Consider the following 137,959-nt stretch of genomic DNA (forward strand, 5'->3'; position numbering starts at 1 on the left):
TGGGCAACAACGAGAGACCCTGATTCAAAACAAAAAGGGAGAATGGATTACCACAGGGGCTCGATGTGAGCAAGTCGGTTTAGTAGGAACGACGTGTGAGGCATGGCCCGGCCACAGGCACGAGGGTTCAGAATGCAGCCTGGAGTACACATGTGTCCCTCTGGGCCAGGCAGAGGCTTCATGTCTTGGTGAAAGGCCTGGTGACATCTTCTCTGGGTTTCAGATGGACTATTAATGCAAAGTTGTTTTTGTGTTTCTGCAACTCCCAGGAGCTGGTAGATGGGGATGGTGTGACCCTGTTGGGACCTGTTGGCTGGCAGCCCTCCTTCAGAGAGACACCATTTGGAAATTCCCAGAGGCCTACAGCACCAACCCCTTTGGAGGAAGGTTCCTAGGAGTAGGATTGCTGGGGCAAAGAGCAAATGCTTATACAATTTCGCTTGATAATGTCAGGCCCCCCGTATGGTATAATACCACCCAATTCATGGTTTTCATTATATGTTTCTTTCTCTTATGCTGTTAAATCAGAAACTTTATGTTTGACTTATTGGCATGAGATTCCATTAAGAGAAAAATTATATGGGCAGACAGACTAAGATTTTAGTTCCCATTACAGGTTTTATTCAATGTGTCTATGAAATGAAGTTTTTATGAGTTAATGAAAACAAGCCAACTTAGCTACTAAGTTATCTCTTACAAAGAGACCCTAATGCCATAATTCCAGTGTTCACAGCTGGCTATTTCAGCATCATTAAAACTATTACACTTTGGAATTATTTCAGTGAAAAAATTCGTGCTGTCACCAGGGGGGAGAATCTTGGTACCAAAGTGTCCTCTGATGGCATTGCATGTTCCTCAAATCCTAGAGAAAAGGAAAACTCCCTCCTGCACAGGGCATTGAATTTCCTCCAGCGTGAAGTCTCCTTTTTTTTGCTTATGAATCCCACTTTGCTCCCAAATCTAGGACTCAGGGTTCTGTTTACCTTACATCACCTCCAAAGGAAGTCGGCCGGCACCAAGGGCCAGTCCCTGGAAACGTGGGAAGCATTGGATTCCACTTATCTGAGCACAGAACCAGTATGCCAGCCTGCCTGATACAGTTAGGTGCGTCATGAATTCCAAGACTGACCCACCAAATCAGGGAGCTTGGGTCCCATGATCTAGGGCTTTTGCCAGCAAGTCAAGGCCTTAAATTGCTGGAGGCTGATCACCTGCCAAAAACCCCTTCACAGGTGAACGCGTCCTGAAAGGGGGGCTTATATACCTTGGATATATGATCTTCCCTCCTGACAAGCCACAACAGCACTTAAAAAGGCTTGTAAGGGATGATGCCAGTGGAAGAAAACAGGAACTTTGACCTCCCGGAGCCTATGGATACCAAGGAGGGATCAGGTGACTGATTTTTTCAAAAGCTTCCTGGTGGAATAAATGCATTTCACAGGTAAGCCCTGGAACAAAACAAGGCTCACTGAAACCAGTCCGTTGTTGGCTTCAGTAAAGTCTAAAGGGAAGGTTGGGCCTTTTTCAAGAAACGGGGTCTACATCAGCTGTGTAAATTTTACAAGAAGCATGTGAAACATGCACGAAGTACAGTGTAGGAGGCATATGAATCAGCCAGAATGGAGTTTTAATGAAGATGCTCCAGATTCATTAAGAAGAGAGGTCATTAGAAAAACCCACAGTTGGCTGGGTTCCCGTCATCCCAGCACTGTGGAAGGCCAGTGTGGGCGAATCATGAGGTCAGGAGATCGAGACCATCCTGGCCAACATGGTGAAACTCTGTCTCTACTAAAAACACAAAAATTAGGTGGGCGTGGTGGTGCACACCTGTAATCCCAGCTACCCGGGACGCTGAGGAAGGAGAATTATTTGAACCTGGGAGGCAGAGGTTGCAGTGAGCCAAGATGACACCACTGTATTTCATCCTGATGACAGAGAGAGACTATGTGTCAAAAAAAAAAAAAAAAAGAAAAGAAAAGAAAAGAAAAATCTAGTGCTTACAAATAAAGTCCAGAAGGGATTGACGTTTGGAAATCTGAATTGCTAATCTCTTAAAGAAACCATTTTTTTCTTTCTTTCTTTATTATTATTATTATTATTATTAGACAGAATCTGTCACTCTGTCGCCCAGGCTGGAGTTCAGTGGCGTGATCTCGACTCACTGCAAGCTCCACCTCCTGGGTTCAAGTGATTCTCCTGCCTCAGTCTCCCGAGTAGCTGGGATTACAGGCGAGTGAGTACCACGCCTCGCTAATTTTTGTATTTTTAGCAGAGACAGGGTTTCACCACGTTGGCCAGGCTGGTCTTGAACTCCTGACCTCAAGTGATCCACCTGTCTCGGCTTCCCAAAGTGCCGCAATTACAGGTGTGAGCCACTTCGCCCGGCAAAAAATAATATTATTTTTGAACTGGTAATCAATGCACAGGAATCAAAAGTCAAAAACACTCTACAAAGGTATTCACAGACTTGAATCATTCCCACCCTCACCCTTTCTGCTACATAACCATTTAGATCAATTTCTTGTTTACTCTTTCAGTGTTTCTTTAAGTAAATATAAGCAGTTCTTTTTTGTTATTTTCCCACCATTGAGCCGCCAGCCAGCCCTGGCCAGTGGTCCCTGTAGCCTTTCTGGGAACGTGGGAAAGGAAAGAAGAGAAAGGCTTGAGGAACACTGGCTGGTCGCGGGGTACCAGTAGTACTCCCCCACACGCTGTGACAACCAAAAACATCTCCAGTCATTGGCACATTGCCCCTGGTGGAGAATTGCTGGTGGAAAAAAGTCACAGGCCCGCAGTAGATCAGGCCCTTTTCAGAAAACACGCCCTACCCCATTACTCTTTGATGTTGAGCCCAGCACAATTTTTAGGTCCTGGACTCCCAAGGTTGGAGCCTCGACTTTTCAGGGAGCAGTTGCATTAGATTTCAGGAAGTGGTTGCATTAGATTCATAGAGAGTGGGGACCAAGGCATCATCCAGGCCACGTTCATCTCCCAGGAGTGCTACTGCATCCTTCTAACTCATCTCCTACGTGTTCCACGTGCACAGCGGTCCATACCACCCCACAGTGGACAGCCCCTTGGGGTGCCTTATTGCTCTTCAGATAAAGCCCAGACTTTCTGATGGAGCTCGTGGGGCCTTCAAAGTGCAGTCGTTCGCTGGGTGGGTAGCTCATGCCTATAATCCCAATACCTTGGGAGGCTGAGGTGGGAGGATCATTTGAGGCCAGGAGTTCGAGACCAGCTTGGGCAAGATAGTGAGACCCCATTTCTACAAAAAATAAATAAATAAAATAAAATAAAAAAATTAGCCAAGAGTGGTGGCTTGTGCCTCTAGTCCCAGCTACTCAGGAGGCTAAGGCAGGAAGATTGCTTGAACCCAGGAGTGCAAGACTTTAGTGAGCCATGATTGTACCACTGCACTGCCAACCTGGGCAACAGAGTGAGACCCTGTCTCTAAAAATGAAAGAAATTAAAAAGGTAAGAACCAAGTGCAGTCATTGCCTGCCCCTCCAGGCCTCTCAGTTGCCTGCTGCCCCTGTTCACACTTGGCTCCATCCTCACTGAGACGACTTTTTTCTCTGGCATGCTCCTTGCTCTGGGTTTTTCCCATGCCCTTTCCTTGCCTGAAATACCATCTCCCACCTTTTTCCTGGCCAGCAAAAACTCTATTCATCCTTCAGGTGTACCTCAGAGCTGACCAACCCTCCCCACACCTACCTGGCCTGGCCCCGGGTCACAGTTGGGCCTTCTAAATACTCCTAGATATGCAGAACATTTACTTCCTCATGTTGTCATTGTTTGTCTAATTGTCTGAAGCCCCCCAGGAAAGTGGCTGCACAAGGACACAGGCCAGATGGCCTTGTGACCCCTGTGTCCCTGGCCCCAGGTCCCAGTGCGTGACTGCTAAATGCATGCACACATGGCATAATGCTTGCAACCAGGCACATGTTTCCCCAGCCTTAGGAAGGTCAGGTTCACAGACACTGGAGCCAGGCTGTCTGGGTACACCGTGCACTGTGGGGCTCTGCCACTTCCTGACTGCGTACCCTTGGGCAAATTGCTTACCCTCTCTATCCCACATCTTTACATTGTTAGCATTTATCTCAATGCTATTAATCATATATTAATCGTATGCGTTAATGTATGTTACGTGCTTATAGCAGTGCCTGGCATATCGTCAGCACCATAAAAGAGTTGGCTGTTCTAGTTTCAAAACACTTTATAGAACTTACACTCAGCAACAGGATAAGAGTTTTGACTTCAGGAGGGATGGCAGGTGATCGTGATGATGAAGGGAGGGAGACAGGGCAGATTGGGAGTTCCTCGTGTGTAAGAGGAACCAAGAGCCTGCATTTCTCAAGCATAACATTACGCCCTCAGAGAAGTGGGTGAGAAGATTCCAGAGACTCGCTCATTTTAAAAACGTTTATGTAGATTGATTTTGGGTCCAAGAAAGGAGAATGAAACTCTCTTTTTTCCATCCTTCCCTTTCGGCCCTCTCTTCCCAGGACTCACATGAATGAACGTCTCTAATCACCATTTATCAATCTCACTTCTATGAAAAAAACACATTTCAAGTACCTACCCTCCAGCTTGTCAACAAATTCATTAAAAATGAAGGGAACGGGGCCAGGCGCGGTGGCTCACACCTGTAATCCCAGCACTTTGGGAGGCCAAGGCAGGCCGATCACAAGGTCAGGAGATCAAGACCATCCTGTCTAACATGGTGAAATGCCATCTCTACTGAAAATACAAAAAATTAGCCGGGCGTGGTGGCGGGTGCCTATAGTCCCAGCTACTCAGGAGGCTGAGGCAGGAGAATGGCGTGAACCCGGAGGCGGAGCTTGCAGTGAGCTGAGATCGCGCCCCTGCACTCCAGCCTGGGGGACACAGCGAGACTCCGTCTCAAAAAAAAAAAAAAAAAAGAAAAGAAAAAGAAAAAGAAAAGAAATAAAAGAAGGGAACATCAGCTATATAAAGCCATGGTGTTTTTGCCTTACTCTTAAGCATTTGGATGAAATGAAAAAGTTAAATCTGCCCGGGAGGCATTTCTAACTCTCCATATTCAGCCCCGGAATAGTTAGACTAATACCTGAATTCTCCATTTACATTTTCAGCTTGCATTCACACATCTGGAGTCACAGAGAAATTACTGGTGTGGTGTCAAGTCTAAGTTTTAATGCCTTGAGGGGAAGCAACTTCACAATTCTGAACAAGATTATCATGAGTGGAGGAGACATTCTCCTGGTTCTTGAGCCGGAGTTCATGAGCTCACATTTGGGCAAATCTCTTCACTGATCATTTGAGCTCACACAGCTCCAAATACAATGGAAACCGCTGGGCTATCTGGCAGCTGTTGAGTTCCTTTGGTTGTTTAAACAATGCAATCATGCCGGCGGAGGTGGGGCAGGCAGACGGCAAGCACTGGCTCCGTGCAAACCTGTGCTCTGTGCCCCGAACAAGGCAAGGGCAATGTTGGCCTGATGTAAGTGTTCTGCTGGTCACCTGCTGTCTCAGACACCTGGGTTGATCTCCTAGCTCTGCTGCTTTCCAGAATTATTTGATGCTGCAGAACCTCCATCTGCTTATCTGTAAAATGGGCATAGTGATTTTAATTACCTCACAGAGGCCTAAAAGGCAGGTGTCATATAATCCACAGGAAGAGCTCAGCTTATTAAATAATCATGACCCACTAGCTATGACTGCTACTGTCTCTGGGGGTTCAAGAGCAGACAGCAGAATCATACCACGGGAGATAACTGACTGGTATGAGCCCCCTGTTGGGCTTTTGGACTTTGGAACAGGGTGAGGAATGAAGCAGAGAGAGGGTTGATAACTTGCTTTGCACAACAAATGAAGAGGGATTTGGGGGTTGCGAGTGGGCAAGCTGAGAGAGGATTCGGGATGACGTGGGCAGGGACCAGCCCCCGACCCGCTGCCCATCACTGGCCCTAAACCTTGAGTGAGCATCTCCCATAGCAAGGAGCTGTGGATCCTAGTTTTCTGGGATAGCCTCATGGTCTGCACCTGTGGCCCCAGAGTAATCACTTTAATGCTCAAAAGTGTATGGGTTTGGCTATAAATTATGTACTAACTATGCCCAACTGTCTTCTGGGAGGTGGTATGTTAGAAAAACCACAGAAAAGAGGCTGCATTCACCTGGGCAAGGAGGAGCGAAGAGAGTAACAGTGGAGGTGGGGTTGAGATGGGGCAGACGCAGGTGGTTAGAGCAGAGGGAACCAGGTGAGACCAAGAGAGAGCTAGAAGATGAGGAATATTCAGGTAACTAGCATATGGATTACATTTAGAGCATTTTAAGGTACAATTTACATATATTGAAACACAAACATTTTATAAGCCCCCAAAGTCCCCTGTCCCTCTTTGTTGGCAATCCTTGTTCCCTGCTTTCTACCCTCAGCCAACCAATGATGGTTTCGACTTGGAAATAGTGTCTTATAAGTGGAATCATATGGTATGCAGCCTTTTGAGTTTGGCTTTTTCTACTTTTCATAAATGCGCTTGTAGTTCATCCGTCTTGTTGCGAGTATCTGTAGCTTATTCCTTTCTAATGCTGAAACATCTATTTACCTTTCCCCTGTTCTAAGGCTTTTAGGTTGTTTTCATTAATTGTCTTATTTTTGACAAATCAGTTCACTTGTGTAATCTGCAGTCTTCTGAAGAGAAATGTAGGTTTCACATAATGTACCACTGAGAAACAAATTCTAGTTTAAGCATTCTTAACTTCTTCTGATTTACGGACCGTTTGCTAGTCTGGGGAACCCTTTCTTTGAATAATGTTTTCAATGCAAAAACCAAAATGTATAGGATGTCAAGGAAAGCCAATTATATTGATATATAATTATCAAATGTTAAGAAATGTGTGATACAGACATATAAGGTGTTTATTATTATAATAAATAAAATCAAGAGATGGGTCTAATAACTATAGAAATTTCCAATAGTGATGAGTGTAAATAATATTTTGAGATAACTCACATCTGTAGTAAGTTATAAAAAATCTGTGATTCTTCTTGGGGACAAAGTCACAAGTACAATTATTATTATTACCACTTGTTTCCTATATTCATAAAGAAAGAAAATGCTAAATTTCAGTTAGAGGTTGGTAAACATAAAAATATGATTTTTCCGTATGAACTTCTTGAATTCTGTTTATGTATCTTTTGAGGACTTTGATCATGCCACCTTAGAATTAGATGATCCAGCTCATTTTGTTGCTACAACTTTAGAGGGAAGCAGGGGGACTCCTTTTTGCTGACTCCCATTCTACTGACACAGAATTCTTTTCTCTGCAGACTCCCATCTGTGGATTAGTGCATACCCACCTATTTCAAGCAGCTACATAGTCTCCCTTGTTTCTGTGACTCCAGAAACTTCTCAGTTTACAACAGTCTAACAATTACGCCTTCAAATCTGATGAAAGAGAACTTGAACAAAGCCCCCAAAGTCCTCTGATAGGTGAAACGTCCAATCTTATCTCTACTGAGGAGACCTGCCACCTGAATTTATAGCAGTGTATACTCACTTAAAGCAAAAGTGAAAAAAATAAAAAGAGTTTAGCTAGGCATAGAAAAAAATGCAATGGGTATTTTGTGAGTTCTGAGTTTCTCTTGAAATGTGAGCCAATTTGATTCTGGGAAAATTCAACTTCCTTGTTTGAAGACAGCTTATAAAACGACTTCTGAGTTTTATGTATGCTAAATGCTTCTGCACTCACCCAACAGGATTTTTTCAGGTGTAAAGAATATACACGCACCAGAGAGTTACAGACTAGCAATGCCTTAAAACCACTTATAAGGATAAATAAATACATCCAAAAAAATCAAACCTTCACAAAACATGGTTATTTTGAAGTATATCTCATCTCCCATTTTCTCACTCCACAAAAAAATCTAGGACCTTCCTCACTTCCTATCATGTGCCCAACTTGCTTTTAGACCTACCAAGTTCCATATGGCCAGAATGTACCTAAATTACATTCACTCACCAGAGCTCTCACATGGGGTAACTTCAAATAATTGTCAAAGATTCTCTACAAGAAAAATAGATTTCCCACTTGGTCTTAGATGCCTTAAAATTTTTAATGAGTGCAAAGGTTTTATTTCTCAAATAGAGATAGGATTTAAAGTACAAATACTTTTCGGGGTGGTTGCTCACTGACTCAGGTTCACTTGAAGGTATAGATGTTTGGTCCATAGAACGGTATTCCCAAACCTGAAAGAACAGGAGGCATTACTACAGAACCTACAGAATCTTCAGAACAGACAACAGGGTCCTGCATCTGAGCAACAGGATAAATCATTTCTGAAAATAAGGCCTAGGAACCTTTCATTCAGACACACTTTCCTATCAATTCTGATGCGCAGCTGTTTGGGCACCATTGCCTTGGAGCACTAAAAATCTAATGAAAAATATCTTACCTTTGTGTGTTCACAGTGTAAGAATTTTGTTCACACAGATTCTTATTTGGTCCCAAATAAACTTGTCAGGTGTGTAGGGAAGAGATCACTTTCCAACACTACAGGTTGGGAAAACAAGGATTAGAGGTGTTAAGAGACTCATCCAAAGACACCCAGAGACTGAAAACAAAGAAAAGAGGGAGAAGAAAGTGCTGGTCTGCCCTCAACTTATCTTTTCTTTGTGTGTGTGTGAGACAGATCTTGCTCTGTCTTCCAGGCTGGAGTGCAGTGGTACAATCTTGGCTCACTGCAACCTCCACTTCCCAGGTTCAGGTGATCCTCCCACCTCAGCCTCCTGAGTAGCTGAGATTACAAGTGTCTGTCACCAAGTCCAGCTAATTTTTGTACATTTTTTAGAGATGAGGTTTTGCCATGTTAACCAGGCTGGTCTCGACCTCCTGGGCTCCAGCAATCCTTGGCCTTGGCCTCCCAAAGTGCTGGGATTACAGGCATGAGTCACCACTGGCTCCTTGGTTTATCTCAAAATTCTGTATAAAGGCAATCCCATATGTTAATAAGAGATTGTTAATAAATGCCACAAGTGTCGTCTGTGAAACTCAAGGTCTTAAATAAAAAGTGGAGTTGTTTAAAAAGCTGTTTTTTATTTACAAATGTAGTTAAGAACCTTCCAAAGAGGTGTTATGCTGGATGGTAAGCAAGTATTTCTTTCTGTTTTTTCCTTTGGTGAAAGGAGCTGCCATCTACAACTCAGCAGAGGAAGGGCTGGTTGGCCCTCTTCTGAGGCTATTTTGGGCTCACTGAGAGATAGGCACAAAAATGGGATTGCCCTAGGGCACTGGGTCAGGATAGAATAGGAATGCTTTTGTTCTGAGGGTTAAAGAGAAGCTAGCCCACATCTAGGACTGGCAATGGGGCGCGGTGCTGCTGGACTGTGCCCAAATGTCAGATTCTTGGGGCCAACTTGGGCCCCAGGAAAGGCTGTGTGTATAAACCCATGGAAGGATTCCATGAGAACTATGGTATGGGGGACACCTGGAGGGAATCTGGAGTCAAAGAAAGAGTCATCTCCCCTCTAAGTTTTAGCCTCTGTGGCTCTGTGGGACTGAGAGCAGGTCTCTCTTTCGAGGGGAGAAGTGTCCCCAGTTTTGAGCGTCAGCATTGGGTGGAGGTGGGAAAACAGAGCAGGTTCTCCCTGAGGAAACTCCTGGGACTCAGGCAAATCAAAAGAGGGGAGACCCAAGAGGAAGATACACAAATGAGTCCTTGGAAAGAAAAATGAGGTGGTCGCATTTAATTCTTGACTTTATAGATAGTTCACAAGCTAAGTTTCTAGCTCACCTCCACCTAGGTGTGAATTACAGAAAAACTTGCCAGTAAATACATATGTGATGGCTGGCTAAGAAATTGCATTGGCTGTGCAAACAATCCTAAAACATCTGGTCAGTTTAGACAGATAATCAAGTCAACTCATTCAAAATATTATTCATTCACATAGCAGCTGATTATTGAGAGCCTCCTATTTGCCCAGCACTGACTCAGGTGCTGAGGAGACAGCAGTGAACAAAAGCCAGGTTCCCTGCCATCCTGGAGCTTCCTGTCTTGTGAGTGAGACAGTCAACAAATAGAACCCGGAGCAGGATGAGAGGATGGAGAGCGAGGGGAGTGCTTCACATAGTACATCAGGGAGGGCAGCCTTGAGGAGGTGACCTCAGCAGGGGAGCTAGGTGAAGTCATAACGTGAGTTCTGCAGAGACAGGGGTAGAGCACTCCAGGCAGGGGCTGGTTCAGATCGAGTGCAGCACATGATGGGGAAAAATGACCCAGGAGACAGAGGTCAAAGAGGGGAGGGGTGATGATGCCCAGTAACAGAGACTTTCAGAGCCCCTGGAGATTTTCAGATTTGGTTCTAAGTGTAAATTGAAGCCATTGGAGGATTTCAGCAGAGCAGGGACATTATCCGTTATCCATCCTATTATTAGGACAGCTCAGGTTGCTGGGTTGAGAACAGACCCTAGAGACAAGCATGGAGCAGGGAGAAGAGCTAAGATGCTATTGCAGTGGTCCAGGCCACAGATGAAGGTGGTCCAGGCCAGAGATGAAGGTGGACCAGGCCAGAGCTGAAACTTGGACCCCACCATTGACAAAGGTGAATCCAACTCATTCCTTTAGCTGGTGTGTAGACAATAAAGTCCAATGAGGGGTTAGGTGCAGTGACTTATGCCTGTAATCCCAGCACTTTGGGAGTCCGAGGTGGGCAGATGACTTGAAGTCAGCAGTTTGAGACCAGCCTGGCCAACATAAGGAAACCCCCATGTCTACTAAAAATACAAAAAATTAGCCAGGTGTGGTGGTGGGTGCCTGTAATCCCAGCAACTCAGGAGGCTGAGGCAGGAGAATTGTTTGATCCTGGGAGGCAGAGGTTGCAGTGAGCCGAATCTTTGAAGCCTATTCAAAGATGCACTTTGAAGCCTATTCAAAAGAACAAAACTTAGCCCCGTTGTTTGGGAGGCTGGCAGGGGCAGGGGTGAGCCCGCTGGATGGTACCGTGGCACAGAGAGGCAGGTGGCTTCCCAAAATACAGTTCCACATGGAAGTGGAGCACAAAGTCTTACTTCGTGACTACGAGGAGTTATTACTATGATTGTTATTTTACTCAAGGCCTGAAAGTGATCAAGCTGCCCTTGTGGGAAACATGTTAGAACATGTTGTATTAAAGAGCCAGTTTTTCACAATTCGTTTGTAATTTAATCCGGTTCAACTTCTGTCATTTCATTCTGTGGCAACCCCTGTCCCTACTCCAGGACAACTACCTCCCAGGGTTGTGAAGAGTGTTAAATCACTTAAAATAAGATCTGGTGTGTAAAGAGCCCTCTTTATAGAGGTAAAATGCAAGACATTTTATTTACAAGAGGGAGCTAGACAGAACGATCTTCCAAGTCTTTGAAGATTTAATACTCTAAGAGAATGTGAATATTTACTGAGGACTTGCAATACGGATGGCATGAGCTTGTCTGGCAGACCACATCTGGTTGGCAGGTGAAGGATGAAAGTTCAAGTGCTACCTCTGGGGACAAGGGATCTGGGAACAATCCCAGCACTGGGATGCACAGCTGCTCCTTCTGGTTCACTTTCTCCTGTCTTTGCATCTATTCATTGCCTTTTCTTCTGTTGGACTCCATTAACAAGGATTCAGCTTCCTGCCATTCCCCTAGAAACCAACTTTAAAAGTAAAAAACACTTTAATCTTGTTTTTGGCAATCACACCTGAAACAGAGAAATGAAAAATAACTAAAATCCTAATTTAAACTGCAGAAAAGGGAATATGAAGAGAAGAAACATACTATGTAAATTTCTCTTTCTTTCTTTCTGTCTTTCTTTCTTTCTTTCTTTCTTTCTTTCTTTCTTTCTTTCTTTCTTTCTTTCTTTCTTTCTTTCTTTCCTCCTTCCTTCCTTCCTTCCTTCCTTCCTTCCTTCCTTCCTTCCTTCCTTCCTTCCAGATGGAGTTTTCACTCTGTCGCCCAGGCTGGAGTGCAATGGCATGATCTCGGCTCACTGCAAACTCCCCCTCCCGGGTTCAAGTGATTCTCCTGCTTCAGCCTCCGAAGTAGCTGGGGTTACAGGCGTGCACCACTATGCCTGACTAATTTTTGTATTTTTAGTAGAGACGGGGTTTCACCATGTTGGCCAGGCTGGTCTCGAACCCCTGACCTCAAGTGATCCACCCACCTTGTCCTCTCAAAGTGCTGGGATTACAGGTGTAAGCCACCACACCCAATGTAAATTTCTAATTGACATACAATGTCTGTTTTTTGCAAGATGAATAATTATATAATAAATAGTTATATGTAGTTTATTTAAATTAAGTTATTCTACTTGAAGTATTCACATTTTGGGGTTTTGTCCCAATAATATGATGGCAATTCATTAATATAATAAAATAAAAGCAAATATCTATGTTGTTTTTCCCCAACATGCACAATCATCAATTTACTTTTGAAATTTTCCTTCATTGTTATCGACTACATGTCAGGCATATCAGGCTTTTTCTTTTCTTCCCTCCCTTTTCCCCTCCCTCTTTTTCTTTCTCACTTCCTTTTTTCTTTCTTTCAATCAATAAGTCATTTTTTTGTTCATTTGAAATGAAAAAATAAACCTTATTCATAACTAAAACTTAAGACTTCAAACACTATTTTTGCTTTCAATTTAAGCATTTTGTTTTTATGAAGACAACTGTTTCAGCCCCTCTATCTTGCTGTTTCTAATGTATTCTGGATTAAGAAACCAGACAGCAGGTTCGAATGAATTTAGAATAAAGTTATAGCCTCAGCTGCTAAGCTGAGGGGTCATAATGTTAGCAATAACAAATGCTGTGCTAAGTTTGATACATATGTTATATCCAATTTAAAACTCACAGAAGAGGAGCTTCAAGATGGCTCATGAGAGGCATCTGGTACTCACTCCCTCCACAAACTAGGACCAAAATAGCAAGCAGTTAGTCATATTTTAAATAGATCACCTAAGAGAGAATGCTGGAATTCAACAGAGAAGTGACAGGAAACATCTAAGGTAAGGAGGAAGAGAAAAGTAAGACAGATAGCTCAGTTTTGATTGGCCAGGATCCTGGAGAGGCTCCCCAATGCAGGGAAAGGATAAGTGAGTGACCCCCAGCAGCCTACATTTCCACTGCAGATCCCTGCAGTTCTACCCATGGGAAAGCCCCTCAGTCCATGCCGGCTCTGAGATTAGCATGAGCAGCTAACTAAAGACCATGCACTGGCACAGCATTGCTCCAGAGAGGAAGCTCGCACTGGGTACTACGCACCCCCTGAGTCCTAAACAGCTACAGCAAAGTGCTATTTTGAGAGTCTAGCCTCCACCAGAGTGCATCCTGCCCTGGGTCCCAACAGCTCCTGCATCTCCACATCACTGGAGCCCCAATAACATCCCCTCCTCGTAGCCAAGTGCCACTGCCGGCTGCTGCCACTAGAGCCAAAGAACGGGCCATTGGTAGTGATCCTGCCACCCCCAGAAGCAGGGCTCCTATGCATTTACAAGTGCCCGCAAAAAGGCTATGCAGCTTCACCCAGGGCTGAAAAGCATGCTCCCCAGCCACTTGTTTAAAGATGCTGCCACTGAAAGCAGCAGGGCTGCAGTGCAGCTGCTGCCACCTTAACCTGAGTATTTCTCCAAGGGCCTGGAAATCACTTTATCTCTGCCTAACACAGCCAGTGCTTATATGCAGCCCAGCTCTGTCCTCCCTCCCCAGTGTCTGAGCATGCTGCCTGGGGACCTGGAGACTGGAGAGCGCCCTGCCCCTGGAGAGTGCCCTGCCCCATCATTGGCACCTAAGCATTCCTCCTGGGGTTCTGAGGATGGGCTGACCCAACCTGCTGCCACCACTACAGGTGGCACTCACTCGCACATGCCACCTGCAAGCCTGGGGACTGGCTTACCCAGTCTGTCCCAGCCACTACCAACACCAGTACAGACCATGTGAGAGCCAGATTGTCCCACCACTGCTACTGCCACTTCCCACACCATGCCCACTGCTCAGGAACCTGAGGATCTGTCCACCTACCTGGCCTACCACTGCCACTTCTGTCACCCAAGCAAGCCTCCTAGAGGCTCAAGAATTGGTTCACCTGGACTTGCTAACACCAGTGCTAGTGTACCCTGCCCTGAGGCCCAAGGACAAGCATGCTCAGTCCACTGCTGTCATCAATGCACTGGTGCCAAAGGACTGGCTCATTTGAAGTTCCTGTCCCCAGCAAAACACTTCACCATAGACTTTACTAACACCACAGTCTAAGCCACTGAGAAAATCAGATGGCATGGATTCTGTTTACAACTGAAGAAATCATATGGAGCGTATACTACTGCATACACCAAGAATCAAGGCCAAAGTGCTGTGTGCTACTCAACCAATACCACAGACATATCTTTAGTAAAAAGGTCCTCTCCTATCATAGCAAGTTCGAAAAATTGAAAGAAGCAACTGTTACACCAGATGTGCAGATATCAATGTAAGGACACAAGAAACATGGAAAAAACAAGAAAATATGGTAACTCCAGAGGAAGACATTAATACTCCAGCAACAGATTGCAATGAAAAAGAAATATATGAAATCCCAGAGGAAGAGTTCAAAATAGTGATATTAAAGAAGCTCTGTAAGATGCAGGAGAACACAGAAAAACAATGCAAGGAAATGGAAAAAAAAAAAAACAACCAACTCAGAATATGAGCAAGAAATTTATCAAAGAGATAGATATCATGAAAAAGAACCAAACAGAAATTCTGGAACTGAAGAATTTACTGAACGAAATATAAAATACAATCAAAACTTCGAGAATAGACTAGATGAAACAGAAATAATTTTAGAACTTGAAAACAATTGTTTTGAAATAACTCAGAATAAGAAAGAATAAACAAAGCCTATGTGACATATGGGACACCATGAAGTGATGAAATATTAAAACGTTTGGTGTCCCAGAAGGCAGTGAGACAATGAAAGGGATAGAAAATATATTTAATGAAATTATAGCTGAAAAATTCAAGAGAATTAGACATCCAGATACAGAAAGCTCAGAGATTCCCAAATAGATACAATTCAAAAAGGTCTTCATGGCACATTATCATCAAACTGTTAAAAGGCAAAGACAAAGACGGAATTCTAAAACCATCAAGAAAAATGTATAAAGTTACTTATAAGGGAATTCCCCTTAGACTAACAGTGTATTTGTCAGTAGAAACTTTATGCGCCAGGAGAGAATGAGACGCTATATTCCAAGTGCTGATAGCAAACAAACAACCCAATCTGCCAAAGTTATCCTTCATAAATGAAGGAGAAATAAAGTCTTTCCCAGACAAGCAAAAGCTGAGGGAATTCATCACCACTAAACTGGCCCTACAAGAAATGCTTCAGGGAGCCCTATACCTGGAAATGAAAAAATAATATCTACCATCATGAAAACACATGAAAGTATAGAACCCGCTGATAGAGCAGATACACAAATGGGAAGAAAAAGGACTCGAATGTTACCACTACAGAACACCACCAAACCACAATGATGAAAAATGAGAGATAAAGAAAGGAACAAAGTATATACACGACAACCAGAAATCAATTAATAAAATGACAGGAATAAGCACTCACATATCAATAATAATATTAGATGTAAGTGGATTACAGATACAGACTGGCTGAATAAATTAAAAAACAAGCACAAGCCAACTATATGTTGCCTACAAGAAACTCATCTCACCTGTAAAAACACAATAGACTGAAAGTAATGTGATGGAAAAAGATATTCCATGCAAACAGAAACCAAAATCAAGCAGGAGTAGCTATACTTATATCAGATAAAACAGACTTCAAGTCAAAAATGTAAAAAGAGATGAAGAAAGTTGTTACATAATGATAAAGGGATAAATTCAGCAAAAGGATATAACAATTATAAACATACATGTACTAACACCAGAAAACCCACATATATAAAGCAAATATTATGAGATCTAAAGAGAGAGAGAGACTTCGGTACAGTAATAGTTGCAGACTGCAACACCCCACTCTCAGCATTATACAGATCATCTAGACAGAAAATTAGCTAAGAAACACTGGATTTAAACTGGCTAAGAACTCAAAAGCATAAACAACAAAACCAAAGGCAAATGGGCTATATTAAACTAAAAAGTTTCTGTACAGCAAGGGGAATAATCAACAGGGTGAAAAGACATTCTGTCAAATCAGAGAAAATATTTGCAAACTATCATTTGGTAAGGGATTAATATCCGGAATACACAGGGAACTCAAACAACCCAACAGTAAAAAAACAAATAATACAATTTTAAAAATGGGCAAAGGACATGAATAGACATTTCTCAAAAGAAGACACACAAATGGCCAACAGGTATATGAAGAAATGCTCAACATCAGTAATCATCAGGAAAATGCATATCAAAATGACAATGAGATACCATCTTACTTCAGTTAAAATGGCTATTAAAAAGACAAAAAAATCAGATGCTGATAAAGATGCGGTGAAAAGGGCACTGTTGGTGAGAATGTAAATTAGTACAGCCACTATGGAAAACAGAAAGGGATTTACCAAAAAACTAATAATAGAACTACTATATGACCCAACAATCTCACTAATTGGTTATTTATCCAAAGGAAAAGAAATCAGTATATCAAAGGGATACCTGCACCCCCATGTTTATGGTGGCACTATTTACAGTAGCCAAGATATGGAATCAATCTAAGTGTCCATCAACAGAGGAATGGATAAAGCAAGTGTGATATATATATATACACACACACACACACACATACACAATGGAATATTATGTGGCTATAAAAAGAATGAAATTATGTCATTCACAGCAACGTGGATGGAACTGAAGGTCATTATGAAGGTCATTATGTTAAGGTCAAAATGTTGTATGTTCTCACTTCCATGTGGGAGCTAAAATGGTTGGTCTCACGGAGGTAGAGAGTAGAATGATAGATACCAGAGGCTGCAGAGGGAATGTGGATGGATAGGACAATGAAGAGAAGTAGGCTAATTGGTACAAACATACAGTTAGATAGAAGGAATAAGCTCTAATATGTGACAGTAGAGTAGGGTGACTATAGTTAAGTTAACAACAATATATTGTCTATTTCAAAATAACAAAGAGAGAGGACCTGAACTGGTCCCAACACATAGAAATGATAAATACTTTAGGTAATGGATACCTTAAATACCCTGACTTGATCATTACACATTCTATGCATGTAACAAAACATCATATGTACTGCATAAATATGTACAAATATGTATCAATAAAACAACTCACAATGACAGTGTTCCTTTTATAATCCTCACTGTTCCAGATGAAAAACTGAATCAAGATCATACAGTCACTACAAGATAGGACAGGGATTTAAATCAGACCATTTAACCCAAGAACCACCCATTTCACCATGATTGTCATTTGTGTCGGTTCCATGCAATGTTCTTAACTGACTTGCAAGATGATGTGTACATGCTTCAGGATCTACTGACTAGCAGGCTTTGAAATCCCTGCCTCCTAGGATAACCTATTCTGCAGTGACACTCTTCTTTTGACTGAAATGTACCTTGCCAAGTAACTGAGGAAAGCCAGCCAGATTAAGAAGCGGGTTTGGGGCCACTTGTGGGTAAGTGAGTGCAACTGTTTGAGAAGAATTCCAGGCAAGCAGAAACTTTAGTGAGCTCTAAGTGTATCCTATGATCTAAATGTTACAGATACATTATAATCCCAAGGGCTCTTCTGAAAGGAACAGATACCTGCTAGAGAAAGAACAGATTTCTGTGGAAATGAGGCCATTCCTTCTGGAAAAGCAACAAAAGCAACAAACCCTTACATTGTTTATAAAGCCCTTAAGGTTTCTTTGTAATCCCAGAGTTTACCTGCTTCATGATTCCTTATAATATATGGCAGAAGAACTCTATAATTATTAAAAGTTATTTAATTGCCGGGCGCGGTGGCTCACGCCTGTAATCCCAGCACTTTGGGAGGCCGAGGCGGGCGGATCACAAGGTCAGGAGATCGAGACCACGGTGAAACCCCGTCTCTACTAAAACATACAAAAAATTAGCCAGGTGCTGTGGCGGGCACCTGTAGTCCTAGCTAGTCCGGACGCTGATGCTGGAGAATGGCGTGAACCCGGGAGACAGAGCTTGCAGTGAGCCGAGATCGCGCCACTGCACTCCAGCCTGGGGGACAGAGCGAGACTCCGTCTCAAAAAAAAAAAAAAAAAGGTTACTTAATTATCAACACTTTCATTTCTTGCCATCCATCTCTCAATTTGTCACCTCTGTTTAACCCTCCCTGGTATTTAAACAGCTAATCTGGTGTTGGAGGCCAGGTTAACAATGTGCAAGTCTCTAAGTGACTTCATAGCGACCTTCACAAGTCTATTTATTTGGTATTTCCTTTGTGTTCCTTTATATGAACTAACTGGGCCCTTGCTAATAATTAAAAGAACTTGCCAAAGTATTCTTTTAGCAAAGTCAGTAGATAAGAATTTCTGTGACTAGCATGTCTTGCGACATTAGCTTGCCCCCCAAAGTATAAAACTGAGAAAAGTATTTTCCAAAACTAATTTGGGTTGGTGCATATGTATTTGAATGCATGTGTGCATTCACTCATTCAGGAAATATTTATGCAGCTCTACTCTGTGCCTGGTCTATTCTAGGCAATGACAAACAAAAGCCCCTGCTTTCACAGAATCACCATCCTAGTGGGGTGAGGTGGGGCAGACAGATAACAACTAGAATGTATTATGTGTCAGATGAAGATGACTGCTATGGGGGAAAATAAGGCAGAGAAGGATGCCAAAGAGTAGGGGTTGTGTTTTACAATGGAATGCTTGGGCCAGGCATGGTGGCTCATGCCTGTAATCCCAGTACTTTGGGAGGCCGAAGCAGGCAGATCACGAGGTCAAGAGATCGAGTCTTCGCCAATATGGTGAAACCCTATCTCTACTAAGAAAATACAAAAATTGGCTGGGTGTGGTGCCGCACACCTGTAGTCCCAGATACTTGGGAGGCTGAGGCAGGAGGATCACTTGAACCTGGGAGGTGGAGGTTTCTGTGAGCTGAGATCATGCCACTGCACTCCAGCCATTTTATAAAAATGAAATGGAGTGCTTGGGATTAACTAATCAGAGACTGCAGCAAGGGAAGGGAGTAAGCCATGAGAATATAGCGGGCACCCTGGGCAGAGGCCCAACGAGTTCTAGGAACAGCAATCAGGCTGGTGTTTTAGGGGCTGCAGAAGTCTAGTAGGCCAGAAAGAGACTGGGATTGCCTGATTTTATAGGACCTCATACTTCATGCATAACAACTTGACTTTTTCTTGATGTGAGACAGAAAACCTTTGAAAGATTTTGAGCATAAAAGTGGCATGGTCTGATTCATGGTGTCCAAAGAGGATCAGCTGGCTATGGAGTGGAGAGCAGACTGTTGAAGGCCAGGAACTAGTTAGGAGGTGGTGGCAATAATCTAGGGGACAGGAGGTGATGGTGACTTGGACTGGCACAGTAATAATGGAGATAGAGAGAAGAGGTTGGATTTTGTGTGTGTATATGTGTGTGTGTGTGTGTGTGTGTATACTTTCTAGTGATGGCATCTCACTATTCTGCTTCCAAGTTGGTCTAGAACTCCTGGGCTCAAGTGATTCTCCTGCTTCAGCCTCAGGAGTAGCTGGGACTACAGGTGCACCACCATGCCTGACTTTGGATACGTATTTTTAAAAAGTGAAGTCAGTTGGATTTGCTGGCAGGTTGGATGTAGGGTGTGGAAGAAAAGAGCTGAGGTTTTCAGTTTGGGCATGTCTGTGCACACATTGGCATATGTGTCTATATAAAGCTTAACATTATCCAAAACTATCTCGTTTCTTTGTTTAGTTATTTTTTTGCTCTACACCATTTGAAAGGGACCTTCCCAATCTTGTTTATTGTTGTATATCCAGTGTCTAGAACAATCTGTCTCTTTCTCTTTCTCTCTTGAAAGAAAATATTTAGCTGTCAGTAATGTGGTTACAGAAAACTTGCAAAGAGCTGTTATTTTCTGCCTTCTGTATTTTCAGCATTGAGTCTGCATTTATTTAAAAATAAACTTTATGTAATTACAGAAAATTGAACAAATTTGCAAAATTATACAATAGAAAATTTAAAAAGGCTTATTATCGTTAAGTGAAAGATTATACATTCTGCAGACAGAATGTTATTTTGAGAGCCAATGTCAATGTGAGTAAATGACCCCCAACCCTATAAAATAATAAATCCAAACCCTGTAAGATCAAATAGCCCTGTGTGATCCACAGGATCAGTTTCCAGGACAGAACAGACTTTATTAGCATTGTTTTACTGCAAAGACATTATTCAGGCCAGTTCTCAGCCACTCAGCCAACAGCTTTGTTTCTGGCTGTGCCAAGTCTGCAAACAGTAGCTGATCATCTGTAGCTCAATTCAAAAGGAGGTTTTTTTCTAGAAATTCCAACCTCCCCCCCATAGCCAGCACATTTCTATTAAATTTGATTGAGTTAAAGTTTCTGAAATATTTCCTGAATGAGTGAATACACACGTGCCTTCAAATACATATGCACCAACCTGAACTAGTTTTGGAAAATACTTTTCTCAGTTAGTTTTACACTTCAGGGGGCAAGCTAATGTCACAAGACATGCTATTCACAGAAATTCTTATCTACTGACTTTGCTAAAATAATTTGCTAACTATTATTACTCACATGAGTGTCTTTAATTCGGTTCTTTGTAAAAGTCGAGCATTGAAGACAGTTGGTTTGTTATTAAGGACAAAGTTATGCATCTAACTAATCTCACATTTTTTCTAAGCAGTGCAAATAAACCAGAGCTCTTCAATGGTTCACAGCTCCACAATCCTTTTATATACATTCTGAAATCCTAAAAGGCTCTGAATACTGAAAGCTTTTTTGGGAACCAATCTAGAATCAGAACCAGAATGGCTTGAACTCGGTTGGAGGTGAACCTCAACTGGGGGCGGGGGGCCTGAAGCTATGTATGATTTTACCATATCTCACCAAAAGTGATGTATATCTGTTTTACTGCAGAAATATTAATGTGTTTGATCACAAAGTGATGTGCTGTGTTATGTAATATACAGTAAAATTACTCAAACATCTTTCTAACAATTATGTTTTCTGAAACACATCTGGGCTCATGGGGTTTGCATAAAGCACTGTAAACCTGTACTGTGTTTGCTGTTCGGGGCTGAACGTGTTGACTTCATCTTTCTTTACAAGATAAGGGTGATGGCTGCTATCTTGCCCTGGTGAATGCAACAGAATTCCTTTTCTAGGCACCTAGAGCTTTTACAGCTCACGTGCATCTCTGGCTCACCTGTGTGTGTCATGCTTTGAGTAGATGCCACTTTGTGGTGATGAAGTTTCTGGCCTGTACCTACCCAGATAGCACAGCCTTGGAGAAAGGTAGCATGAAGCTGGCTGTCTCTGGGCTCCCATCCTGTCATCCATCAGTGATGAGCAACGGGAATTAGAAGGAGACACATTCTGTTCATAGCCAAAGGTGTGGCCCCAAGCCACATCAAAGACACCCCCACCTCTTTCAACCAAAACAACCTTCTGTGGACACCAGGGGCTCATGTATCTTAGGCCAATATCGAAGCCATATAAAGCCTGACAAATCGTCAATCCTGAGCTGGGAACCCGGTTCCACCACGTTTACATAGTGCCTCCTTGGGTAACCCAGTTTCTTGGTAACCCACTAGAAGTAGCCTGACTTATAATAAGCTTACGACGTACTTTTCACCATAACAACTTCCTTTTTAGAGAAGGTATTGGGTCTGTGATCCTGGGAGAGCCCTAACTCAGGGAATTCCATAGCTCCCCTCTTTCACATCTTTAATTTTCTTTTCTCCACCTCCAGATCCCCAAGCTTTTAACTTGGAGGCAGAAGCACTGGTTGTGAGTTTAGAAATCTAGGAGAATCAGCAAGATACACAGACTCTTACAGTCTTAAGAGACCCAGGAGATGAGGGTGTAACCTTTTTCCAGCGCAGGGCTCCCACGATCCTCCAGACAGGTCCAGAGAAGTGATCCCTCATGGACAACAGCGCCCATCTCTGGTCAGAGAAACTCGACTGGCTCCTTGTGCCTCCATATGAGGGGCCTCTGGAACCTCTTCCGGGTCCCTGCAGACATGGGAAGGCGGCCAGCGGAGCCTCCCCTGCTTCTCTCCGGGATTTACACCCTTGCTCTTGGACACCTGGCACAATGTGGACATCTTCAGTTGGGTACCGGGGGAGCTTGATGCTTCACTCCTGGGGTAAGGTGGGGATTAGGTGTTTGGGTGTCGGGGTGTGTGTTTGGAGGGGGTGATTTAAATGACTCTGGAAGTTGAAGCCATTCCAGAGAACATTCAAGCGGCCAGGAGAACCAGAATCTTTTTTCATCAACATCCACAAGGGTCACGAGAAAGGCTGTTCATTGGCCAAGCTCCTAGGCCACCCAAACATGGGAGGGAGGAGGGGAAGACAAACCCCGCCCAAGCCCCAGGGGATAGAGTTGGCACCAAGGACTTCTGGTCAACCCCAGACAGCAGACAGCGGGCCAGGCACTGCCAAAGGTGGAGGCGCGAAGCAGCCCTCTCCAGCCGTCCACTGTACCTCAGCGGCCCGTGGGCGAGATCGGGGTCCGGGTGGGAAGCAGACGCGCAATCGGAGAGAAGCTCCAGCAGTGGAGGAAGAGTGCAGAGAGCTTCAGCTGGGCAGAAGGGGCGCAGAGGCTTGGGGCCAAGCGGAGTTTTCCCTGAGGGTCCCGCGCAAGGCCCCAGCACCCCGGCTAAACCTTTACCGCCGGAGCCCTGAGCCGGCGTCCTTCAAGGGGCACAGAGGGCGCCGCAGCACGCACCTTGCCCAGCGCCACCGACCCTAAGCAGCGTCAAGGAAGGAGTCCCGATCAAGGACAGGGATCTGGGGCCATGGCCGAGGCCGCGGAGCCGGAGGGGGGTGCCCCAGGTCCCCAGGGGCCGCTGGAGGTCCCCGCGCCTCTGGCTGAGAGACCCGGAGAGCCGGGATCCGCGGGCGAGGAGGCAGAGGAGCCGGAGGGGAGCGAGGGCGCAGAGGAGGCGCCAAGGGGCGCGGCCGCGGTGAAGGAGGCGGGAGGCGGCGGGCCGGACAGGGGCCCGGAGGCCGAGGCGTGGGGCACGAGGGGGGCGCACCGCGAAGCGGAGGCCGAGGAGGGAGCCCCGGAGGTTGCCCAGGTGCCCCAGGGAGGGGAGGAGACAAGCAGCGCGCAGCAGGTGGAGGGGGCGAGCCCCGGGCGCAGCGCGCAGGGCGAGCCCCGCGGGGAGGCTCAGAGGGAGCCAGAGGACTCTGCGGCCCCTGAGAGGCAGGAGGAGGCGGAGCAGAGACCTGAGGCCCCGGAAGGCAGCGCGCCCGGGGCTGCGGGGGACAGCGTAGACGCGGAGGGCCCGGCAGGGGACAACATAGAAGCCGAGGGCCGGGTGGGGGACAGCGTAGAAGCGGAGGTCCCGGCGGGGGACAGCGTAGACGCGGAGGGCCCGGCGGGGGACAGCGTAGACGCGGAGGGTCCGGCGGGGGACAGCGTAGACGCGGAGGGTCCGGCGGGGGACAGCGTAGACGCGGAGGGTCCGGCGGGGGACAGCGTAGACGCGGAGGGCCTGGCGGGGGACAGCGTAGAAGCGGAGGGTCCGGCGGGGGACAGCGTAGACGCGGAGGGTCCGGCGGGGGACAGCGTAGAAGCGGGGGACCCTGTGGGGGGCAGGGTAGAAGCGGGGGACCCTGTGGGGGACACGGTAGAAGCCGAGGGCCCGGCGGGCGACAGCATGGACGCCGAGGGTCCGGCAGGAGGGACGCGCCGGGTCTCGGGTGAGCCACAGGAAGGAGGGGACCGCAGCCTCCCGCCCCAGGCGGAGGCAATTGAGGTCGCAGCCGGGGAGAGCGCGGGGCGCAGCCCTGGTGAGCTTGCCTGGGACGTAGCGGAGGAGACGGAGGTCCCGGGGGGAAAGGGGTCCGAGGAAGCGGGTCCCGGGGACTCGAGGGCAGACGCTGTCGAGGACGGGGTAGGGGATGGGCCCCAGCAGGAGTCAGGGGAGGAAGAGGAGAGGCGAGAGCAGAGCCCGGAGGGGCCAAGTGAGGAGGCCGCAGCTGGGGGCGAGGAGGAATTCCCCGACAGCAGCCCACAAGGGGAGGCCTCCAGGTGCGCCGCGGAGCCTGAAGCCCAGCTCAGCAACCACCTGGCCAAGGAGGGCCCCGCCGAGGGTGGCGACGAGGCCGTGCGCATGAACGGCCGCCGGGAGGACGGAGAGGCGTCCGAGGAGCGGGCCCTGGGGCAGGAGCACGACATTACCCTCTTCGTCAAGGTAAAGCTCGCTTCCCTGAACTCTAAGGACGACCCCCTTGCATTCGAGGTCTTAGTCATCTCAGACCCCAGAGGGACGCGCGGGGAGGAGCCCTCGGTGGTGTCCTGATTGTCACCAGGCGCTTCCATGCGCGGGAGGGAGGCGGGACTGCGAGGATTTCCTAAAGAAGAGTTTTCAGAGCATTTGCGGGAGGACTCAATGGTTTGGAAGCAAAGACTTTGGGGGTGGGGGCAATGGAGAGTGCGACGGGGGGCGATGAGGATGTGGGGTTGTGGGTTCAGCATCCCACTGTCCTTTGTCCTGAAAATCCTAACTGGCCCTGCTAGTCAGGAGGTTATTAACGAATTAACTAAAAAGTTAAAAAAAAAAAAAAAAAAAAAAAAAAAAGCAACACATCCTATTGTTGTTCAAAGGGATTTCTGCCAAAGGAAGCTTTAATACTTGAAGGTAGGTTCAATGTGGGAGGTGCCTTCCAGACTCAATCTCAGAGACCCAAAGCTGGTCAATGTTTTCGACTCCAAAAAGGTATTCCATTTTGGTAGAACCAACAATGCACATTTAGGGGGGAAAGTGGAGCCTTATTGACATAGTGTTTATTGAACGTTTTAGCATTTAATTTGGAAGAATACAAGATGCCGTTGGCTTGAACATCATCTGCTTGTATGTCATGTTTTTAACTTCAGTTCACATGGGAAGAGAGCAAGGATTCTGTAGGGGAATCTGTAGAGACACCACTGAGAAAGTTTTCATTTTAAACAGGAATTATTTACAAGGCATGAAAAATAAAAGAACAAAGTCCAGCAGCAGTTCACACCAGGATCTTTGTTTAAAAAGCCTTTTCTGAGGACCTTTGGCCAGACCCAGGAAAGCTGGAGATAATAAGGTCAAGAATGTGCATTGCATGCTGAATCATAATCCTTCAGAAATACTTTCGAGCTTATAGAAACCAGTTACCGTCTAAACCTCTCTGGCTGAAACGCAAGCACATTTTAATAAATAAAAGGAAATGCTCTGAAAGTGATTAACATCAGAATTTTAAAAATGGTTTGGGTGGCGAGGGACTTGGGAAAGAAGGGGTGTGTGTTTCTTCCCTAGTGAGAAGGTGCTGTTTCTGGCCTTTTTCAAGACCCTGGGACATAACCTCAGGACATCAGCCCCTGGGAGACTGCTGGGAAGAGCTGGAGTGCAGTGCTGCTGTGTGGCCCCAAATCTGCTCCTCTCCATCACCTTGGATTGAGAAATTTCCCATTGCTCTGGTTATAGGGATACATGATTCCCGCACACAGCCTCTTAGCACAGTTTTGATGTACAGTAACAGCTTCTGATGAGTCTCCCTGTTTCAGTTCTCTCTGTCCTCTCCAATCCAGTCTCTTTATAATAACCAGTGAGCTGTGGATGAGATCTGATCATTTTATTTCTTAGTGTTGAATTCTTTAGTTGTTTATTGCAGAATTTTAGGTAAATCCCCACTGCGTAGGCAGCCCACAGGCCCTTTGTGATGTTATCTCTGCCTCCTTTCTCTGGCCTTGGCTTGGCGTTGCTGGGTGTCCCCACCCTTTGTTACCGGTGGTCTCGCTATGCCAGCTGGATTAAACTACTTACTGTTCCTTGAGGGAGCCACGTTCTTTCCTGCCTTGAAACTTTGTACATTATGTACCCTCTGCCTGAATGCAGTTTCTTCTCGTCGTCCCTGTCTGCCCTCCTGCCTGGTTATCTGCCACAAGTCCAAGAGTTATCTCTTCCAGTCCCAGACAGATGTCCCTGCTAAGGCACTGCCCTCAGCCTGCTATGTCTCTTTCCTCAGCTGTGTGAAATTCATCGTTCCATCTCCAGCACAGAACACAGGTGTGGGATGGATGTGGTGAAGGCTTGAATGGGTGTCTGGCTGCTGGCTAATGTGGTGATCAAGAACGTGGACTTTAGAGCCAGTGGGTCTGGGATCAAATCCTGGCTTTGCTAATTTCTTGCCGTGTGACCTTGGGCAAGTTACTTAACCTTTTGGTATCATTGTTGTCTCATTGATAAAATGGGGACAATAATAGTACCTAGCCCTTGAGGTTACCGTGAGGAATAGAGAATTAGATTACAGAAAGCATTTAGAAAAGTGCCTGGCTGGAAATAAGCATAGTACACATGTGAGTTCCTATTGTTACATCTGTGTTGCTCCCATACACTTGCTTTGATTTTGCACAGAAACAGTTACCCCTGCCATTATTTATTTTATTTATTTTTAGGGAAAATCCCTCTAGGTACCTAATTACCTCCAATCTCTAGGGATAAGAATGTTATGAAAAGTCGTTTTCATACAACTTGTTTTCTCAAATATTGCTTGGGAGGAGTTTGTGTAGGCAGAAGCACGTGGCCTAGCACCAGCAGCGGGATAGGATGGGCAGCTTATCCACAATGCTTTATTCTGATGATTGACTTGGTGTTCAGTTGTTAACTTCTTTTTTCTTAAGGAAACAAATAGATCTCCAAATGATGAAATTGGTTAACTTTTTTTTTTCTTTTAATTCAGACAAGTTCTTGCTCTGTCACCTAGACAGGAGTGCAGTGGTGCTATCTCAGCTCACTGCAACCTCCACAGACTGGGTTCAAGCGATTCTTGTATCTCAGCCTCCTGAGTCGCTGGGACTACAGGCATGTGCCACCACGCCTGGCTAATTTTTTTGTGTGTGTTTTTGGTAGAGACGGGGTTTCGTCATGTTAGCCAGGCTGGTCTCAAACTCCTGACCTCAAGTGATCCACCCACCTTGGCCTCCCAAAGTGCTGGGATTACAGGCTTGAGCCACCCCGCCCGGCTGAGATTGGTTAACTTCTGAGGGGCCGCTTATGATGAGCCTCACAGTATTGATACTGTGTCTCAGTTTCTTCTTATCCTACCAGTCATGCTCTTTGAAAACAAAATGAAACAAAACAAAAACGACAGACACCAAAGCAAAAAACGAAACTAAACAAACACCCTTTAGACTCATATTTTCTGAGTTTGAAATACTTGATGTAAAATCTGTAAATTAGTTCAGAATAGGATTTCTTTGCCAGAATTAGCCTTTTCTAGGCTCCTTGTTTGAGCTCAGTTTTGTCTGGGTTCTTTTCTACAGTGGACACCTGACCTGGGTTTTGTGAACACACCTAGGTGCGTCCTCATGGTGGGTTTTTACGGCATAGCTGGAGTGTGGAATTCACAGCTGGGCTTAAAGGAAAATACTGCAATATTCTTTCAAACATTCTCCTAGCCTTCATATGACAGCTGAACAAACACATTTTAAAATTCGCCTGTATTCTATTTGGGAACTCCTAACTTTCACATTTCTTCCAATTTTTTTTTTTTTTTTGAGACAGGGTCTCACTATGTTGCCCAGGCTGGTCTCCACCTCCTGCGCTCAAGCAGTCCTCCTGTCTCAGCCTTCTGAGTAGCTGGGACCACAGGCACGCACCACTACACCCAGCTAGTTTTTAAAAAAAAAAATTTGTAGAGACGGAGGTCTCACTTTGTTGCTCTAGCGGGTCTTCAACTGCTGGGCTCAAGTGACCCTCCCACTTTGGCCTCCCAAAGTGCTAGGATTATAGGCACAAGCCACTATGCCTGGCCTCTCTTCTTATTTTGTTAAAAATAAATATATTGGTTACAAATATACCAAAAAGTAATGGCTAACTATGTAGTAACATGTAATAATAATTGCCCCACATCTACTTCTAATTAGTTATCTAATATATTCTCCATCTTTATGAGAGTTGTCATGTTATTAATTCATCAGTTTGTTTTATTGTACAAGCATGCAAGGATATATTTTTGTACAAAAGCCAGGAACATATAGCACCAGCCAGGAAAGTCCTTAAATTATTTTGTGGTCAATTAATTGCTGATTATGCTAACTTTTAGTTTTGTTTTCTCAAAGAAGCGTTAATTATTTGTCATCAAATTATAGGGTAACTGTGCAATATATTTAGTAAGAAAGGTTCTTTTTCTTTCCTCGTAATAACAAAGGGTAACAACATAATAACATAATCACACAATAACATAATAACAACAGGCAAAACACTAGCAGCAAAGAGTTAAGTAAGAACTTCATTGAAGTAAGGAGTTCAGGGGTAGTGGAGATTTAGTCACACCAAAAAAGTCTTGCGTACAGCTTTGGTTGCCCTAATCTGGCGTGTGAGCTTTGAGTCAGGGTCTTCGGGTGGGACAGTCTGAGCTACAGCTTTCCTGGCAGATTTGACATGACTTAAAAAAAACTTCAGTGTTGACCAGTGATGAGTCCTGGGCCACTCAGGATTTGGACACCACCTGTTTACCTGTAAACAGTTATTGCTGAGCTAAAAAAGCTTGCCTTTGTGTTCACATGTGGGTTCTCCAAAGAGGTGAAACTGACCTGATGAAACACAGCAAAACTCAAGAAGGACATGGCCTTTGAATAAGCACTGTCATCCAGAAATAAGCCCCCGCCCCTCCAGAAAAAAAAAAAAGAGCCTTCCAAGCATTGTCACACCACAGCCGGGCAAGAATGAGCCAGGACCAGCAGCTGATGGACTCCTGGTAGACCAGTAAGCTGTGGCTCTCTGTGGCCATGTCACTGGGAGAGAGCATATTGAGATTTGTTCTACGGGGCTGGGTCTCCGGGGAGCTTGAAAGGGAGGTGTTATTTTCACAACTATGTGTGTGCTATGTGTTCTGAAGGAACGTGAGCAAAGATGCACTTCTGAGACTTTCATTCTCCCCTAAAAACATTTTTTTGTAATTTTTTTTATTGTCTTAGAAAATCTGCTTATGGATGACATACATGAAATCAGTGCCGGGTTACTTGGGGTGGAAATTGGTGGAGAATGATGTTTTGTATAATCTCTTACATACAGACAGGTGTGAGTGTACACATGCACGCTGGGGGTGGGGATATCCCCGCCACACTCAGTGAGAGCCCTGTCATCATTGCTTCTCTGTTCTCACCACCTGCCACTGCAGTGGGCTCATGGCAGGCCCTCCACTGTGCTTTTTGGTGCAGATACATAGTGGGTTGGGTGGACGGCTGCTTTGTAAGACACAAGCCCAGTTCCCCACTGTCCCAGCCCAGTGTCCCTTGTGAGAGAAACAGAGCCACCTTTTTCCATGGAGACACCTTGGCAGCAGGGTTACAGGATGCTGGTGGCTTTGGGAATTTGCAGCTCTTTCCTGCCATGTGCACACATCACAGCTCCCGTCTCTGTCTGGGCTGACGGGCCATGTGCTTCATGAAAACAACCGTGTCTCTTTACCTTCAGCACGGGTCTCTTCCTCCCCTCATATGGGGTTTCCTTTGTGTCCTTGGTTTCACACAGCCAGCCTTTGTCGGCTGACTCAGATATCCCATTTCCTTGAATATCTAAAGACCCACAGAAAACCTTCAGAAATACTACACTGGGTTTTTAGGCATGTAAATGTATCGCGTCCTTTCAGATAACTAGATAAAACCTAGAAGTGGAAGGAGTATGTGAAAGCCAACACTCCGCTCCGTGCTTGAGGCTCAAGGGGATCCTCATGCTATGGGTCCATATGTTAACTCAATACATGTGGATGTATTTCCTACTGTGTGTTGGACTCTGTGCTAGAGTCTGGGGACACGTTGGTAAGCAGGACTGACAAGCTTCTTGTCCTCCCAGAGTTTACCATCTAGCACAGAAGACAGACATGGGGCAATGTAATACGTTATGTCTATAGCATCTCCACTGGAAGCCTGCACTGCAAAGACCATGTAGTTTTCCCCATCATTGTTCTTTCAGCCCTTTGCATGCTGTTTGACACATAACAGATAGCCAGTTAATGCTGGTAGGAAGGGAAGGGGGATGGCGGATGAGCAGCAGGCTACAGGAGCATGCAGCAGGAGGACTTGCAGACACAGCGGTAGTCACTAAATAGTTGTTGATTTAATTATATTTGGTGAGACAAAACCATTTTCCTTTCCAGTCCACAGAGTGTGGGATCCTCTGATAATGACTGGTATAGATTCTTCAGGATTTTCTAAAATAGGTGATCTTTGGTCTATCATTCTCTGAACTCCTGTCATATTCGGTAAAGAAAAAGTTTTTGTGAGAGTTATAAAGGCATTCAAATCTTCTAAAATTTTCCAGCATTAATTTTGTTTTTTTCTGCCTGAGTGTTGATTTATAAACTGGGCCCTATACCTGGGCATAGTTGGGGGAGACATTTTCTTCACAACATAGACAGTTTCCAAAAAAACACCCCCATGCTTTTTGTCAGCCCATTCTCCTCCCCACAGGGAGACAGTATCTAAGTCCATCTTCGGCTAAAATCCACGCTTGTATTGACAGGCCCACTTCCTCCTTCTGAAAGCAACATTTTAATTTGGAGCTGTTGGTGCTTAGGTATAAAATCTATTTCATTTAATGCTGCTATGAAAATTTCCCAGTCTTGAATTTAAGACAGTCTCTTATTGTTTTTTCCTCCTCTTGAGTGGGGGACCCTGCCAAGCTTTCAGAACTTTACTCTCAAGTTAGGTGGCAAATGGGCTAACAATTTGGTATATGTTAAGAGTTTGTTATAAATGATACTTATGCCCCAGCTGATACTACAGTATGGTATTTAATGTTGAAGAGAACATCATTAAGAGTGTGGTCAGCTGCAATTAATAAACTATCCAGTAACAAGTGCCTTTAATCAGAAGTTTATTTTTATCATACAACAAGAAATCCAGAGATAGGTGGATAAAGCATCTTACCCCTGTCATCAAAGGCACAGATTAGTTCATTGTGTTCTGTCTCTCTGTATCATCAAAAGATGGCTGCCTTAGCCTTAAGCACCAAATCCTGCCTAGCAATATCTCAAGTAGGAAGCTGGAGGGAAAGGCCAGGAGTTTTCTTCTTATTCCCATTCCTCCTTCATCAGGGAGGAGAAATGCTCCTGATAACTCTTGCAGCAGACTTTTCCTGTGTCTAATGGCTGGAACTGGATTCTATGCCCCAACCCCCTCCAGGTCTTTTACAAGCACAAGGGTGTGAGATTGGCTTATATATACCAGGGGTTAGCAAACTGTAGCATGCAGGTCAGATCTAGCCTGCCACCTGTTTTTGTACACCTACAACCTAAGAATGACTTATGTTTTTAAATGGTTGGAAAACATTAAAAGAAGAATAATTCATGACTCATGACAAATATATGAAATTCAAATTTCAGGGCCCATAAACAAACTTTTTTTGGAACCCAGCCATGCTTGTTCTTTGACGTATCCTGCATGATTCCTTTTACTCTCCAACAGCGGAGTTGAGTAGTTGCGACAGAGACTCTGTGGACCACAAAGCCCAAAATATTTATTACTGGGCCCTTTAAGAGAAAGTTTACTGACTCCTAGCTTATACCTACTTTTATTCATCATCTGGGGCTAGATACAATGCCATTCACGCAAAATTGGAGTTCAATTTAGAAGGAAAATGGAGAACAATTGTAGACGAAAGAACCAGCAAGCTCTTTCACAGTGAGTAAGAAATATTTAAGACACTAAACATCTATATATTGTTAGAATTTTTTTTGCCTACAAAAACTATAAAAATTTTGATTTATGTAAAGTCAAAATAAAATGTAGGTTAAATATATTTATACAAATTTTAGTATAACATGTTTATGTAGTCCATGAGATTATTTTGTAAAATCTACCTACCATTTTTTTTTGGAAAAGATAATACATTGAAATAGTAAAATTTAGAAATATAAAAAGATATAATATAATGATAATTAAGTCTTCTTTCACCTATGAAGCCCAGCCTCCCAATTTTTCTCCCTAGAGATACCCACCAAAAATTTTTCCAGAGATATTCTATGCAAATTCAAACTTATCCTCACTGAACTATCTATTCCTGTGTAACAAATTGTCCCAAGACCTAGAACCTTAAAGCAACAAACATTTATCATTCAGTTTTTCTGGGTCAGGAATTTGTGAGTTGCTTAGTCAGTTCTCATGCTGTTATAAAGAACTGCCCAAGACTGGATTTATAAAGGAAAGAGGTGTAATCGACTCACAATTCTGCGTGGCTTGGGAGACCTCAGGAAACTCACAATCATGGCAGAAAGGGAAGCAAACACATCCTTCTTCACATGGCTACAGGAAGGAAAAGTGCCAAGTGAAAGGGGAAGCTCCTTACAAACCATCAGATCTGGTGAGAATTCACTCGCTATCACGAGAACAGCACAGGGGAAACTTCTCCCATGGTTCAATTATCTCTACCTGGTCTTGTGCTTGACACATGAGGATTATTACAATTTGGCCGGGCGCGGTGGCTCAAGCCTGTAATCCCAGCACTTTGGGAGGCCGAGACGGGCGGATCACGAGGTCAGGAGATCGAGACCATCCTGGCTAATACGGTGAAATCCCGTCTCTACTAAAAAATACAAAAATCTAGCCGGGTGAGGTGGCAGGCGCCTGTAGTCCCAGCTACTCGGGAGGCTGAGGCAGGAGAATGGCGTGAACCCAGGAGGCGGAGCTTGCAGTGAACTGAGATCTGGCCACTGCACTCCAGCCTGGGCGACAGAGCGAGACTCCATCTCAAAAAAAAACAGAAACAAAAAAAAACCCCAAAAAACCCATCAGATCTCATAAGAACTCACTCACTATCACAAGAACAGCATGGGGGAAACTGCCTCCATGATTCAATTATCTCTATTTGGTCCTGCCCTTGACACACATGGTGATTACTATAATTCAAGGTGAGATTTAGGTGGGAACACAGAGCCAAATCTTATCAGTTGGGTAGTTCTGGCTCATGTGGTTGCAGTGAGGATGTCAGTTAGAGCTGTGATGTCATCTGAAGGATTAACTGGGGCTAAGGCTGTGGTTTCATTAGAAGGATTTATTGGGGCTAGGGCCATGGTCTCATCTGAAGGACTTATTAGGGCAGGATAATCCACTTCCAAGATGACTGACTCACATGTCATTTGGCAGGAGGTACAGTTAGTTTTTTACCACTTGGGCCTCTTCATAGGCCTTCTTTAGTGTCCCCACAACATGGCATCTGGCTTTTTCCGAGCAGGGATCTCAGAGAGACCAAGGAAGAAGCCATAATGTCTCTTACGACTTTGTCTCAGAAGTCACATGCTGTAACTTCTGCCTTATTTTATTCATTAGAAATATGATCACTAAGTCCAGTCCCTCAAGGAAAGTGGAGTTAGACTCCACCACTTAAAAGAAAAGGCAAAGAATTTGTGGACAAATTTTTAAAACACCACATCTACCTTTTTTTTTCTTTCACAAAAAATAGTACACTGGAAATACATTGGTTTACATCTTGCTTTCTTGCCTTAACAATATGTCTTGGAAATTGCTCCTTATCAGTGCCTCTAGCTCTGTCACATTCTTGTGAAAAATGTCATAGTATTCTGGTGATGCTTATACTCTATAATCATTTCCCCATAGGTAGTTGTTTAGGTAGCTTCCTCTTTTTGATATGTTAAATAATGGTGTAGTGAATATCCCTCCACAGATGTATAATAATATATAGGAGCTAAATTCTTAGAAATGGCATTGCTAGGGGAAAGGATGTGCATATTTAAGATTTTGACAACCATTACCAAATTTCCTCTTCAAAGAGGTGCTACCATGTAATGCTCCTTTGACATTATATCAGTGCCATGTTTATTTCTCCAAACTTCTCTGCTGAGGTTTTATCAAATATTTTGAATCTGAGAGGTGAAAAGATGTCTATTGTTATGTAATTTGTATTTATTTTATTATGTGTGAGGTTGAGTATACTTTTATATATTTAAAAAGTAAATAAGTATACTTTATATATTCGTATTTGTTTTTCTGTGAGCTGGCTGCTTATGTTCTCCGCAATTTTCAAATGGGCTTTTGACCTATTCTTTCTGACTTTTATGTTAATGAAGTTAGACTTTTGTCTGTCATATGTGTTCTATACATTTTTATAGGAATGCGCTGACTGTTTGCACTGGAAAATTTATCCTTTTAGTCTTAGTAATTTCTTGTAATTGATGCATGGGAAAGCAAAGTGTGGATGATGATGGCACTCTTAGAATCTCCAACTTCATTTGTTGACATCTTTAAATGTTGCTTACTCTATTACTTCTTAAATACTGAAGAATCAGGTATTTCCAGTCCTACCCTCTTCCCTCTATTTTTAATTAACAGTTACATTTTATCAAGCATATGCCCTTTTAGAATGAAACCCCATGTGACATGGTAAGAATCCCTTTTCAAAACAAAGTTTAAACTGTATAGATAGCAGGATCACTTCATGCCTATATCACCCCATCTTCAAATGTAAGATATATCACTTTGATCTTTGTATACTATTCACTGAAATCTATTTGATTCCCACAAATCAAAACCACTGTGAAAATATCACCTGTGATGCAGTGATATAAAAATATTATCTCTAAGGTTGTGTCTCTTAGCCAGATGGTCTATTTGTGCTCCAGTCTATGGAAAGAATTGACCAAAATTTATAGAGAATGAGGAGATCCAGAGAATTGTGGAGGACAATGAAGCCTACCTATAGCTTATGTTTAAGGAGTGGGAGGGTGATACGGTTTGGCTCTTTGTCCCCATCCAAATCTCATCTCAAATTGTAATCTGCACATGTTGAGGGAGGGATGTGGTGGGAAGTGATTGGATCATGGTAGCAGTTTACTCCATGTTGTTCTCATGATAGTGAGTGAGTTCTTATGAATCTGATGGTTTAAAAGTGTGGCACTCCCCCTTATCCCTACCCTGCTGCCATGTAAGAAGTGCCTTGCTTCCTCTTCACCTTCCACGGTGATTGTAAGTTTCCTGAGGCCTCCTTAGCCATGCGGAACTGTGAGTCAATGAACCCTCTTTTCTTTATAAATTACCCAGTCTCTGGTAGTTTTTATAGCAGTGTTAAACTGGACTAATACAGAGGGAAAACTGAAATGCTCAAATATCAAAAGTTGTTTAAAAAATAATTTTGAAGCTTTTGTGGAAAACAGACTCTGTTGACATATTCCAGATTTTTACTACCTTTGTGGATTTTATCCTTCAACTCAGTGTTTCTCTTCTTTTAATAGTATATGGCTGTTCACATAAAAGTTGAGTCTATTGAAGTAGGGAGAAGTAAAAGCTGCTTTTTTTTTTCGTCCTTCACACTACCAAGTGCTGTTTTGCACCCAAATGTATATTTAAAACAAATATTTATTGATTACCTGCCAAGTAGCAGACATTGTACTTGGGGCTGGGGGTGTAACAGTGATTAGAATAAACACAGCCCCTGCTTTTCTGGAGAACTTCAACCTAGACAGTGATCCAGAAAAAAACAACTACCATGCAACATGAGGATGGAGACCTCAGGAGATTGCTGGGCCACGTGGGAAGAGCAGGCTGGCAGGCTGGGCAGTGACAACAGTCTAGGGGAAAGTTAGATTCTCGATCTCTGACCATGAGGCCTGGCCCCCTGCCATATGCCCCTCTATTGGAATATGAATCAATTTATCAATCTATCTGCACAACAGATGAATGACAGCCATGTAGAAATAGCTACTCTGTCAGGTGGTCAGTTTTTAATTATATATTTTGTAGAATGTAATTTTATATTACTATCTCATAACTTCTTTTCACCTAAACCAGTGATGTCTCAGCAGCCAGATTGTGTTTACAGACATTGACTTTGAGCATACTAACTCAACAACTATTAAAGTACTATGGCATGTGAAAGATTATTTCCTTCCTTCTCTTTCTATGGTAGGAGATTACAATGAGGAGTGTAAGTGAAGGCCAAAATGAGAGAGAGGAAAATAAATCACTGTAATTGTAGTACACAAGCAAGGAGGACCTGGAAGTGTGACCTAGATCATTCCATGTCTCCTTTCTGCAGTTATTTCTTGATCTCTAAGGAGCAGCACTTATTTTTACAAAGGAGAGGCACCACAGTGCTGATGAAGTAGCTGTCAGTTCCATGGCACCCTTTTGGTTTCCAGGTGTGAGAGTTCAGAACTGTCCTGGAGAAGCCAGGCAGTCAGGTCCTCTTCCATAAACCTAGATTTTGCCTTCCGGCTAGGGAGACTCTTCACTGGGGAGGGTGGCTGGCTGCTGAGAGAGAAGAAAGCCTGGACCCATTGTTCAGGCTTTATACTTTTATTTTCCTAACTTTGGTGGGGTGGTGGTGGTGGGGTGTAGAATGCTGCAGTCCAGTAGGAGGAAGCTCATGTGCACTCCGGCAGTTCCCCCAGCAGTGACCCTGGTCCTCCTCTAGCCACCTGGGGACATGGGGATGACGAATCAGAGCAGGGAGGACACTGTTTTATTCCCTGGCTGGAATACACAATGATATCCTAATGGGGTACTTAGCATGAAGGCCAAATGGCCTGTCCAAGACACTGGGCACATCACAGCCATCATCTGCTTTGAAGGCCACACAAACTAAAGGTGTTATTGGTCTGGAGGTCCAGTGACACCCTTTCTCCCTAAATGAGAAAAATCAACACCTTTTTGGTGCCTTTGGTGTCAGAGCCTTGGAGGTGAGTTCAAAGAACCTCAGAAAGACTTAACTCTCTCCCCCAGCTTTGTTCTCTCTGTTTTAACTCCGGATTGGATGCCTTCAACTCTCTTCCCATAAATGATCAAACTGGATGAAGTTTTAGGTTGCACTCAGTCGCCAAACAGAGAATCCAACGCTTAAAGAAACTCAGAGGCATGAACACATCGGACATGGAGGGGGGCATTTTTTTTTGTTGTTAGCTGCCCTTTTTACTAATATATTATGATTATTTGAATCATAAATAACAGCAATAAAGCAAGAATGATCTGTCACTCTCCAGGCATTGAGGCTCTTGCTAAGGGAAGTCCTGCACATACGTAGCACCACCCACGGCTGAGTACAAAACAACAGCTCCATTGCTTTTAGACACTACTGAGGTTTTTTATGCCTAGTGTTCCATTACTGGACCACTAAGCTTGTGGGAGCTATTTATATCCTACTGCTCAAGGTCATCGCCAAAGTCTGCTTTTTCACACAAAAAATTTGCAACCTCAGGCATAAATGGGTTAAGCCAGTTCAAGTTAGTAAATAACTAAAATGCTCGAAGCATTTATTAATATAATTAAGAACATATGCTTTGGCCAGGCACGGTGGCTCACACCTGTAATGCCAGCACTTTGGGAGGCCGAGGTGGGCAGATCATGAGGTCAGGAGTTCAAGACCAGCCTGCTTAACATGGTGAAACCCTGTCTCTACTAAAAATACAAAAATTAGCTGAGCATGGGGGCGGGCACCTGTAGTCTCAGCTACTTGGGAGGCTGAGGCAGGAGAATCGCTTGAACCCAGGAGGCTGAGGTAGCCGTGAGCTGAGCGAGGATTTGAGCGAGGTTTACCTGGGTGCCACTGCACTCCAGCCTGGGTGACAGAGTGAGACTCCATATCAAACAAAACAACAAAACAAAGCAAAACAAAATAAAACAAAAACCCCAAACCAAAAACATATGCTTTGAGCATTTTGGCACAGCCTGGAATCATATGGTGTAGTGGTGGATTAAAGATGGCTGCCATTTCTTTAATACTCCTATTAAGAAGTGAGGTGTGATTCTCCTCCCTCTGAATTGGGCCTGACCTTAGCGACTACTTGGTAACCAGTAGAATATAGTGGACCTGATGCTGGGTGATTTTTGTCATGCAAGACTGTGTGGCTTCTGCCTTATTCACTGACCATCCTGAGGTCACCATGCTGGAGGGGCTACCTGTAGGTGATCCATTTGACAATCCTAGCTGAGGCCAGGCTTCCAGCCATCTCTACAAGATGCTGGGCATGTGTGTGAAGCTGTCTTGGCCCCCTCAGACCAGACCATCCACAACACACTGGGCATGTGTATGAAACTGTCTTGGCCCCTCAGACCGGCCCATCTGCCAGCGGAACACTGCTGAGTAACCTTCGTCAGCGCCACACGGAACAGAAGGATCGCCCAGGCAAACCTCGCTCAAATCCTTCTCTCACAAAATCATGAGGTACAATAAACCAGGTACTATAGGCTAATACATTTTGGGTAATTTGTTAAGTGGCAATTGGTGACTGGGATATGCCATAACTGATGTCTCCTCCAAGCTAGTGAAATCTGAGTGGGTGAAAAGACAGGGCTGGATGGGAGGTGTGGAGTAACAGTGGAAAGCAGTTCCAAGGGGGAGGGGGCAATCAGAGGAAAGGAAGGAGGCTCCACGCAGCCAGTCGTTCCTTTTGGTGCCTGCATTTTTTCCCTTTTGAGTCACTGTAGGGATTGGACTACTCTGTCATTCAAGAACCTAAACCACCAGGGTATATAAAAACAGGCTGCATTATTAAGCAGGCTTTCTAGAACAAGATGTTCCTTTGTTGCAATAATTCCTTGTGAGAATTTCACAAGGAAATAAGCTTTTCATCTCCATGTAAAAGCTTCAGTTGGTATCAGGCCATATTATTAAATATGGATTAAAAATAGCCCTGGAGTTTTTAAAGCATAATTCATATATGAGAGTAGATGGCAAATACCAGTTTGTTTGTTCAAGGACTTCTTACGCCTTGATTCCACCTGCTGTTACAATGAACACTAACATAATTAAGCCTTTTGCTAGAACTGAAAGCTAGGAGATGTGGTTCAGTAATTAATCAATGTGGGTCAAGGGTAGTCACCCACTTAATCCATTGAATAATAAATTAATTGTTACAACAGCTGAAAAGAAAAAATATTATACATTCTTGGGAATATGTTTAGGATTAGTAGGGTTTTTTTTTGAAATATTTAGACCTATGTTTGAAAGTGTTAAGATCTAAAATAGATTTCTTAGCATCTAAATGTAGGGGTGAATAAAGTTAATTTCTAAGTTTTAATGAAGAGTGAGAAGTCTGTTTTAAGGGAAACCTAGCTCCTTTTATGGCCTGGAGCGAGGAATCTGGACAAATTTTACTGATAATTGCAGACAATGACCACTGGGTGGAGCTGTCCGCTCCACTGGGGGTATGGTTTGAAGGATTGGTTGAGCGTGAAAACAAAGTCAGTCTAGAAAGTGAGGACTTTTATTTATTTCCAAAAAAAAATTCTTTTCTAAAATAGGCCTTGCTGCAATGATGATACACGTTTCCTTTATAGACTTACAAGAAGTGTGATGCCTGCTGTTCGTGTCATGGGTTGAACTGGTATAATACCAATGGACAATACTAGCAAAGATGTGAAAACAAGGGGACACAATATTCTTTCCCCTCATTCCTCATCAGTGTGGCAAGAGAGAGGACCAGCCCCTCCCCGCCCGCCGTCCTCCACTATTGGTTTGACTCTTACTGCGCTAGGAGCCTTATTTCTGCGGCTGGATTTTGTTGGCTGTTGCTGTCCTCGCTGGCTATTTTTTTCTCCCCACTAGAGGGCAGGCGAGGGAAGACAAAAGACGAAGAACAATGGGCCACCCGGGTGGTCTCCTATGCGGCTAGTGTTCCCCTGGCCTTGCAGAGAGGCTAAGAAGCGGAGACGCCTTGCAGATGGTCTGCACAGACGCCCCGTGTGCCCCATCTGCTGTGCCCTTGCCCCTTTCATTGCAGGATGGCCTGATGCCTGCCCCACCCCAGATGGCTCTATCCTGCACCTAACCAAGAGGTGGGGGATAAGACCAGCGAGGGTCTCTAGTTTGCTAATATAGACTGTAGAGGAAGAAGGGAGAAGGTGGCTGAGCTGAGAAAGGCTTGGGCAGAGGGTGCAGGGAGACAACTGAGCGGACCTCAGCAGTGGGTCTCAGGACTGGGATGCAATGAGACTAATTTTCCTCCTTCTCTAAGGGAGACTTGACTTGTCTCTAAGGGGAGACAGAAATTCCAAAATTTGAGCTGAAGTAGCAAATTCTGATGGCCGCAATGTCAGAATTTCCCCCAAAGAAGCCTGTTTGTATTCTATGACTCCTTCGAAGGTGTCCGAGTCCCTTCTAGAAATTGTGAAATAGGTCAGGTGTGGTGGTGTGAGCCACTTGTCCAGCCAGGATCTTCCTTTCTAATCTCTCAGGGCACTTTTATGAAGCTGCTGTCAGTGTGGGGTGAGGGAATGAGGTGAACCAGCTGTCTCGCTTTTCAGAGAGAGCTCGAAGGGCTCCTTCTTTATTCTTCCTTTGCCTGAGGAGGACGCTGCGCACACCTGCATCTTTGAAGCCAACAGCCCTCTTGTTTCTGCCTCATGAACTGCAGTTCCAGATGCAGGGAGAGGGTGGAGCAGAGAAGGAGATGGATTTCTGGGCACTGCACTTCCTCTTTGGTTTTCCACATCCCCAGCAGTCGTGGTGAGACCCACTCTTAGGAAGACGTTGTCAGTGCTCAGCACAATCCCACATGTGCGTGTTGGCATCGGAGAAGGCCAGATGATCTGGTGTTCGAAGGTACTTGGATGAAGAATGATGTTTTTCCTTTGGGAATTGGGAGGTGCATTCAGAACAACACCAGAGATGGCTTCTACGGTCTGTGTTTCAAAGCACCTGCCTTGCATCTCACTACCTTTCGGGGTATTATTGTTTATTATTATGTCCTGCTCATTCTCATTTCAAGTTCACTTTCTTATATGGAAGGTGCTCTAACAAGTGTCTCATTTGGTTGGTTAAGGGATTTGAAGCTTTTTCTTCTTTTCCTGAGAACCTTCTGGGGCTGGATGGATTTGGTGTCCATTGGTACTGCTTGACATAGCTCCAGGGGCGCTAAACTCCCCAGTGCAGACTGGACTACAAATGCACCCTGAGACGTTGTGCAACGTCCGGCTGGGGCCTTCTCTGGGGACTGCGGCTGCTGAAGATTTTTCTTTTCAATCCACTTTCTTAGGTTTGGCAGAAGCTTTTGGACAACTCCATGTCTTTGTTGGCTCTCTGATACTTCCTTGAACACTTTATCATCTTTGATTCACCCCAACACAGCGTGAAATTATGCTTCTTGCTCCACACCGTCTTATCTGAACAGATTCTTGTTTGCTTTTAGGAGCCATTCTGACTCTAGCTCTCTAGTCTTGAGGCTAGACAAGTTTCTTCTTCTTTATTCTTGGAAAAGACTCTTTATTTTCTGAGTCTGTTTCTCATAGTTGGATCACAGGAACTTGTTTGGAGCTTCCGGCAGGAATGTCCAGACCCTTGTATATTCCCTAACAAACGACAGACCTCTTGATGGGTGAGGGTGGGGTGAGTGGGCGTCTTTCTCTGGTCCGGCTCACAGCTCAGAGGAGGTGAGGGCACAGCGCTGCCTGGATATCCAGGTGTGCAGGATCAGCCTGTAGGCCAGTGCTGTCACCCCACAGCACAGCCAGGTTATCGTCACATGACATTTTCTTCTCGAAATACAAAGCACATATCTTTTCCAGTTTAACTGCCTGCTGGCACCTTATTGTAAAATATTTGCAAGTTATTCTCTGTAGAGAACAACATCTTATTGCCTCCTTTTCGAATTCCAGTTTTCTAAAGACTTACTTTGCTTTACCCCTTAACACAGGACTGAAATATGGCAATATCTTAAGTCACCAAACTTGCGTAGATGGGATTTTGGGGTGACACATGAACTTATTTGGAAAATCCCAGCCTCTCCCTTGTGTGGTGTAGGTGGGTTTGTCTGCATGTGGCAGATGAAGTGATCGTCACCCTGACACTGGGTTGCTGTGTTCACCATATAATTCGCAACCAGTTAGGGACATTGGTTTCCTGGTCCCTGAGCATAACTGCCCCCTTTGAAAACAGGAGACTTTGAATATCTGCTCCTCAATTGGTTTGTGGACAATTACATGAAGCTGATTTCAGGCTGGGTCAGGGTTAGGGAATCCTGAAATAGTATAGGTGCCCCCTCCTTTTCTTTTCCCCAGGGTGAGGGTGGGAAGGGAGTTATAATATATGCCCCACCCCCAAAAAAATAAAACAAACATGTGGCACAGAAAAGAATTCCTTATAATAAAGCCCAGAGTGTTAGCCTTGGCCAGCCAGGCTGGTGTTTCTCCTTGTTTGGAGAGCAGCTGATCCCCTTTGGTCTTGGGCCATGGCCTTCCTCTTGTGTGGGTCAAACCAGGCCATACAATGTAGTTGTAGTCACTCACAGTGGAAAATGGGGGAAAGTAAAGTTTCCAGATAATTCCATAATGTCTGAGGTATCCTAAAGCTCTCTCTTTAAATTGCTAACTTCTACAGGGAGGTATTGTATGTCTTTGCTTGCTGACAAAGAACTTTCAAGTTTAGCAAACCAATTTTTTGTGAACTAGGAACCCTTTAACTTGTAAAGATTCAGAGGCTACAAGGAAATGCAAAACTGAAATCTAACACTTAAAACTGGAGAAGTCACTCCTCTGAACATATTAACAGTTCTAATAAAATTTTGTGATTTTCCATTTAGGAAAATCACAGGTTTTTTATTTGTTTTTGTTTTTTGTTTTTTTTAAATTCTGACCCTGATTTTCCTGCTTTGGAAGCTTAAAGCCAAGTTTTCCGATTTAATACATAATATGATTTTTATGCACTCCTGGTTGATTCTTTTGTCTCCTTTCACCAATTCAAAATGTCAGGCTGGCTTAAGTGTAAAGCTTGTGAAACCCGTAGTTTTGGTTTAGTAATACAGGCTTTCCTTCAAATCACTGTGGCCAGGAAAAAAAAAAAGGGAGTGTCAGGGGGAAAACTAGCAGGTTGATACAGATTAGGTTTCTTAAACATGAGGAGATAGGGCAAGGTTTACTAAATTTGCATTTAAATGAAAAGTACCATGCCACTCTACCGTTGATCTGGCATTGGGTCCTACAGCACAGTGTGCAATTGCCTCGCTCCTTTACAAGCAATTTTGTTTGTGCTGAGAGCCGTTTATTTGTTTGCTTTTTCTGTTGAAATTGTTCCATTAAGGAAGGCAACTGCAGGAGAAACTGATGACGTAATTGATTGAGGTGGCTCTTGTTCTATTTGCCCTTTAAAATGAAGCAAAACTTTTCAGTGAGATCTATTGATAACTTTAATTTAGCAATCCAAATCTTCTTAGTGTCTTAGGTTGCCATTTTTTCAGTATTCCAGGTAATTTAATTTTAACATTTGAATACTAGGATACTTTATGGCAACAATGAGCAGCTGTAGTAATTAAGACAGTTTCTCAAAACTGCCTCAAACTTTTTAGAAAGAGATCTGACAAGCATGTCTTTACAAAATGTAATTTATTAAGACAAGAGGCTCATCTAGCTGTGCCACTTCTTCAGCCACCTCTGGGAAGGTGTCACCGATGAGAAGGTATAGAAAAGTTATGAAAACAAACACCTTTACTTTGTGTGTAAGGAAATGGACAGAGAGTGTCAACTCATGGGGAGGTTAGAGATCACTGGAGCTTGTGTCCCCTTTCAGTTTGGCTTGAGGGCAGACAACCACATATGTACTTTGACAGACTGTGGCTTTTTTCTAGACAATCCTCTGTGATTCAGGCTTTCATGAAAGGCTGGTGGGGGCATTTTTAGACTGGTGTATTCTCCCAGATCTCGCAAATCATGACACATAGATGATCACTTGCTATCTACCTGACTGTAAAGTCTCTGATTTCTGGCGTCTTTTAAAAGGAAGGATTCTAAAATCCATACTGGCTCTAAACCTGATCTCATAATAATTCCCTTAAGAACCCTTAAGATATTTCTATTTACTCACTAGTTTCAGTGTAAACAAAAAGGACTATACAATTCCCAGCTCCCAGCTGCAGAGAACTTTCATATATTGGTCATTGAAACTGACCTGAGTGTGTTTGAAGGACTGGATTTTTTTCTTTGTTAATAGGTTGCTCTAAGCCTTTGGCCTCTTTAAAACTTACAAACATTATAAGGAAAGATGAAGAGAAGGCAGGTGCCTGCCCGGACCCCCACCTCCAGGGAGCTACGCGTTTCTAAAGAACTTTGCAGAAGAGCTGGGGAATTCTGAACCAATTGAGAAGGCTGAGTCTGAACACTTTTAGAGAGAATTAGAATTTCTTTTTCTTGGTCTGCTCTGCCAGCGTATGGGGTGACCCTACTCTCCCACCACTGGACTTCCTCCCCAGCTCCACCCCTTGTTCTTTAATGACAGTCAAAAAATAATTTACCAATCTTAAATTGCTGTTTTCCTAACATAATGCGAAGTATGCACCATCTAGCTGCTGACCTCAAATCAAGATGCATTTTTAAAAGCACACTGTTCAGGTCCTAATTCTGTTTAAGGTTCCTGGACAAAAAGACATTGCCTTCTTCCAGCAATTCTTCCGTGAAGTCTAGGAGGTCTGTCAGGGTTAGAAAGACCAGCTTGTCCTAGTTTTTCCAGGACTTTCCTGGTTTTAAAACTGAAAATCCTGGGTAGCAGGGAATCACTGAGTCCCAGGGAAATTTAGATGGTTAGTCCCTCCGAGGGGTTAAAAAACTAACTTGTAACATTTTCCCACAAAACCTAATTAGGGATGGACAGTAAAAGGGAAGGTGATAAATGAGTGCATCTTTTGACCACTAGGGGGCACCAATGGCCTCCTGAAGTTGTTTCCCTACCTTGAGGTTTGAGGGTAGGCTCTAAAAACCATAGTAAGGAACCAAGATTTAAAAAGGCAAAATGTCATGGGTAGACCCTTCATCTTCTTGTGGTGATGAGCCGGACCTGTGCTCTGTTAGATTTTTGGCTAGAGGGACCTCAAATCACTCTTGCCTAGTTGAAAAATTGGCGAAAAATAACCATGTGAATCCAAATAGAAAGTTCCATTTGGAACTTGTCCCTTAGAAGCTATGGCCACAAAGGTGATGTGAAGGAACAAGCAGACCTCCCCACAGTTCAGGTCGAAACAGTTACTGTAGTTCACAAGTCGACATAGAGGAGTTGGGGTCTTGCCTTGTGACAGGGGTTGGATCTGTGTCCCTGCCCAAATCTGATGGTGAATTGTGATTCCCAGTGTGCTGGAGGAGGGGCCTGATGACAGGTGACTGGATCATGGTGAGAACTTCCCCCTTGCTGTTCTCTTCATAATGAGTTCTCATGAGATTTTTTTTTTTTTTTTTTTTTTTTTTTTTTTTTTGACGGAGTCTTGCTCTGTCGCCCAGGCTGGAGTGCAGTGGCGTGATCTAGGCGCACTACAAGCTCCACCTCCTGGGTTCGCGCCATTCTCCTGCCTCAGCCTCCCAAGTAGCTGGGACTATAGGTGCCTGGCTAATTTTTCTTTCTTTCTTTTTTTTTTTTTTTTGTATTTTTAGTAGAGACGGCATTTCACCATGTTAGACAGGATAGTCTCGATCTCCTGACCTTGTGATCCGCCTGCCTCAGCCTCCCAAAGTGTTGGGATTATAGGTGTGAGCCACCACGCCCGGCCAGGATCTGTTTTTTTTGTTTGTTTGTTTCCCTTTTTTCGTTTTTGAGACAGGGTCTCATCTGTTGCCCAGGCTGAAGTGCAGTAGTGCAGCAGTATGATCTCAGCTCACTGCCGCCTTGACCTCCTGGGTTCAAGCAATCCTCCAGTCTCAGCTTCCCAAGAACCTGAGACCACAGGCGCATGCCACCATGCCCAGCTATTTTTTGTTTGTAATTTTGTAGAGACAAGGTTTCACCATGTTGCCCAGGCTGAGATCTGGTTGTTTAAAACTGTATGGCACCTCCCCATTTGCTCTCTTCCTCCTTCTCCGGCCATGTAGGACATGCCTGCTTCCCCTTCACCTTCCGCCATGATTGTAAGTTTCCTGAGGCCTCCCCAGCCATGCTTCCTGTACAGCTGCAGAGTCATGAGCCAATTAAACATCTTTCTTTACAAATTACCCCATCTCTGGTACTTTGTAGCAATGTGAGAATGGACGAATACACCTTGGTTGAGTGACTCTATGCAGGAAGTTTCTGAAATAGGCTAAGTACTACCTGCTTCAGGGTATCCTCCCTCTGCATGTTGATTAGTGGTTGACCTGCTGAACTGTCCTGGGGAAAAGTTGAGGATTCCCATGCAGAAATCCAGCTGTATTCGCTTCCTATTATTGCCATAACAAATTACCACAAGCTTGGTGGCTTCGAATAACTCCAGGTTAAGTTGATCAGAAACTTGACATGGGTCTCACTGAACTAAAATCAAGGCACTAGTAGGGCTGCATTTCTTTCTGGAGGCTCTAGGAGATAATCCAGGTCCTCACCTCCCCAGCTTCTAGAGGCTGCCTGCATGTCTTGGCTCATGGCCCCATCCTCCATCTTTACTCCAGCCATATTTCATTGCTCCAACCCTTCTTCCCTAATCAAACCTTTCCTGACCACAGCTGGGAAAGGTTCTCACTTTCAAGGGCTCATGTGATGAGACTGGGTTCACCTAATAATCCAGGATAATCTCCCCATCTCAAAATCCATAACCTTGATATCATTTGCAAAATCATTTTTGCCATGCAAGGTAATGCATTCACAGATGCTGTGAACTAGGACATCTTTGAGGGACCATTATTCTTCCTATTGCACCAGTGAATGTCCCAGAGCTTATTCTCTCACATTCTGTGATGGTCATTCCAGGCCATGGCCAGAGAGAGTGTGGTCAAGGGTTGACCTATTTGGAAAGTCAGTTTGTGGTTATTTCCTTGGCTGCTTTGGGGATTGCCCTGTTGACCCTAACCAGTGTCTTTTCAGACTCTGAAATGAGAAGAGCAAGTCTGAAAAGTCCCTTTCCTAAGTTAGGAAGTGGCCTTACCTAGTGTGCTATGCTCTCTGGGTGCTTTTATTGAAAGCTATTTATGACCAAGGCAGAAATTGGTTTTACCTGCCTTAAAAAATTCCAGACCCAAATTATTTTGGCTAAACAACATGGAATATGCTACCTGGGGCTGTGATGACCTGGATTAAAGCAGATTCGATGAAATTTGCCAAGGAGATCCATGGACCTGCCTGCCGTGTTGGAAGAAAACGCGGAATTGTTTGCCCAGATGCAGGCTTTGCAGGACTCCCTGGTTTCTGCAGGTGGATGTCCGCCCCACCAGGTTGGCCAAGGGCATGAGAATGGAAGATGAGGCCTGTCGTTAATCAGGCAGAAGGACCTTTTGCACTCTAGGTGTTGATGTGGGGGAATGCAACATCAAACCCATTGTCGTCTGGAGTTGTAGCAAAAGTTTCCTTCAGAGGAGACAGAATATGTATGCATGACTAGAGACACCCTGATCCCTGGCCTATCTGGCCACCAAAGTTGTCCACCAGGGCTGCCGAAAGTTTCCTCTCCAATGCCCCAAGCACACAGGGCATGCATGTTTTATGGCCTCAACCCAGCTCCATTTTCTGTCCTAACCACTGTTTGTACTCTGCACTTTCCACCTGCTTCTGATATGTGTTCTCTTATCACCATGGATTCCAAACCTTACGGAGCAGAGCTGGGTAAAACAAACAAGCAAACAATCAAGCCAGCTCCCATCACTCTGAGGAAGGACCCTGCTGGCCCTGGGGTCCCCTCCATTTGTCCAGGGTGGGAATGAGAGAATGGATCCCAGCTGACTGCCTTGGTTCAAACCCTGCTTTGTGACCTTGGACAAGTTTCTCTACCTCTCTGTGTGTTGGTTTTCTTAAATGGAGATAATGGTAGTACCTACATCTGATAGGGTTGTTGCTAGGATTAAATCTGAGCTGATACCAGTGCTCAGAACCATGAGTAGTACAGAGCACATGCTCCATATGTGTTAGTTGCTATCATTATCATCATGACCATTATTATTTTGCTCATAATCACATTTGTAAAAGACAGAACTGGAATCTGCGATCTTCTTATGACCTCAGGTGTATTATTTTGAGAAATGCATGTAATTATGTATCTCCCTTTTAGAATGAGAATTGGGGGCTAAGTTCCAAGGTGACATGTATGAATCGATACTGATCTTTTGATCTCTAAATTCCTGGGATGCGGCACCCATTCAGGTACACGGGGCACTTGTTTCTTACCAGCTGTGGATGGGTTGGGGATGCCTGCAGGGTCTCCTGATTGGACTTGGACAGAGAGTCCTGCTTTTCTCTTTAATCCAGGGACAGTACAGGGGATCAAAGAGAAATTGCAGCCTTTGTGGAGAGTGATTTAGAGATTCAGAGATGAGGAGGGCCTGGTGTCTGACCCATTTGGGTGGTGCCCTTTGGTCTGGAGTGTCCGTCACAATTCTGGGGTAGGTTTGCCACCTGAGCTATACCACTGACTTTAACTGCATCTCTAGTTGAGCTGAGCAGCAGACTTTTCCAAAGGTGGCCAAAGCCAGGAGGGGAAAGGCCATCCCTTATTAGCTGGTTCTCCATAGACTTGGGGAGTTTGTTAAACTTGTCTTAAATTCCCATCTCCTCCCTGAACACTGACAGACCTCAGCCCTGTTCGTCTGGTCCCCTCCCCTCCCCTTCCTTTCTCTTCCCAACAGCTGGTATTTCCCTATCTTGGGTCCCACCTTCTCAACATCCAAAGTGTTAACCATCAATTCTGATGGATGCAGCTATGCCAGTGTTTTCATTAGCGAGGAGCAAAGGCCTGCTTCTTGGTGATGAAAACATCAACAGTGGTATTTCCCCATCTAAAAATAAGGCTCTTATCTGGGAAGACAATAATCCCAGCTTGCCCAGGACTTAGGGGGAGATGGTGGGATTTTCAGTTTTAAAATCAGGACACTCCTGGGCAAACCAGGGTGAGTTGATCACGCAGTGATTGTCATTTTGGGTGTGTGGGGAAAGGAGCCCCGGACAGGCAGGCTGAGGAGACATTTGGGGATAGTTGAGGCCAGGAGAACTGCGGGGCCTGCTGAGGCGCTCCTTCAGGAGTAGTGGTTTTACTATCTCTGTAGGAGCTGCCTGTGATAAGGAATCTCATAGGCCTGTTAGGACAGGGTTTTTCTGTCTTTATAGGAGTTGCCTGTGATGAGGAATCTCACAAGCCTGTGAAGACAGGGTTTCACTGTCTCTGTAGGAGTTCACCGTGATGAGGAATCTCACAGGCCCGTGAGGACAGGGTTTCACTGTCTGTGTAAGAGCTCACTGTGATGAGGACTCTCACAGGCCCGTGAGGACAGGGTTTCACTGTCTCTGTAGGAGCTGCCTGTGATGAGGAGTCTCATAGACCTGTGAGGACGGCGGTCATTTGCTCCATGATGTGAGTTTTCATGGGGTACCTTTCGTGGTCCTGGCCCTGTGCTTCCATGGGGAATGGGAAGAAAATTCACATGGGCCAGGCCACAAGGAGGCATTAGCACTTGTTCTGTAGGGACGCTGACACTGTCCTGCTCTGAAGGAATGTAACCAATTGGGTGCTAAAGGAAGGAAGGAAGGAGGGACAGAAGGAAGGAAGGAAGGAACGAGACAAAAGGAATGAAGGAGGAAGGAAGGAAGGAAGGAAGGAAAGAAGGAAAGAAGGAAGGAAGGAAGGAAGGAAGGAAGGAAGGAAGGAAGGAAGGAAGGAAGGAAGGAAGGAAGGAGAAGGGAAAGGGATGGAAGGAAGAAAGGAAAGGAAAGAAGAAAGGAAAGAGAAAGACAGAAGGGAGGAAGGAAGGAAGGAAAGGAAAGGGGTGGAAGGAAGAAAGAAAGGAGGGAAGAAAGGAAAGAGAAAGAAGGGAGGAAGGAAGAAAAGAGGAAGGAAGGAAGGAAGAGAAAGACAGACGGAAGACAGGATGGAAGGAAGGAGGGAGAGCAGATTATCCAAGGTTCCTAAGTGTTGGGTCAGGCATTGTTCTAGGCATTGTATGTGTACCATCTCATTTAATTCTTATCCGGCACTAAGAGGTAGGCACTATCATACTTTCATTGTACATAAAGACAGACAGACACTAGAAGGTCAGGTGACTTGCCAGTGGTCACACTGCCTGGGAGCACTGTGATTCCAATTTGCATTTTAATAACATTCCAGCAGAATGGCATCTTATCAGGGTTAACCTTGTCCAGGATACGGGAAAGATCAGAGGGTGAGGAATTCCAGCCAGAGAGACACCCCAGGCGCGAGGCTCTGAGACCTGGCAAGAGCGGCTCCAAAAGCAGAAATGCTGTGCTGGGCGAGAGACTGATGGTCAGGTAGAGGGTAGGGAAGTGTCCAGTTTCCATCTTGGGCACCAGGAAAGACACTGGGGCCACCGAATGGAGAGAGGAGAGGGAGAGAGTGCACTTTAATCTTTGAAATCTATCTGCATCTTTGGCCAGCTTATTTAGCATCTCTGAAGTTCAGTTTCCTTGTTTATAAAACGGGAGGAATAATAGGATATGTCTTACACGATTTTGAGAGGATTAAATTCAACAACATCCATAAATGATTTAGAACCTTACCTGACGTCAGAGTAGGTAGTCAATGAATGGTAGTGGTGACGTGGTTTTTTTTTTGTTTTTTTGTTTTTTTGTTTTTTTTGAGACAGAGTCTCGCTCTGTCCCCCAGGCTGGAGTGCAGTGGCGCGATCTCGGCTCACTGCAAGCTCTGCCTCCCGGGTTCACTCCATTCTCCTGCCTCAGCCTCCTGAGTAGCTGGGACTACAGGCGCCCGCCACTGCACCCGGCTAATTTTTTGTATTTTTAGTAGAGACAGGGTTTCTCTGTGGTGGTCTCGATTTCCTGACCTTGTGATCCACCCGCCTCGGCCTCCCAAAGTGCTGGGATTACAGGCATGAGCCACCGCACCCGGCCAACGTTTTGTTTTGTTTTTGAGACAGGGTCTCCCTCTGACAGCCAGGCTGGAGTGCAGTGGGGAAATCTCGGCTCACTGTAGCTTCGACCTCCTGGGCTCAGGCGATTCTCCCACCTCAGCTCCATAAGGAGCTGGGACTACAGGCACATGCCACCATACCTGGCTATTTTTTTTTTTTTTTTTTTTTTTGATACAGAGTCTGGCTGTGTCTCCCAGGCTGGAGTGCAGTGGCGTGATCTCGGCTCACTGCAAGCTCTGCCTCCCGGGTTCACGCCATTCTCCTGCCTCAGCCTCCCAAGTAGCTGAGACTACAGGCGCCCGCCACCACGCCCGGCTAGGTTTTTTTTTGTATTTTTAGTAGAGACGGGGTTTCACCATGTTAGCCAGGATAGTCTCGATCTCCTGACCTCGTGATCCACCCGCCTTGGCCTCCCAAAGTGCTGGGATTACAGGCTTGAGCCACTGCGCACGGCCAGCTATTTTTTTTTTTTTTTTAGTTTTTGGTAGAGACAGGGTTTCACCATGTTACCCAGGCTGGTCTTGAACTCTTGAGCTCAAGCAATCTGTCCACCTCGGCCTCCCCAAAGTGCTGGGATTACAGGTGTGAGCCACCGCACCAGGCCTATTATCTGTTTTTAAAGTCACCTTAGAAATTGTTGCTTTTTGAAGGATATTTTCCTTAATTCCTGTTCTGCAACTGAATGGGCTAGTATGTTCCTCCTGCATCTTGTTATTGAAGCGGCATCGTTCATCTGGGGTGATACCTGAGGTTCTTTGCCTCATGTCAAGGAAATCAAGGACACAGACACATGTGAAGTGAGGTTAAGGATGGAGGTTTAGGCCGGGCGCGGTGGCTCACACCTGTAATCCCAGCACTTTGGGAGGCTGAGGAGGGAGATCACGAGGTCAGGAGATTGAGACCATCCTGGCTAACACAGTGAAACTCTGTCTTTACTAAAAATACAAAAAATTAGCCAGGTGTAGTGGCGGGTGCCTGTGGTCCCAGCTACTCGGGAGGCTGAGGCAGGAGAATGGTGTGAACCCGGGAGGCGGAGCTTGCAGTGAGCTGAGATTGCACCACTGCACTCCAGCCTGGGCAACACAGTGAGACTATGTCTCAAAAAAAAAAAAAAAAAATTAAAAAAAGAAAGAAAGGAATGATTTAGAGGCTGCTTTTTATTAAAAGGAAAGCATTAGTGAGGACTTCCTTACCTCACTATCTGCCTAAATAATTTCTTTTGAACTCCTGTATCCTTATAACCCTTCTTCACGTGCTTCTGCATTCCCATGGTGTTGAACTTCAAGTTGTGATGGGGAGCGGCTGTGTTCTCCTCCCATTCCATGGAATTCCCTCTCTTCGAGGGGGTGGTAGAAAAAAGTCAGCCACCCACTGCTCAGGCTTTTGTCACCCCAAAAGTCAGAAGAAAACTTAGCCTTTTCACCGCTACAGATGACTGTGGTGTGAGCCTTTAACCGCTACAGAGGACTGTGGTGTGAGCCTTTTCACTGCTACAGAGGACAGTGGTGTGAGTCTTTTCACCGCTACAGAGGACAGTGGTGTGAGCCTTTTCACCGCTACAGAGGACAGTGGTGTGAGCCTTTTCACCGCTACAGAGGACAGTGGTGTGAGCCTTTTCACCGCTACAGAGGACAGTGGTGTGAGCCTTTTCACCGCTACAGAGGACAGTGGTGTGAGCCTTTTCACCGCTACAGAGGACTGTGGTGTGAGCCTTTTCACCGCTACAGAGGACAGTGGTGTGAGCCTTTTCACCGCTACAGAGGACAGTGGTGTGAGCCTTTTCACCGCTACAGAGGACAGTGGTGTGAGTCTTTTCACCGCTACAGAGGACAGTGGTGTGAGCCTTTTCACCGCTACAGAGGACAGTGGTGTGAGCCTTTTCACCGCTACAGAGGACAGTGGTGTGAGCCTTTTCACCGCTACAGAGGACTGTGGTGTGAGTCTTTTCACCGCTACAGAGGACTGTGGTTTGAGTCTTTTCACCGCTACAGAGGACAGTGGTGTGAGCCTTTTCACCGCTACAGAGGACTGTGGTATCATTTCTGGAAAAGGAAGCAGTTCTCTGGGAGCTTGCCCACTCCGCCATGGGTCAAGGTGTGCTCAACCGTCCAGGTGTGCCCTTCTCTAGACCTTTTACAAGAGGTTTGTCTGGCTCCCAGACACGAATACTGGCCAGGGATTTTTGCCTTTTTGTCTCCTGGCTGAAGATCTGTATGCTTTGCAATTTAGAAAGGGACTTAAGTTCCTAATTTTCACTTGGAGTAGGTATAGGATGTGTTACTTTAGAAGAAAAAAAAATCAGTGGTTCTTCAAGGACTGCGCAATTTGGCATAAAAATCTCACTAATTGAGGCTTGTTAAAAGGTACCCTGCACTCCATAATTGTCTGCTCTGGTGTGTTCAAGTTTGGGAGAGTAATGATGATGATGTTGATGATGATAATGACAATAATAGCTACCTTTATTGGGTGCCCAGGTATTGCAGTGTATCACACACAGATCTTGCACGATGTAGGTGCATGTATCCCTATTTTTTTTTTAAAAAAGGGAGAAACTGAGGCTCAGGGAGAACAAATGAATCGCCTGAAGCCACACAATTAGTAAGTGGGGGGCCGAGGTTCACACGGCTCTCCCTGGCTCCAATGCCAACACCCACTCCCGTCCACCATGTTGCCTTGGAGAAACCTGATGTTGCCTGAAAAGGGAAATTTCAACTCATCAGGCAAATGGAGAGTCTCATATTTTTTTTTAATTTACAGAGCTATTCAAAATCAAGAGGTCCCAGTTCAATTTAAATATTGCATTTTAAGTGATAACCATCAGACTGGGAGCTGGGCACAGAAGGCAGCCTGGTGGACTTGCTGTGGGTGACTCAGGCCCTCTCACTTTCTCTCCCACCTCCCCTTCTCCTCCTCCCATAGATATGACTCTCAGTGGGTGATCTCTTAGTAGTGAGAATTTATGAACTTCTGGAAGGGAAAAAGTTCATGGACTTTGGCCCAGGAAAGAATGAGCAGGGAGGAGCTGTGAGGCACTTTCTATGGGGGACCTGGCCCCAGGCGCATGGGAGCCACTGGATTCAGGCCCCTGTCATTTTGTGAGCATTTCCTGTGCACTAGGAACACCCTGATGACCAAAGATGAGGGGCTGCTGACTCCAGACACCCCCAGAGAAAGGGGCAGAGAGACCCCAGCTCCCCCACCTCTTTCCTCGTGGAAGCAATAGAAGACCCAACAGGGCTGAACCCTGCCCATGTCCCAAGACCATCTGCAGGGAATGGGACAATCTCTGGTTCCTGTCTTGATCCAAATGTCAGGCCTCCGTGCAGGGGTGTGGGGGTGCAGGCTGGGGGCGTGGCGAGCAGCCAGGGCTCCTGCGTGTCCCTTTCACAAGCACCCACCATTCCACAAGCCAGAGGCCGATGGTAATATCCCTCAGGCTCTCCCGGGTTGAGTTTACAACTCACACATTCCACGAGGGGTGTTCATCAATCCCATACGTCAACCCCCAAGCGTCAGTTGTACATGCAGTGAAGTTTCCTGTGCTTCAGCGACTGACACCCAGCCTCCGTGGGCAGGACAGGCGCAGGGGAGGTGGGGAGGGCTGGCTGTGTGGCTTGAAGGCCAAGATCTTCCTGCTTGGCCACGAAGTACATGTTTGACTGCCAGTGTTCAAAGCGTGTGAGGCCACTGGGCATCCAGCAAAGGACCGGGAAGGGATTCAGGGAAGTGTGTGGGTGGGACTGGGAGGAGGCAGTCACCTCCCGTCTGATCTGCCTTAACTCTTTCTCTCTGGCTTTTCGTCAGTTTGGTTCAGCTGCCAACAGAGAGAGCTTCTGGCCCCTTTGTTCCCCTCTGAGGACGACTCTCTGGCCTCCCACACCTCACTCTGTCTCTGACTCTGGCCTCCTCTGGTCACCTACTGTTTTTATTCAGCCTAAAGTCCCCCTGGCATGCTGGAACGGAGCGGCCCATTATCACTCACTCACTCTCCACATCCTACAATGGATCCAAATCAGCTGCTTGCTCCCAGATCCCTCCACCAGACACCACATCTTTCTCCCGGTTTTCTGCAGGGACCAGCATCCTTCCTTGCACACAGGATGCTTGTCCTGCCTCCTTGGTTGAAAACCAGTTATCAGAAAATAACCAATTAAAATATTACTGCTTTGTGGCCTCTTTGTTTATCTTCTCTCCACTGCTTCCAAATTGTTTTTCATTATATTTGGGCAGAGTACAGAAAAGTGCTTACTTGATGAAATGTGTTTACCATGTAAACCCACACAGAATTTTCTAGAAAGATGGTAGAATCAAGAAGGTGAGAGGAGGTGGCCTGCTCTGGTGAGAAGGAGAGTGTGGGGTGCTGAGAAGCAGCCAAGAATGTCTTGGGGAGTCATCGCCCCGTCAGGTCTATGCCAGGATAGCAGGCGTTTGTTTGGTCCTTGGAAGGCAGCGGCGGGGCAGGTATCTTCTAGTGGAAGGTGGCTGTGTGGGTGGCGCCCTGTACATGTAAGAGGCCATTTGCCTGAACAAAAAGAGGGAATTAAGAAAAAGGCCTTTTATTTAAATTTGGGTGGAGTAAGTATGAAAGGAGCCAACAAGGGAGTCTGTAATTTAGAGAGGGCGTGTGGTGAGGAGGAACTGGTGACCTTGTGGTGCCATTTGGACCCGCACAACTCAGGCCTTGGTGGGGAGCCCTGGGACAGGGAGGTTCACAAGGTCAGGACCCAGCAGAGTCCCCAGGTTCTCAGATGCTGAGGCTGGTATCCCAGGCCAACAGAATTTCTCGGAATGTGGCATCAGAGGCATTGGAGGCACCGTTTCTTTCTTTTGAGAATTACCTTTTGAGCATTACCTTTGTTGAGGAACTCAACAAAGTTGAATTTGAAAGGCAAACATGCAATTCTGGGTTATCCAAGCACCTAAGTCTTTGCTGGAAACAAAAAACACTCTACGTTCTCAATCTGCTTAATTTGATTTGATCAGAAATGTGTATGTACAAAAATTTCCTTCGTAAGCTGAGAATCCTGCTGAGAAATTTTAGCCCAGAGTGCACTTAGCCTGAGAGAATTATCAGCGCTGGGGGAAAAGAAAACTGTGTGTGATAAAATGTCCCAATTATGGCGACAGTGTCAGTTATTCCCTCGGAATGTATGTCTTTATCCCATCATCTTGTCTGGCTAATGAATATGACCAAGGCCATCCTCTCCCATTATTGCTCAATAATGGGCAATGGAGATGGCATATCTTCGCCTTTATTTTTGCTGGCACATCCAGGCACTGAAGCACATTAAAGTAATAAAATTAGGCAGCAAGGCATCCCAGTCACTCCCACCATGTTCCCGTAACCCCCTCATTTACAACAGACTGAGACAGAAAGGAATTTTTTAGAGCAATTTGCGATGAGGCAACACTGGATATGTAAATTCTGTTTCGTTGGCAGTCACCGCTGCCGGCTAATTCTAAAATGCCTAACAGCCTTCGGTTCACTAGCCATGTTGGGTCAGGAAAATTCAGTTTTAAGGCCCCAAAGGGGGAAATGTGTAATTGCAACTTTCTTCCATGTCTTAAGCTGTGGCCGAACAGATATTGTCCCATCCTCTTTCTGGCCAGATGTTCCGTCCCAGTGGCAGATCCAAGAAGGGGCCTGTTAAGAAGTTCAACTTTTTACTGAGTTGGATGACGAAGGCGGTTTTTATTTTTTGAAAAATTTATTGCTCCTACCGGCTTTATTCCCCCTAAAGAAGTGCCTGCCAGGGTTCAGGAAATAGCAAGAATAACAATTTCAAGGGAAATCACTGACTTGAGTTTGAGACCAGAGACCGAGCAGGCGGAGAGCCCCGTGCGATATAATCATCCTGCAGATGCCACGGTGAAAAGAGGCCACTGCAAGACGGGCCCATTCCGAGGCAGAGCTTTGTCGAGGGGAGCTTGAACAAGATGCCCTTCACTGGAACGGGACACACACCCTCAGGAGAGATTCGCCACATACACAGTGAGTTATAAGAGGATTCCAAAGGTTAGAGAGATGGGAGAAAAAACTCACACAGTTGCCCTACTTTGCAGAACTTATTTTAGACTTTGCTGTGCTTCGTGTAACTACTATAAAAATAAGAGGTTTACAAGCTACAGAGCAAGTCGGGACTGGCCAAAACATGTGTTCTTGCGCTTTCGTCTCCCTGCTCCGCCTTTGCTTGGCTTGACTGTGCTCAAACCTGCACTAGTTAAGAAAGTCCCACGATTTAAGAGGGTTCCCAGGTCATCAGCCACTGGGAGTTTTCTCTAATTCAGCTCTGCACTTCCCCTTGCTCCAGAACAGGGAGTGAGGAGGACATGGGGGTGGCCTTCAACATGGCCATAGGGTGGTGGGACCCCAAGGTGGGGAACAGCCTCAGGTGGACGAGCAGGTGCTTTTCAGGGCCCATCTGCAGGGAGTCGTTGTGACCACTTGGATGTATGTGTCATAACTGTCCACCTTCCACCCTTCAGGCTCCCAGCAACTTCAAGGCCCCTGGGGAGATTCTCAGACCCTCCCCTCTAATAGGCAGAGAGGAAATGAATGCTGGCTTGGGGAGGGGAGAGTTGGAGGGGATGTGACGCACAGGCCCAGAGCTTAGGGACTCTGAATTCAGTAATCTGGGTCTATTGGTGCCCCTTCATATGCAGTAAGGTCGTCTGTTAACTCTGTGTTTATGGAGCTGTATTTATCACCTGGAAAGGCCTGCAAGTCTTCTTATCAACGGATCCTCTCATTGGAGGTTCACATCGTTTTGTCTTACACGTTGACAATACTGCTGGTGGCACCAGCCTTATCTCTTGCCCAAGACTGGAATACGGTTGAACTCACAGCATGGTTTCTGACCACCGGCATTATGTCACTTTGGAGGAACGTGTTAAAAATTCACATTCCTGGGCCCCATGCAGCAGGACCCACTGAATCGAACTCTGTATATCTTTTAAATTAGCATGTTAACATTCTTTTCTTTTGTATTTAGGTAAAACTTATTGCGTTAAGCTGTTTGCGCATTGCTATAAAGATACGTGAGACTGGGTAATTTATGAAGAAAAGAGGTTCAGCTGGCTCAAATTCTGCAGGCTTTATAGGAAACCTGGTGCTGGCATCTGCTCAGCTTCTGGGGGCAGCCTCACAAAGCTCACAGTCCTGGAGGAAGGCAAAGCGGGAGGAGACACATCACATGGCCAGAGTAGGAGCAAAAGGGAGGGGGAAGTGCCACATGCTTTTAAACAGCTCAGTCTTGCAAGAACTCACTCACTATCAAAACGGCAACAGCAAGGGGATGGTTCTAAGCCGTTCATGAGAAATCCATGCCCCTGACTCAGTCACCTCCTGCCAGGCCCTACCTCCAATACTGGGGATTACAATTCAACATGAGATTGAGGCTGGCACAAATATACAAACCATATCACTTATATTCAGTAAAGCACCCAAATCTTAGGACTTTTATCAATCAAATACACCCACGTAGCCACCATACAGATCAAGACGTAGAACAACATTGCCACCACCCAGAAGGCTTTTTCCTTCTGTCTTTCTGAGACAATAGTGTCTTCCAGGGACATCTGCTGTTCTAACTTCCACCATCGTAGACAAGTTTGACCTTTACCTAGCCTGAATCATGCAGGACGCTTTTGAGTCTGGTGTTTTTCTCTCAACATTATGTGTGTGAGATGCACTGTTGCTTGTATAATAGCTAATTCTTTTCCATTGTGCTGTAGTATCTCAAGGCATGGATATACTAAACTGATACACATATTCTACTCTTGATAGCATCTGGGTTGTTTCCAGGTTTTAGTATTACACCAAAGCTGCTGAGAATATTTGATCCTTGGAGAGGATGGAGAGATAGAGAGAGGGAAAGGGCGTGTCTTTCTTTTTCACCTTTGGTGATGAAGGGAGTTCCTACTGCTGCTCCTCAGCTCAGAGGCCCAGTGTGGCAGGAAGTGGTGAGGTGGTGGGGAAGAAGAAAGAAAATGCTCAGTGCAGTGCATACGTGTACATGTGCATATGTGTGTGTGTGCATTGTGTGCGTGTGTGTGCGTGCATGTGTGTGCGTGTGTGTGCGTGCATGTGTGTGCATGTGTGCGTGGGCGTGTGCACGTGTGTGCACGTGTGTGTGCGTGTGTGGTGTGTGTGCATGCATGTGCATCCATGCGTGTGCATGTGTGTGCGTGCATGTGCATGTATGTACGTGTGTGTGCATCCTTGTGTGTGCACACGTGTGTGCGTGTGTGCATGTGTGTGTGCTTGCGTGTGTGCGTGTGTGTGTGGTGTCCTCTTCCCCATCCCCTACATCCACCGCCAACTCCATGTTGAGGCTGGTAAATGGCCTCAGGAGGATATTCACAGTGTCATGATCATTCACATCAACCTGCAATGATTTTGCATGTGCACGTTGTGGTGTCGGCATGTATAATTGTGAGACTGGCTCAGATGGAAATCTCCTTCTCCACTTGTAGGCTGGTTATGATGGTGAGAGTATCGGAAATTGCCCATTTTCTCAGCGTCTCTTCATGATTCTCTGGCTGAAAGGCGTTATATTTAACGTGACCACAGTGGACCTGAAAAGGTAAGACAAGGCGTCTGCCTTACTGAAATAACTGTACCTAGTTCCCTACACACACACACACACACACACACACACACTTTCTCTCTCTCTCTCTCTCTCTCTCTGAGACCTAAGGCCCACGGTGCTGCATGGGCACGTCCATCTTCAGTTGGAGTCTGAACTGAAGCCCATGTTTGGGCCAAGCAGGGTCATGACAGGGTCGGCTGGGCTGGAGTCAGGAAGGAGTAGGAGTTGGGGTTGCCGTGAAGAACTTATGCCCCCGGTTGCTGGTCAGCTGTGACTCTCCCAAGCCTGTCTGAGCTGGTGACAGTGCAGAGAATTAACTTTTTCACCTCCGTTTGTTGAGGTGCCCCTTTGTGCTCCGTATTCACAAAGGGGCACATCAACAAGCCCATCATTTGTTAATGAATGCCTTTACTTTCATCGCCAGCAAGAAATTTTCGTAAACCCACCCTCTACTTTGCAGTTCTCAAGAGCTGCTTCTCTTAAACTGGGGAGGACACGGCTAAGCCCTGGAAATGAGTCCAGATTCTCCCGGCGGCCCATAAACACTGCTGTTTCCTCCCACCTAGGAAACCCGCAGACCTGCAGAACCTGGCTCCCGGAACAAACCCTCCTTTTATGACTTTTGATGGTGAAGTCAAGACGGATGTGAATAAGATCGAGGAGTTCTTAGAGGAGAAATTAGCTCCCCCGAGGTAGGCCTCAGAAAACTGGTGTTCGTAACTTGATTGTCACTTTCCCCCACTAGTAGTCAATTCTACAGCTCTGGGCAGTGTGTGTGTGGTTTTCTGCAGCCCACGGAGCTCACTTCCTTCATCATACCCCTGGTGTAACCAGATTACAGTTCGGGGGCCTGGGCTTCATTGTGCTGCATCTGCAGCTTGGCAATCAGGGTTTGATGGCAGGAAGTGGGAGAACATGGGTCCAGGGTGGGTGGTTGGCTGTATCCTAGACACCCTGCTGGAAGCTATGGGGTATGTGTTAGGAAGAAGTATCATGGATTGTTGGACCTCAGGGGAGCTATTTCTAGTCCATCCCGTTCGTTTTACTAGGGAGGGACCTGAGACCAGCAAGGTCAGGCGGGTTCTTGTGTCCCAGGACTGGCCACTGCCAGGAATCAACAACAACCACAATCCAAACCTCTCCGTCCAGTGCCATTCTCCTAGATGGTGTGACTTCCCAACTTTCGAGAGGAAAAGGGTCAGGAAAACATTGAAGGAAAGCTTTTCATTTTCATACCCAGAGAAAGCTGTTTTTCTCCATTGTATAGTATTGTCTTAACTAGAACATCGCTTGTCTGTGATCCTCCAATCTTGAACTTTTCAAGGTATCCCAAGCTGGGGACCCAGCACCCCGAGTCTAATTCGGCAGGAAACGACGTGTTCGCCAAATTCTCAGCGTTTATAAAAAACACAAAGAAGGATGCAAACGAGAGTGAGTACCTCCCATCCTCCTGTTTTCTGTTTCAACACGGACTTGAGCCTTAGCACGGCAGCTCATGAGCTCCTGGGGTATTCTCATCTATGTCCCAGTGGGTAGAGAAGTGAGTCTGGAGATACAGAACAAGCTCCTCCAACTTTGAATCTGCATGTGGGCTTCAAGAGATGGAATGCTTCTTTTGAGGCTGGGAACCCAGAAAACGACATTGTTAGGGAAAATAGTCACCACCCAGGTGTTCCAGCCACACCATGGGAATCATGTTCAATGATGTTTCTGCCAGTCCCCGCCTCCCCACAGGCTTTCCATAAATAGTTTTGAATAAATAAATGACTTCTAGAAGTAGCAATATTGTGTAAACAGCAGCAGTGTGATTTTCCAGGGAGGAGTGAGCTCTTTATTCAGATACTCTACATCCACCTCCTGCCTTCCCAGCACCCATTGCTTGTTGGCCACGTCTCAGCGAGGAAGGGAAGCAAACTCCATCATAGCTGGTGAAAAGTGACACACACTTGCAAGACCTCTCTTTGTGATTTCTTGCCTTCCTGTTTTAGTTTATGAAAAGAACCTGCTGAAGGCCCTGAGGAAACTGGATAATTACTTAAATAGCCCTCTGCCTGATGAAATAGATGCCTACAGCACGGAGGATGCCACTGTTTCTGGAAGGAAGTTTCTGGATGGGGACGAGCTGACGCTGGCTGACTGCAACCTCTTACCCAAGCTCCATATTATTAAGGTTCGTCTTCTCTCCTGACATGTGTGCCGAGGACACGAACTGGGCTTTGTTTTATTTTGTTTTTATTTGTGTTTGGGCCAGACATTTAAACAGTCTGAAATGTGGACACTTGGATTAAAAACACTAGTTCTGTTCAGGACAGCCGAGCCCCAGCTTTCGTACACACGGAAGATGGGCTTCGGGTGTTCTCGGGAAGCGCCTGGGAACGTGGCCCCACCTTCTGCTTCTCTCTCAGCCTGACTCACGCAGCCTAAAGAGAGGTTATGTGAAAGCAGCCTGAGGAATTTCATAGATTATACCTGGCATTAGCAATTGAGAATTAGAGATGAGGCGTGTGGAATCTGGGGCTGTTAAAATGTGAACTCGGTCAACTGTTGGTGACTGTAGGGCTCTACATGGCCCTTTCTAGGCATGACAGAGGAGTGTCCTGTTAGCTCTTAACAGTGACCCTTGGCCAGGTGCAGTGGCCTGTAATCCCAATGATTTGGGAGGCTCAGGTGGGAGGATCGCTAGAGGCCAGGAGTTCAAGACCAGCCTGGACAACATAGCGAGACCCCATCTATACAAAAAATAATTTTAAAAAAATTAGCCGGGCATGGTGGCATGTACCTGTAGTCCCAGCTACATGGGAGGCTGAGGCTGGAGGATCACTTGAGCCAGGAACTTGAGGCTGCAGCGAGTTAAGGAGGTGGCATTGCACTCTGGCCTGGGCGGCAGAGTAAGACCCCATCTCTAAAAACAATTAGGTTATTAATTACTTACTTATTTAAAAAAATGGACCCTTAACATCCAGGGAGCAGCAGGCAGCTTTTGGCTGAGTCTCTGCCATATTTGGTGCCCTGCCTTCGCATATAGTAGCTGAACATGATTTAAGAGCCATGAGTCATGTATTACTAGGGCTTAAAGACCTCCCAGACCAGTGGTTCTCCAACGTTAGTAGGCATACAAACTGTCTGGGGAGCTTTTTAGAAATGTGAGTCCCCAGACCGGGCGTGGCAGCTCCCGCCTGTAATCCCAGCACTTTGGGAGGCCAAGGTGGGCAGATCACGAGGTCAGGAGATCAAGACCATCTTGGCTAACACGGTGAAACCCCGTCTCTACTAAAAATACAAAAAATTAGCCGGGTGTGTTGGTGGGCGCCTGTACTCCCAGCTACCTGGGGGGCTGAGGCAGGAGAATTGCTGGAACCTGGGAGACAGACGTTGTGGTGAGCTGAGATCGCGCCACTGAGCTCCAGCCTGGGCGACAGAGCAAGACTCCATCTCAAAACACACACACACACACACACACACACACACACACACACACACACGAAATGTAAGTCCCCGATCCACTGCTTCCGAGAGTGACCCCTGGAGCTCCAAGCAGATATCCCCACACTCAGACTTCCTAGCTGTTGGTGTTTCTCAGCAAAGCAGCCCTCCCAGCCGCTCTATCATTTACAGAAGTCGAATGTGATTGTTATGATGAGATTGCTATGTTCTTGGCACTTAGCAGCTCCAGATACCTCAGGAGGAAGCCCATGCCTGGCTCTGGGGAATTTTAATGATTAAAATCCTGCCAGGGCCAGAGCCAGGTGGTTGGTATAAGGGTAGGGGAGATGGAAGAAACACTGGGAAAAATAAGTCATGGACTGCGTGTTCTAATAACCCATTTAGTTAGCATTTAGAAATTATAAGTTAGCAGCCAGGTGCAGTGGCTCATGCCTGTAATCCCAGCACTTTAGGAGGCCAAGATGGGCAGATCACTTGAGGCCAGGAGTTTGAGACCAGTCTGGCCAACATGACGAAACCTCATATCTACAAAACATTAAAAAATTAGCCAGGTGTGGTGGTGTGCACCTATAGTCCCATGCATTCGGGAGGCTGAGGCACGAGAATCACTTGAACCCAGGAGGCAGAGGTTGCAGTGAGCACTCACTCCAGTCTGGGCAACAGAGCAAGATTCTGTCAAAAAATATATTAATAGATAAATAAGTTACAGGTTAGCTTCATACAGTCTATGGTGCTGAGGCTCCTGTGGGCTCCCGGCCATCCCTGGTGACTCTGCTTCATTCTTTTGCCTTTGTCTTCCTGCACTTCTTCTTTCTATCCTCTTCTTTCAGTCCTGGCCCTGTTGCTCCCTTTTTCTCCCTTCCTTTTTGTGCTTGAGGTTACTGACTTGAAATGTAGGCCTTCAGGAGGTTGCCGATCCCTTGGGCAGATGTTTTTTCAATAGCTTTGCCAGTCCAAGGACATCCAAAATTTAATGAAAGCATCTCCACCCCTCAAAACCTGCTAAATTTGGGAGCTGCCTTCAACAGGATATTTATGTAGTTGTGTTTTGACTAAGTCCCTTCTGGTCAATGCTTTTTAGTCCCTACTGTGACCAGCATAGCATTGCAGAAATACATGAACGTTGAGGAAGAGGGGGAGACATATCCCAGCCACAGAGCATTTGTGGCCCCTTGTGTAGCTCCCATGAGAAAAGACGATTTTAAATTTCAGTAGAAAGGGTAAGCTTTACAGTGAGATCGCAGTTCACAGCTCCACTATAAGACCCAGCAGCAAAATCTACAAAGCCATTTAGCACTCAACACCCAATAGCTTAATGATCTTCCAGGATGGAGTACTTCTGCAAGGAAATGAGAATCAGTCTAAGGGAATTATGGTAAAAGATGAGAGTGTGAAGGGATTTATAATTTATTCCCCTGCCAGAAACCCAGCAGAAACAATATAAAAATAGGGTATTAGCGTCATCTTTTGTAAAACTACAAAGGGATGACAGATCACCGACTTAAAGAGTGGGAAGCTTCTTTCAGTGGGTGGAGCCACAGAACCATTACGTGTTTCTCCATATCATTAGCAAAGTTCAGGTTTCTCAAAAGGTAAAGGACACAGTCCTGAAATGCCCAACTCAAACTTCTTTGCTTGAGGACTAGAGCATGAGGCGGGCCAGGAGGGAGGCAGGGACCATCCCGGTAGAGAACATTGTTGAGCCGAGAGCTCTAGGGAGGCAGAATTGAAGGAGGAACCATACAGAGGCACCATCTTTCTAGGCTGTGACCCAGCCCCCAATCCACAGGAACAGTCTAGAGGGGAAGTAAAGTGGGAGGAAAGGAGGGAAGTGTCATTTTGCATTGTGACTGCTGAGCAGAGAAAATAAATTAAGTCAAGAGAGAGATTACGAATTGCCCAAGCTTCGTTTTTAGCCAAAGTGGCCTTCTGCCTAATCTGTGAGCCTCAGAGTGGAGGATGCCCTAACCCTAACCCTAACCCTAACCCTAACCCCAACTCTAATGTGTCTCTCTGGGGCAGAGCAGTGGTTGGTGAGAAGGTGCTTGGGAGCAAATATTCCAACTGGCTGGCCACCTGCCCTGTCTCACTCCCTTTGCCCTCCCCACTGCTTTTAAACAAATGATAGGTCCAATAGATCTGCCTCATTCAAAGATGGCCAATACCAGAGAGAATGCCAGTGAGACCTTGGTGTAGACAGAGTTGATGGAAAAGGAGGGGGTTGGAGGGAGGAATGATAAAGACAAGAAACAAAAACAGAAAAAAGGCAGATGGGAAATACATATATGATCAAGAACTGCTCCTCCAGCACATCAAAGAACATTTCATACAGAAACTTTTCTACAGCCTCAAAGAAATGAAAGAGAATATGGGCTTTTTGAGAAAAAACTTGAAGACAAGACACAAGATGTTGAAAAATACACTATCACAAAGGAGATGGCAATCAGGCTGGCAGAGCTCAAGAAGAAAAATAAAGACAAATAAAAGAACTGCAGAAATAAAAGTCCCGTTAGAAGTAGTAAGACGCAGACAAAGACATTGCTGAAATTGATTTCCTCTGACATTCGCACACATCTTGTAGAGTTGGTTGTGGTATGTGGTGTGTGTTTGTAGCCTTGCTGTCAGTGATTTGGAAGACAAGCCTGAGAAAATCATCTAAAATCAAATGGGGAAGAACAAAAAAGGTGATTAGAGAGATCCCAGGTATACACCAGGGACAAGAGAACAGAAAAGGAAAAGGAAAAAAAAAAAAGGGAGTGTTCAAGGAGGAAATGACTTGCTCTAAAGGATGACCTGAATCTTTAGTTTAAATGACATGCCATGTTAAACATAGCCCCAGAAAGAGCAACACACTGAGACATACTTGATATATTACTGAGCTTTGAGAATAAAAAATAACCCTTTTTGGCACCTAAACAACAATAATACTCTAATAACAATAACAGTAATAATAATAAAAAGAATGAAATCGAGTAAAGCCACTGAAATAGGGAAGAAATTCGGACTGGCCCCAGATGTCTTCATGAACCCATTACAAATCAGAAAATTGTGGTTTAACATCTACAGAGAATTAAGGAAAAGGATGTGTGAGGTAAGAATTTTATATCTAGGCAATTATCGTTTTTACCTAGACCTCTGGTCTCTTTTTTAAAAAGCATAAAATTGCTCTATGATGACATAATAAAATCATAATCAAAGTAAGAATCCAGAAACAGAGAAGGTATGTGAAGTGAAAGAACAGGCACTAAACAGAGAACCCCTTTAAATCTGAAACTAGTTCTAAGACCAAACAGCAGTGGGAATTATAGGGACAGAACAGAGTCAGAATATAATAAACTATGTTGTTACCACCCTTGGAAGGAGGATAAGGGAGAAGAAATGGAAAGAATCATAGATACATAAACTCCCTCATCTGTCATCAGCACGAGTTAACAGGCAGCATCTAAAATGAAGGCCGGGTGCAGTGGCTCACACCTGTAATCCCAGCACTTTGGGAGGCTGAGGCGGGTGGATCACTTGAGTCCAGGAGTTCAAGACCAGCCTGGACAAAGTAGTGAAACCCTGTCTCTACTAAAAAGACAAAAATTAGCTGGGTATGGTGGTGCATGCCTGCAAACCCAGCTACTCGGGAGGCTGAGGCAGGAGAATCGCTTGAATCTGGGAGGCGGAGGTTGCAGTGAGCTGAGATCCTCCACTGTACTCCAGCCTGGGTGACAGAGCGAGAATGTCTCAAAAAAACAGAAAACAAAACAAACTTGATAAATCAAGAAATACAGAATTCCTATATATTTAAAGTCATACAGGAAACCACTGGAGTGTTAACATGATCATAAACCTTTTAAATGACCAGAAAGGGGGACACACACATGCATACAGAAGAAAGACAGAAAACCAAGTTCAGTGACACATTCAGAGGCATGGCCTTAAACGACCTGCACAGGAAAGTTAAAACAAAAATATGGGCAAAGAAAAACCAGGTACATACAAACAAAAGAAAAGCGGACTTCTTAACATGAGTATCAAGAAGTTGGCATTCAAGGAAGAGGTGTCAAACAATTTAGGAGGCTCTTTGAAAATTATATGGTCCTTCTTTGCTGTCACATTGCATCAATGATTGCTGTCCTCCGAAGTCTGCGCAGTAAGTCCCGAAGATCTTCTCGTTAATCCCACACCTGCATCATGCAGACATCCGGGGAACCAGTGGGATGGGAGGCAGCGAAGCCAAACTGGCCTTTGTGGCTCCGGGTGTCTACTTCAAGCTGAATCGTGCCCTCCTCCCAATTCCTGTGTTGATATCCCAACCCCCAGTAGCTCAGAATGTGACCTTATTTTAAAACAGGGTCTTCGCAGATGTAATTAGTTAAAATAAAGTCATACTGAAGTGAGATGGACCTAATCCAGAATGGCCAGTCTCCCTGCAAACCGGGGAAATTTGGAAACACAGACACAGGGAGAAGGCCGTGTGAAGATGGAGTTATGCTTGCACAGCCAAGGCACTGCCAGAAGTGGAGAGAGATCCTTCCCTAATGCCTTCAGAGGATGCGTGGCCCTGCTGATACCCTCATCTTGGACTTCTGGCCCCCAGAACTCGGAGTCAGTAAACTTCTGTTGTTCTAAGCCTCCCAGCATGTGTTGCTTTATTACGGCAACCCTAGCAAACTGGCACAGTCCCCAGTGTCCTGCACATCTTTCTGACTAATTCCCCAGCTGTACCCCTCTTGCTAGAGGAAGCGTCTCACGCCGCTGTGTTTCTCGTGATGCTGTTTCTCGACTGCTTTTTCCTTACACCCACCGTCCCCATGAGGGTATGGATTTGCAACTGCTTTGTTCATGAATCTATCCTCCGCACAGGTGGGCCCTGCAATCCGACGATGCTCTTAGTGGCAGCATGATGGCATTCAGGAGGAATAAAATGCACAGATGCTTGGGACTGCAGGAAGTGAGGTTTAGCAAGTAGGAAGAAGAGAGGGCACCATTTAAATGGCAGATCCAACATGCATCTTTATTCACAAAGCACCTAATAACACAGTAGCACAACATACGGAAAGAATAACAGGCAACACAAGGAGAAATCCACCAGAGTCCAAAGCATACTCATGCCAGCGGATCCCAAGGCCCAGCTGTGACAAACTGGTGGGGACTATGTGCAGCCACTGTAGTGAGTCCAGGACCTTTAGAGCCCTCCCCACACCCAAGATGGCCCTATGCAAGTCAAAAGGCCGTGGTGGGTAGCCCGGATGACTATAGGATGACATGGGAAGCTGGGAAAGAATGTATTACATGCCTCAAAAGAATGGACTGTCTGACTTGGGAGCCTACCTTAGTAAGTTTCCCCTTTACTGATGATTTTCTCTTCATTTTCAGATTGTGGCCAAGAAGTACAGAGATTTTGAATTTCCTTCTGAAATGACTGGCATCTGGAGATACTTGAATAATGCTTATGCTAGAGATGAGTTCACAAATACGTGTCCAGCTGATCAAGAGATTGAACACGCATATTCAGATGTTGCAAAAAGAATGAAATGAAGCTGGGCTGTTTTCTGTCTTATTTTTCAGTTGAGTGAGTGAGGATATGAAAAGAGTGTGTTCTATGCATTTCCCCCAAATAAGTCCTTCACAAAATAACACCTGTAGTGGGATCCACTCAACCCCAAATGATACACGGCCTTGTAATTTGTCAACTCACTCATGTATCTGAATATACCAGTATCTGTTGCTAGACACACCAATTGTTCAGTTTATGTTAATTTATATCTGTGACATTCACTGACATTGGAATCTATGATATTTAGGGCACGTGTTTTTCATTTTAAATTTGAAAACAAATTAGGTTTGGGTTCAATTCCTTCAATTTTTAAAAAAACTGGTCTGTCTCTGAGAGTTTTTAAAATCATTGAGAGCCTGTTTTTCTTCTCTAAAACATTAGCTACATTTTTTTTTCAAAATGAAAATACTGCTTTGTAATTACAAACTGAGACACACCTGTCTTGATATTTTAAAGCAATGTTAGAGGGTGTAAAGAAGGACATTTTTTAAATCACCTACAATTTTACTCCACTTAATTACTGAAAACTTACTGGAGAACATCTTCCAAATCTTCAGTATCTTGCTCTCTCTCTCTCTCTGACACACACACACACACACACACACACACACACACACACACAATTTCATTCATATATGGTATTGCATTATTTTATTTTAAAGCACTGGCGAGGGGACCTCTTGGTACTGGTGAGGGGACCTCTTGGTAATACCTGGATGATCATACACAGAGGACTTACACCATACAAAAAGATTGGGCACTGCAGTATCAGAGAAGATGCTTGAGGTTAGATTTTAAGGAGTGGGGAATTGTGGAGCCCACAGATGCGCACGCAAGGACCAGCAGGAACCGGAAGCCCTGGGTCACCCCTACTCTGCCTCATTTCTGCTTCCAGGATGCCACTGCCTCTGCTTCGAGGAAAGGCAAGGAGGAGGGTGCTTATCGGTGCCTCTGGTTCCAGCTTCCTGTCCTTGCTCCCTCCCCTCTCCTGGAGACTGTGCCTTCAGCAGGACTCTTAATATCTGCTGCAACTTGGAGAACCCTCCTGCCCTGAAACGTGAACCAAGCACACCTTGGTTCCTTCTCCTGGCGGCTCTCTCTGAGACCCAAGGCTGCAGTCCCTCAGTGCTGGTGGTATCGTGTGGGGCTAGCACGGTCACTGATGTTTTTCTGCCCTCATTGTCTCATCTAGACATCAAGCAGGGAAAATCCAGGGAGACTAAATTCATGGTGACAAGTCCTGGGCAGTTCTGGTAAATGGTCCGGTTAGGGAGGAAGTAGAAACTACTGACTCAAAAGAGTTTCTGGCTGATTTGTGGCTTTGCCTCCACCGTCCCTAACCAACCTCTCATCACAGCTTTGTGTGTGGGCCGAGTGCTGGCCTTAACCCCAGGCGTGGAAGAGAAAATGTGAGGTTGTTTAGATACTCATCAGGACCTCACAGGAGCTGAGCCTTATCGGCCAGAATGTGTTCCTCGGACATTCGCACACATCTTACTGAAAACCCTCCTGGTAGAGTTGGTTGTGGTATGTGTTTGATGCTATAAAGCTCATTTTTAATGTGCACACCTGCTCTAGGGGCAATTTATTTGAAAGAGAGTAAGATGCATTAACAGAAACTATCCTGGGATTAAGTGAAAAATGTCTAGCAAAAGAAACAAAGTCTTTAATAGAGTGGTCTCTTTCTCTCCCCGCTTATGACTGCTGCAGTTTTACCCCAGCAGTCGGCCATCTTTGTCAACCATACGTTTTTTGGAGGTTGTGTCTAGCATGTGTCACCCTTGTCTATGTTGCTTCACATCTGGTTAGGGGGCAGATTTTAAAATGTAGTTTTGTAATGTTACATTTAAGCATGATGAATTATTAGACTACCAGATGTTATTAGTGCTAACTTTGTATTCTTAGACATTAAAATGATTGACATAAACTCTTTGTGCCTTGAAAAGGAAACAAATTATAAAAATGTTTAAATGGAACCAATTTCTTTATTTATTTTATTTTATTTTATTTTATTTTTTTTTGCATTCCCCATTCCCCATTTAGGTTTCAAGAAATAAAATGAATGGTATGGGCTTCTTTTAAAACGGTGAGGACAGGCCCGGCAAGTGGCTCATGTCTGTAATCCCAGCACTTTGGGAGGCCGAGACAGGCAGATCACCTGAGGTCAGGAGTTCAAGACCAGCCTGGCCAACATGGTGAAATCCCATCTCTACTAAAAACACAAAAATTAGTCAGGCATGGTGGTGGACACCTGTAGTCCTAGCTACTAGGGAGGCTGAGGTGGGAGGATCACTCTAGCCTGGGAGGTGGAGGTTGCAGTGAGCTGAGATCATGTCACTGTACTCTAGCTTGGGCAACAGAGTGAGACCCTGTCTTAAAATAAAATAAAATAAAATAAAATAAAATAAAATAAAATAAAATAAAATAAAATAGTGAGAGCAAGTTTGAACCTGAGATTATGGGCATTTGAATTAGAGATAATCCATATTTCAGTTGTGAATCACAAAGGCATTTTAAAGGAGCCTTAAAGAGGCCTGCAAAGACACCCGTGAACAGTCCTTGTCCAGGTGACTGGCATAGACAGCCTGCAGGGTGTTCCACTTTTACATGGAGTTGTAGGAAAGGGACTGGTTTTGGGTGGTCTTCCCCAGCCCCGCCCCAACTCTGCCTTCAGCTCCGCCCCCAGCCCACACCTCTTGATTCCCCTAAAAACCTACATGTGTATAAGAAGGTGAGAAATATTCCAGGGCTGTTCTTCTGGACCAAAATCTTCATTACAGTGTGTTTTAAAAAACAAAATACATTTGTTCTTCAAGACATACCATACAAAATGTAAACATGGACAAATAGTGTATAAATTGTTCTTTTCAGGCTGTGTGGAAGTTTTTCTGGATGGAGAGGATTCCATTCTCAATTCCAGTTGCCCAAGAGGCCTGAAAATTAGTTTATAAAAACCCAAACTTTACCTTTTTTTTTTTTTTTTTAGTTGAGACAGAGTCTTGCTTTGTCACCCAGGCTGGAGTGCAGTGGCTTGATCTTGGCTCACTGCAACCTCCACCTCCCAGGTTCAAGCGATTTTCCTGCCTCAGCCTCCCAAGTAGCTGGGATTACAGGGGTGCACCACCACACCTGGCTAATTTTTTTGTTTTTAGTAGAGACGGGGTTTCTCCATATTGCCATGGCTGGTCTCAAACTCCTGAGCTCAGGCGATCCACTTGCCTTGCCTCCCAAAGTGCTGGGATTACAGGTGTGAGCCACCACGCCTGGCCTCCAAACTTTCCTTATAAACACAGAATGTCCTAAAGCAGGCTGGAAGGGAACATGAGAGCATCACAAGGTTCTACTTTGTGGATACTGCAGCATACAGAAATGCAATGACAGAATCTGCCCAGAAGAGGACTTTCAGAGACCAGAGGCCTCAATCATTTCCATTCTATAAGTCTACCTCTAGGAATTGAATATATGTTCAAGTCCTTCACCCCCAAGATGGGCGGACAGACAGACACACACACACAGTAGACACACATACTTGTGTACACCAATTTGTGACACCATTGTCACACACTCTCACATACTCACAAGCACACTCCCACAGACAGACATTCATGCACACCCTCCACCCCCACCCCGCATGCAGGATGAGCTCCGTCCCCTCTCACCCTCCCCCAGTGGTAAACAATAACTCACTCTTAGCACAACCCACCCAGCCCTCAAGTTCCCCCTTCCAGTGGTTCATAATTAGGCTTTGGAAGAATTTTAGATGAACGGCTTTAAAAATTTTTTTTTTATTTTTTCGAGACAGAGTCTCACTCTGTCACCCAGTCTAGAGTGCAGTGACATGATTTTGGCTCACTGCGTCTCTGCATCCCATCCCCAGCACCTCCCACCACAGGCTCAAGCCATCCTCCCACCTCAGACTCCCAAGTAACTGGGACCACAGACACACACCACCACGCCTAGCTATTTTTTTTTTTTTCGTTTTTAGTAGAGACAGGGTCTCACCATGTTGCCCAGGCTGGTCTCAAACTCTTGAGCTCAAGCAATCCAGGCACCATGGCCTCCCAAAGTGCTGGGATTACAGGCATGAACCACCATGTCCAGCAAGCTTTTTTAAGTTTTTTTTTACAAGAAAAAATCTCAACCCTTCTTTTATTTTACAGTTAAGAGAACCAAGATGTTCTTCATTCTAAGCACACATAATTCACAAAACCCTACATACATGAAATTGATGCACTGGGGGATGTTATTCATGTGACAAAATGACTTCTCTTTCCACATATGGGTGTAAGTCTACATTATTCTGTGGCCAGTTTCCCTTCAGACCTTGGTATTTTGGTTTAATAAGTTACATGCATTTTAGGGCATGGCCACCTTGTAAGGGATGTGTGGCCCCTGGTCACAGAAGGACTGACTACACTATTCTCCAGGGCCTTTGCAGGTCTGGGACATCAGGAAGCCCTTTCTGCTTCTGTGATCTCAGGGACCCAGCAGGGGTGGCACCTGCCATTGCAGCTGGTGGATTGACAAGGTCGTTGTTCCCATTGCAGAGGGTTCTGGTGGAGTCCTCTACGAGCCTTGCCTTGAAGGAGGCCATTTAGGTAGGGAGAGTCGAAAGCTGCCTGGCGAAGTGGCGGGTCAAGTCATGGTCGAGAGGAAATTGTGTTTAGCGGCATGGAGCTGCATATTTGGGAAGAGGAAGCCATTTATTTAGGTTATAAGGCCTGGGATCGGGCCACCAATGGGATCTTATCCAACCTGCATTCATTTTACCCTTCTGTGGGACTGCCTACCCTATTGTTCAGTCCTACCCTATTCTGGCTCCCATGGCCTCTGGCTGTGTCAGCTTATCCTAACAACATTCTGGAAGAGAAGCTATTTTTCTTGATGACACCTCCCTCTCCCATCTCTTCCTTGATCCCCTTCTGTACTGGATTCTGTGATATACTCCTAGGTGAGTGGACAAGGACAGTGGCCATCAGTGGCTGGCCTAGGATTCCCTGTGGTTCAGCCCATCTGCTGGGCTCTGTCTCCCTGCAAATCCCTCTTTCCAGGTGGCTGACACTTGCGAGTCTGAGTTAGGTCTGTTTCTGAAGCTCTGACCTACATATGTAACCAGCACCTGCTAGAGTATCCTGAGGCTTTTTAAATCTTTTGGATCTTCCCAGGTTCCAGGAGAATTCCAGGGCCCGGAGAGAGAACCGTCCTTGCTTAGAATGTTTCTTGGTTTTGTTAAAGGGGATGTATTCAAATAGCATTAAGGTTTTTGTTTGCCTGCTTACTTTTTCCTTCCTGGCATTAAGATGTAACAAGTTCTGCTGGGTGCAGTGGCTCAAGCCCACAATACCAACACTTTGGGAGGCTGAGGTAGGAGGATTGCTTGAACTCAAGAGCTTGAGGCCAGCTTGGGCCACATAGCAAGACCTTGTCTTTACTGAAAGTAAAACAAATTAGCCAGGAAGGATGGCGCCTGCCTATAATCCCGGCACTTTGAGAGGCTGAGGTGGGAGGATTGCTTGAACTCAAGAGTTTGAGATCAGCCTGGGCAACATAGCAAGGCCTTGTCTCTATTAAAACTAAAAAAACATTAGCTGGGTGGGGTGATGCCTGCCTATAGTCCTGGCTACTCAGGAGGCTGAGGCAGGAGGATTGTTGGAGCCTGGCAGACGGAGTCTGCAGTGAGCTGTGTAGACCGACTCTTGCTCTGTCGCCCAGGCTGGAGTGCAATGACGCGATCTCAGCTCACTGCAACCTCTGCCTCCCAAGTTCAAGCAATTCTCTTGCCTCAGCCTCCCAAGTAGCTGGGATTACAGGCACGCACCACCACGCCAGCTAATTTTGCATTTTTAGTAGAGACGGGGTTTCTCATTGTTGGCCAGGTTGGTCTCAAACTCCTAACCTGAGGTGATCCCCCCCGCCTCAGTCTCCCAAAGTACTGGGATTACAGGCATGAGCCACCACACCCGGCCCACCTCTGGCATATCTGAATGAACATTAAACCTCTCAGACTCACTCATCTTATCTGGAAAATTGGAACGACATTTCACAATAGTGTAGAAGATGGTGTCTTAGAAGTTCTCTATAAAAGCTGCAAAGCAGCTGGCTGTATTCAAAGTGGACAGGGTTTGAGTTCACCAGTGTATAAGACCTTGAACCTTCCTCACAGAGGCAGAAGGCAGTTATGCTCTGAATTCCTGGTTCCCTACAACAAGGCAGCACCCTGTGATATTGGTCACTACTCAGTTGTCCCCCTCGGCTGGTCACTGGGGGCTGTCCAGGGCTGGTCCAGATGTCTGTCAGGCACATTGTAACCTGAACAGCCTCCACAGTGGGCGGACGGCTCTATCCAGGACACCTCTAGTCTGGCTTGGAGACACTGTTTTCAGTTTTGTGATATTTACTTGAAGCCCTGAGGGGTGGAAAAGCAGATCAAGCAATGTGGGTGGTCTCCCCAATGGCAAAGCCCTCCGCCCACCCAGGCCAGACCCTCCTCCTCACCACTAGGTGGCGCTTCCTCCCATTCCCTGAAGCCAGGCGGGCCTTACCGTCACAGATACTAGTCGGATTGACTCCCATGGACTGATGCCCACACAGCCTTGAGCCTTCATCCAAACCTAGCCCAGCCCTCTGGGTGTCAGCCCAGGGTGGCCCACGCATCAAAGGGCGGCCTTTCGGGGCCAGAGAAGCCAAGCGTGAAATAACCCTGCTGGTCTCAGCCCGGGCTTCCAGGATGGCCACACCCAAAAGGTCAGGCTGTGTTTTCCCACGTGCTAAAGAGTGTCTGCAGGAGGGGGAGCTCCTCTGTGTCCTGTGGCTTTCTGTTTTGCCATGGAAATACCTTCAAGGACTAGAAGGCCCTTGTCACGCCTAACTTGAACACAACTTGCTCTTGGTACCTTCTCACTCCTTTTCTTTTTGTGAAAACAGACAGTGTTGGGGGAGTAGCTGGGCACTGCCTCAGGTACTTCAGAAATTGGAGAGAACGCTGGGACTCCTCTGAAACCTTCCCCCTCCAAGCCCAGGAGCCCAGTGTTCCCTCTTGGAGCCAAACGAGCCAACGGCTCAGAGATGGGTGAGGAGCTGATGGAAGGGGTAAGGTTCTGGATCCTGAGGTCCGAGGCTCCTGCTTCCTCTCCTCACTAGCCCTGGCTCCTGGGGCCAGCGCACCTCCCGGGGCCCACCTGTCCTCATGGCTCCTGCCCCAGAAGGCCAGGGCAGCCTGTGCATGTGGTCAGTGGAGGAGGCAGTCTCTCTGCTGTACCCCATGGCTGTGTCCCCCAAACCTCCTCCATGACTCCTCACCTGACCCTGAGGGATGGGGGCACTGCACATGGTGGGATCAGAGGGTAAGGAAGTGGGGTTCTGCTGCTGGTGGGAGCACAGAGATCACTGCTGGACACTCAAGTGTCCATGGGGATGAGCCCCTATCCTATGGCCAACTTAATTGTTCCCCCATTAATTGCCAAGCAATCAATAAACCCATTGATTTGATTTCATTGTATAACTGTATTGAAAACAGGATGGGGTCTGGACACCCAGTACCTCTCGCTGGCCAGGTCTTGGTCCTTGGACTACCATCTAGTCTGTGCCTCAGCTATTTTGCTGGCTGGGAAGAAGAAAAAAGTGATGATTGTACTGTGATATGTTAGTGACTTTTATCACAATGCAGTGCTCAGCGCCTCTGTCACCAAAGTCTACCTCTTTTCTGACTCTGTTTTGGATCCTGGAGGGCTGACTTAAGCAAATCCTTAGTAAAGAACCCAGCAGCCTCTCCTCAACCAGTAGGCAGCTTCCGTACAGCCTCACAGAAAGGTGGCCCAGGAGTGACTTTATCCACATTTGCCTGCTCAGAAAAACAAACCACCATATCTAAAAAAGAGATTGACCTTGGAGTTTCCAGGAACAGAACTTAAAGGGGTGGGAAGGGGTGAGGAAGAGATAGGGAAGCAGGAAGGGAGGGAATGGGAGGAGAGAGACTCCGTGGCAATGGCAGAGGAGATTGTGGCACAGGCCACAGGTGTGTAAGCCCCGTAGACCTTCTGGGAAGCTGCGAGTTGCTTTGTGATAAGATTTGTGAATAGGGGGAGGCCAGTGGCCCCCAGACCTGCCTAGACACTCTGCCCAGACTCCAGCCAGCCCTTTCTTGTCATTTCATGTGTTAAAGCACTTAACATGTGTATAGTAGTATGTATTTATCATTTGGCTACATTTTCCCCAAAGTGTGGACTGAACTAAGATAAAAGAAAAAAACACAAGTTATTTTCCTAAGGTTCTTTGCCTCTTCATTTTTATATCTGTCACTGACTGAGCTGCAGAGGCCTGTTTCTGGTGACATGATTCCTTCTTATGATCCTGGGATCTCACACATGTGGAGCCAAGAAACAGAAAATGAGATAGGAAGGTGCCCAGAGTTCTTGGACAGGGCTGAGCTGTAGGACTTGCTTTGCCTCCATTGGTATCTTTCGATGGCTTGTTTTTGTTTTTGTTGTTGTTGTTTTTCAGCTCATAAATGACTTACTGGTTCCAAAAGACAGTATTGTTCAAAAGAAAAACTTCAGGTCATTTGATGATAGTTCAGGTGCTGGGCAGACCTCTCTGCTGCATACTTTGGCATATTTTCACCGGCTTGGGCAAGGGAAAGAATTTGTTGTCTAGAGTACCGTACTGGAACGCATAAAGATTAAAAAGAAGGCCACAAAAATGCTCCTGCTTTTAAAAAATGTGCAATTACAATAAGAAGATAGAATAGTGCCCAGAAAGAGACCCAAGGACACGTGTCATGGAAACCAAATGGATAAGCGGGCAAAGTATACACTTAGGAACTTTTGCAAAGTTGCTGAGGCTGAGAGACTGCTACCACAAATGAAGTGATACAAGTGATGATGTACATTTGCAGAGCGCTTGACAGTGTGCAAAGCCTACACAAGCACTGTGTCATTCCAGAGGTCACGAGTGTGTATCACTCACTGATGAGGAGGTTGTGACGGCAGCAAGGTGGCTGCCATCTTGCCTGGTGGTCATGCAAGGATCTTACTTGCTTCTTCCTCATGAGTAAAGGGTGTTGGACACCACAAGGACTTTGTTCTGCCAACTTTGGGGCCCTTGCCCCATCTAGAGGGGGCAGAACATTTCAGTTGGAGAACTGGAGGCTTAAAGGATAACTGATGGCAGTAGATGGAGGGAGGAGTGATGACTGAAGGCTCACCTGCCTTGCATCTTTCATCTGAAAACTAAAAACTTGGACTAGATTGGTGATTTTTTTTTTTTTTTTTTTTTTTTGAGACAGAGTCTGGCTCTTTTGCCCAGGCCAGAGTACAATGGCACCATCTCGGCTCACTGCAACCTCCACCTCCCAGGATCAAGCAATTCTCCTGCCTCAGCCTCCTGAGTAGCTGGGATTACAGGCATCTGCCACCACACCCTGCTAATTTTTTTGTATTTTTAATAGAGATGAGGTTTCACCATGTTGCCCAGGCTGGTCTTGAACTCCTGACCTCAGGTGATCCGCCTGCCTCGGCCCCCCCAAAGTGCTGGGATTACAGGCCTGAGCCACCGCACCCAGCAATTGGTGGGTTTTCATTCCTGGTTCCATATGAGAATCCTTGGTGTGGCTGTAAAAACTACCAATACCCACGCCACACTTTAGACCAGCTGAATGGGAACCTCTCGGCTTGGACACTGGTTTTGTTAAACTCTCCCTAAGTGATTCTCAGGGGGAGCAGGATTAACAGCCATTGGCTGGATGCTCTGTAAAGTGATTTCTAGCTCTGTCTAATGTCTGGGGGCTGGGTTAAAACAGCATCTGGTGGGGCTGGGCGACGAACAGAAGTGATGGAGAAGGCTGCACCTACCGAGTACTTCTACTCTTGGGGAAGTTGGTTGAGATTAGCTCTGGGCACACATATAAAACCCAGTGTACTGGATTATACAGAGTCCCCTCAAAATTTGTGTCTACCCAAAGCCTCTGAATGTGACCTTATTTGGAAAAAGGGTCTCTGCCGAGGTAATTGGTTAAGTTCAGATGAGGTCATGCTGGATTAAGGTGGGCACCAAGCCCAGTGTAACTCATGTCCTCCAAAGAAGAGAAGACACACAGAGGAGAATGCCATGTGAGAATAGAGGACGAGGCTGGAGTGAAGCTGCCACAGCCAAGGAAGGCCAAGGATGGTCAGCAACTGGCAGAAGCTGGGAGAGGCAAGGAAAGATTCTTCCTTCCAGCCTTCGAAGGGAGCACGGCCCTGCTGACACCTGGATTTGAGACTCATGGCCTCCAGAACGGTGAGAGAATAATACACTTCTGTTGTTTTCATCCACCCAGTCTGTGGTATTTTGTTACTGCAGCCACAGGAAACCAAGCCACCTGGTAAGGTTTGGGTCTCAAGACAGCTGAATCACCTCGTCATTGCTTAGCAATGAAAGATGCTAGAGCTGATAGCACATTTAACATGAGAGGAAAGCTGGGCTGTCAGGAGAGCTGTGTCCTGATTCCAGGCACAGCAAGGACAGCTGGATTCAGACTGAGGCAAGACCTGAAATGGATGCCCTGTCGGAGAGCATTGGCGATTTACCCCACAGGTAACCATTGGCTCATTTTGTGCTACAGGAAAGGTGAGGAGATGGGAAGTCGCTGAAAGACTTGAGTTTTGGTCTTGGCTCTGTCACTTCTGGCTGTGTGGCTCTGGGAAAAATAGCTAATGTCTCTGGACCTTGGTTCCTCATTTGTCAAATGCAGGAACTAGATGACATAATCTGCTATGCAGTTTCCAACTATTAAGTTCTAAACGCTGGGCCAGAGAGAGACAGGTTTAGCATCAGTAATAACGTGTGAGAATAGTCCCCCAGGCATAGGAATGCATCATGCTCCTTGCAGCTCATGCCCCAGATCTGATTCTGAGTTCAGACATTGTTAGCCACTTGCTTTAGGGATTTTTGGTGGACATGTTGCTTTCTGGTACAGCTACTCCAAAATTTAGGACATTGATGTAGTCTGTGACTAAATTAGCAATGTCTAATCATTTGATTGTCTAACATCACAGAAGGATTAATCACCCACAAGATCTAATGAGCTTCTTTTCCTAGAACACATTCTACATGATCAACAAGACCTTTGATGAATCCAACAGCCAGAGATCTTATGAACCTTTCCCAGGACCCCCGCTACCCACCTCTCATCCATGCAGCAATTTACCAGGCCTGTATGTAAAACAAGCTCTGACCTTGAGGATTCACCTTGAGGGGAAAAGTGGGTACAGAAAACGTGGATATGGAGAAAATGTGGATACGTTTCCTCTCTGCAGTTCCTAGGATGTTGTATTAGTTTTCTGTGTCACATAACCACAAACTTAGTGGCTTAACACAACATGTATTTGTCATCCCACAGCTTCCATGAGTCAGGAATCTAGGCAAGGAATAGCTGGGACTTTCGCTCAGGGTGTCACTGGCTAAACTCGAGGTCAGCCCAGGGTTGTGAATCTGATGTGAGACTCAAAGTCGGCTTCCAAGCTCACTGGCTGCTGATGGAATTCTGCTCTTTGCATCTGTGGGACTGAGGGCCTCAGCTCTGACAGACCACTCCCTTGCCACGCAGCCTTCTCCATAACATGGCAGTTTGCTTCTTCAAGGCCGATGGGAGAATGTCTCTGCTGCCTCAAATCTTTCCAACTTTCTCCATTTCTGACCTCTAGACCTTCTTTCAAAAGGCTCGCATGATTAGGTCATCCCCTCCCAGGATGGGTAGGCTCCATTCTGATTAACTTGAAGTCAACCGATGAAGTCAGGCTGATAGGGGATAATGTACCAAAACAAAGTCAACTGATCAGGAACTTCAATGACATATGCAAAATCCCTTCTCCTTTGCCCTGGAATGGAGACTCATCACAGGAGTGGTCTTCCGTCGCATTCACAGGTCCTACCCACCCTCGAGCGTGGGAGAGTTATACAGGGCATGAACACCGAGGCGTAGGAATCTTGGGGTCATCTTCAAGTTATCCTGCTAGAGAAGAGTCTGGGGATCTGTGATAACCCTCCCCGGGGAGGTCGCCCTCATCAATACACAAGCCAGGGCTGAGATCAGCTGGGATAGTAAAACCTCACTTTTCAGGGGCTCCCAGGCCATACTCTAGCATCAGGTGTCTGCTGCATATCTTCTTGGCACATCTCCTTGAGACACTTTTACTTCTAATCCTCAGGCTCAAACACCTGTGGAGCGGGAAGTATGACATTTCTGCGAAGTCCTCTTCACTTGAGTCCCAGGTCCCTCTGACAAAGCAGGAGTTTGTTGACCTTCTAGTCCTGGCACCAAATGTACCTGTTTACTCAGCTTTTGCCGGAGGGTGGGGAGAGAGGGTGGAGAAGAAGGAAGGGCTGTTTTGCAGTTGGTCAATGACATGCTTTGTTATAGTTTTTCTTCATGTTGTGCAGGTGGCCAAGTGTCTCGGGTACAAGGTAGACAGATTTCTCCCCCTTGGTCTTCCCTGCATTCAGTCCCCAGCCAGTGGGTCACATTCAGAATAATAATAGGAATAATAAAGGTCACGGTTCCTGCTGTGGTAGGAAAGATTATCTTTAGAAAGAAACAAATAATCTGGGAGGAGTTACATGGAGTTTAGAGAAACAAAACAGACACCAACTCGCCCTTATTCCCTGAGTTTCATTCTGTGTTATTCATCAATGCCTGTTTGATGGTTTCATGTCTTGATGCATCTTTTATTGTCCATCTTTTGGCCATGGATACTCTTGGATTATGCATCCAAACTAAGCATAGTTTTTCAAGCCACAAGATTTGTGGGGGTAATGGACTGGGTTTCTCTTACTCATGGTGCAAGACACTTCCGAGTCATAAGCCTATGGATTTTTGTTTGTTCGTTTGTTTTTATTTTTGTTTTTTGAGATGGAGTCTTGCTCTGTCATGCAGGCTGGAGTGCAGTGGCATAATCTCAGCTCACTCAACCTCTGCCTCCCAGGTTCAGGCGATTCTCCTGCCTCAGCCTCCTGAGTAGCTGGTATTACAAGTGTGCACCATCATGTCCAGCTAATTTTTATATTTTTAGTAGAGATGGGGTTTCATCATGTTGGCCAGGCTGGTTTTGAACACCTGGCCTCGAGTGATCCACCCGCCTTGGCCTCCCAAAGTGCTGGGATTAGTTGGTCACTATGACTGGCCAAGCCAATGCATTTTGAATCACGAGGACATGAAAATCTCTGTCAAAATAAGAATGCTGAGTTGGAGAGTGGAGGCAAAAATGTCACTCTGGGTTTGTGTGGACACAAGAACCAAGAGAGGCCTCCTTGTAAAATGAATGTGTCAGAGCAGACACTACATGGCCAGAGACCTAGTCCTCAGACCTCAGACTTCTTAGTGCTAAATGAGAAATTTGGCCTACACATTGTCTCCAAAGTCTCTTTTTGGCAGTAAAACGCTTTGATTCTATATGACACACAATTCTCCACACAGCCTGTGTAGCTATGTCACGACTTTACAACTTTCATAAGAGCCACTTTCAAATAAATCATGAACATCTCACAGCAGGAAGAGATGACAGGTGACCAGCTTTCAAGTTTGGGTTGGTTTGGTAATTTTCACTAGAAAATCATCTCCTGAGGACAGAGATATTAAATAATGCAATGTCATTATGTCTTTTAAAAAATTAAAAATTTAAAAGTGTTATTTACCATTCTAGTTCTTGAGTTTTTATGTTCTGGGAACAAAATGGCATTTTTGTTTTGTTTTGAGAGAGATGAAAACAATCAAGGCATTCTGACTTTGTTCTCAGTAGCTATCTCATTCGTAATGTTGAATGCGATAAAAGCAGTTTCCTCGGTAAGAAATGAATGTATAGTTTCAACCACAATATGTCTTCACAGATAAAAAGATTCCTATCTGTATTAATAAGAACATTTTCTGGGCCTCCCTGTGAATGTGATCTTCACAGAGTTACGTGTTCCCACCTTGTCCTGAGGACCAGATCCAAGAAACGTTCTCCATGAGTGCAGGTGAGATGTGACTTGGCTCTGTGGCTCTGTAAGACATTTCTGGGTAGGAATAATTACTAAACACCGAAATGGCTGAAATGAGGGGGAACGACGTTTCCTCTCAGCAGATCTTGATAAAGGAAGCATCGCCTCTCTCAGAGATGTCTTAGGTTGGCCCAGTCTGGCAGCCAGAGAACTGGTTAGATCACCTATCAAAGTGATATCAAGGATGTTGATTTTCTGTGAAAGAGCTTCTACTCAGTATTTCTGAGAAGTCTGACAATCCATTTCCATTTTTAAAGAGGATAAGCTTTTGAAACGCAGTGGCACTCACAGGCAAAATTTGAAATGCTACCCTCAGGGACCACTATGTTCGCAATGCCAAGGCAGGGGTCTTTTGCACCTGGAATACTAGGCTTCCCTCTTATGGTGAAGCCCCTGAGCTGTTTTCCTGATGGGCTTGATAGTGCAATGGTGATTTGCCACCCCAGGAAATCCAGTCCTCAACCCCTGAGATCACAAGAGCCTTCTCTGTTTGCTCAATGGAGTCTGGCCAGTCCTGGCTCTCTCCCACGCTGTGTGCAAGTTTGGATCTAGAACTCAGAGCCTGATTATTAGCTAATGCCTGAAGCTCATTTTTGTGTCACCATGTAATATCAGGAGAATAGGAAGTCCCAGCTGCCCACTTTTCCTCTCCCCATCCTCAGGCCTTCAGGATACACCATTTATACATGTGCGTATGTGTATGACAACTTGAAACATGAATTTCAGATCCCCTGTTCAGAAGGGGAATGGAGGAGGAAGTTGAAGTGGATGAGAATCCAGGAACAGGGTTTAGCATTGGTGAGAGTGGCAAGATGACTCAGTCTTGGGTTTTTAATCAAGGGATCTTAGTGAAGAACAGCATATCCTTTGTTGGGCAGAATATAAAAACGCAAAATAGAAGCCAGTAGAGATTTAATAAACAGAGCAATCAGTAGGGCTTGGCAGGAAGATGTGCACACAATGGCTACTTTAATCTGGTGGAGATGAGCTTTGGTGCAATGGTGAGTGTTGGTTTCCATTGACACTGACTTGAGTTGATTCAGGGGTCAAAGAAGAACATTTTGGATCAATTTGGACGATTATTCACAAGCAGTAATCCCACAGTGTTCACTGTTTTCCAGGAACTTTTAAAACAATAGAAAGGGTTATTCAGGGATAAAGCATTTTTTCCATTTTCAAATGCTTTCAGAGGTTGGCTCACCTTATTCGGGTGAGGCATATAAGTGTGGTTAGTGTGAGTATTGAGGCTACCAAACAGTTGTAGATGTTTCCTTAAGACCAATCTTACCAGTCTTATTCCCCGTCTTTCTTTCTCCTACCTCCTGAACTGGGACTTAGAATAACTGGGCAAAGCATTGCGTGGCCTTGGGCAAATTGTTTGATTTGCTGACTCTCAACTTACTCACCTGGAAGACACCTTTTCTAGCCAGCTCTTGGAACTGTTATGAGAATGAACGGAAAAGTGCATAAAAATTGGAAATACTAGGTACAAGCAAAGATTATGTTTTCTCCTGTTTTGGGGCTAGGTTTTTGTGTACAATAAGTGTTTCCATCAGAAGCAATTGACACCAATGCAGAGCCATCAACAGGAGGAGAATTTGCATTTGGACAACTCCTTGAAGGATGAAGAAAGAGGCTTCAGGAGGCAGAGCAGCCTTATGGGCAGAGAGTTCAGTGGAGGAATCAAGTCAGTCTGTTGTGGAGGAGGCCTTGAATAGGCCACTTTTTCTCCTCAAGGCCAACAAGAATCACACCTGTTTTTTTGAGATTACAAGAGGAAATGGAAGAAAAATTATCTTGACCTTGTCTAAACAACAGTGTCAAGGGGTACTATCTCACTTTTAATGTTCACTGCCTAGCTCTGTCCCAGATACTGTTTGTCCCTGAAAAACCTCCTCAGGAAGAGCCCCTCGACCTGGGAGCCTGGAAGGAGGTTCCCTTTGAGTGCAGTTTGCTTGTGAAGCCATAGCCAAGCACACGGGACCCATATCCACATCTAGTCTGATTGACTTCCTCTAGTTGAAAATGCATGTGAAGGGCCTTGCTAAGGCATAAGCCATATTTCTGCCTTCCTTGCTTTTAGCTGTTCCCCACTGTCTCATCTAGATTGTGGGTCACTGTTAAAAATGACCATAAATCTTTAGAGAAAGCAAGTATTAGGTTGGTGCAAAATGAATTGCAGTTTTTGCCATGAAAAGAGATGGCAAAACCAACAATGCCTTTTGCACCAACCTAATATTACAAAGGAGCTGGGATTACATGAGAGAACACATAGGAAAGCAAGGTGTAACACATGTGTTCATTATGTTGATGGTTATCTCGTTAGTCACTAACTTTCTAAATTAATTGAGAAACTTTTTAAAGAACCAGAAGAGAGATGGGCATGACTAAAAGAAAATGTTTAAGACCAAAGAACAGCAACCCGCCTTTTAACTCACTTACTTACCATTGAGAGCTATACTACTCACCTACCAGAAATGGCTTTTGCGTCCAGGAGCTCCAGGCCCTGAAGGATGCTGCTTTACTTATGAAACAAGAGTGGCAGACTTCTCATGGGCTGATATGCCAAGAATGGCTGAGGTTGGGTCTCAGTGGATGGCAGGGCTTGCAGGGAAGGCAGCAGCCGAAACCCTGGAAATCTGGCTCAACACAAAAGTGAAGAATGAGTCTTACATGAAATGCATTGGGTGTCAGTGTCAAGAATGCCAAGGCCCTAATTTTTACATTGTCATCTCCTAAAGACAACCATGGGGGCTGGCCTGTCAACATCTCTGTATGTCAATATTCCATATTTGCCCTTTCCCTTTGAGGATATGGAACCAATCCTGGTAATTCCCCCCACTTGAGCATGCCTGAGGATGGATACCTCTTCATATACTCAGTCATGGGTGAAGATTCCATTCTTGAGGGAAACCCATCCTTGGAGATGCCAAAGATCAAAACTAAGGGACAATATTTTGGTCTATTTTAGAGGCAGGGGAAGGACACGTTGGCTATATCTGGTCCCAGGATCATCTCTCTTGGGGCATTGGCCATGGAGCCAACACTGGGTTCTGTGGAGCCTGCAACTTTAGCTTCCTAAAAAAATCCTTCAGGACTTGGAGCACAGGGACAGCATCTCGATTTAGATCAGGCTCTGAGTCCATACTAGAATCTGGTCTGGCCTCCTTCAAGGGGATCTCCTGCCCCTGTGAATTTCCTGAGTCCTGGCCTCAGTTTTCTCCTCTTTTACTGAGCTTTTTCCTGGCCCATCACTTTGGGCTGATCTCTGTGAGTTCAAGATTTGAAAAGTGGTTGTTGTTCTGACTGGTGCCTTTGCTGCCTAAGATTTCATGAAGATGATAGCACTGCAGATGACAAAGGAAAAGTACTTTAGACCTTTTGTGTTCAGATAACTTTGGAGATAAAGGCGACATTAGTGATCATACAAGACAAATTTCAGCTGAAGAAGCCCAGCAAGCTTAAATCACTTGCCCTGGGTCCCTTGGCCACATACGGCAATGCTGGAACTAGTATCCAAACCTTGTGATTCATAGTTGACAACGATCCATGCGTGGTTGGGGTTCTCAAAATGTGGTCCTAGGACCGGCAGCATCATGTCATCTGGGAACACATTAGAAATGCAAATTATTAAGCCCCATCCAGATCTACTGAATCAGAAGCTCTGCAATCTGTGTTTTAACCAGCCCTCTAGGGAATTCAAATACTTGCTACAGTTTGAGAAACAGTGTTCTGTGCTGTGCTAAATTAAACCTTTTGAGGGACAATTCAGTATTTTTTATCATTTGTAGAAGAGTTGAATGCTGAACACTAATTTCTGTCACACTTGATTCTTTTATTCATTTCTACACTTAATCTCGAATGCTATTCCCATATTAGGCACCACATGGATCAGAAGGACATATTGAACAAAGATCCTTCCTTCAAGGAGCTGATAGGAGTCACAACATAGACCAAGGAGGCTATGATACTGAGAAGTAAAGCAAAATATGATGAAATTTTGGAATGATGCAGACACCAAGGGCAATATGAGTTTGGTAATGCTTTGGGCTACAGGAGAAGAGAATTAGCAACCAGGTGGTAGAAATGGGCGTAGTGAGTTGTAGAAAGAATAAGGAGATTTGTCAGGTGAGATGAGAGGCCTTGTGCTCTCTTAGGAAATTTATGAGAAGTTCTGAGACTTAATTTCTCCCTGAATTATGAGGACCCTAAAGGTACTTGCCTCAGTGACTGAAGAGAATGGGTGGTTGGCCATAGATCCACCACTCAGTGATTGACTCTGGAAGCATCTGTCTGGTAGGGACAGCAAGAGGAAATATTTTCAGACTTTACTCTGGTACAAGCCTGAAGCAATTTGTCATGACTCAGGTGGTTGGGAAGCAAGTGTGCTCTCGGGACAGCTTGACATGTCACTCAGCAACCTCCTGGGGCCAACCTGTTCTTTTAAAGGAAGAGTTTTGTGTTGACTCTGAACTTAGAAGAGTCCAAAAACAGCAAGTGACAACAGAAGGTTGAGTCATGAGTGCACACCGCATCCAGGCCAGCCTTCGCTTCCAAGCACGAAGTAGACCATGGCATCGAGTCGGTGTTTTCACAATGGAACCATAAATTCTCTATGACCCATTGCCACGGCCTGTATCATTTTATAGACCTGTATAGCGGCATGGAAATTAAATTGGTATTCATTATAAGGTGCCACCAGATCCCCAAAGGCCTAGCTTGCCCGAGAAAAGCATCTATGGAGCATCCAACTCCAGCATATTTTATCGTGTTTAAATTTCTGAAACATCATGCACTTGTGATATATGTGACAAATATAGTTATCAGCATTTTTTCTTAATCAGGAGACTTTGTTTTCAACCATGCTGGATAAGAGAGAACTTACTGCAGTTATAACTATGTGTTATTTTTTAAAATAATCCTAGCCAGCATTGGATTACTATGGTTGCAGGCCCTCTATGGCTGCTTCAAATTCATTGTCTGTGTCATGTCCAAAATTATCCTCCTACGAAGGAGGCATTATTGTTGTCTCTGCCTTACAGGTGAGTAAACTGAATCACAGAGAAGACAAATAATATCTTCGAAGCCATGCAGCAAATAAACTGTGAAGACTGGATTATACACACACACACACACACACACACACACACACACACACACACACCCCACTCAGGATCACGGTGGAAGATGGAATAGTATGTTGGAAAAAGGTAAGGATTTCAAGTTAACATCTGGTAATTGACAGACTGAGCAAGTAGGGGAAGCCACTTTTAAACCCTAGAATACTGGTTGCCTAATCAATAACACAGAAGCCCTTACTCATAGGTTAATTGTGAGGAATGAATGAGATAATATGTTGAAAAGTTTTGTTCTATAAACTAACCTCCCCAACAGCCATATCTAGAAATTGGATTTTTACTGGGAGGTCATGAATATAGGCTCAACCTCGGAATTTTCTGCTCCGACTCCCTTTTCCCAACTCAAATGGATCGATTATTTTCCTAACTCATCAGTGCTTGGTTGATGATACGTAATCATCTGTCTGGCCAGGTAACCTGGTAACTCAATTAAACGGCAGTTTGACCTGGAACTTTATGGAGTGCCAGGTATGGTGATGCAGACTTGGACCTGCTCAGGGCTCTGACAGATGGACACCAGCATCCCTGAAAATAAAGGTGTCTTGTCTTTGGGTCTGTGTATTTGGTTACCTAGTTGCTTCTCTGCTCTGTGGAAGTCACATTTTCCTCTGTTTCTTCAACAGTCCCTGCACCCGGTGGGTCCTGGCCCCGGGGGCATAGCATGGCTTCACATCCTTGCTTTTTCCAGCATCTGGCATCTCAGGAAGCCACTGACTCACCCCCTTGGCCCCATCCCGCCCCTACTGCCCTGCACTCATTGGCTTCTAGCTTTTGATGAATTCAGGGAAATAGGGGTTCCTGTGAGCCCGTGTTTTTCAAGAGCTCATGGTTTATGCCTGGAATATGTATTTGCACTCCAGCTTTCTAAAATGAGCAGAACTTTGGAAATACCCATTAGTGGCTCCTGTCTGAATTCCAAATGTCTCCCTGAGTTTGCTTTAGAGACAGAAAGGAGAATTCTTGAATTAACAATGATCTCCCAGTGAAATCCCCCTATGGAATTTGAAATGTAGCCATTATGACAAATAGGCTTTTACCTTTTATTGTGGTGAAATACACATAGGATAAAATTTACCATTGTTGACATTTAGTCCATCCACAATGTTGTGCAACCTTCACCACTGCCTACTTCCACAACATTTTCATCACCCCTAAAGGAAACTCTGCACCCAATAAACAGTCCCTCTCCATTCCTCCCTCCTCCTGGACTCTGGCAACCACTCATCTGCCTTTTGTCTTTAGAGATTTGCCTATTCTGGATATTTTCATGTAAGGCAGATCGGTTTGTTCATTGAAAATTTTCAACATGTTAGACATTCACATTGTTTCAAAATCTAAAAGTCTAAAAGGATTTCCTTTCTTTTGCTTCTCCCCCATCGGCCTGGGCTCCCTTCCCACATGATTTCTCTGTTTGTGGAGGCGTACGTATTCTAGAATATGTGTATCCCAATACAAACAAATATGACACACGCTCTTATCTCCCCCTTTTATTACATGAAAAGTAACATTCTATACACAATATTCTGTACCTTGTTTTTCAGCCACCTTACAAAATGTCCTGGAACTTCTGTCCCCATCAGTACACAGAGAGCTTCCTCATTCCTTTTCATAGCCGCATAGTAGTTGTTTGAATCTAGCATGCTTTATTTAACTAATCCTTTCTTGATGGACATCTAGGTTTGTTTCCAAGTATTTGCCATCACCAGCAAAGCTGCCATGAATTATCTCACACACATGTCATCTTAAAAGTGTCTCGGCAGCACAAGTTCCCAGAAGATGAATGACTGGGTCAGAGGGCATGTGGATTTGTAGTTTTGTTAATGGTCACTCCCTTTCTTTCTGCAGGGGTTGTGCCAATTCACACGCTCACTGGCAGTACACAAGAGTCCCGCAGCTTCCACCAAAGAGTGTGTCACCCAACTCTGTATTTTTCTCCTAATCTCAGCGCAATCAAATTCGAATTTCTATTCCTATGTTTAAGAAAGAGGATTTAAGGAATTCTGGTTTTGTCTCCTAAAAGGAAAAAAAAAAAATGCATCTGGCACCTCCATGTTACCTGTTTACATTTAAGGATAAATGAAAAACGCAGTCATTCCCAGGAATGTCCACAAAATCAGTGACTTGCTGAAGTCCACACACCTTTCCCTACCTGGAAAGAAGCCTCTGTGGAGGGCCTCTGTTTCCCGGGGTACCTCACTTCCCGTCCTCCTAGGGACAGACTGTGAGATCCCACCCCTCCACACTCCCCACTGTTGACTCTGCACCCCACAGTCAGCTCCCTTCTGAGTGCCCAGTCTGGGCTCCAGTGGTTTATTTAAAAGCATGACGAGCCCTCTAATTATGGAGATAAAAGCTGCCTGTGATACAGAGCAGGGCTTGGGTTGAAAGGTCTTTTTTCTGACTCTTTCCCATCTCATTAGAGTTGCAGGGTGGCTGGTCACTGCAAGGTTTAATCTTTGGAGGCAATGTGACAGCAAATGTGGCAAGAATCACAGCTCATTGACTGTTCCATTAAAAATTTCTACATGTACCTGAAAAAGGTGCCTTTCAAGTTGCTTCAGTCTGAGGAATCTTATTTCTCCTAAACTGAGAGAAATGGATCCCCTGAAAATGTGTGGCATGCACAATTCGATGTCATGGCCTCCATGTAAACATCTCTTTCTGCGTGGATGGAGGAAGTGAACAGCTTTTCCTTCTTCCTGCATTTCCCACTTCTCCCTAAATCTAAAGAGCAATTCTCTGCCTTCGCGAGCGCAGGCTGGTGAGAGCTGGGAGAGCAAGCTGGCACTGCTCAGCAGCCGTGTTTACCATCTGATCATCGTGGAGGGACAGCTGAGTGCACAGTGTCCTTCCATCCATCATTGCAAGACCAGGGAAGGAAATTTGGCCCTTGGGCAGGCTGTAGCCCAGGAAAAAGGCCATCCCCAGAAGTTTGCAAACTTCTCTAGTTTGCAAACAGCACAGATTTAGAGCTTGCATTCCTTCTCATCCCAGGAACCACATATGAGCACCTCTCCCTGCCATGGTTCTCACGATGCCTGGATGGTCCTTATTTAAGTATTGAATCAGGAGAGGGCAGGAGGCTTCACACAAGACCACTGTGAGGTGGGGATGCTTGAGCTGCCCGCATCTGCTGGTAAATGTGTCACCTCCATCCTCTGACCCAGAGAGCATTTCTCTTCATTTCCTCTGCCTCTTGTTCCCCACATCCAATATTTTAACCTCACTCTGCCATCTCTCAAAAGCTAACCCCAGTCCCCTCTTCTCAGTGCAGGGCTCTGGTGACCAGGGAGACTGGGGTGTGATGTGGAGGGCCTTGGGAGCCAGTTACAGAGGGTTAAGTCCTGGCTTGGTCATTTACAATCCCTGAGTACTTTAACCTTTCTGAAATGTAGTTTCTTCATCTGTAAAATGGGCTGATAATACCAGTGTGCAGCAGCAATAGATGAGGATTGAAAGAGACATTTGGGAAGTCCCTGGCCCCACTGAGGGCACTCGTGGCAGCTGTGAACATGTGCTACCCGGGTGGAGGATGAGCCCATCTATTGGTCCTTTGGATCCACTAGTGGGTTTGTGTGGAGGTCACACTTACCACAGCTGCTCCCAGGCCATGACTGGACCCCATAGGGATGCAAAGATGGGCCCATTCCAGAGAGATGTGGGATTTCTCTGACAGACAGCTGTGGCTCAAGGACTCTCCCTCAGCTTTGCTAGAACTTTCTTGGAGCTGTGCTGCAGTGTCTAGACAAGATTCCTTCCTTTCCTCTTCCTCCTTCCCTCTGGCCTTCACAGGGTCAGACCTGCACCAGAGCCTGAGGGTTCTCCCACTTTCTTAGCCCCTTCCAGAGTGTGTCTCCCAGTAAATCCCTCAGGTGTCTAATCCCATCTTGGTATCTGTTTCTGGAAGACCCAAACTACACAGCACTCAAACCATTTTAGTTCCATCTCCTTTCTGTTAAATACATGGTTTAAAGGCCGTGTTTAAGGATTATCTAGAAATCATTTTACGGTATAATGACATGTTATTTATTTATTTGAAAATTATGTTTGCTCCACTTGGTGAAAATTTCTGTAAGTACCTCTGAGATCATGGATTCTGGGGCTTCATTGAGCATCAGCCTTTGGGGGAACTGCTTCTAATGCTGATAAAAGTTTCAGGATCTTTCCTTGTTGAGTGGGACTGGCATTTTTTATGTGAGGGCAAGAGAACAGTGTTAGCATCTCTGCAGGTGTTGTGCTGCCCCAAACCAGCATCTTTCTTCACAGCGGGGTTAGAGAGGTTGGGGGCACTGCTGCAGGCCCTGGAACCTCGGTGCATGAATAGAAGTGCCATCAGCCTCTTTGGGGTCTCAGAAGACAGTACTCTTTTGCTCTATCTGATTTTTTTTCTTTTAGGAACCTCAGCTCCTTGGGGCTAAGTGGTGACAGATACTTTGACACTGACTTCTTTTGCCCCGTAAATCAGCCCTGGGCTCCTAGATGGCTCAGAATCTTGAGACCATAAAAAATATGAAATGACAAGGTATGGAGTGGTCTTAGAGATCATTAAATCGACCTGCTTTACTTGATACATGAGGAAAGAGGCCTAGAGTACATCAGAAGTGAATCTACCCTTGACTTCCTTTTTAAAAAATCCATCCATTCATCCATTCACCTACCAGTCCATTCATCAATCCAGCCATCCATCTATCCATTGATTCCTCCATCCACCTGTCTAACCATCCATCCATCTACCGACTCATCCATCCATCCATCCATCCATCCACCCACCAAGCCACATAATTCATCCACCTATCCATCCATCCATTCAACCATCCATCCATCCACCCACCAAATTACCACATAATTCATCCATCCATCCATTCACCCACCCACCTATTTACCTGTCCACTGATCCATCTATCCATCCACCCACCTATCTACCCATCCATCTATCCACCCACACATCTACAAATCCACCCATCCATCCATCCACTCATCAATTTGCCCCATAGTCCATCCATCCATCCATCCATCCATCCATCCATCCATCCATTTATATACCAGAGGTAGACCCTGAGAATTTAAAGATGAATAAGATGTGGTCTCTACCTCCTGGGGCTCTCCCAGTCCAGCACTCCCTTCCAGTCCTTTAAAGGGCTCAATTCAATCTTGTCTCTGAAATGGGCCATGTCACCCTCCACTAAGCATCTTCCAGTGCCAGCCTTTCAGATTCCATCAGCAACACATTGGCTGTGGGCATGCAGGTCATGAGAACAAGGTCAGCAGCATACACCTGCCCATTGCTCCCCAGAGGAAGGAACTCCAGTGTCCGGGATCTGAGGGATCTGTGCTTCCAGCTTGGCAGGCTCTCCCAGCAGAGAGCAACCACCTTTAAACTTCTACTTGTCCCTACTTTCCATCCTTCTCCCTTCTCTTCCCTCCCCACATTGTCCTGGTATCTTACCATTCCCAACCCTGCCCCCCTCAAGCCCATTAGCTTTCAGGCCATCCAGAGATCGGTTCCTTTCATGGTCCTGCTTTTCCCGTTGCCTTTCACATCAGAGACCTTTTCTCTCTTTGAGCAGACCCATTTCCTTCTGTGATTCCTGCTTGGATAGAAGGGACTGTGACGTGTGGTGTGGGGAGTTCAGGAGGATGGCGGGCACTGAGCCATTACCAAGTTTGCACTTGTTGCCTTCTGGCCAAGGACCCAGAGTGTTCATTCAAAGGAACAATTTTTAAATAAGCCACTGACACCAGTGTCTGGTCTAAGGGAAGAGCAAGGGAGAATAGTGGGAGACCTGGAGGGAACCAGGTGTTCCTCCAGCCAGGGAGGCTGTAGAATCCTTATCATGGACTCCTTTCTGTCACCTCCACCAACTGAGTGAGTAGCTCAGACTGGAGGTCCCTCACCATGCCTGTGGGACCCAGTGTCACCTGAAGGCAGGGGTTCTGCATAACAGGCCAACAGGCTATCAGCTGAGCAATCTTGGACTAGCCACAAAATATCTGACTGTCAAGGCCTCCACCTGCATAACAGGGATTAACAAAAATATCTGCGACGGCCAGTGTTTGGATACAGTAGCACCCAGGAAGATGGTGCTCCAGAAGTGCCTGCTAAAAAGAGCTTGATGCATATCACTTGTAAAAGTAGTGTTTAGCCCAACTTGGTGGGTTCTCAGGCTGCCACAAATGCCACCACTTTTGCACACTCACGTACCCTCAGGTGCTGCTATACTGGGACCACCGCCGAGACATACTACATGCCTGATTATGGTGGTCTTTGAGGGAGACATTGTTTTCAGAGCAGTGGCTCTTAACCTCTTGAAAGGTTCTCCCCCAAAGCATGCACACTTGCCTGAACACACATAGACCCCCTCACTGAGGTCGGAGGATTGCTTGAGCCCAGGAGGTCAAGGCTGCATTGAGCTATGATCTCCCCACTGCACTCCAGCCGGGCAACAGAGCAAGACACTATTTCTAAAAAATACAAATAGAAAGAAATCTCAAAAAAAGAGGGAATACCCAAAGACGAATGGATGAATTGTGTGCCAGGCATTTAATGCATTATCTCTTGTGTTCTTCACTCAAACCTTCTGAGGACTCTTGACCCCACTTTGCAGATAGGAAGTCTGGGAATTTGTCTGAAGGTCCAAGGCTGGTGAGCTTCAAAACAAAGACACAAACTTAGGTCTGTGGGATGCTCAGTTTTTCACTGTGCCTGTCACTCCTGCTGCTCCCTTTGTATCTGATCAGGCCAAGTTCTATGCAGCAGGCTCAACACAGACCCAGGAGCACCGGCTACCCCAGGAGAGGAGTCACCAGGACAGGAGAGCTGTTTCTACCTTCACCTGCTTCTCATTCACCTGCTTCTTGCCTTGCAAGTCTCCAGACATGCAGATTGCAGAGGGGACTTCCTGGCCTGTCCTCTAGGGTATCTTGCTCTGCCTGCTGTCATCTTCTAATACCCAAAAATGTGTCGCATTCCCCCAAAGCTCGCACTCTCCCTGCAAACCCTGAGCCAAGCCTATTATTGTTGTATATATTTTACTAAATCAATCTTTTAAAATTCTACTTACCATAGGCATCCAGCCTCATGGTGGCCATCTTTTAGAGGAGGAAATAAATGTTCAGAGAAGTCAAGTTCCTTGTGCAATGGGGATTAGACACAGGGGACACGACCAAGAGACCTCTGAGTCCCTCCACATATCCATGCTGCGTGTTGACCTGCTCACAAGAGTCCCCTGTGTCAGGGGCTGCCTGGCAGTGGGGGCACGAGCCTTTCCCTTAGAGGGAAACATGAGGTTGGGCAACAAGGGTAGCCCTCAAGGTGCCACCTCAAGACTCCAGGACGCTGGACATTGGAAATGAGGCACACCCCGGAGGCGCATTGTCGGCTAAAGCCAAACACCGTTAGCTTCTGAAGGGGATGTGGGATCCATCTAAGGTATCACATCACTGCTCACCCACCCTGGGGTCTGCAGCTGGAGAGGGTTCCCCCAGGAGGGGCTGGAGTGGGGCGTTCTCTGCCCTGGGAGGCAGGTCTCCTGGCCCTTCCCTGGAGTGATCTCTTCTTTTCTGATGTCAAATCCTGACCTAAAGAGAGACCTCTTCCTTCTTATGGCATGGCCATGTCTCCTGTGTTCCTTCCTCAAGACAAATCCTCTTCCATGATGCCTTCCCCTCTGAGCCCTGCCTAACCCAGCAGTGCAAATATTCCCACATCCCCTACCCCCAGCAGGGCTGAGCACATCGCAAACGTTCCGCCAGCGAATGAACACCCGCCTGGAGCTGTTCATGGTGTCTGCGTCCTGCCTCCGGTACAGAGGACCTCAAATCCATGATAACCTCACCTGGTGCCCCCAGGGAAGGCTGGCAGAGGCCCTGACGATTCCCAGCAAGACCAAGCACTGCTGCCCAGGGTCAGCCACGGTCACTTCTCTGCAGCTGTCCTACGGGCACAAACTCCAACTATTTCTAGCCATTCAGACTTTCACCATAATCAGAATTAACGCATGTAGAACCAAAGAGCCAGACACATGAGTTCAAACCCGCCCCACCATTTACAGTGAGAGCTTAGTCACTCAACTTCCTGTGCCTCAGCTTCCTCACCTGTAAAAAGAACACAACAGTAGCAATGCCGTTGAGCCGCTATGCAGTGGATGAGCTTCGGTATGAAAGGTGAGTGAATAGTGTCTGGATGTGGTGGTGTCAACCTTCCCCTGGGGTGGTGGTGGCTGATCTGTGGCACCCCCCCATGACAATGTCTTTGCCATGGCCGTTGATGCTGTTAAATCAGGCTCTGGGTTTGTCTTGGCTTGACTTATTTCCATTTTCAATTGAAAATTAAATGTGGATAGACTTCAGCCTGACTCGGTCTGCTCCCTGGACCTTGGCCAGTGAGTTCTGAGTAACTGCAGACAGGGTGCGGTCACCGGGATTTGGTTATTGGATTTTTTTTCCCCCTGCGGTTTTGGGCAGGTTGCTCCATGACGGGCAGCTGTATCGTCTTCGAACTGGACTTTCCGGGAGAGCCTTTGGGTCACTCTGGGCGTCAGCTGGAAAGCGCTGCTCTTGGAGCAAACTCATTGGCCTGCAGGAGGAGCTGCCTTCTTGACCTGTCACCCTGAAGCCAACCAAAGTCTGGGCAATGCCAGCTACAGTGACTGCCACTCCATTTTCTAGGCAATTTGCATTGCTGTTTCTGTTTGTTAGGCCTTGACTGTTTGTTTGTTGTCATTCTGTGCTTCCCTGGCCATAGGCCCTTTCCCCAGCTCCGCCATGGCGTGCCCACCTGCGCTTGGGGAGGGGCGGAGGTGGGAGCCCCAGCCAGCCATGACCCTGCCTGCTCCAGTGATCACTGCCATGAGGAGTTTCCCACTGGTTCAGGCTCGGTTAGTCGAGCTGGTGTGCCCTGCTCTTGGCTGTTGCCCAACTCTCCTAGAATGTGCTAATTCTGACCCAGGTCCCCCAGGTGGAGAATGCTTTTCAAACATGTCCTTGGGAACCTCCGCAGACCCATTCCCAGCCCATTCTCCATGATTCCGGGCCTGGCCAGTTTGAAACTTCTGTAAATTAAAACTCAAGTAAAGAGAGTATAGCTTGGGCATACACTTTGCATATGCGTATGTGTGTGTGTACATGTGTGTGCATGTATATGTGTGTGTGCATGCGTGTGTGTGTGTGTGCATTAGGGTTTTTTATTTTTAATATTTATATTTATTAAAAAATTTTTTGAAACAGGGTCTTCTTCTGTCTCCCAGGCTGGAGTGCAGTGGTGTGATCATGGCTGGCTGCAGCCTCAAACTCCTGGGCTCAAGAAACCCTCCCCTCTCAGCCTCCCAAAGCACTGAGATTACAGGTTGGAGCCACCGCGCCTGGCCTATTTAAAAAGTTTGTCTAGAGCAAAAAGTCCCCAGACCTGCCAGTCCAGGGTACTAAATCACAAGAACACCATGGCCAAACAGGCTTGAAGGCTCCAGGCTCCTCACTGGCAAATCCTACTTCCCGATCTCTTAGCGGGTTGAGGTGACAACAGCCACCCGGGGAGGAGGGGGTTGCATTATGGCCATGGGGACTCTGAGTCTTATCAATGGTGTGGGGATGACACCCTTTTAGGAGCACTTTGTGAGGCTTTGTGCCATGCTGGGCGCTTGGCGTCAGAAGCAAATGGAGTCGATAGCTGTGCAAAAGAAGTTGCCAGACAATTTATCCCATTGGCACCGAGCCTAGAATTATAATCAGATCTTGACTTCTTCAAAGCCTTCTTGCTTTGGATTTTCCAAATCGAAAATAAATATTGAGGGCAATTACCTTTCCTTAGTTCTCTGATGTATGAAGGGGAGTTTTCATCTATTAATTCAAGAACACTCTCATTTCATTCGGAAGGTATTAGCCCATGGAACTTGTTAACTTAATATCAACACAGTCTGTCTAGGTTTTGACTGAAAAGAGAAAGGGGTTGTTATGCTCTAGGTTAATATTTTCCTCTCTTTAAGGAGTCTTGGGTATGCCAGACACTCCTCGGACAAAAACAGCTGTTTTCTTCCCATTACTGAACGCATTGTTTGTACTCATTGTTTGTACTCAGAATATCCTCCAGGAGGCAGCAGATCCCAATCTCTGGACGTGGCTCAGGGCTGCCCTGCCCATTGCTGAGAGGGTTTCGAATTTGGGTCTGAGAGAGGAAGTGATTATTGGATGACAGGCTGCCTCCTAGGGGGCTTCTGTGGGCTTGCCATGAAAACACTTCCGGAAGAAAAGCAGAGCTTTTCCAAGAGTCGGTTTTGGAGAGCTGTGAACGTGACCAGACCTATTAATTACTTAACTGAGGTGCTGAACTTCGAAGATGAAAGTGCCAGTGTGGAGTTCTGTCCTTTCCAGCCTGGGGAGCGCCGTCAGGGCTCTCCTGAGCGTCTCTTTCAGCTTATCAAGCTCACCCGGGGACTGTCTCTGGTAAGTGCAGGCAACCCCTCCACCCTGTGGGCCGGGAAAGTGTCTTGCAGCTGAATCCACTTGCAGACACTTCCTTGTTCTCAAGCCACACCACGCTGCCCCCAGAGTCCCAGCGAGCGGCTCAGTCACACTGGTGCATGCCTCTCACCCGCTCTGACCTCGTCACGGGGTCCCCCAAGTGCCGGTTCATGCAAGGCTCTGTGCCTCACCGCGCTAAACTGGCACACTGGGGCCCGGAGCGGAGGCTCGCACCTGTAATCCCAGCACTTTGGGAGGCCAAGGCAGGTGGATCACCTGAGGTCAGGAGTTCGAGACCAGCCTGACCAACATGGGAAAACCCCGACTCTACTGAAAATACAAACATTAGTTGGGCGTGGTGTCGTGTGCCTGTAATCCCAGCTACTCGGGAGGCTGAGGCAGGAGAATCGCTTGAACCTGGGAGGCGGACATTGTGGTGAGCCAAGATCGTCCTACTGTACTCCGGCCTGGGTGACAAAGCGAGATGCCGTTTCAAAAATAATAAATAAGTAAGTAAGTAAATAAATAAACAAACCGCTACAGTGCCCTAGTGGCTTTGTGGCTCTGGCTGGGGGCGAAGGGTGGGTTGCATAATTGAGCAGCACCTCCAAGCATGATACCAACACTGCCCAAGGCCTGGCAGAGTCTACAGCTGGTCCTTATCCATGAAACTGGGGGTGAGGGGACGGGGACTGGCGGGGGGACAGGTCACCTGCACAAATGGAACAAAGACACAGGAGATCATGACAGCAAATGGAACGTAGAGTTCGTGGGTTCATTTACAAAGAACTTTCACACCCTGCATTATCTCACCTGAGCCCCATGAAGAACCTGTGAGGTGGCTGGCGATGTGGAAGGAGTAGATAGGAGAGGCACAGAACAGGGGAAGGAAGGAGCAGGGCTGGGAGTGAGGACCAGGAGGGCAGAGCTGGCCCCTGGACAGGAAGAATGCCCAGCTGCCTCCCTCCCTCCTGCCTGCCCTTTTTCCAATAAGATGGAAACGCCGAAGGGGTTAAAAAGGCAGCATTCTCAAAGCTGAGATCCTAAAACCGTGACCTCCCCTGCAATCTTAGCCTTCGTGTCAACAGCATTGAAAATGAACCCTGGTCAGGCACGGTGGCTCACGCCTGTGATCCCAGCACTTTAGGAGGCTGAGGCAAGTGGATCACCTGAGGTCAGGAGTTCAAGGCCAGCCTGGCCAACATGGTGAAACTCCGTCTCTACTTAAAAAAAAAAAAAAAAAAAAAATTAGCCCAGCATGATGGTGGACGCCTGCAATCCCAGCTACTCAGGAGGCTGAGGCAGGAGAAATCCTTGAACCCAGGAGGCAGAGATTGCAGTGAGCTGAGATTGTGCCACTGCACCCCAGCCTGGGCAACAAGTGCGAAACTCTGTCTCAAAAAAAAAAAAAAAAAAAAAAAGCAAAAAGAAAATGAATCCCTGGGAAAGCAGGCCTTGAGCACTCTGCTGCTCTTAGGGAGGTCATTCTTGGAGATATTGTGAATAGATCTCCTTTGCATCTAGATGGAAGAGCAACAGGAACATTATTAAGAAACTAAAAATCCTAGATTCATTGGAAAAGGCTTTGAGGGAGAAGGGAAAGGGAAACCCCTAATTCCACCTCCCTGAAAGCACACCCAGGCCGTGTGTCTTTCTGTCCACGTGGCCCAGCCACATTTGTAGCCCGTAGCCTGATGGATGGAGCTCTGATGAGTCACTTTTATGTCTTTTTTTTTTTTTTTTTTGAGACAGTCTCACTCTGTCACCCAGGCTCACTGCAACCTCTCCTTCCTGGGTTCAAGTGATTCTCTTGCCACAGCCTCCCAAGTAACTGGGATTACAGGCACGTGCCACCATGTCTGGCTAACTTTTGTATTTTTAGTAGCGACGGAGTTTCGCAATGTTGGCCTGGCTCATCTCAAACTCCTGATCTCAGGTGATCTGTGCCCCCCTCGGACTCCCAAAGTGCTAGGATTACAGGTGTGAGCCACTGTGCCTGGCCGACATCTCATTACTATTTATTTTTTTTTAAATTTTACCTTTTGTGAAGACACAACTTACAGAAAATGCACTCATGTTAAGTGCACAACTCAATGAATTTTTGTGTATAGAGCTGCCCATGTAACCACTACCCAGATCAAGGTACAAAACATTTCCACCACTCCAGAAGGCTGTCTGTACCCTCTCCCAGCTAATGTCCCCTGATGACAAGTAATCTCTATTCTAGCCTTTTCCACTTTGGAACAGTCTTACCTGTTTCTGACCCTCATATAAGTGGAAATGTACAATACCTACTGTTTTGTGTCTGGCTTCTTTTGCTCTGCGTGATGTCTGTGAGATTCTCCTGTGTTGGTGTGTATTGGTAGTTTTCTCATTCTCATCGCTGGGTATACCTCACTGCATGGATAAGTCATTCCTCTGTGGAAAGATACTTTGGTTATCTCAGTGTGGGGCTGTTAATGCACATTCTTGTAATGTCATTTGGTAGACATGAACACCCACACCCAAGGAATATGTGCCTAGGAGTAGAAGGGTTGAGTCAGATTGTATATTTAGTTTTTGTAGATACTTCCAAATCTTTTGTCTAAGTGGTTGTATCAGTTTACACTCCCACCAGAAGTGCATGTGAGTTCCAGTTGCTCCACATCCTTGCCAACACGTTATATTGGTAGTCCTTTAAATTTCACATATTCTGTTTGGTTTTGTGTGTGTGTGTGTTGTTATTTTGTATTTTTATTATTACAGGTCAGATTGATCTTTTTTGTTCCATGTGCATTGATTATTTGGGTTTCTTTGTTTTTGACTTGCTTGTTTCAGAAGCTTTCTGTCCTTCTTTTGTATTGGGGTGATTCTATTTCTTCATTGATTTTAGGAGTTCCTTGTCTATTATTACAACACTTGGTTATGCGTGATGCCAATATACCTGCGCTTTTATTTAGAGAAAACAGTGCTGAATGCTCACAAGTACTGAAGTCTTCCTACAGGTGAAATATTACACTAAGGGTTTTATATAAAATCTCATTGATCCTTATACTTTACAGAAGAAACTAAGACAAAGAGGGGTTAAAGAACCTGGCTAACGTCACACTGTTAGTAGTTGCCGGGATGGGATTCTCACCCACAAAGTTGGACACCAGACCTCAAACTTTCAGCCATTATGGTGAATCATCTTGTGAATTTTTGACTGGGCCACTTATTGTCAAGGCTGCTGGCATGAATTGTGGAGTCTTCTTTTACAATTATTTCTGGAGTGATGATTTCATTCTGTTATGTGGCTGACTTCTGTTTAAAGGAGATGTTTTGTGTGCTCTTCGTGATTTTATTGGAAGAGAACACAGTGTGGCCGAGATTTCTGATGCCACCAGGAAACATGCAGCAGAGACCCCAGGATGGTTACCCACCAGTCTTCAGCTGGACTCATGTCTGGGCTGTGTCTCCAGCCTTGCCTCATCACCTCTCTGCTGGCCCCCTCAGCCCTCACCAGACTGTGCTGTGTGCTGTCTCCTGCCCGTGGCTCAGGTCTTGGAGGCTTCTGTAGCTCAGCCCTATAAGTCAGAGCTAAACTGTAACTAGAGACAGGGGTCTAGTTAATTCTTTAGTATTATCCTCCTCCCATGCTTAAGCCACCTATACTCCCACTTTTGAAATATGATCTCTGAACTAATAGTAATAGCTAACACTGCTCTGTTTATTATCAATACTTTACACACAGCATGATATGGTTTGGCTGTGTCTCCACCCACATCTCATCTTGCATTGTAGCTCTCATAATTCCCTCCTGTTGTGTGATGGACCCAGTGGGAGATAATTGAATCATGGGAGCAGTTTCGTCCATACTGTTCTCATGGTAGTTAATACGTCTCACAAGATCTGATGGCTTTATAAGGGGAAACCCCTTCCATTTGGCTCTCTTTCTCTTCTCTTGTCTGCCACCATGTGAGACATGCCTTTCGCCTTCCACCATGATTGTGACTTCTTTCTTTTGTAAATTGCCCAGTCTCGGGTATGTCTTTATCAGCAGCGTGAAAATGGACTAATACGTAACACATATAAGTAGGCCATTTAATCGTCAAAACAACCTTAGGAGGGAGAAAGATAAAATATCTTGCCCAAGGCCCCACAGCTAGAGGTGGAGCCAGGGTTCAAACCCAGCCAGGCTGGCTCCTGACTTTTCACCAGGCTGTGTTTCCCTGAGAGAGAGTGCGAGGCTAGCGGCCCAGGCCCATGTGGTGGTCCTGCAGCCGTGGCTATGGTAGCAAGTTCTTAGGGTTTTCTAAGGCATTGCATCTTTTTTCTTTTTGTTGGGAGAAGGGGATGTGATTGTGTGAGCCTGTTTCCCCTTATATTCTCATCAGTGTCTCACACTTCACTTGCGATAAGTGAGTATTCCCATTGGGTGAGTTTCCCAAGGCTGTCATAACAAGTCACCATTAACTGGGAGGCTTAAAACAACAGACATGTGTCGTCTCACAGTTCTGGAGGCCGGAAGTCCAAAACCAAGGCCTCAACAGCATTGGTCCCTTTGGCGGCTCTGAGGGAGCGTCTGTTCCATGTCTCTTTCCCAGCCTCTGGTGGTGGTTGGCAGCCCCCCGCGTTGCTTGGCTTAGTGATGCATCCCTCCAGTCTCTGCCTCCATCTTCACACTGACTTCTCACTGTGTCTCAAATATCCCCCTCCTTTCTCATACAAGGACACCAGTCCCTGGATTTAAGATCCACCCGCAGTCCAGGATGATCTCACACCTAGATCCTTAACTTAATTACAAATGCAAAGACCCTAGGTCTAAATAAGGCCACATGCACAGGCATGGAGGGCAGGACTTGGACATAACTCTGGAGGACACGATTCGTCCACTGCACCCGTCTTCTCTGGATGTTCATCCAGAAGCAGGGCACCTACTTGCTGAGGTGCAAGCAATGTGCAAGCTGGCCCAGCTGGCCCTTCCTCAAGGCATGAAGGACACCTGTGTGTTTCATGCTTTCAGGGACTGAGAAGCAGGAAGCACTCCCTCATCACCCCCATCCCCCGCCGCCTTGTTTTCCTTTTCCTTTTCCCTGCGACACCCCTCCTACCACATCCCGCACTGGATTCTCCTCTGTGCGTTGGTGTTGGTGTGTCAGCTTCTTTATAAACTGCAATCAGTGACTCCTGCCAGGTGAGCCTTATGAAGAGACAGCAGCAATTTGAGCAAACGCATGTCTAATTTGTTGATATCGTGTAGCAAGATGAAATGACGGGAACAAGGGGTATGTTTTGAATGTGTCTTGAGCTATTTAACATAAGGAACAGATCTCTAATGGTTGGGAATAAGTTACCACACACCTGGAAAAAAGAATCTGTGTTTTCTTTTTGCCTGTCATGAATGAATGAAGAGGCTAGAATAAGTCTCCCACATGGTCTCCTTTATCAGATCCAAATTTGGGTTTTTATTCTTTGCAGTTATTGCAGACTCTGAATAAAAATGTCTTCTGTAGGTCAACAAGTCTTATATGAACCACAGGTGTTACGCTTATTGATGCATGGTAGTATGAAATGAAAATAGTTCTCTTTAGAATGCGGTATTTAAAATTGCAGCAGTCTTTCAATTAAAAGTTCAAAAATCCAAAAAGAAATTGGGAGGAGACACAGAACAGGGGGAGGTTAGGAAAAATAAATTTTTGGCAACACACACATCACACAGACACACACACACACACACTCCTGGCACCTGGGAATTGCAGGGGCTGACACCTGGAGCTGAGAGGTGGGCTACTGAACTCCCCGGCAATGGTAGAATCCTTGTCTCTGATTCTACAGACCCTGTGGGACTTACCTTCGTTGCAGGGAGGCTGGTGGCCACTCATCCTGTTCCTGCTGTCACCACCCAAATTTAAGGCCCCCACCACGGTCTTGCAACTCTTCTAATTGCCTCCTCCTTGGGCCACTTCCTGCCCAACCCTCTTCCCTGAAACCAATCTTTCAAGTCACTTCTAGTTTCATTTTAAAACATCCGTGTCAAGACATCACTCCTCAAAACCTCTGAAAAACCTGCTATAGTAAAGAGTCAGTGTGACCCACCACATACACAAGTATGTGCAAATATACATGCTTCCATACATACATGTAGATGTATATGTATGTGCACACACACACACAACACAAGATTCATGGAAGAATGTTCACTATTCCTACATGACACCCTCTGCTGTTTCCTGTTCCACTCCGCGCCATTTGATTTGCTTCCACTTGATTGGAATTCATGCCGCAGGTGCTTCACTACCTTCATCTCAAAACCCCTGAATGGGTTGTACCCACGCTTTGACTCAGCGAAAGCTGGAAATCCAGAGCCTGATTCTCAAAGTTCCCACCAACATGCCCCGCCTCCCACTGCTGCCCCCACCATCTCTCCAGCTTCTTTTGGAGGTCGCGCTGCCCAACTCTCAGTGGTGCCTAAAGCGCAGGGCCCTTTTCTGGCCATACCTTGTTTGGGTCCTTTCTGACCTCACCCTGCTTGTCCTCCTAGGTCAGTTCAATCCCTGCCTCCTTCCTGAAGAGTCCTTGACCGAGATCCCCCTTTCTTGTTTTCTGCCTCATATATCAAGTCTCTGGATTAGCAGGCTGGGCTCTGCTTTCAAAGTGCTTAATTCATGAACAACCCACGCACCTAGGTTTATTTCCAGGTTCAGACCTTCAGGGGCATGCGTGGCCTGGACAGGGCCTTCATCCACACATGCTTAATGCTTCAGCAAGTTCCTGGTGCCCAGAACACCCAACCCTTCCAGCCCTGTGGCCCCCACCCTCGGGATAATGGGAATGTTTTTGTAGCAAGTTGGAACGAGAAATCAATTTTCCTGCTGAGGTAAACAGTGCTATATAGGTAGGTGGACCTGAAAAGGTGCTTTGAGAGCTGTGCTTTAAACACATTATGATGATGTTGGCTTTTACGAGCTAGCCAAGCAACCTGCCCCTGTCAGAGGCATTTTTATGGGGAAAGGTGTTACATTGTGTACAAGTGCTAAGCCACTGGCCTACGAACAACTTTTGGGGTGCTGTCTGTCCTCTGGTCAAACGCCTCCTGTGCTGCCTGTCTCACCACCTCTCCACATGGGTGTGTCTTCTCTCCACAACTCAATGATTTCCCACTTGTTGCAGGGCTCAGCATGGCGCCTTATGCCGGCGAGACCTCTGTAACCAGGCTGGTGATGTCTCGTTCTCCCCTTCTCTGGCTGCCTAGCGTCCTCGGCTCTGTCTTCATTGTGGTTTGTCCTGGAGTCAATGGGTCCCTGCCTGTTGCTTGGAAACCCTTAGGAATACTTACCAGGAAAGGGAGAAGAAGGAAGGTGATGAGGAAAGGGAAATAGAGAAGAGAAAAAAGGAAGAGGGATAGGAAAGGGGAAGAGAAAATGGGAACTAGATAAGGATAAAGGAAGAGAAATGAAGAGAGAAGAAATGAAGAAAGACAAGAAGAGGAGGAGAAAAAAAGAAGAGAGAACAAAAAAGGGGAAAGATGAGTACAGGAAGAATAAAAAGAGGAGAAAACAGGAGGGAAAAAGGAAAATAAAGGGGGGAAAAGACCCACATTTCTACTACTCTGACCAGAAGCTGTTTCCCAGCAGAAAAGAGCAGAGAAGCCAAACCAGGTGAAGGTGCAGGAGCGAGAACTCAGTTTCTGGATTCCCAGGCTGGACAAAAAGGGACCGAGGAGAGAGGCTGAGAAGGTATATCTGGGGGGCAGGAAGCTGCACCCAGTGAACAGAGCCCACAGCTGCGGGAGCACTGGGCTGGGGTTCCTGTTTATAGGTCTGAGCTGAGCGTCCCCTCCGAGAGCTGTAGCAAGTTGGTGGTGGTCTGCAGGGCTGCGAATGTAAGGTAATTTTAGTCACTTAGCTATATTTGTTGCTTTCCCAAATCCAAAAGAGCTTTGATCTTTTCCCTTAGAGCTGGAGCCTCTGGAACTACAAGTCTTTGGCTCTGAGACAGGATAGAACTGAGGTTTCTGACTCTGGCTGTGTGTTAGTACCACACCAGAAATCCTGATGGCCAGACCACAGCCCAGACCATGTAAATCAGAATCTTTGGGGGTGCCACCAGGCATTCGTATCTTGTGAAGCTCTCCAGGGTATTCTCGTGTGCATCCAAAGTCAAGGTCTGATGCTTTAGTGGTGCATAGGGAGCAGATCCCAGGACCATATTGGGACATCCGGGGGGCCCTGCCTTTTACAGGTTGCATGCTGGGAAGCAGAGATGGGAAAAATGAATCATGTGGGTTGATTTGAAGCCTAATGATTTGGGTCTTATATGGTGTACCAAGTATTACTTAAGAGTGTTAAAATGTTTGTGATAAAATAAAGACACGTTTGTTGAGCATTTCTAACAAGAGCCCTACTCATGTCGACATTTGTAGGCTGGGTACATGGCTCACACCTATAATCCCAGCACTTTGGGAGGCAGAGATAAGATGAGAATCACATGAGCCCAGGAATTCAAGAGCAGCCTGGAAAACATAGCAAGACCCCTTGTCTTTACAAAAAAATAAAAGTTAGCCAGGTGTGGTAGTGCCTGTAGTCCCAGCTACTCAGGAGGCTGAGGCTGAAGGGTTGCTTGAGCCCAGAAGTTCAAGGCTGCAGCAAGCCATGATTGTGCCCTTGCATTCCAGCCTGGGTGACAGAGTGAGACCCCTGTCTCTAAAACACCACTTGTGGATCCGTGATTGTCCTCAGCCTTCATCCTGTTGCTTCCCACAAGCCATGGGCAGTTCCCAACACTGCACTAGGATGTGGTGTTGATGGAACCAAGGATGATAATTCTGTCAACAGGCAGAATTACCACCCACAGAGGTGAGAAGTCCCAACGAGGGTCAAAGCTGAATTGGCAGCTACCAAGTGATTCAATACCATGATGCCTCCACTGCCTTCCTGTCCTCCCAGGTTCAGGGGTCATACTGTCTCCTGGCTTCTCTGTTCTGTGTGGTTATTGGGAGATAAAATTATGAAAGTCATTTTCCAGAGAATGATGCTGTGAGCACACAGGTGTCTGTTGAATGAATGAACGAATTAATGAATGAACAAATGTGTGAATGTAACTTGTGTTAGCGTTACCCTACACCATCCTCTCTGCCCAGAGGTGACAATAGCAAAATAATTCAGTCCACAGGCTGTTCTTTTTTTTACGGTAAATGTCAAAAAAAGTCCAGCTAAAAAATTCTACTTTGCTTGTAAAAATAAACAGAAACCTTATACCCCTGAGCCAAGTGGAAAATTTTGTCAGCAAAAATTTGTAGGGACAGGGAGTTTTTAAATTTATAAAGGCATTTAATAATTTTTCCAAAATTACTGAGAATAAATTTCAAATGTCTCACCACAAAAAAATGGTGAATAAGTGAGTTGGTAGATATGTTAATTCAGTTGACTTAATCATTCCACATTGTATACATATATCAAAACATCACACTAGACTCCATAAATATATATTATTATGATTTGTCAATTACAAGTAATAATCAGAAAGAACGATAATTTCGTATGTACCCACCTGTGATAGAACTACAAAGTCATTAATTTGGATTCTATTAATTTGGCATTTGCAGTAACTTATGACTGTCCAACCAATTCTTCTCGAAAAAAAATGTTCATAGTAATTCTTTTCCCGATGGAGAGAACACTGAGTCCAAAGTTTACAAGCTTAGGGTCAAATCCCAGACAATTAATTAGCTACATGAGGCTGGAAAAGTCACAGCCTTTGTGAATCTCTTCCGTAAAACTTCAGTTTCTGAAGAGCATAAAGTGAATAAAAGGACACCGTGAACTGTGGAGTGCTTTATAATGTATTTAGAGTCTTTCCTATAACCTAAATCAAACAGTTTATTAGCAGCTTTCTTCACCCCAAGATACATGCGACTCCCTCATGTGGCTTCAACTTCTGGGCTGAGCAATTGTTCGTAAATATGCTTATCATCAGACTGTATGAAATACAGAATTTGCGGGCAACACCTTTCTTTATCACATAGACCCTTAAAAACTAGAAAGCCCCAGGGACAGTGGTTTTTTTTGTTTGTTTGTTTTTGTTTTGTTTTTAGACAGAGTCTCGCTCTGTTGCCCAGGCTGGAGTGCAGTGGCGCCATCTCAGCTCACTGCAAGCTCCGCCTCCTGGGTTCACGCCATTCTCCTGCCTCAGCCTCCTGAGTAGCTGGGACTACAGGCGCCCGCCACCACGCCCGGCTAATTTTTTGTATTTTAGTAGAGACGAGGTTTCACCGTGTTAGCCAGGATGGTCCCGATCTCCTGACCTTGTGATCCATCCACCTCGGCCTCCCAAAGTGCTGGGATTACAGATGTGAGCCACTGCGCCTGGCCAGGGACAGTGTTTTTAAAAATGTGTCTAATTATCAAAATTACCAAGAAGATATACACACTCACAGGTCTGTGTGTGTATGTCTAGGTGTGTATATATGCAGGGATGCATGTACACATCTATATGTGTATATATGTGTATGTATGTAAACATATACAACGTTGATATATAGATATACAATATACATATATTATACATGACCATATTGTATATATTATACATGAGTATATAATATATGCAATACACATGTATATTATACATGACAATAATGTATACATTATAGATATACATGATTACATTGTGCATATTATATATTATGCATGAGTATATAAAATATTAAAATGTGCATTATATGTATATGTGTATGTGTGTATATCTATGTATCTCTACCTCCCGATTCACTAGATTGTGGATGGGACTCAGGAATCTGGGTCTTTAAAGTTCCACATGTGATTCTGATTACCATCACATCACATGTGGGGGACTGCCCTCCTCACTTTTTAGTCCTGAAGAAACAGGCTCAGAGAGCTAGTGGCATGGCTAGGGTCACCAGCAGGTTAGAGGAGAAGCTGGGAATGGAGCCCAGTCCTCCTGATCCTGGCGCAGAGCAGTTTATCATAAACCACGCTGCCCACTGTTCACACTAACCTACTCAGAACTGAGCTCTAAAATTCCTGTCTGGCAGATAGTTAGCTAGTCAGACTAGATTCCTCTGTCATTGTCCCACGTCACCCCTTAAGGGATCAGGCAGAGCAACTGCTGCCTGCAGAGAGCCATGAGTCCTGCCAAGGTGGCCTCCAGAGCCCTGATGCATCACCTGTAGGCAGCATCCGAGTGCCCAGACTTCTGGGGCCTGCTCTGGGCTTCCTGGAGGCAGATGGGCATCATCGTAGCAGGTGTCTTTCTCCTTGGTGTATGAGCTTTCCACGGAGGTGTTATGTCTAAATCAGACTGCAACCTTCAAGAGCCTGTCTTTGGAAAGGCAATTGAAGGTCTTAAGCAGAGGAATAATAACCAAATATACCTGACCCAGGTCGTCTGGTCCATCCTCAAGTGGGGAACCAAAATGCAGGCAGGGAGATCTGGGGTGGGGGTGGGGGGGCGAGAAGGCTGTCTCAATGTCCTGGCAATACCCTGTTTCAATATCCTCCGTCAAGGGCGAGGTCTTCTTACAGCAGCCTGTGGGCCTAATCCAGCCAGCTGCTGGGTTTTGTCTGGCCCATTAAGTAGGAATGGTGAACACTCTCTATTGATTTGATGAGAGAGAGAATACTATCTCTGAACCCCAATGAAGTGAGATTTTTATCCCCTCTAAAAGAAGAATTCATTTTTTTCTCATTAGTTGAACTATATTTTTTTTTGTCCTCGATTTTTAATAATATTGTCATATTTTAATTTTCATTAATAAAACAGTATGGAAATGTGCTTTCACTCTTTTTATGGAAGTAACTGTGGCCAGGCACCGTGGCTCATGCCTGCAATCCCAGCACTCTGGGAGGCTGAGGCAGGTGAATCACCTGATGTCAAGAGTTCAAGACCAGCCAGGCCAATGTGGTGAAACCCTGTCTCTACTAAAAATACAAAAATTAGCTGGGTGTGGTGGCAGGCACCTGTAATCCCAGCTACTCAGGAGGCTGAGGCAGGAGAATCACTTGAACTCGGGCAGGGGAGGTTGCAGTGAGCTGAGACTGCACCATTGCACTCCAGCCTAGGTGACAGAGTGAGGCTCCATCTCAAAAAAAAAAAAAAAAGGTAACTGCATAGTAGGCTCGATTTTGCCTCTTGGCCTACAACACCTGAAGTATGCACTACCTGGCTCTTTACCAAAAAGAGCTACTGAGCCTTGGTCTAGGTGTTGGTGGAGAAAATGGATGGGTTCAGATGTATTTTGGAGGGAGCCCCAGTAGGACTGTAATTTTAATGCTGACAGAACATAGACCATGCGGCAGGGTAGGACACAGGCCACTTGATCCTTAAGACAAGTCTAAGACTATGAGGGGCCGTGATCCACCACCGTCATAGCAGGTGTCTTTCTTCTTGGTGTATGAGCTTTCCAAGGAAGTGTTGTGTCTAAATCAGACTCCAACGTTCAAGGTCTCAACCGTGTATGCGAAGGCAATGGAAGGTCTTACACAGAGGAATAACAACCAAATATACCTGACCCAGGTTGTCTGGTGCCAGGTGGAGGATGGACCACCTAGGAACCAGAATGGTGGTGATGAGGCCCCCACCATGGCCTAGAGCAGCCCTCCCCATGGTCCCCTCTGGACTGAGTCTCTGGGGCTCCTGCCATGCCCCAGATAAGCCCATAGGTCTCCTGTGTGCCAGCAGCCTGTTGACCAGAATAAGCAGTGCCTGGCACAGACCCTGGAGGCTTCATGGTACAGCCCATAAACAACGCCGTATTTATTGACAGATGACTATCATTGTCAAGTTTCCAGCCACCCCCCACCTTCCATAGGACCAGCAGGCTGGCTCCTGGCTGGCACCAAGAGTGAGCAGCTTGGGCATTTAATCAGGTTCAGGTAACAGGTAAGGACTGGTTCCCCAGCTAGGGAAAAACACAGTGAATATTTTGGATAGAGCCATGTGTGCCGCATCTTGCTGGAGCTTGCAGGCCCTTTGGAGGCGCTCAGACGGCTCTTAATTAATTGCTGGAGCCAAGTGGGGCAATCTTGTGAGCACTGTTGCTTTTGCTAATCTGATCCAGCCATACTCAGGGGAGGGTGAGGAGCTGGCCTTGGATTTAGGGGATGGATGGGGTGGGATGGGACATGTGAGTAGCTCAGTGGCCTAGTCAAGACAGTTGGGACAAAGCTTGGAATAGCCAACCTATTTGTCAAGCAAATGGACAGGCCCTTTCTTCCACGTGGAGAAAGACCTTGTTTCAGCTCCCTGGCTTGGGGAGGAGAGACTCAGATTCGAATCCTAGCTCTACCACTAACTAGCTCTGGGACCATGAGGCAATTAATTGCTTTAAGCTTCACTGTCTTTTCTGTAAAATGCACAACAGTGATACTACCTTAAAGGATTGTGGTGGGAATCAAATGAGATGAGGATGGTGCCATGCACCATGGTCCCTGCAAGGCCACTGATCAGTGGGGCATGCCAACACTAGGGCCAGTGCTAACCCTAGGAGTCAGGGACAGCAAAAGAGATCTCAGGTGGGCACATGTTCCTAAGGGCAGAACGAGCCCTGGGCACCAGGGACATCATGCAGTGAAGATGCTGGAGGTGGAAATGGGGTTACAAGTGCCAGGGACCGTCTACTTAACTCCTCTGCACTCATGCATGCAGCTTCTGCAGGGCTTGGCAGAGCTGGACCTGAAGGGGAAAGGCTTCTGCCCACCCAGCCATAGGTCCCCAGTGGATGCAAGGGGACCTTTCCCTTGGTTCTGGTCCTCAGTGGAGCCCATTTTGTTTCATTTGTCCCTGACCTGGCCTGTGCTCTGGAACACAGCCACCTGGAGAGTCAGAGTTGGCTGGATCTTTGGAAGGGCACAGTCACAGCTGCACCCGCCACTCCTTCCCGTCCCAGGCTTGATACTTCAGTAATCCTTGCTGCCTGGGCTTCCCTCATGGGCCCCAGGTCACACCGTCTTTCCTCCTATTCTGTTTGCTAAGATACTTTCTCTTCAAATCCTTCTCCTATAGAGAGGTTTCTATGAGCCATGGGATGGGATGGGGATGGCCCTCTTCTGGGATCCAGAGCTCCGTGGAGAGCCCTCTGACTTGGGTCCTGACATCTTATGCAGAGCTTGTCTTCATCTTGCTTCCCTCCTCCATCAGTCCTCCAGACCTTGAGGACAGGCACTGAGTCTTACCACAGTGTTGAGGCTCCAAGATGGCGGTCATCTCCCAATAATATTTTCTAACCTGAGCTGATTTCTTTATGACGTAAGAATTGAAGCCACAAGAGGTTCTGTGACCTGCCTAAAGTCATATGCAAATTAACCAGATCTTGGCTCCAATTGTCTACTTTGACTCAAGTGCTGTTTCCCTTAAACCACGCAGCTCCTCAGGTCGGGTCAAGCATAACCTGGATCTCACCACATTCTTATTGGATTGAAAGATGTAATGTTAATGACTCAATAGACTCGGAATCAGCCAATCAGCAAATGCTCCTTGAACACCTTGATGTGGAAGGTACAGGTAGAGAAGGTAGTGATTTTCGCAAGTCTCTAACTCAGCTGTGCAGAAATATAGATTTGATTTTATTCTCTTATTTTTAACAGATTATACAATCATATTACAAAATGCAAAAACAATACAAAAAAGCTACAACTTTTTACATCTTATTTACACTTTATTAGTTTTTTATGAATCTTTGAAAAATATAACCAAAGTGAATATATGTTCTTAATTTTTCCTGTTTGCATAAAGTCCAGCCTATTGCATGCACTGTTTTGCACCTTGCTTTCTTTGTTTCCTTTCCGTACTTTTATGTAGAGAGCTTCTTCACTATTTTACAGCTGTAGAATATTCCATTATTGATTTAACCTGCCTCCTATTGGTGGACAATTTGTTGTTTTCAATCTTTCCTTATTATAAACAAAACTGCAGTGAATAACCACAGCCAATAGGAAGGCTGATAGGAAAAATCTCCAGAAAAGCAATCACTAAGGTAGAGGGCAAATACTTTTGTAAGTTTTATAGATGTTTTCAAATTTCCCTCCACAGGGCTGTGAGAATTTAGGCCTGCATTGGCCCTGGTGAGAGTTAGCCTACTGGCCACAGCCTCACCAGCAGTGTCAACTCAATTTCCATTCAGAGTAGTCGTCCTTCGACCTAGTGGTAGAAACAATCTTAATGAATTTAGAGTAAATGCATTCATATACACTGGATTTTTCTTGGATACTTTAGGACTGAGCTCAGTGAGTTCAGGAGTTTGTCTTTCCTTTTTTCCCAGAAAAGCAGCTGCCTAAACCACAGCATCTGGTGTCAATATTCTCTGCCCTCTTTGGCTTTGGCCAAGACACCTGTGGTCCCAACATGGCCACTTCCAGGCAGTCAGCACATGGCTGTCTGTGTTTCACTCTTCTCCTTCCTCCTCCTCCTCCTTCTTTTTCTTCATCTTTTGGATCTCAGGCACACAGAATTGGTTTAATCATAAACTTTGGGTCATGCCAAACTCTCACCATGGCCCATTTCTATTTAGTTAATTATTTATAATAATGATGAAAATAATTAGTTATGTTATGAGATGCCTGTTGTTAAAGATGAACAAAGCCAGATAGTAGCTAAAGTGGCGAGGACAGATTTTAATCAGGAATAACTATTGCAATGGGGAGAAGAGTTCAGTGTGACTTGAACTTGGATTTGTACAGAGGTAACTGCACATTTTAAAGGGAGAATTAGGGAGCAGGGAGGGGCAAGCGGGAGTTCAGTAGAATCAGGAAAGTGAAAAATTACACAGAGTTCACCAGTGAAAATGCGACTAGGCCAGCTGTGTGTGCTGGCTGACAATTATCAAAGTTAGGATTCTCTCCTCCCACGGAGACTGGGAGGTGGAAGCCCTATCCTCAGGTGTTGGCTGGAACAAACAGTAGATTTTTTTTTTTGCTAGCCTTGAGTTTTCTCACGCAGGCACTTTGAGGAGGGTAGGGCCATTCGGGGGGTGTGGCCTTGGGCTGTTAGAAAAGACATTAGCATTTGCTCAAGTCTTCATTCCAAGGCTGAGGCCTAGTGGAGAGGAGGGCCAGGAGAAGGCTGGCTAAAGTTCCTTCAGAGAGACAGTCTTTGTCATGGTGGCCCTACTGAGGACCTCCAGTCATCAGCTCCCACCTCTGTTTCCTTCGTACCCTGACTGTGAGGCCCCGGACACACCCCTCTCAGGGAGAGAGGACAAGTTCTGGTGCTCTCTGAGGCTCTCTGGTGCTGTCTTGGCCATCTCTTCTCAGCCTTGCTGCCTTTTCTCCTCAACTGCTTTTGGGGGTGGGAGGGAAGGGAGCAATTATTTGAGGGCCCAGGCTGGGGAAGGGGTGAAGGAATTGGTGTGCTGGCAAAATGTCTAACAACTGGCTCTGATAGCAAGGGGAGAGGTGTGCAGAAAGGCCCGAATCTATAGCACTTGCTGATTTCAGGGACGTGAAAACTCCCATTAAGGTCAATTTCAGGTTACCAGCCTTAAGCAGTTCACAAAATTCCTGAAAATTTAACAATTGGCTGCCAGCATGGGCCAGTTCCAAGCTTACCTGTGGGGAAAACTTGTCTAGTCTCTAGGGTAAGGGTCACGGTCATCTAATTCCTGCGTGTGCTCTTTTCTACCCAGTGTCCTTGACCAGGGCTTGATATTCTTTGGAAGTTCAAAAACCTCCTCTTGCAAATTAAAAACCTTGACCCCGATGTGACACCCAGAGGCCTGACTTGGAATACCAAAGGCATAACTTTGACTCTGATCTCTCTCTCTCTCTCTTTTTTTCTTTTAGAGACAGGGTCTTGCCCTGTTGCCTAGGAGTGCAGTGGTGTGATCATAGCTCAAGTGATCCTCCCACTTCAGTCTTCTGAGTAGCTAGAGTGCTGGCTAAAAATAAAATATAAATAAATAAATACATACATACATACAGACATACACTAAAAAATAAAATTAGCCAGCACACACCACCACACCTGGCTAATTTTAGTTTTAATATTTTTTTTTGTAGAGATGGGGGTCTCTGTATGTTGCTCAGGCTGATCTCAAACTTTTGACCTCAAGTGATCCTCCTGTCTCAGCCTTGGGATTACAGGAGTGAGCCATTGCACCCAGCCCTGATCTCTGTATTCTTTGTAACCCCTCTCAGTAGTTAGCGTATACCACTGTAGCAATAAGGGAAGAGAGTTGTGGGGAGAATAAGGGAGTGTAGGGAAGACAGTGCCTCCACTCAAAAAGGAATTTTAATCTGCTTTGCTTCTGTTGTTTATGGGTGGCATATCACTGATGCCCCACAAAGATTTGTGGAATTAATATGTATCTAAAAGTCTTATCTTGCTACTCAAAGAAGTGAAAGCCATAGATCTTGCCCTCATGGAGCTTATAGTTGGTATACGATATAGAATGAATGATGTAATAAAAGGCAAGTGCCAAATTATGGCCCAGACAGTGAGTCTTGATGATTGTCTGAAGGATGGAGAGGCTGCCATGAGCCAGTGGTGCTTTGTGGAGAAGATGGGATTTGTACGGATCCTTGAAGGTTGCTGCTTCTGGAACAAGCTCAAGGAAACTAATGGAAAACGCACCATTCAGCTTTGACAGCATGTCATGGGTGTCTCACAGAAAGCTGGCAGAATTCTTCTTGCTGGATCAAGAGACATACGTACAGTGTCACCAGGAAGCAAGCTTGATGGGTGAACTCCAAAGACCTTAGTTCCCCCAAACGATTTATGGCCCAAGTTTGAGAACAGTCACATTGAATCATCAATCAGTGAGTAGTGATGTGGGACCTGCAAGATGTGTGAGGCTAACAGTTCCTATTCTGTAAGAGCTACCAGTCTGATCAGGAAGATCCTGACAGGCTCAGTGGACACATACGCGAGCAACCCCAGAGAAATTCAGTTGATCTGTTGTCCATCTCTGCATGGATCAGAGACTTAGGGAAAGAAAATATGTGGTGAGATTATGATGCAGACCTCCCAAAATGCCCCCCATAGACATCCTAGGATCATAGGGTCAGAACTCAGCCCACCACCTTCTGCCTCACAGATGCTCAAACTTCTGTGTTCTTCATCTCAGGGCCTGATGGCACCATCTACCTGCAAGTTGAAAATTTAGCAGTAGCCCTAGCTCGCTGCATGGAGTGTAGTAGGCACTCAATCCATATTTCTTTTCACTCACTTATTCATTTACTCATTTATTAATGTATTCAATAAACAAAGAACCTACTCTGTAGGGAAGTGGTATAGAATATGGGCCAAGAACATGCATTCTGAAGAGATATTACTTCGGTTGGAGTCATGGCTCTGCCACTTACTAGCTGTGCAATTATGAACAAGCTACTTTTCTAAGGCTCGGCTGCTCTATTTGTAATATGAAAATAATAATATATCTCTTGACCAGGTGTGATTGCTCACATCTTCAATCACTGCATTTTGGGAGGCTGAGGTAGGCAGGTCTCTTGAGCCCAGGAGTTTGAGATCAGCTTGGGCAACATAGCGAGACCCTGTCTCTAAAAAGAATACATATGTATGGGTATATATGTGTATATATGTGTGTCTTTATATAGACATATATTGTTTTATATGTCTATAAATATTTTAAAGAGGTTATTTCAAAGATCATTTAAATAAGATAATCCCTGCCGAGTGCTTCATAAAGAGCCAGGCACAGAGTTAGCACTTAATAGGCTTGCCCTTTATGAGGATTGCTAGCAGCCACCATCATTGTGACTGCTGTTGTCACTTAGCGGGAGTATGGCTAAATGCAGCCTTGCTCTTGTACCAGAGAAGTTCTGTTGTCTCTTTTCTGGGGGTGTGTGCCACCCTTACCAAAAATGTGTGGTCCCTTTAATAAAATCGTCTACTGGAAGTAGAAGCCACCAGGTAGACTTGAGCCTTGAGGAAACACAAAACAAAACTGAGCCCCTCTAAATCTCCCTTATAGATCTATGCATGGAGGCCTCTATCTGGATCCTTCTCAATGTAGGGAATGGAGTCTCAATTCCTTACCTCAAATGCCCCTGTGACCCTGGGCTGCCCCAGTCCATGGCTGGGTTGACTTCAGTGGCTTTTGTACCCCATCCTCATTCCCAACAGCAGGATGCCAAAATATGATCCTAGATGCACTCTGGAAACATTTACCACTTGCCAAAGAGAAAGGAAGGATTCTAGCCTGTGTCTGACTAATTAATGACCTGGAATGAGCCAGTTCACCTGTAGGTGCCTCTGCTGCATTAGATAAACTCAGGTGCCCCTCTATGCCTTATTCTATGATCATCTGAAGGGCTTTTGGGTTGACCTCCATGGGGCAGATGACTCACCTCCTAAATGAAGTTGGTGGCTGGGAGGAAAGAGTAAAACCGACATAATTGAGCACAAGTTACTTTCAGGCACTCTGCTGGGCATTTTTTCCCCCATGTCATCTGATTTACCCCTCATAATAACCCTATGAGAGGTGTATTATTGATCCTATTTTGTAGATTGGGAAAGTGAGGTTTAGAACAATGAAGTACCTTATCCAAATTCATGGCAAGGTGTGGATTTTTTTTCCCCCCCACATTTGGTCTTACTGCAGTCTATGTTCTATCCATCACCCTGCATTGGATAATCTGGCTCTAAAAATCAATGGGGGAAAATGGAGTCTGTATAGCCATGTTTACGAATTTCACTGGAGTAATTTAAATGAACTGTGTTAAATTGGAATCGAAGGCAAATATATGATCAATAGTTCAATAATTCTGGGTGTTTTAAATTTTTGGATGACTCGGTTTCATGATAATAGCTATGTAATCTTGAAAAAAAATCACTGCACTTACCAGTATTTCCATTTCCTCATATGTACAATGGAAACATATACACCCTATGCTACCTCTGAAGTGAAGAGTGAACAAGTAATGTACAGATGCACTTTTTGAATTGTAAATGCTATGCAACTTTGATTCAGTATGTAACTTGGATTTTTAGATCCGGAATATCTAAACAACTACTTTTAGTTCCGATGTGTAAATCCGTTTATAGAGGTTTTTGCATGGATGTATACAGAGAGACAGAAAAGTACATAAACCATAACTAATGATGTAACTTGATGGATTACTCCAACATGAACACACTCCTGAGAACCTAACACCCCTCTGAGGGATACAGCATTATCCAGACCCTAGAAGTAGTCTGAAGCCTCCTCCTAATCACTGCCTGCTGCATCCTTTGTAGAGGTGATCACTATCCTGACCTCTACAACATAGTTTTGCCTATTTCTGAACTTTATATAGACAGAATCATACAGTATATATGATTTTGTGTTTTGCTTCTTAAACACAGAAGGTAGCAGTTGTGTTTTAAAAAAGAACGTTTATGAAATAGCCAGGTGCGGTGGCTCACGCCTGTAATCTTAGCACTTTGGGTGGCTAAACTGGGCAGATCACTTGAGGTCAGGAGTTCGAGACCAGTCTGGCTAACACGTTGAAACCCCGTCTCTACTAAAAATATGAAACTTAGCCAGGTGTGGTGGTGCACGCCCATAGTCCCAGCTACTCAGTAGGCCGAGGCAGGAGAATTGCTTGAACCCAGGAGGTGGAAGTTGCAGTGAGTGGAGATGGTGCTACATACACACAAAAAGAATGTTTCTGAGATAGATCTTGCTGTTGCAGCAGTTTATTAATAACAAATTTATTAATAATACATTTATTAATAATAAATCTATTAATAATAAATTGATAATGACAAATTTATTAATAATAAATTTATCAATAATAATTTATTTATCAGTAATAAATTTATTAGTAAATTTATCAATGATTTATTAATAATAAATTAGTAAATTTATTAATAATAGATTTATTAATAATAAATAATAAAAATAAATAATAATTAAAATTAATAAAATAAAAATAATAAGGGGCCGGGCGCGGTGGCTCAAGCCTGTAATCCCAGCACTTTGGGAGGCCGAGACGGGCGGATCACGAGGTCAGGAGATCGAGACCATCCTGGCTGACACGGTGAAACCCCGTCTCTACTTTAAAAATACAAAAAACTAGCTGGGCGAGGTGGTGGGCGCCTGTAAGTCCCAGCTACTCGGGAGGCTGAGGCAGGAGAATGGCGTGAACCCGGGAGGCGGAGCTTGCAGTGAGCTGAGATCCGGCCACTGCACTCCAGCCTGGGCGGCAGAGCAAGACTCCGTCTCAAAAAAAAAATAAATTAAAAAAATAATAATAATAATAAATAATAACTTTATTATTAATAAATCTATTAATTTTGTTAAGTTTAATTTTCACAACTATATAGTATCCTACTGCATAAATACACCACAATTTATGCTAGTCTATTATATTAATTGATTATTAAATGGCAAACCAACTTGAATTTCTGGAACAAACCCAACTTGGTCTGATATATTATTCTTTTGTAGATTGCTGAGTTCAGCTTGATAATATTCTGTTTAGGCTTTTGGCCGATGTGCTTATGGGAGAGATTGTTCTGCACTTTTTTTCCTTTTTTTTTTTTTTTGCAATGCTTGTTTTAGGATTTGGTATCAGTGTTATTTTGACATCATAAAATGAAAGGCAATGTTATTTCTTCTATACTCTGAAGAAATTTATGTAAAATTGGTGTTATTAATTCCTTAAGTGTTTGAGATAATTCATCAAAGAAATATCAGGGCTTGAAGTTTTCTTTATGGGGAGGTTTTAAACCATGGAACTAATTATTTTGATAGACACTTCAATCTATTTAGAGAGTTTTTATTCTTCTGTCAGTTTGATATGTTGTATTTTTCTGTGAATTTGTTCATTTCATCTAAATTTTCAATTAATTGGCATAGAGTTGCTTATAATATCTTACATCTATTTAATGTCTGTAGTGAAGTCTCCCTTTTTTTGATCATGATATTGATGCTTTTTTCTTCTTTTTTTCATAGTCAGTTTTGCCTAAAGCTTACGAGTTTCATAAGTTTTCCAAAGAACTGACCAATTAAAATTATCTCCATTGCGTTTGTCTTCCATTCCATTATTTCTGCTCTTATCTGTATCATTTCCTTTTATCTATTTTCTTTTTCTTTTCTTTCTTTTTTTTTTTTCAGACAGAGTCTTGCTTTGTGGCCCAGGCTGGAGTGCAGTGGCACAATCTCGGCTCACTGCAAACTCTGCCTCCCAAGTTCAAACTATTCTTGTGCCTCAGCCTCCCAAGTAACTGGGATTGCAGGCACATGCCACCACGGCTGGCTAATTGTTGTATTTTTAGTAGAGACAGGGTTTCACCATGTTGGTTAGGCTGGTCTTGAACTCCTCACCTCAAATGATCCACCCGCCTCGGCCTCCCAAGGTGCTGGGATTGCAGGCATGAGCCACTGTGCCCGGCCCTTTTATCTACTTTCTTTGAGCTACAAATTTCTCTCCAGGCACTGCTTTAGCTACATTTTACAGTTTTGATGTATTTTCTAATTTATGTTTATTAATATATAACATATATAATTTATATTTATTGACCTATAGATCTCCATATAAAACTATAATATATAATTTATATTATATATATTTATATCTAATATATGTATTTCTATAAAGATTTCTGCATAAACCTATGATTTATTTATAACTGTACTGCCTAATTTCAAAATATTTGGAAATGTTCTAATTCCCTTTCAGTTATTGATTTCCAACCCAACCCCACTGAGGTTAGAGAACATACCCAGTATGATTTTAATCTTTTGAAATTTTTTGGGACTTGCTTTGCAAACTTGCATAGGGTTAATTTGTGGTAAACATTCCATGCCATTTACTCTACAGTTGTTGGATATAATGCTGTATAAGTATCAATTAGGTCAAGTTTATTATTTGTGTATTAAAATACTCCATCTCCTTACTGTGATTGTGGATCTATTATTTGTTTTTCCTTACTGTGATTGTGGATCTATTATTTGTTTTTCCTTACTGTTCTGATAAATTTGTTTTCTATATTTTGGGTCTGTGTTGTTAATGGCATATCAGTTTAAGATTATTATATTTTCTCTGTACATTCACCCTAACAAAATGTCATTATCATTATAAAATGTCCCTCTGTATCTAGTTATGCTTCTTGCCTTCAAGACTATTTTAGTATTGATATGGTTACACACGCTTTCTTTTGGTTAGTGTTTGCATGCGGTATATCTATTTCCATCCTTTTATTTTAAATCTTTATCATATTTAAGATTTGAGAAAGATCTTGAGAAAGGCAGTATGTATTAGTTATGTACTGATTTTTAACCAGTTACCCCAAAACTTAACACCTACAAACAACAAAACATTTAATATTCCACAGATTCTGGGAGTAAGGAATTCAGAAACAGCTAAGCGAGGTGACTGTAGCCCAGAACCTCGCATGAGCTTGCCATCAAAGTGTCAGCCAGCTCCGTGGTCATATGAAGGCTTACTGGGGTTGAAGTCCAGTAATCTTTGCTTAACCATGGTTTTGCTTTCTGAGGTTTCAGTCACCTACAGTCAATTATAGGCTGAAAACATTAAATGGAAAATTGCAGAAGTCAACAATTCATAAGCTTTAAATTATTTATTCAAAGTAAGTATTTATTCCGTTACTCTGTAAAATGTATACTCATATTTAAGTTGTGCTTATTAGCAGTATATTTTTTATGCAGTCTCCTAGTCTTCGTCATTGTACCAAAATATTTAATCTTTGTATTTCACATAGTTTCTGAGATATGTGGTTTGAAATCTACTCTTTTGTTTTTGATTTTCTATTTGCCTCACTTTCTGTAATTCTTTTTCTTTCATTTTATTGTAGTATTAAACCATGTCCACAGATTCTCTGATAAGAAGTGGAGCTTAATCTTTCTTTCCTGAGTGTGGCCTAGACTTAGAGACTCATTTCTATCAAACAGAATAAGGCAGAAATGACAGTCGGTGATTTTTAAAGACTCGATTATAAAAGGCCTGTACCTGCTTTATACATTTTATAATTAATTTATAAATTAATTAAGAGATTAACAATAATTGATATTAAAATAGAACTATTATAACAATATACCGTAATAAAAGTTATGTAAATGTGGTTTCTCTCTCAAAACACCTTATTGTTGTATCGATCTCAGCAACCTTGGCATACAATTTTTTTAATTTCCTTCATAAGTTGAGAACTTTCACCTTTTCACTTAAAGAAAGCACTTGATGGCCTCTCTTTGGCTTATCTGAATTGCCAGCAGCACTACTTTTGTGCTTTGGTGCCCTTATTAAGTAAAATAAGGGTGACTGGGACACAAGCACTGTGATACCGCAACAGATAACCTGATAACTGAGATGGCTACTGAGTGATGAAAGGAAGGATATACAGCATGGATACACTGAACAAAGGGATGATTCACGTCCCAGTTGGGACACAGCTGGACGGCATGAGATTTTATCACCCTACTCAGAACGGTGTGCAATCTAAGGCTTATGAATTGTTTATTTCTGCAATTTTACATTTAACGTTTTCAGACCATAGTTAACCGTGGGTGACTGAAATCTCAGAAAGCAAAACCATGGTTAATGGGCGGGGGTGGGGAGGGGCATTTATTGTATTTCAACCCCAGGCAAGACTTCACCTGGCTGGCCCCGGCTGACACCTTGACAGCAAGCTCATGAAAGACTCTGGGAGCCATCTAGCTTAGCTTTTTTCCCTAAATTCCTTACTTCTAGAACATTCAATGTTTTGTTGTTTTAAGTGTTAAGTTTTGGCACAACTTGTTACAAATCAGTAGATAGCTAATACATATTTATGCCTTATTTGGAGTAATTTTTTTATTCCTTTACTCTGCTAAATGTTTGCTGATTATATCTTCTTTTAGTAGTTACTCTAAATTACAACATGCATCTTTGACGTTAAAATCTAATGTAAATTAATACCTTTTAAATCACTCATGGACAAGGCAAAGTCCATAGGATACTTTGGTTTTTCCTGCCTGTAGGGTTACTTTTATCACATATTTTAATTCGCTATCTATTTTTAAGCCTCACAAGACATTTTTAGTGTTTCATACTGTTGTATTTTAACATTTCCATTGCTCCTCATTCCTTCTCGCAGTGTACACTTCCATAGGAAATAATTTTGCTTCTCAAATAATTCTTTTTATAATTTTTCTGTATCATCATACTATTGGTGACAAATTTTCTGTTTTCGTTGTTCTGAAACTGTCTTTATTCTGTCTTCATTTTAAAATATATTTTAACTGAGTAAAGGGTTCTGTTTGTAGTTACTTCCTTTTAGCACTTTGAAGATGCCACTCCATTATTTTCTGACTTCTACTTTTTCTGTTTAGAAGTCATTTGTCTTACAGTTGCTCTTTGAAGATAATATGCCTTTTTTCTTTTCTCTGGATTTAAGAGTTTTTTCTATGTTTTTGGTTTTCAATGCAATTTTACTATGATGTACTTAGATGTAGTTTTCTTAGTACGGTCATGCATCATATAACCATGTTTCAGTCAATGACAGACCACTTACCCAGCAGAGGTCCTATAAGACTGTAATGGAGCATAAATAGAAACCTGATGTATGGCACTTGATGTTGGCATTACAAATCAAGTAGGGGAAATGACTGATATTCAGTATTGGTGTTGAGACATTTGGTTTTTCATATGAAAAATATATATGTGTGTGTGTGTATATATATATGTAACTAAAAATATGTATACATCCAGGTTTATGTAAGTACATACTATGAGGTTCACACAATGACAAAATTGCCTAATAATATATTTCTCAGAACCTATTCTGTCATTAAGTGACACATGACTGTATTTATCCTGCTTGGTGTTTTTAGCACTTTTTAAACTGTGGCTTGCTACCTTTCAGTAGTTGTGGTAACTTCTTGGCTATCATCTCTTTGAACATTGTTCCTATCTATTCTCATTCTCGTCTCCTGGAATTTTGAATGCATACGTAGTGGACCTTTCATCATGTAACCTTACATCTCTTATGTTCCTTTTTATATGTTTCTGTATGTACCATTTATAAACAAAACAAAACTATTTCATTCTGGTTATTTCCTCTGACTGATCTTCCAGTTCATTAATTCCTTTTTGAGTTTTCTCTCACTTACTATTATATTCATTCATTAATTTCTTAATTTCAGTTCAAGCATTTTTCAGTTGTAGAATGTACACTTTCTTCTTTTTATAGGTTCAAGTTCTCTGCTGAAGGTTTCCACATAGCCATCTAATTTCTTGGATTTATTAATCACATTTTTTTTTTTTTTTTTTTGAGATGGAGTCTCGCTTTGTCGCCCAGGCTGGACTGCGGTGGCGTGATCTTCGCTCACTGCAAGCTCCGCCTCCCGGGTTCATGCCATTCTCCTGCCTCGGCCTCCCGAGTAGCTGGGACTATGGGTGCCTGCCACCACGCCTGGATAATATTTTGTATTTTTAGTAGAGACGGGGTTTCACTGTGTTAGCCAGGATGGTCTCGATCTCCTGACCTCATGATTCACCCGCCTCGGCCTCCCAAAGTGCTGGGATTACAGGCGTGAGCCACCGTGCCCAGCCAATCACATATATTTTAAATTCAATGTCTGATAAAGCCTGTGAGGCTGTTCCTTTTCTCTGTTGATTTCTCTCAGTTTTTTATTTTGTGTTCATGTCTCCTGGTGTATGAAGTAATTTGCAATTAAACACAAAGCATTTTGTATAAAAAATTGTTGAGATAATTTGCGGCTCTGAATGTTTTGAAGTCAGTTGGGTCTGGAATGACTTGCCTATGCAGATGTTGGGGTGATTAGAGTCTGAGTTTCAGTACTTGTGAGGCTGTTATCCCAAGTATAGCTCTCTGAGCACCCCAGTGGAAAGCCTGTGCTCTTTACCAGCACCTCTTTTCTTTGGCGAGTCCTTCACTCCAATTTTGTCCCTGCCCACTGCAAGACGTGCAAAAGTTTCTTAGCTTCTCAGCATCTTTCTGAGAAACAGAAAATGCCTTGAGGAGAAAAATAAAGTCATGGACATATGTCAGACTTACCTCACTTCTCACTTCTTTTTAACTTTCCTTTTTTCCCCAAGATATTGGCTCATGAAGTCCTTGCTACTTTGGTTTGATGTCTACACACACACACATACACACACACACACACACACACACACACACAGTGATTTAAAATTGTTAATTTTTCTCTGTGTGAGTGTTAATTTGCAACATACTATTCCACCACCATCAATGGAGGTAGAAATCTTTCAAAACCTGCTTTCCACATAACAAATAAATAACTCCACCTAACTTTGTGGTAGGCAACCTGGTATGCTTCTGAGAACCAGTTCTGTTAACACGCAGATCATGCTTGTGATTTCAGCAAGTGCATCAATTTAAACTAAAAGTTTAAGATGTTTAATTTCTTTTTCCTCATTTTATTATTTCTCTTATTTGTTCTATAGTCATCTTAATCTGTGTAAGAAATACTGAAGCTGTCCAAAAGTTCAAATTTGAACTCAATGCTGAATTTAAAAGTGTTGCCCAAAAAACATAAGGTAAACATGCAAGGATCGTCACTGTTAAGCTGTTATGCAATATGACCTGGTCCCCAGGCTACATAATTTGAGTCATTCTTTACATTTCAAGTTCTGCCAGCACTTAGAGAAGTGGTGTTCTGTGGACTTTACTTTTTCCTGACTTTGTGATGTTCTCTTTTGTCAATGTGACCAACCAAGTTTGAATCAGAGCTAATGGCATCTTTAGAATGACATGTATGGTAGCTCAGACCTGTACCCTTTAAAACTCAGCTCCAGTAAATGGAGATTCTGAGCATCTTAACATGTTGGAAATTGAACTGCATTCTGCATTAAAGGCATTACACAAACTGTAGGACTCAGTGTTAAGATAGAGATGAGGAGAGTCTAATGGGCCATTCTGAAAGAACTACCCATTAAACGGTAAAGTACAGTATGTTTTAAAGTGACAAATCCAAGAGCTGAAAATGACTCTTTGATCTTTAAAAGGCTCATAAACGGTGGCAGTGTACTCTCAGACCTATATTTATGTATTCAAATATTGGGAGGAAATCCAAGTGGAGTCTCAAGACTGCGAGACTTTGCAATTTAGACAAAAAGAGGCCAGAGAGGAGGGCAATTAAATCTAACTTTTTACAGCATAAAGCAAGCTTTCGTTCCTCCTTATTAATCAATGAACTAGAATCTTGGTAAGAGCTTGCTTTTTAAGTGGGGTTTGAGCCAATCTTTACACAGATGTGAGGTATTTGTGAAGAAAGAGAGAGACAATTGAAACCAAAAGAAACACTGTTTCATTTTTGAATTAAATTTGTGGTTGGTGCCATCCTCTTTTACTTTGATGAAGGTTTTCTAACCATCTCCTACACCTCAGTGCACACACACACATATCCCCATTCCCTGGTATTGAAACCATTAACCACATCTGGGGGGCTAATCTATGGACAACATGCCTGTAGCCTCTGTTTCATGGAACAACCTGAGAGGGATCATAAACAACATCCTCAAAGTAAGGGCTTTGAGGATGGTGGTTGTTAAGGAACATTCAAAGAAAGTCAGATCACCATGTGACTTACACTGATGAATACTTTCAGCCTCAATGGCACGTTGGTGTTTTCCTCTGACCCAAATGGTGCAACTGAAATGAATTCTACCTTGCGTACAAGAACCACAGGCACTGGAATGTGGAATCCGAAACTTTTCTACCTGGTTCCCCTGTTGACCACAGGTATTTAATGGTCACATTACAGATTAGTTTATGGGATTCCAAGAGGACTATGGACCAGAGCAAACTCAGTTGATCCAAAATTGAGTTTTGATCATGTTAGCAGTCTACTTGAACCAAATTTTGTGGATAATGACAAAATAAGTATGCATACTTTAACCATCTAAGCTAATAAATAGAACAACTGAATCCCAGAATTCCCCCGTCCCTCCCTATGCTACCAAATGTAACCAAGGATCCTAAATTTTGTGTTAATCATTTCCCTACTTTTTTTTTAATATACCTTATGTAGTTTTGCTTGCTTTTGAACTTTATATAAATAGAATCATACCCTATGTACTGTTCTAATTTTTTCACTATAACTTATCTTGCTCTATGTAATGGTAGTCCATTCCTTTTTTTTTTTTTTTTTTTTTTTTTTTTTTTTTTTTTGAGACAGTTTCACTCTTGTCACCCAGGCTGGAGTGCAATGGTGTGATCTCGACTCGCTGCTGCCTCTGCCTCTCGGTTTTAGTGATTCTCCTGCCTCAGCCTCCTGAGTAGCTGGGATTACAGACACCCACCACCATGCTCGGCTAATTTTTGTATTTTTAGTAGAGACGGGGTTTCACCATATTGGTCAGGCTGGTCTGGAACTCCTGACTTCAGGTGATCCACCTGCCTTGGCCTCCCGAAGTGCTGGGATTTCAGGCGTGAGCCAATGCGCCCAGCCCATCTCTTTATATCTCTATATACTGTTCCACTGCAAGAATGTAACACAACTCATTATCTATTCTTCTGTTGTGGACATTTGGGTTGTTTCCAGGTTTTGCTATTACAATAAGTGTTGCTGTAAGCATCTGCATACATCTTTGGGTACACATGAAAGGAGTTTGTGAAGTATTTTTTTAGTAGTGGAAAATACTACCAGAAATAGTCTTAGGAATATACTAGGACTTATTATAAGTACGTGTTCAGTTTTTTTTAGGAGTCACGTCAGATTATTTTTCCAATTGGTAATATCCATTTATACTCCCACCTGCAAAGTGTGAAAGTTGTCATTGCTCTTCATCCTCTCTGACATTTTCTATTGTCTTCCTTTTTATTTTTTCCTTTTATTTCAGTAGCTAAATGAGATGGATATCTAAAAATCTGTATCTTACATGTGTGGAAGCTGAGACTTGGAGATTTCAAGTCATTACAGAGCATAGGTTCTGGAAATGTGACATGTGTCAGGGAGCATATCACTCAAAACCGGTTCCTAGAAAACCTTCCTAATGATTGATCACCTACTGGCTAATTCTCTTAAAATTCACCTCTTTGAAAATTTCACGTTTGTAAGCTCTTCATGTAAAACTAAACACAAGGTAACACAATTGATTAAAACTAACTAAAAAAAATTAACTAAATTTTGAGAAAAGTATCTTTAGAAAATCTGGCTTAAAAGTCTCCCATTTATTCACAAGGAAAAATGACACTTGCTATGTTCTAAATGTATGCATACCCTCTAAACTCATATACTGAGATCCCAACCTCCAAAGTGAGCATCAGGAGGTGAGGCATTTGGGAGGTGATTAGGTCATGAGAGTAGAGGCCTCAAGAATGGGGTTAGTAACCTTATAAATGAGGCCCAAGGGAACTCTTTCACCCTCTGCACCATGTGAAGACAAAGCAAGAAGTCCACTGTTTATAACTCAAACAGCATCCTCACCAGAACCCAGCCATGTTGCCGTTCTGATCTTGAACTTCCCAACCTCCAGAACTGAGGGAAAAAATTCCTATCATTTATAAGCTGCCCAGTCTATTATATTTTGTTGTGACAGTCCCAATGGACTAAGACAACACCAAAATATTTTTTTAAAATTCATTATCTACAAAACACTGCAAATGTGATGACTGCTTATCAAAGATTTAAAAAAGAGTTAGAGATGCCCTTAGGTGTATTGAATATTTAAAGAAGCAAGATGGCAAATGAAAATGGCACATGGAAAATACCGCAAAAACCTCTAAAGTTGGATAGAATTTTAAGGGCATTTGTCAGGCACATGGATCACAGTCAAAGTGGTTTCAAACAAATCCACCTAGACATTTTAGGATTGTTAGAAACTTGGGGCAGAGTTGGGGATGCACTAGCAGGGGAAGCACCTTACGGTAGATGCTAGTGCTACCCTCACACCTCCCCTCGCTGCTTCATTGTTTTGTAGTCCTTCAACACCCTGAAGGGCTCTTAAGAATCTGGAAGGAATCAGAATCTGAAAGAAGATAAAGCACTTTTACCCTGGGTCAGTGCTTCTGCCAAAGATGACTCAGAAATCATTTATGTGTATGTCAGTTAAAATTAGGTTTGTTTGCAGTGACAGAGAACCCCACATTTGAATGGTTTATGTGAGAGATAGATGTTTAATTTCTTTCATGGAAGATGAATCCAGACACAAGCAATCCAGGGTTGGGATGGGGCTTCCACAAAGACATTGGGCCAGGCTCCTCCTAACACCATCCACCCTTCTAGGGATGTGGTGCCCTTTCTCTAATCATCACCTCTTCATTTCAGGCAGTAGGGCTGGGGCAGAGATGGAGAATGGGAAAAGCATGTAAACTTTAAAGAAAATTTTCTGGAAGCTGACATACCCACTTTTATTTAGATAACATTGACCAGAAATTAGTCACATGGGATGCCAAGCTGTGAGGCGGCTGGGTGGTGTGGTCTTTCGTCCAGGCAGTCATGTCCCCAAGGGAACCTATAACTAAGGAAAACAGATATTGGGGTAGGCAGCTAGTAATTTTTGCCTCTCTAAAGTTCATTAATGGAAGAAAGGTACAAGTATTTCAGCTATATAAATCCTATTGCTTTTGTAGGTTTTAACATGCAAGGCATTCTGTTTGACAATCAAACTCAAGGCACACATAGGCTTAGTGAAGTCCTCCCTCCATTCTTCACTGCCAGGTGATATAGTGAGAAGATGGAGCCAACACTCAGCCCACTGCCCACCAGCAGTAAGGCCAAAGGAAAAGGACAATCCTCACCTATCAACATGGGCGATGAAACCATGGAGAAGCAAGTTCAAGGGTCTTCTGGCTTTGCAAAGGGTTGGATCTGGATCACTGAATACGTGTTGGAAAATGGAATAGTGCTTTCCCGTTAAGTCCATGTATATGGCTCTCATGCAGCATTCCTGACAAGGGCAGACCAGTTTTTCTTCAGCTACCATAGTTTCCACCTGGGTGGATTCTTCATAGTTGGACCTGGAAGAAATCTTGAAGAGCATTAAGCGCAGGGTTCCCTTCTGCCCCACTATCAGACTGGGGTTCCTAGATAAACTTGCCCCTCTCCAAATTTTCATCTCAGAGAATGGCCATTTCATGCTCCTAGTTGTTTAGGCCCCAAACCGTATTTTTCTTTTTTTTTTCTTTTTTTTTTTGAGACGGAGTCTCGCTCTGTCGCCAAGGCTGGAGTGCAGTGGCCGGATCTCAGCTCACTGCAAGCTCCGCCTCCCGGGTTCCCGCCATTCTCCTGCCTCAGCCTCCCGGGTAGCTGGGACTACAGGCGCCCGCCACCTCGCCCGGCTAGTTTTTTTTTTTGTGTGTGTGTTTTTTGGTAGAGATGGGGTTTCATCGTGTTAGCCAGGATGGTCTTGATCTCCTGACCTTGTGATCCGCCCGTCTCGGCCTCCCAAAGTGCTGGGATTACAGGCTTGAGCCACCGCGCCCGGCCCCAAACTGTATTTTTCTAACGCACCATATGATATGGTCTGGATTTGTATCCCCGCCCAAATCTTATATGTTGCATCGTAATCACCAGTGTTGGAGGAGGGGCCTGATGGAAGGTGACTGGATCATGGGGGCAGATTTCCCCCTTGCTGTTCTCGTGATAGTGAGTTCTCATGAGATCTGCTTTTTTGTTGTTGTTGTTGTTTGTTTTGAGACAGCATCTCACTCTGTCATCCAGGCTGGAGTGCAGTGTGGCATGATAGCTCACTGTGACCTCAACCTCCTTGGCTCCAGTGATCCTCCCACCTCAGCCTCCCAAGTGGCTGGGCCCGCAGGCATCTGCCACCATGCCTGGCTAACTTATTTTTGCATTTTTTTTTTTGTAGAGACGAGTTTTGCCATGTTGCCAGGCTGAGATCTTGTTGTTTAAAAGTGTGTAGCACCTCCTCCTTTTCCTCTTCCCCCTTCTCCCAGCATGTAAGACGTGCCTACTTCCTCTTTGCCTTCCGGCATGACTGTAAGTTTTCTGAGGTCTCCCTAGCCATGCTTCCTGTGTAGCCTGCAGAACTGTGAGTCAATAAAACCTATTTTCTTTATAAATTACCCAGGCTCAGGTAGTTCTTTACAGAAATGTGAGAATGGACGAATACACCATATCTAATCCATCAGCACATCCTGTTGGATCTACTTTCAGAATAGATTCAGAATCCAACCACTTCTTACCTCTGCCACTGCAATAATCTCCTATATGGAGGTCCCAGTGGGTGAATGGGAACTGAAACCCAACCCTGCTCCACTGGCTGAGCTGTGTACTTTTCTCCAAAGCTGCATCTATCTGGAAGAAGGGGCACCCTTTTCTATGTATACCAAGATGCCCTCTACAGGCATCTAGCAACTTCTCAGTAGTTCGTGTTACCTCTCTGCTGAAAACCCTCTCACTCAGAAGAAATGCCAAAATCTCACAATGGCAGCTCTATAGGACTTGGCCCAGGTACCTCTGTGATGCCATGTCCTTCAGCCACACTGGCCTTCCAGCAAGCTCTGCCTTTACACTCATTATTCCTTTTGCCTAAATTGGCTAACTTTCCCACATCCTTCCATTTTCTTCACAGGGGGCCCTTCCCTGGATTGTAGCTCCCCAACCCTGGTGTGCCCATCTCTTTGGCCCTCCATAGCCACATCCTCTCTACTGTGAGTAAAATTGTGTCCCCTAAAAGTTATGTTCAAGACTTAACTCCTAAGACTTGTGGATGTGACCTTATTTGGAAATAGGGTGTTTCCAGATATAATCAAGATGAATCAAGATGGATTCAGGTGGGCCTAATCCAAGGACTGGCATCCTGGTAAGAACAGAGAAATTTGGACATAGAGTCCCCCAGGGGAGAATGCCTTAAGGAAGGAGGTGACAATAGGAGTGATGCATCGAGGCAAGCATCCTAGTCCATTTGCGTTAATAAGAAAATACCTGAGAGTGGGCAATTTATAAACAATAGAAATGTATTTTCTCACAGATCTGAAGGCTGGGATGTCCAAGGCACTTGAGGGTTTGGTGTCTAATGAGAGCTCGGTCTTTGTTTCCAAGATGATGCCTTGTTGCTACCAGAGAGCACAGATGCTGTGCCTTACATGGTGGAAGGGACAAAAGGGTAAAAATGAGTCTGGCTAGTTCCCTCCAGTCCTTTGTAAGACACCAATCCCATTCATGAGGGCTCTACCCTCATGACCTAACCACCTCCTAAAGGCCCCACTTCTGCCAACACTGCCACATCAGTGATTACGTTTCAACATAGGAATTTTGGGGGACACATTTAGACCATAGCATCAAGGAACACAAAGGATTGCAGAATCCACCAGAAATGGAGACGGAGAAAGACCTGGAACAAATTCTCCCTCAGAGCCTTCAGAAGGAATCCACCCTGCTGGCACCCTGATCTTAGACTTCTGGCCTCCGTAACCGTGAGACAATACATTTCTGTTTTTTTAAGCCACCAAGTTTGTAGTTCTTTGTTATAGTAGCTCTAGAGGAAACAATTACCCCATCCACCATCCAATATGTTACTTATTAATTTGCTTAGGGTCTGCCTCGCCACTGGGAGAGGATTCTGTCTGTGTTTATTGCCACGTCTCCTGTGGCTGGCATGGGGCCTGGCACAGAGTAGATGCCACAAATACTTCCTGGAAAAATGAATAAAAGTTCACTCAGCTGAACCTGGTATGTGGGTCTCCCAGCACCTCCTGGGGCCATTTCGGCTGCATCCTCCACCGCTCCCAACTACAGTGGGTGACTGACTCTTCAGTAACAGAGGAGCTGCACACAGTTGGCGAAACACATCTCATGTGGATGTCTGAATCTAGTGCCTGCCCAGGCTGCTAGATACCTGAGACTGTGATATAGTTTGGCTGTAATCCCACCCAATTCTCATCTTGAATTGTAGCTCCCATAATTCCCACATGTTGTGGGAGGAACCTGGTGGGAGATAACTGAATCATGGGGGCAGTTTCCCCCATACTGTCCTTGTGGTAGTGAATAAGTCTCACAAGATCTGATGGTTTTATAAGGGGTTTCCCCTTTCACTTGACTTTCATTTTCTCCCTTGCCGCCGCCATGTAGGAAGTGCCTTTAGCCTTCTGCCATGATTGTGAGGCCTCCCCAGCCATGTACAGCTGTGAGTCCATTCAACCTCTTTTTCTTTATAAATTACCCAGGCTCGGGTATGTCTTTGTCAGCAGCATAAAAACAGACTAATACAGACTGGTGTCTAGAAACTCACAGATCTTATGCTATTCTTGCTGCCAGAGATGTGGTTCTTTTCTCTGGAACTAGAACATAGGAAGAGTGTGAGTTATTCTAGGGCATGATCTGGGTCTTACTCACTTTGGAATCCCCAGTAATAGGCAGATAGGAAGCACAGGACAGAGAGTTGTTGAACGAATTAGGGATAATAATGGCTTATATTTTTTAGAACATTCATAAGGTACAGGCACTGTTCAAAGAACTTGGCGTGCTTCGATGCATGTCAACCTCACAATAAACCTATTATCTCAGTTTTACAGACGGGAAAGTGAGGCGCAGAGGTATTTTGCAATGCGCCCACAGAACCCCAGCGAGCCCGTGGTGGAGTTACAACTATGCCTCAGGGAGCATTCTCAGGCAGCATTCTCTTGTGCTTTACCGTCTCACAGATGATAAGGTTTCATTCAAGGACTTACAACAGCAACCTGGAGGCAGCATTCTCAGTGGCTGGTAGATGCCATTTGTACTGAGCAGGACAATTAAGCCCAATTCTGGAAAAATTCTGCTTTCTCTATTCAATGCATTTTATAAATGTCTTCACTCAGCAAATTTACCCTACTAATTATATTTTGCTTTGTGACCATGGTATGTCATTCGCATTCCTTCAGCACATGCTGACTGATGGGGAAGAGATGTTGGGTGACCCAGGCAAGCCAAACAGGATTAAAGCCTGCTGTCTCACCAGGTGGATAATCCACTTTGGATGCTTGAGAGGGGAGTGTTGAGATCACGCCCCTTCCTGTGGGACATTTTTCTGGGAAATAAAATCAGTGACAAACACGACGCTTGAACACTCACATTGACTCTAGGGTGCCGGCTGAGCTCATCTGGTGCAGGGGAGTAATGCAGAGGTGAGGCCTGGGTCAGCGCCAGGCACAGGAAGGGGATTCAGGATGCACCACAGTCCATGCCTCTTAGGAGAAAATCTGGACCTTCTCCATGGCTGTGTCTCTATTAATTTGCTAAGGCTGCCCAAACAAAGCACCACACACGGGCGGCTTACATAACGGGAATTTATTCTCGGTTCTGGAGGTCGGCAGTCTGAGATCAAGGTGTCAGTACAGCTGGTTCCTTCTGAGGACTGTGCAGGAGAATCTGTTCCAGGCCTCTCCCTGAACTTCTGGGGGTCGCTGGCCATATTTGGCATTCCTTGGCTTATAGAAGCAATACCCCAATTTCTGCATTCATCTGCATGTGACATTCTGCCTGTATGCATGCTTCTGTGTTCAAATTTTTCGTTTTTATAAGGATACCAGTCATGTTGGAGGTCTACCCTAATCCTTGATGACCTCATCTTAACTAATTGTATCTGCAACAAACCTATTTCCAAATTAGGTCACATTCTGAGGTCCTGGGGGTTAGGACTTTTTTTTTTTTTTTTTTTTTTTTTGAGACGGAGTCTCGCTCTGCCGCCCAGGCTGGAGTGCAGTGGCCAGATCTCGGCTCACTGCAAGCTCCGCCTCCCGGGTTCACGCCATTCTCCTGCCTCAGCCTCCTGAGTAGCTGGGACTACAGGCGCCCACCACCTCGCCCGGCTAGTTTTTTGTATTTTTTAGTAGAGACGGGGTTTCACCGTGTCAGCCAGGATGGTCTCGATCTCCTGACCTCGTGATCCGCCCGTCTCGGCCTCCCAAAGTGCTGGGATTACAGGCTTGAGCCACCGCGCCCGGCCAGGACTTTAACATATGAATTTTAAGAGGACACAAGCCAACCCGTAACAGTAACTTTGTCCCTCTCTCTCTTTTAACACAATAATGACCCTATGCAGGGACATTTCTAGGTGTCTACTGTCTGTGTGTGGTAGGGGGACTTCTAGTACTGTTTTGGATTAATGTTGACAGACAGCAGCCTGAGGCTAGGAAGCAATTTGGGGCCATGACTAGTGAGGGGCAAAGCTAGTAAGATTTCTCAGGAATTTGAACCCAGAATTTCATCCCCATGGCACTTTAATTCAGTATATTTAATGACTCAAGATGACCCTGGCCTTATCGGCCTGGTGCTCTAAGCAGTGGACCTAACAGTGTGTGCATGTGTGTATGCACATGCGTATGTTATGTCCATATGTAAGTGTGTACACATAATGTTGGACAGAAATATCTCTGAGAACTGGCCCTTTATCACCCTTCAGATACAATTATTTTCAGCTTGCTTAGTTGTAGTGTTTCTTAATTTGCATCTCCTCACACTTTCATACATTTCTCCTGAAGTGCATATGCAAAGAGCTTCAACCTCAGTGTCAACCTGGTCATCGTACCATGGTTTCTAGGAAAAAATGTGTGTAATTGGTTCACACCCTCCTTCTGTACAGATTACAGTTCTCCTTTTTTGGCATGAAAACCTCCATCTGTCTTTTGAAAGCAAATGTCACCTTTTTATTAAAGTCCTCCCCAACTTGTTCAGGTTAAGTTTCACTAGTACCTTTCTGGAGTTTTTTATACCTATGTTATAGCCCCATACTATACTTTGGTGGTCTGTTTACCTGTCTGTAAGACTGTCTGTATAATTTGTGGGCCTTGTGCAAAATAAGAATTCAGGGACTCTTGTTAAAGAAACTATTAAGAATTTCAAGATGGGCCAGGCGCGGTGGCTTATGCCTGTAATCCCAACACTTTGGGAGGCCGAGGCAGGCGGATCGCGAGGTCAGGAGTTCGAGACCAGCCTGGCCAACATGGCGAAACCCTGTCTCTACTAAAAATACAAAAATCAGCTGTGCGTGGTGGTGCGCGCCTGTAATTCCAGCTACTCGGGAGGCTGAGGCAGGAGAATCACTTGAACCTGCGAGGTGGAGGTTGCAGTGAGCCAAGATTGCATCATTGCACTCCGGCCTGGGAAATAGAATGAGACTCCATCTCAAAATAAAAAAAAAAAAAAATTAAGATGAAGGTAGCAGAACCGTAAAGTAAGTGTGGGGTCCTTGTAAAAGCCTGGTCCATAAACTTGGCCTTGTCTGTCTGCCTGGTTCATGGATTATGACTATCCTCAGTTCCCCAGTGCCCATCATTCAACAAATAGATGAGTAAATGAATTAATATGTGAATGACTGCGAGAATAAGCTTTTGATGAAAGGCAGCCATTCTGTAAGCAAAACATTGCTGCTTTTAGTTGTCTGCAGAAAGCCTCACAGAATCACTGAGGTGAGAGGAAAAAGGGTCTGCATGCAATTATTCGTAATAACAAATAATCGTACTTTGTAGGCATGTAAGACTTTTAGGTTCAAAACACTTTCAAAACATTAATTAATTCATTAACAAAGCATCAATGAAATTGAAACTAGAAGGAGAATTTGAGGTATGCAAAATTTAATTTCCAATATTAAAATTTGTCGCACAACTCACACTCCTCCCACTGGGCCAGGAAACACATTCCATGCCATCGCCTCTCCCTCCGAAAAAAAAACGAACATGAGAACTTAGTTCTATTATATCAGTCAGGAGGGAGGCAAAGCTGTCTGCCGAGAAACCCCAAGGGCTGGGGAGAAGCATTTATACATCTGAGGGCGGGTTGCATTTATTCATCTCTGAGTTCCCTTTAGATTCTGGGATTTAGGATTCCGGGAACCCAGGTAAGAATTGTCATGACCACAGGGTGGGCTCATTTTGAATAAAGATGTGGGGAATTCTGTGAGGTTATAAAGCTCAGCCAGTTCTTTCCCCCTACCCCCAAGAAATGGTGGTGACTTCTTGGAATCCTGAGCCACACTGGGAAACTCTGGTGGGGACTTTGTCTACATTATTGGAGGGTGGGTGGAGGGTGGGTGGAATGCGGGTGTGAAAGCTTGGCCTTATACAGAGACGGCCCAAAGTGACTGGGCAACATGGAGCTGCTTCTAGAACACTGAACATTCTGAACTTTTGGATCCTCTAGGCTGGAGAAGGGTGGGGGCAGGTATTGGTGCACCTTAGCAGGGAGAGGAGCTGCCTGCCCTCTCTGGAGCAGAGAGAGCCTTCACACGGAGGACACCTGGGCTCTGTTTCCCATAAGGCATGAGGCCATCGGGTTGGGGGGTGTTCTAGTGTCCTCAGCCAAGGACTCCTACCTCCTGAAGGAAACGAGAGCATAACTCCACATTTCCTAAGTGGGACTGTGCCTCGTAACTTCCTTCCAAAGCGGACAGTGAAAAGTGGGGGGAGATAAAAGGGTAACTTTCTGGAAGAGAGATCTAACAAACGCTACTTCAGCCAGGCGATCCAGGTCAACATCAAAGCGCAAATGTTTGTTGTTTTCTTCTTCAGGCCTAGGTTTCTTCTCTGAAATAACTTGAGCTCTTCGGAAGGTACGAAATCTCTGACATGAACGTTTGGTTTAACAACTGGCTACAGATGTGGCAATCAACATCTCCCTGACAAGCTTGTCTTCTTCTTTGTGCATGGCCACGTCCATGTACAGCCTGATCCTACCCCTATTTCCTACCTGTGCTCAGGAGCCGTGACTTCCAGGTCACATCCTTTCATGCTGACCCCACTTTGGTTCCTGACATTTTTTGTGTGGTCATCCTGCGGACCACTTAAGATCAATGTTAAAGCAAACTAAATATGGCCTGAGAAGGACTCCATATTTCTAGATTTGAGTCCTGTGGATGAACTGTAACCTAGCTTAATGGTCAGACAAAATTAAAAACCTAACTTAATAGTATGCACCTGTAACAATAGCGGAGGGTTGGCCAATCCCAGCGGCCATAATTCAACCACTCATAGACTGCTGAATGTTCAAACTGCGTTCAAATAAGGCCAATGCCAAGCTGTAACCAATCTCACTGTGTCTGTACCTC

The 137,959-nt window shown here is 44.9% G+C and overlaps 1 protein-coding gene and 1 long non-coding RNA gene across 2 annotated transcripts; one reads left to right on the forward strand and one right to left on the reverse strand.

Annotated features, from left to right (window-relative positions):
* The first annotated feature begins 22,527 nt into the window (after positions 1-22,527).
* On the forward strand, positions 22,528-70,412 carry LOC105472678 (chloride intracellular channel 6). The gene is made up of 6 exons (XM_011726139.3): positions 22,528-24,346; positions 59,359-59,468; positions 60,041-60,166; positions 60,799-60,905; positions 61,463-61,644; positions 68,283-70,412. The coding sequence occupies exons 1-6, from the start codon at positions 22,943-22,945 to the stop codon at positions 68,442-68,444; spliced, it is 2,091 nt and encodes a 696-aa protein (XP_011724441.2). The 5' UTR covers positions 22,528-22,942; the 3' UTR covers positions 68,445-70,412.
* A 5,507-nt stretch (positions 70,413-75,919) lies between these two features.
* LOC139362604 (uncharacterized) lies at positions 75,920-89,216 on the reverse strand. The gene is made up of 6 exons (XR_011621776.1): positions 89,144-89,216; positions 86,699-86,769; positions 85,999-86,079; positions 84,945-85,115; positions 76,159-76,303; positions 75,920-76,066 (listed from the first exon to the last, which is right to left on the reverse strand). It is a non-coding gene; the product is annotated as an uncharacterized lncRNA (long non-coding RNA).
* Positions 89,217-137,959: the final 48,743 nt, after the last annotated feature.

The sequence above is a fragment of the Macaca nemestrina genome, chromosome 4 (genome assembly GCF_043159975.1).
Source record: "Macaca nemestrina isolate mMacNem1 chromosome 4, mMacNem.hap1, whole genome shotgun sequence".
Lineage (NCBI taxonomy): Eukaryota > Metazoa > Chordata > Mammalia > Primates > Cercopithecidae > Macaca > Macaca nemestrina.

What these genes read in the sequence shown, in the direction of transcription:
- LOC105472678 (XM_011726139.3), top strand. Translation starts at nt 22,943, where the DNA reads ATGGCCGAGGCCGCGGAGCCGGAGGGGGGTGCCCCAGGTCCCCAGGGG. An exon ending in ACATTACCCTCTTCGTCAAG is followed by an intron (nt 24,347 to 59,358) that starts GTAAAGCTCGCT and finishes CTCCACTTGTAG; the next exon opens with GCTGGTTATGATGGTGAGAG. An exon ending in CCAAGCTCCATATTATTAAG is followed by an intron (nt 61,645 to 68,282) that starts GTTCGTCTTCTC and finishes CTTCATTTTCAG; the next exon opens with ATTGTGGCCAAGAAGTACAG.